Source organism: Haemaphysalis longicornis, unplaced genomic scaffold (genome assembly GCF_048455015.1).
Source record: "Haemaphysalis longicornis isolate Haplotype H1 unplaced genomic scaffold, Haemaphysalis longicornis Haplotype H1 scaffold_43, whole genome shotgun sequence".
In the NCBI taxonomy this organism is placed as follows: Eukaryota; Metazoa; Arthropoda; class Arachnida; order Ixodida; family Ixodidae; genus Haemaphysalis; species Haemaphysalis longicornis.
The window spans coordinates 1,418,216-1,562,394 of NW_027526371.1; the positions used below are offsets into that span (position 1 = coordinate 1,418,216).

At 47.3% G+C, this 144,179-nt stretch overlaps 1 long non-coding RNA gene across 1 annotated transcript; it reads right to left on the bottom strand.

Moving 5' to 3' along the window:
• Window positions 1-26,798: 26,798 nt before the first annotated feature.
• On the bottom strand, window positions 26,799-100,179 carry LOC144137651 (uncharacterized). The gene is made up of 4 exons (XR_013315700.1): window positions 100,087-100,179; window positions 74,531-74,650; window positions 54,569-54,661; window positions 26,799-26,893 (listed from the first exon to the last, which is right to left on the bottom strand). It is a non-coding gene; the product is annotated as an uncharacterized LOC144137651 (long non-coding RNA).
• Window positions 100,180-144,179: the final 44,000 nt, after the last annotated feature.

A 144,179-nucleotide genomic window follows, 5' to 3' on the forward strand; every position in this document is an offset into this window, starting at 1 on the left:
CGAACGAGGCCACTCTCTGCCTGATGGGAACACGCTCCTTACCACACAGGGACGAGCCAGGCTAGCTCCAAACGTGGCTGCGGAGCGCGTCGCAGTTTATCCGCTACGGTAACACGGAGGACGTTCAGCCGCAAGCACAGCGTAGGTTTCGGCAAGTGAACGTTACAATTCTATGCGATGCTGGCAGGCTTGTTTTACCTGTTCTAGAGCCGGCAACAGGCGAGAAGCGTGATATGCCGATCCCTGAACTATCAGAGAATTCATAACCAACAATAATGTGGCATGCTAATCATTTGTTTCACAGAACGGAAAACGAAACTAATTTGAAGTATAATCTCGGGCATCGTCTACTCGCCTCGTAACTCGAATACGTACAGTGCTGTTAATTATTGCGGCTGCCTCAAATGTCGCATGGTGGTTTTTCTTCCAGGTTTATTAAACTAAATACTGGTTTTCAGACCAGTAGAGAGATAAAAGGGTGTTTATTTGAGCCAGTGCATGTAATGCAAATACAAAACTCCAAAGAAATTGGGAGAATGGTGATTGGGAGAAAGGAAATTGGGCAGAGATGGTCGAGGGCGTCGTCGATTCGTGGCAAGGGGTAAACGTCCTTTTTGGTGATTTTGTTCAGTCTCAGGTAGTCAACGAAGAACGTCAATGCGCCGTCCTTTTCTTCAAGAGCACGACCGGAGCAGCCCAGAGGCTTTTCGATAGCTGTATAATGTCGTCTCTGAGCAAGTTTTCGACTTGTGTACGGATGGCAACCCGCTGGTGTGAAGACACGCGGTACGGTGACTGCCGGGTAGGTCGGGCTCCATCTTCGGTTATAATTCGGTGCTCTGCTACCGTTTTCTGACGTAATCTTGAATTAAACGAAAACCACTCGCTGTAGCGAAGCAGCAAACCCACTAATTTGTCCTGATTTTCTTGCGGCAGCGCCGGGTTTACGTCGAAAGGATGCGGCAGCATGAAAGCATCTGCGGTTACGCGTTCAAAGCTGGCGACCGCGATCACATGACTTGTTTCTTACGTTTCTTCGAGGAACGCATTTGCAACGCCCTTGTTCAGATGCTGGTATCCTCGGTGAAATTAGTGATGAAAACGTTGAATTTGTACTGACTAAAGCGCGCAATTCTCTTGGCGACGGGGACACCGCGGTCGAGAAGCAAACTTTGGTCACTCTCTCCGATAGCGTCGACGTCAGGAGAAGCATCCTCACAGGAGACGGTGAACATCAAGCTTCATGGGGTGGCAGGATGACATGATCATCGGCGATCCTTACAGCAGCACGGTGTGCGGTGTTCGGTTCCGGCGTCATGCAGTGAACGGAGGAAAAAGTTATCGATCTTGTCTGCAGATCATTTATTGCACCCTTGTCCGTCAAAAGTCTATTCAAAGAATTACATCACGGGAGCAGTTTTGCCAAATGACGAACGCTGCAGGGTACGTGATGCCGTCTATGGTGACGCGTTATGTCCACGTTCCACTTGGCGTTACGAGATGGCTTGCTACTGTGCGTATGTGCGGACCACCCCATCTTGTCGTAACTTTATTCAGCTTAGACGCGAATGCCCTGTTCATTACTCAGTAGTCGGCTGCCGTGTCTATGAGGGCGACTACCTCAAACCCGTTGAAGGACAACTGGACGTCGGACGCCATCTTCCTCGAGTTCCAGGTGAGTCGGGATGTTGTTTCTCGGTTTTTGGTGTTGAACTTCGGGCGCTATGCGTCGTCGTTGTCGTCTTCTCGCCGGGGCTCAGTCATGTTGGATTCGCGTCGCTCCGTGTTGCTGTCGTCCTGCTTGAGAGTCGCGTCAGGGTTAGATCGGGTCGTCGGGCTGAGGGCATGGCGTAGATCACGGTGTTAGTTGCGTCCTTGCGTCGTTGGAGGGTTTTCATTTTTCCGCCGTCGTGCAACTTTACCTCCAGATGTTGCTGCTTTCAGTTTCCCGTACGTGAGCTTGGGTAACTCCCACGCGTGAAGTCTGCGTTGCATCGACGGCTTGGCGATCGGTATGGGTAGGTTCACGGCAAACGGTTGAAGCGCGATGGACCTTGGTCGGAGTTGGACAGGTAGTCTTTGATTTCAGTAGGTCGCTGGCCGTGTCGGAAGCGTGGTACGTCGACGGAGAACCCTCTAAAACCGAGCCTCTTGCAGGCAGCGACGGTAGATGTGGTCGGCCTCTCCGAAATGGTAGTACAGTGGGCATTGTCTGGCGTTCGCCGCCCGTCGGTCCTCTTGGAGTGGGGAGTTGCACCGCACGTGGTCAGGCCGGTGACAGGGGACGACGGTGTGGGGCCCCGGGACGAGAGTGAACAGGTGGCTGAGGTCGACGGACAGCAGACGCATAGGCCATCCCTTGCTGCTCGCGGGGTGCTTCTGGTGTCGTTGAAGTTCCGCTTGCTGCCCTTCTTCTCTAATGACGTCGGTAAGAGAAGGGAATTGTGGTGGCGGTGGAGTTGGGAGAAGTTTCCGTAGTTCCTCCCTCACCACTTCACGAATAGTCTCCCGTAGGCTGTCTGCCGGATTCTGCATGCTGTTGACGTAGTTCGCATTGGCCGCGCCAACAAAGTTGCGGTGATACCACTTGCACGCATTTCAAAGCCTTCTCAATTGCGCTGGCTTCGGTCACAAATTCGATGACGGTTTTGGGCGGATTGCGTACAAGTCCAGAAAACAGTTCCTCCATCACACCGCGCATTAAGAAGCGTAACTTATTTTCTTCCACCATGCAAGGGTCAGCACGCATGAAGAGCCTCTTCATCTCTTCGACAAAGACAACAATGCTTCCGATAGGATGTTGTGTCCGCGTCGGCAGGAAGACTTCGGCCCGCTCTTTTCGCACAACTTGGCTGAACGTCGCTAAAAATTGCGTTTTGAAATCGTTCCAAGACTCTAGGGAGCTCTCGCGGTTTTCGAACCAGATCCATCCTGAATCTTCAAGGTAGAAGAACACTTGCCACAGTGTCTCCGTGTCATCCCATCGGCTGAACAGCCTGACCCGTTCGGCTTGCTCAAACCAGTCTTTGGGGTCCTCCGAAGGTGACCCATGGAATGATGGGGGCTTCCTGGGTTGCTGAAGAACAAGGGCAGGATTGGAATTGGTGGTCATGGTGCCTGCGTTGGTCATAGTGGTTCTCACGACGTCTTCTTTCTTCACTTTATCCGGAAGCAGTCCAAACTCTGGCTGAAGACCTTGCTGTCACAGGCTGGGACGAGTCGGGCTTGCTTGTCGGCTTGGCGAGGGCTTAAGGTGCATGTACCCCGCACCTACACCACATGTCACGAAGCCAAAGATGACCCGGTTATCTTGAAGGAGAAACAATTTTATTGGAGTGAACTTGTGCTCCCCTAACAAACCAAAGAATACAGAGGCGACGAAGCAGCAGTCAACAAAGTGACGTACGCAGGCGAGTGTCCGCGAATCGAATGCCGCGGCGTCTGCTCCATAGAGAAAGAAATATTAGTAACAGAGGAGACTCCCGCAGAGCCGTAAGGCCGAACTGACTAGCGTCCCAAAAAGGCGGACAAACAATTAACTGTTAACTTTCGGTTTCGGTTTCGCGGACACCGATTTTAGCGAGTAGTTTGAATGGCTGGGAAGCGCTGCTCATGACGACGAGTATTGGTTGGTACGGTATTCAGACGCTTTCATACATTGGTTAGCGTTTATTTAATATATAATTTCAGGCTTGGTTCCCGCATGCTTTTCAAAGAAAAAAATGTGTTTTTTTAAATGTGGAATTGCAATTTACCGTAGTGTTTACAGATGGTTACGAATTCTGTCGTGTGTTCGCATCTAGCCATGCCACATAAAACAGACAAGTCATAAATGAAGAAATATTTACTGGGTGGCACTAAACGGACAAGTTCAAGTTCTCATCATAATTTGCAATACACGTATAATAATAAAAGGTGGGTAATACACCACAACAGAGACAATATACACAGTAGTGAGAGGAAAAAACGTTTCCAGAAATGAAAAAAATGCGCGAGGAAAGGTAACACAACTACACAAAGGATTTATCTTAATGGCAATTCAAAACGCAGAGAACCCGGAAGAATCAGCCATCCACAGTTTTACTTGTATCTACAACAGCCTCACACTGTATGCTATTCCAGTCATACACAAATATCAATCATAACGAAATCCAGACACTGGGATACTTGCAAGTGTTTACGACTGCAATCTCTGGAGATAATTTTTTTACTGTGGCAATTTCTCCCGTTAGAATGTGAAATAACGGAAACAATTGCGCCCTGCTTACCAAAAAGGCGTTGATGGCCTTGCTTATTTGATGAACTCCAATGAGGTCTATTGCCTTTGGCAACATCAAATCAGTAGCAGTAATTTTTGAGAAATCAGATTTATGTGGACATGCACACACAAAAATGTTAAGAGGAAAAAAATCAACTTCATATTGGTTCCTCGGAAGGGTGCAATTTCCCAAGAAGGCCGGGTTAGTCTCCCAAACCATTGCCTTCCCATTAAGTGCAAAGGGCTAGGCGGGGATATTTTAGGTACGTGTACGTAGTCAAACGAAAGTCTCCAGGCTCGATGAAGGCACACACATTCATGTATTCCGCTGTCAATACGAACGAAGAGTCTAATATAAGGAACCGGGAAGCAGTTTATGCTTCTCGTGTATGAGGCAATAGCGCAACATTACAGAGTTCTATAAGGTAACGCGACAACATTTGTGGGACCATGTGCCCCATTTTTGCCATTTCGAACACGCAGTCGAGCACAATTTTACAAGTGCCGTGCACAAATGCACAACTCAATATGACATTATTATACTTTTCATCTCACAACCAGGCACAAGGCAGTAGCAATGCTACTAAGGTTAAAAATGTCTGTGCCGCCTCAATGCTCGCAGATTACACCGCGCATCTGCATTTAACATGGCATTATATATTTTATCTGCCAGATTACAACAAGAAAAATTACAGTGCAATTTCATTCAGGAGGCACATCATGGGAGCACTGCGTATATTTGCAAGCTGTGCTTCATCTGAAAACAAAGAGTGCGGAAAAGGACCACTACACAGTCTGCGTACACTGCACTTACAACAGGTGCATCTATTTAAAACGATGCGAGTACACAATTCGCAAGAAAAAAAAAACCGAGTAAAGTATTCCCTTCTAAGGCGCAGCAAGAGATCCATCCTTGCTGAGGATGTTATGAGAGCATTCGACAACGTAGGTCGAAATGTTGTTTTCTTCCATCTAGGTCACTCCAATAACACGCTGCACATACGGTGACAAACAACGACATTTAGCGTGACATCTTACCCTGGCAGTCTTCATGTTGTAAAAGGGTTTTGGTGCATGTACTGTTTCAGAATATTAGTGCTAGGAGCAACAATAATTTTCGAGTGGAGTTGGGAGACTGGACGCTGTTGTGAGTCGTTTTGACGAGATGAGGCATGTCAGAGGTAAAAACAGTTTGTTCATTATCTCAACGATAGGCTTTTCAGTTGTCACGCCTTACTGATTGCCGCGACTTCCGTTCGATTTCCGGGTGCTAATGGCAAAGTTGAAAATATGGAATATATTTGCCATACCCACCAGAAGTATCAATAAGGCAGCAAGAAACACTGCAAGGAGTCATTAATACAGCTGAATAACTCTGGAAGAACAGTTGGCATTGCCCTTTTTGTGAGTCGTGTGAGGGAAGGATCCATGACGTCCTGTGCCATGAAGTGCTACAGCATTTCTGGTATGAAGAATGCTGCTGGCTAGTTGGCTTTGTCTTAATGGCACATTGTCCAGTGTAGGCCACCCATACTGTAGACCTTCACAGGTGATAGGGGAAATAGTACATAATCTGTTTGCAATGACAGATGACCTGCGAGCAGTTTGTAAATTTCACTGCAACTAGTACCGAAGCATTGCCTCCAGCGCATGACACCTATTTACAACATAGGAAGTTCTCTTGTTCAAGGGAGCATTCGTTCGGTCGCGCTATTAGCAACAATAAATATATGCGTCTTTGTAATTCCGCAACACTGGTTAGGCACATTCTTAGTGCAATTCAGTTATTGTTTTGTATAACAAAAAATGATAATGCTGCTCCCATAATATGCGCAATATGTGTTCTATGAAAAAGCCAAAATATGACTAAGGGAAACAGAGCAAATGCTTAAAAAACGGCAAGTGTGGAACAGTTCTATGCAATTCCTGCGATACCAGATTGGATATACAATGTAAAACGAAGACCATATTTGAAGGTGTCAATTCACTGCATACTCACCCCGGGCGGCCGCTTTTCTTAGTGAGGCGAAAAGCAAAAACGCCCGTGTGTGCGAGATTTCGGCACACGTTAAAGATCCCCAGGTGGTCAAAATTAATCCGGAGCCCTCCACTACGGCGCGCCTCATCGCCTGCGTTGCGTCGGCGCGTTAAACGCCACAATCAATCAAGTCAATACTCACCCCGCCTCGAGCAAAACTGTTATCTGCCCACTAAACACACATTTTCACCGCACTTGACGCGCCAAAGTGAAGCGACGTGCGCGCGTCTTTAGCGTCGGCGAGCGGGTTCATTTGGTACGCAGACAGATTGGTATGCAGGCACGTGTAAAACTTCGCGATGAGTGTACGGGTGCTGTTTATGCCCAAAGAAGCCACATAATGCCGATTCTGCTACTTCGTCGCGTACGTTCGCACGTACGGATTTGCAGTGCATCACTGCCGTAATGAATAATAGCAGTAACAGTTGGCCAAGCTAGCAATGACTAGCTAGTATAATACAAAGCAGCGTGCGGCTCCCGTAACTTTAGTACAGCCACAACGCACAACGCCTGCTTCGCCTACGAAGCGCCGGGCGCCCGGCCATTTCCGCAACTCACCGCCGTTGTTTGCCGCATGTGAACGCTACGCGCGATGACGGGAGCGTACCGCTGACATCCCTCAGCGCTTAAGCAAACCGTACAACCTGCCTGAAATATTATTACGTTCGGCTAAAAAAATGGTCTCTTGCGCATTTCCGGGGCGTTTCCTAAGCTCTTATCTTAAAGACGCCGAACTGATTTCACTGAGGCTACATAGAGCTCGCAGGGTTTGAAGTACAAGGCACCGTAAATATGATACACCACACAAGCACTTTAAAACAAGTCTCACCATTCGTTCAGGATGCAAAACCGATGTCGCCAAGAAAGCACTAGGCGTTTCTCTCTCCACTAGAGAAATTAGCATGAAGCGGCAGAAACGCACGTGTAAACGCTCCCGAAAGATTCAAATGGCGGCTTGCGGTTGCGGCTTGGCCAGGCTTGCCTTCATAATGTGCATAAAGGAGCCACAAAACTGTACATTCACCACCATTCAACTTGTTACATACACAAAAGTGTGTAGTAAGAAATAAAGAAAAACCAATAAACCAAAAAACCAAGAAAATTTTGAAAGTATATTATTGTGTGTTAACCTAATTTTAGATTGACTTTTTACCACTCGCGCCAACTGCCGGAAGGAAAAAAAGTTAAGCCCTCACGTGACCACATTCGGCCGCGATTTGCTCGAGTGTCCTCGCTTATATATTTTTTTTCTCCATGTCTGCTCTGCGGGTATTTATCTTCAACCGTGGGTGTTTTTCCAACCGTCGAATTACGTCCACAACACTCTAAAGAATATTATTCTAGGCTGTGGACATTAGTTCGAAACGCTCTCTCTATAAAAAAATTGCACCATCTTCCCGCACGGCAACCCCGAGTAGTATGCAAAGCAGCCATGGGGTCGATTCAAGTGTCCGTTAGTTTTCAGTTCGTCGTTTCCGTTAGGTTGAGGTACGTAGCTAGCGTTATATTTACAGTTTGGTTTCCATGATAACTACCACACTTTTCACTTACCGGAACTACGAAATGGGAAATTGACTTCTCCCATGTCGTTGTTGTGCCGTCCACACCCCCACTGCGCATGCTCGTCTTGCTGAACGCCGGTGTCTTCCTGGGCCGGCCCGAGATGAGCTGAGCATGCGCAGTGGGGGTGTGTACGGCGCCACAACAAGGGAGGGACATAGCCCCGACCATGAGATGCTGGATCGCAGTGTTGCCGGTGTCTTCCTGGGCAGGTGGATGGACGGACGACGGGCGACGGGCGACGGACGACGGAGCCGAGAGCAAGAGATGCTTTGCATCTAAAAAGATATCACGTGCAGCAGAAAAAGAAAGACTGGAACACGGGCTTCAGTTGGCACACGGATAACACAGATAGCACCACCCGACGTAGCCGGTCGGGAAGAACGAAACTTATTAACAGATGTATAGCGCAAAAAAAGACGAAGGACAAAGAATGCACGAGGACGAAACGCTAAGCTCATTAGCGATTGCATAGCGCTTCGTCCTCGTGCATTCTTTGTCCTTCGTCTTTTTTTGCGCTATACATCTGTTAATAATGATCGACCAACTAGCCCAACAACCTACTTTACAAGAACGAAACACCAGCAAACCTGATGCATAGTTCGCGGCAATATGCATATGTTTGTTTTGACACAACATTCTGTGGAAATATAGCCTTTTTTATTTTAGCTGCAGAGAGAGAAAGAGAGAGACAGAGAGAAAGAAAATTACTTTCTTGAATAAAAGAAGTCAAGTTGTCGGTTTTCACAGTTCTGGACCCCGTTGGAGCGTCCAGCCGTGTCAGGCCGGTGGATCAGCCACAACTGTTCTTCGACGTTCGAGCTGGCCATTTTTCCCTCCCACTGGTCAACTGAGGGGTTATAAACCGCGGAAATTGCGGGGTTGAGCTGCCACTCCCACACCGGGAAACCTGTTCGTTTGCAGGAGACATCAATCGCGCTCCTCTTTCTTGCTGAGAGAGGGATGCCGCGGGGTGAGCCTAGAACGGGCTAGCCTATAGTATTGACTCCCCTCCTGGAAGGATGTTGATGGGATCTTTCACTCTAGCCAATTGTCTCCCGGCGCTCGGGTGTTTAGACCTCGAGCAGTCTCGTTGGCAAAGACTACCACGTGACATGTGTGAACCGCTGTACAGGCAATCAATACCCTTTTCTTTGCAGGATTCTGGTTCAAGATTTTCATTGCGGTGTGTGAGATGCGACCGTAAAGGTAGCTCCCACATGTTGAATAAGAATCCGTGATTATTACTTCAACAGAGCTGTTTAAGCTCTTCGTTGCGCCGTCAATGAACAGAAAAATGCCAAGAGAATGCCAAGTACACGTGAGCGTGCGTGACGTGAAAGAGCCCGGCGACACGTGCCGACGTGGGGATAGACCAGCACTCGTGCTCAAGGAGGAATAATTCGCCCGATACACAAACCTGTAAGTTCAAAACTTAAGCATTTGAATGAAGAAAGGGCCTATGAGAACCTTCGGCCGCGTTGCCGCGTCGTGTCCCGGTTTGCGCGTGTTGACTGTCGGGTGCTCCGCGTCGGTTGAAAGGGCAAAACACTCTCCCTGTCAAAGAATATAACCAGTGCCGCAGAATAAAGAAACCGAATGGAACGCGCGGTTCGCTTCGAGCCCAGATAACACAGCCAGGCCCGGCCGGACGATAACAACAAAACACAATGCATGATTCATGGCAATACAAATTTCCGAGGCTCCACACATGATGCTTACAATCAACACAAGGTCACCGCGCCGCTATGCCCGAAAAACAGTAATGCTAACAGCCTAGCAATTTTAGATGCAAAGCATCTCTTGCTCGGCGCTATGTCCGTCCGTCGGCGTCCGTCCACACCTTTCCCCCTCTCCCCACCAGCTGTGCGATAGCGCGCGCGCGCTGCTCCTGCTCTCCTCCTCTCCGCGCGGCGCTCCCTCAGTTGCTGCTTGTCCGATGAACTGAATGGACACCAATAATTCTGTCAGCGAACTGGCAAAAGAGAAGCCGCTTCGAAACTCCAGCGTCGAGCAGCGGATCCCACACTGCGAGAAAGCGACACCGCTTCGGCACACCAACGTCTCCAAGTGGATCCGGATGCGGTTCGCCAACGAGAAGCCGCTTCGAAACGCCAGCGTTGCCAGGCGGATCCGGATTCCGCTGGTCAACGCGACCGCGCCGCTAAAACGGCCGCGAGCGCGACGGTGGTGTTGGGAACTCCGAGATGCTTTGCACCGATGAACGTTTGTAGTTAAGGCGTTAATTCCCACTGTGAAACAAAGTCAGTAAGCACCGTACCTTTTAATTTTTGTATTTACAGTTAGCAAACAAAACAGGTCAGCTCATTAGCGATTGCAAAGCGTTTGACGAGAGTGAAGCCACATGACAGCATTAAATATTGCGAGGCAGATTATTTACCACTTCTGTTAAATCAGATGTCCTCCAAAATACTGCCTAACTTACAGCCGAGATGCGTTAGTTCCTTTTCACAGTGTTATTGTAGGCAAAAAACGGGCATGTCTTCCGTCAGATGGCCCATTCCTAGCGGTTTTATATAGCGCCGCAAGGAGTGGGCAATAACATGGTGGACGCCGTAGCGGACGACGCACTTGTCTCCGCACTGAGCGAAGCGGCGTAGAGAATGTCTATTTAGGCAGCCTATCTTCAAAAACGAGAACATCCTTTGCCGTGGATGGAATTGTTCCTCCTCTCAAGTGCTATGCGCATTAAGCTATGCCCAGTAACTTTTGTAAGGTCCACCACGTGGGTGAATCCTTGTCCTTTGGGTGAAAGGAACTATGCGCCTTTCGCAATTCCGAATAGCTTTCTAAAACGTCCACCCCTGTTTTGTACGTTTACTATTATAAAGTTTTATGTAGGTTGTCCATAAACATCCAGGTTTATGCGTACCGTCAAGACTGTCACCTCTTCGCTCGGAATCGGCTGTCAACAGTACCTTCAACTTCCCACTAGAGCCTCTCCAGGATCGGGAGATCATCAGACGCCTCACACTCCTCTAATCTCATTCCTCTAACCCAGCCTCCGAGAGGGCCACCCGGTGGGAAGGAGCAGAAGCAAATTTTCTCATGACATTCATAGAATATGAAAAAGCATTTTATTCAGGTGTCACTGTAAGAATACAGAAGCCGTTGGATACCATCAACAAAAGCGGGGAGGGGTATGTACGGGAGGACAAAGTTGCGAAGTCTTCGGCTATACAAAATAAATGCAAAACAATAGTCAACCCAATGACTGATTCATCATCGCCAGCTGAAACTTTAAGACTTAAAGAATTCAAAATTTGGGACTGCATTTCTACCAAGTCTGGATTACTGGTACTTACACCCCAGAGAAATTAAAAAGGGGAAGTTTTGGTTTCCAAAGATATGACAATTTTCATAAAAATAGGCTTTAGACTTATATCAATCTAAGCGTTTTCCGCTGCCCACACAGACATTTAAAAAGCAGTTCCAGTGTTTTTCCCTGCAAATCCCCATCGGGCGAATTTGTATTTCGGAAGTGATTGTGCGTTTTTATGTATAGCGCAGTATCTGTTCGGCTCTTTGATATATCAAGTTAAATATTGGGGCCGAAAGTTAACCACACAAATGCGGGAAAAACAGATTAGGTGATTTTTTTCTAGGCACCTGCAAAGGGGGAGCGGCTAAGTTGTGGAAATGACGTACATAGCTATCCGGATGAAGAGGCTCAACAGCTAATACCAATTTTCAACCAAACTGGTGGATCTAGAAGTTCAGAATTTAGAGAGTACATTCTCACCCTCCTGGAAAAGTATAGTGTGGGATATTTTTAAACTTTACACCACTGAGATAGTCAAAGGAACTTAATCACTTTTTTGCAGGAGAGACACACAATCTCGCACGGGCGCTGAGATATCGATTACATGTGAGAGTTTTCTGATGTAGCTAACCAATGAAATTGTGTAAAAGCTGTTCTACAGAGTTTTCTTTCCAATCCTATATGAGCTGCATTTAAATAGTGAAAAGTTTTTTTTTTACTTCCTCAATATGTTTCCGCCACTCAATATATATAAATATTTCGCTCACAAAGGGTACTTTACGGATGCCCAAAAAGAATTTCAATTTTTTTTTCAGGAAAAACATCTCAAAGGCCGTATGAGGTATCTTAAAATTTGTGTCCTTAAAGAAGTAATGAAAGGCAAGTGTTGGAAGCAACAGTCACGCGCTTTTTTAGAGGACTTTGATCGTGCGACTCGACGGAAGTCGGCCAACCATGTGTGCGCCGCGGCCGACTTGTTGTCTCGTGTACTTCGGTGACCCAACTTTGCAAGCTGAATTGTTTGAAATTCAAGCCCCGACGGATGCATCAGGAATTTTTTAGAGCATTTTCCGACTGGGCTCCGTAGGAAGGCCGAGCACCTGACCGAGTGCCCCTCGTCTCCATTTTACCGGTGAGTGTCCAGTGGTGGGATTAGAACCAACCAACTCCCGCAGACGAGACCGTGGCCCTAACCACACCCAGAGAAAAGGCTAAAACGAGAATTTTGGTGTTCCACGGGTACATTTCTCTTACGTAAGAGTTCAAATAAACCTAATTTCTGTAACTACATTCCTGAGAGTGAAATAAAGCGACTGAACCCAGGGTACGAATGTAGTCACACGTAGTTGACACAAATGCTACTGATTAAACAGAAGCCAAATGGGGGCAATAGACATAACAGAATGGTTTTTATTTTAGGATAAACCAATCTTCTTCCTTAATTAGATAATACAGATTGTAAATATTGCAACTTTAGCTTAAAAAACACTGTTGGTTATATCGGCATGCGTGGTCATCGCATGGAAGCGCCGCTAACTGTTCAAGTTCATAAGACTAGATAGAAACTTCTTTTCGGAAGGGCATGTTGCAAGGATACACTTTTGGAAATTTATTTTCGCCCAGCCAAAGCGCGTATATCGAATGCTTGACACGGAGGCGTCAGAGGTCCTCCGTCTTTTTTGTAGACAACTTACAAATCTGTCTTATAGCAAGCTACCGGAAAACACCTGTCCTAGAACTTATCCAAGTCAGTACGCTGATTTCCGACAGCGCCTTTTTCATACCCTACCAGATTTTTAGCGCCTACAAGTGACGCTGGATTACATGCGGGAACTTCCGCTCGTGCGCCGATTTTCCCTTTTTCCTGAAACGTTTCCTATATTTTTACTCTGTTAAGTTGTTGTTAGATTAGTCTCCGGTAACATAACCGGTTGTACACCACTGCCTAAGCTCTAAATTGTCAGTTTGACAGAGCACGAATTTTGCGTCTTGAACTCATTCTCTAAGTCCATATGTGTGTCTCAGGGGGTAATTGGCTTTCAGATGGGCGGAATCCATATGGCACATTTTGATATGGATAGACGAGCCATGAGGTTTAAGAGATTAAACTCATCGATGTACCTGTCGTACCACCGCCCCCCTGCTTTGTTCAAGCTGGCCGATCCGTGCTTAAGTGCTGTATTGGTGTCCCAATGGAGTACCCCAGATTGGTGTTTCTTTCCCATTCACAACATACATTGCTTGTTTTCTAGCATAAACTGCGGTTTATTAAAATATTCTTTTTTAATTTTATTCAAACTCAGGTTCAATGGAGCAATAAAATGAGCTTTTTTTCTTTCTTTCTGTTAGTCATTTAAGTTTCATTCTCACATCCTGAAGTGGTCTGATGCCCATCTTATGTATCATTGGCAGAGTAGCCTTCCCTATGCAGGGGTAGTAAAGGGTTCTTTAAACACAACCTTACCTGGATGTAGTGTAGAATCTGTACGCCATGCACTAAGTTTTTTGGGAGAAATTTTCGAACTTTGCATCCCGAGGGGTGCACTGTAAAATACTTGTTCTGTGATGTAACCAAACATGTCTGCTTGCTGACACCGGCTATACCAACTGCATTGTTTCAGCGCTACGTTGGCCAAATTGTAGGCATGTTTAGCCTTCATAAACAGTGGATGCACAAACAACCCCCAGAGATGACCAAGGTTAAAGCACGGATTGTAAACCGGTTTAATGAATAAATGACACAACAAATCAAGATATACAGTGGCTTTCAATCTCAACATTAACGTGGGAATGCCTGGATTGGACTACCGCTAGCGCAATGAAGCGATTGTCATTGAGTGCGAGATGCGGCCCTTGGAATCCTTAAAGAGAAAGGCGATAGCTTATGCGTAGATCCTATTGGCCGCTTATTAACGGGGAAGCTGCTAAGCAAACTGCAATTCTTCCTGTCCGCAGTTAAAAATAGCAAGAAATCGTCGAGCGTGTGCACGTGAGCCCGGGCCCTGCAGCGACCTCCCGGCTGTTAACAAAACCACGAAAATGCCGAGCGCTCGTGTGCGCGTGCCTCGCGACGACCGCCCAGCGTCTCCTGCGCACGTATGTCATGGCAAGCATATCCAAATAGGGAGATTGACTGAGATTGCGATGACCGCACCCCAGTTTTAAAAAAAAAGAAAAATACTGAGCGCTGGTGTGTGCCTGTTTTTGGCAACTGCCGAGTGTCCCCGGCGCATCGTTTGTAAAGCCAAGCATACCCGCTAAGAAAGATTGACCAAGATCGGCTCGGAAAACAAACTCCGGCGTTCGCTTTAATCGTGGCAACACTTGCTGTGAACGAGACAGACATGTCATAGCGTACCAAGGCGATGTCCAATGATTATCACTTTCAAAAAAACGAAGGAAGCTCACACTTGTACCAACAATGATTGAGTAAAGGTCGCTGCGGCTGCGAAAAAGAAGCAAATCGGCTGCAATCGTGGAGTTACACCATCGCGATGGTCTTGAACGTTGCGCAGAGCTTCGCTATTTTCAAGTTTAACGCGTTAATGTGAGCTTCCTTCATTTTTTCACCTGTGCCTCATTGCGCCGGTAACAGCGCGCTCTTTAGAAAGGCGTTGCTGCATTTTTTGCTCGTGGTTGCGGCCTCACGCGCCCTCAGGGTTTATTATTGTGGGAACTTAAAACAGCTCGCTAAGCTGCCGCAGAGCGCGCACCTTTCAGGTTCAGCCAGTAGAATTGGGATATAGCCAAAAAATGATATGAGCAACGTTCGGCGTTTCCAAGTTAACCCAGATATGTTGAAGCTGCACGTAATGCTAACAACAAAATATATTGAGTAGGAAATTACTATTTAGTTGTAGATCCCCCATAAAGAAACCTGCCAAACTTTCCTATGGCGTGCACAGTCTTTCACGAGCTAAACATATAAAAACGCCCTTCCGAGAAAGCAACTCACTCCCCGTAATTTCTGGGAGGGAGGATGGCCGCTGTTACATTGGTGAAAGCCTACATGTACCGAGCTCCGTCGCCTCCGCTATTTAGTGGTAGCGTGGTTAACGAGAGGCGAACACGAGACCTGCATCTCTTCTGGACGACTAAGAGCCGGGAACAAACTTAACGAGTATAATCATACGAGAATAGTGGAGATACAGGAAAACCAGCCCGCAGCATCCTTATATGACTCCAGGGAAGTAACGCCTAGCTCTGATGCCGACACCGTTCTGACACTACCCGGCAAAAGGGCGAGAATTTATATTCAAAAAACTCCCACCTCCCCTCGCGGGAACCCCTGTGTAGATGCGACGCATAGGCGGAGCGGCGAAGGGACCGCGTTTTATAGCGCGCATAACGTTGAGGGGACTGCGTAAGCCGGTCCCAGTCTATGACGACGTTCGCGTACTTGTAAAGCGGCGTGGACTCTAGGTGTTTGAGCCAAGCGTGGATGTTGCTTCGCCGGCGAACGGCACACCGGTTATATGCGCAGCGCGCCCGAAGGAGAGGAAAACGCGGAAGAGAGAGTACTGCACATGCGCCGGCCCCAGCGCGTCTGCCGCGGCTATGACGCAATGTGCCGCGGCTATGACGCAACACAATCCAACACAATCCACTTTAATCCAATCCAATCCAAGCTAAGCCAAGCCAATCCAATCAAATCCAATCCAATGCCCCTTGCGAGAGAGTGTTCGCCATCGGAGAGGAGAGGGGGTGAGCGGCGGAGAGCGCAGCTGGCGCGGCGAGGAGAATGGGGGAGGGGCGGACAACGCCGACGACGACGACGACGACGACGCCGGAGGGACAAGGCGAGTGAATCAGATGCTCTGCATCTAAAAGTGCCTACGGTCAATAGGCCTCCAGCGTGTTACGGGGCACCAAAAAAAGCGAGTACACTAAATACGTCCTCCGTGGATTCAGTGTTAGAGTGTCCCTAGAATCAGCGGTGAGGACCCCAAAAGTCGGCGCATTCTTCGAGGAGTTGGAGAATTGATGAGTCATGCACGCCACGGCAGACGCTGGCGCGCATGACCGACCTAAAGCGTACGCAAGCTGGACAAGCTCCGGCATGTCGTATCTTGTTTGAAAAGAGCCAGCTTTCCCGCTACACACATTGACTTCACTGCAGTACACCAAACTTGTAGGACGAGCACACAGGTTGCCGGCGCGCTGAATCGTAGCGGCTTATCCGCGGAGCGCTGGAGTTCCCGATGGATACGGGTTATTAGTCGTTGGGTGGAGGGATACTCTTGAAGAGAAGTGCTCGGCAAACGTTCGACTCAAGGCACGGGCAGAACGACACGGCGCTGGTCTCCTGGATTACCCGGCTGAAGCCACTGTGGCGTAGTCTATCGGCTCCGTCACCGACCCAGCGTCCTACTCAAAAATGTCTCGCCTGGTCAGGCAAGCGACAAAACATGGAAAACACATACACGTCGTCGGTAAGCGTGAAGACAAATGCACACTCCAGCTTTTTATGGCTTTTAGTTGTCAACAAAAAGACGCGAATAACTAGCTACACTGTTATATTCTAGCCCAGCAGTAGTTTACCCAAGCGCACAAACTGTGAAGTCTTACATGGAAATGTAAAAAAAAAATTCAATTGTACCGGGTAAAAATTTAAATTAGGAAAAACAAAGCAATCTTCAGGAGTCTAGAGGCCACTTCATAGAACCGGCGCACATATGGTGCGCCCTTTCTCAAGAAGCTGCTTCCACCGGATGAAAGAACATCGCCGATTTCCCGCGTCAAGTGTCGAGGGGGCAGAGTAGCGAGACGGATTCTCCAACGCTAGAGCAAGGACGGCGCATTGTAACTCAGAGGCACCGAGTTCCGCGTAGGCCGGGTGCAACGCGAGCGTACTGCAGCGCGCCAACTGGCGTACTCACACAGGAACTCTCGCCGCAAATATGCCCGAAAGTATTTCCTCTCCTACCGTTCACCGCCTTTTTAGCAACACTTTCAGCAAGCGAACAGCGACAGGCGTTGTCATTCTCTCTCCTAGGCCCCTCCTGCTTGGTTTACAACTCCGACTCAGCCACTGGCGACGTCGGAATACCTATAAGCTCAGCCGATGGTGGCCCGTCGTCGCGAACGTCAGCATGGAGTGGGTCTGACTCTACGTGCTCTGAACAAAGTAGTCACTTTCAGTTCCGTGTGTTGTTGTTGGACACGTTTCTTTCACATTTTTATGCCATCTTAAGGCTGCTGTGAAAGAATGTAAAAAAGAAAAACGACAAAAATAAAAATACAAAGGAGGTAAATGTTCTGTCGTTTCATCGCTAGCTTAAAGGGGCACTGACACAAAAATTTTGCATCTTGTTTTTTTTTTTGTTGCGATAAGTAGCTAGTGACCTACTTATAACCTTTAGAAACCTCATTTGCTTCAGCGTGCGACGGTTGTTTAATTAGAGGCATTTTCAATGCGGCCAGTCGCAGTTTCGGTTTCAGCGAGTACCGCGAAATGATGGATTTTGTGGATTTTGTGTGAACAAAGCTGACCACGTGACCGTCGGAGGGATATCACAGAGCAGAGCCGCCGTAGCACTGTCGAATCCGCATCAACGGCAGTTTCTGCGAATGCCCCCACGTACTGATCTCTTGAGGCGCTTAATTAAAAAGCGGCCGTGGATGTGACGCAGGAGCTGCGAGTGCAAATGCTACCGCGGCTAAAGAACGACGCGCGACGCTCGAGACGGTGGCTGGCAAGACGCGCGCTGGGAGCAGCCGGCCGGTCTGCCTACAGGTCCGCCTACAGATGTGTTCGGCTTAGCACTGCGGCGGATATTCGAGTGCCGCTCTCATAAGCGGTACAGATGACAATTTTTAATGCAACCCGCCATCGCATCATTAACTCTCCTTTCTCATGTAAGCCACCATGGTCGGGACTTGGGGACAATTTCGTGCAGCGGTAACAAGCTATCACTCGAGCTACCTGCGCCGGCCTGGGTCACTTCGCGGCCGTGGCCGCCGCCTGCACAGCGACCGTGCGGCTAGCTCAGTGGGCTTTTCGTGCTTCCGGCGCGTTTTCGCATCCAATGGTAATAAACAGTAATAGAAACAGAGTGCCTGGAATCGCTGTAGAACTTTGGTCGCGGCCAGCTGCCCGATTAGCTGACGAAATCATGGTGCCTCCGCCGCCAACGATCGGCCATCGGGTCGTTCGTTCTGGAGAGCAGAAGCTCCGCCCTCCGGCCCTCCGATTGGAGCGGCGAACCGGGCGAGCCGGCGAAAAACGCCGGGAGTGCGGAAGCGGCAAACACAAACTCGTGACGTGTTTAGATGTTGTTGCTCGCGCGTTTAGAGCTTGCGCGTCATCCATTAACTGGTTGAACGACCGTCAAATCTCATTGACGAATGCTCCAGTAGTACCCGGGTGTGGTGTAGCACAGCTCTGAAATGAATTTCGGCCTTATCTCACTCGGGAGTGAGGCCAGGGCCCGAGCTCTGGAAGCCGAGTGCCGCGAGCAGAAGCACAGCAGGTATTTCATGTCAGCCCGGTACCACACGGGCTGCACATTCCAGTGTTGCGCTGGTCCAGGAAACGGCTGCTTTTATAGCTTCGGAAGCGCATCAAAAGGTGGGCGATCAGGAGTTTACAAGTCTGTACCCGCCGAAGCGTAATTTTCTGCCAGCGGATAGCACTCTTGCGGGGGAGTCGAGGTATGTTAAATGGATTGCACGCGCAGCCTAGATAGCTGCGTTGGTGCTGCTTGGCAAAAGATTCGGGTATTGCTGGACGTACCCACTGATTGTGCGTCTCCCCGTAGTCGGCTTATCGGTTGCAAAAACGCTAGAGTGGTTTCGACTGCGCTTACACAACAAACACACATTAGCCTGAATGGGAGTTTTTTGGCTGAAATTTGTGTTTTAAACTCCGCACGGCAGGCTGCCTGCTCCCACGTGTCGTAGTATGGTGGTAGAAAAACTGCCAGTTTACACCGGGGGGCACGAACCGTCGTAAATAGGCGCATTTACCACGATTGTACGACCCCACAAAACTCAGTATCTAGCTATGAATACTACGTTTGTCCTAATGGAAGTATTAAAAACTCCCATGCCTCCTCCTAATCCACCTTCACCCCTTCCTGCTTTACGCCTCCTTACAAAATGGCTGCCAGTTGGTGTCGTGTGTCGTGTGAGCTCGAGCGTCCCCGAAAATTTATTGTCGGTATGAACTTGCGGCCGCCCGAATGGATATGAAGTGCTTCCCGACAACCGAAGCTCGTTGCAAACATTGTGGAACCAGCCCAGACTACCGTGCGACGCACTGCAACGTCGCCACCGAGTCACCGACCTTCGAGCCGACGGAGTACGCCAGCGAGCCGACGCGAGGCCTAAATGCAGTGATCACTAACGGACAGTGGCTCGTTAAAAACAACGCGGTTGTGCCTCCGCGAGGTCATCACCATCATCACCAGCCTGTCTACGCCCACTGCAGGGCAAAGGCCTCTCCCATTATTCTCCAATTACCTCGGTCCTGTGCCAACTGTGACCAATGTATCCCCGCAAACTTCTTGATCTCATCTGCCCATCTAACTTTCTGCCGCCCCCTGCAAAGCTTGCCTTCTCTAGGGATCCACTCTGTTACCCTTAATGACCAGCGGTTATCTTGCCTTCTCATTACATGCCCTGCCCACGTCCATTTCTTCTTCTTAATTTCTACTAATACCTCCGCGAGGTAGTTGAAGGTAAGATTTGCACGATTTTTATTGTAAACAACATTTTGAGAGACTTGTGCCCCTTGTAGTGTCAAATAAAAGTTTGTTAGCCGCGTCACTGCGCGGGCGATTCTCCGCCACGGGAGGTGAGCGTTATGCGTGAGAAGGGCGCCATGCCCGGAACGTTGGGGAGGCCGAACGGTGTGAAAGCAATGCATATTCGCGCGGGTCTGGAGTAGAACACTCACTCGCGAGCAGAATCAAGTGTCCGCACTGTCAACGGCTGTTAGGTGTTTTTGTTAGGCTGTGTCTGTGGCGTATTGGCAGTCGAAGGTGAAGTTGGCCGGTCAAACGTCGTAGGGCCCCTTTTCTTGAGAAGTAGGTGTGGTGCCCGGCGCCCGCCGCGCCTGCTACAAGGAGCGTGACTGCCGCGTGCCGCCGGCGATTAATTGCTTTCACTGGAAAGGGAGAAGGTCGGGACCCCGTGCGTTAGGCGCGTGTAGCTATAACCAGCAAACGCCATTCGAGGGAGCATCCTGTACATTAGACAGACAACTGCTTATTGTATTATTATTTTTTTGAAGGGGGCGCGGGCGTCACACTGACCGAAATTTTTCCTTAAATTTGGGTGAGGGGAGAGAGGGTAAGCGGGGGTGGTAAAACCTGAAGCTCGCTCCCAGAACACTACACGCGAGGAAAAGAGGGAAATGAAGCATTTTGAGAAGTTGGTCGCCACAAGGGTCACACTGCCTTTCGAAGAGCACTTCGTTTTGACCAACGAGTGGCCGCAGGTGTCTCGGAGGTAAATGCAATTTTGCGTAGCTTTAAATAAACATCAGGCATTATAGAAAGTTGGACACAAGAGTGACAGGTGCGGCGTCATTACAATGCCGTTTCTTTCTTTTTTTTAGGTCAGATGCTCAATATGCTTCTGAATTTGTTGCCGTAGATTTAAAGCGTTTGGCTATCACTGTAATGCATGTGCTACTGTGGCTTCCTGGTGAACGTTCCAGTACGCGCAGCAACGTCAGCGTTTGGGAGGCAAGTGCAATCAAACAGCGCACCGACATGCTGACCTCATTGTTTGCAAATGGCTTACATTTTTTTCGTTGAGGAGTGTTGTAGTAGATAAACTTCTTACCAAGATACCTTGTGTTCTCAATGTAGGTGTCTTGTTCATACAGTGTTTTTATTTTGTTAGGAACGTGTTCACGCGTATATCGTATTTATGTAATTGCTATGCAATAAATTGACTGTGTGCAGAAAACAAACTTTTCACGTTTTGCCATTCAACATTTCAAGAGGAAAAAGGCTAGAAATTACGTAATTGCAAACGGAATAATAACATGCGGCATATGCGCCCATAAAGAACTCCAAAATACAGTGATGAATTCCTCTATAGCGCTTATATCAAACACCCAAAAACAGAAAAAAATACCTCGAATACAGGTAAACACTGCTCCCAACGCGCCCCCTGAAAACTCCTAGTTGGAGGAAATGATACACACTAATGGTAACTCTGAAAACTCCCATTATAGTGGCAGTAAAATGAAACTGCCATATCCTTCTGAAAAAAGAAGAAACATCCCCCTCGCGAGGGGCACAATCAAATGCAGAGCATTTCTGCGGGGGGGCGCGCCTGCAAGTCGTATGGATTACGTTTTGGTTGTTGTTGTTGTAATTGTTGTCTTCCAGCGTAGACATTGTCGATGAAGTCGATGGTGGAACGTGCCGTGAACCCCCTGCCGCTGCTATGACGCAACGTGGAGCGGCTATGACGCAACGTGGCGCGGCTATGACGCAACACAACCCAACACAATCAACTTTAATCCAATCCAATCCAAATCCAAGCCAATCCAAGCCAATCCAATCCAATGCCCCTCGCGAGAGAGTGTTATAGCGCCGAAATCGCCACCACGCGAACGCGTGATGCTGACGTCACGATCACGCCACAGATGTTAGCGACCGCAGCGCGCGCGAACGACATATGTGGTTTAAGCGCGAACCGACCGCGGCGAGAGAGCGCGATGCGAGCGCCCCACCTGTTCTTGCGCGCGATCCTAACGCGGCGAGAGAGGGTGTTGCGCACGTCCCCACCTGTTGTGCGCCCGAACCGAACGCGGCGAGAGAGGGCGTTGCGAGCGGAGAGAAGGCGAGGAGGACGCGGGGGAGAGGGCGCACCTCTGGTCGACGGTTGAATGAGTCAAGGATATAAGGCACGTTCGTAACCTTCCGTTCTGTGTAGGCTTTGTGGCTCAGTTGGTAGAGTACCGTGCACCTTGCGTTCCGCCCGCAGAGTCGTAGGATCGAAACCTGGCGCCGGAAAGTATTTATATAGTGTAGGGGGAGCGATGCGGACGCGAACTACGGACGCCAACGCGGGTGACATCGTGAGTTACTGAAATGCTGTGCATTTAAAAACTGCGGAAATAATGGGAGTGAGGCAATACTCTTATTGCAACGAGTTTTGAAAACTTCGAATAGGTACTGAGTTATGCGACAAGCCATTTACTCCCATTCCGGCTTATTTGTGTTCGGTGTGTATAAACCTAAAGCGCGCACTAGCCATTGGGCCTGATTCTTTCCTGGTATTCCCGAGTGCCCTGGGATCCAGTATACAACTTCCTTTGTCTCATTTTGTAAACTGACCCAGTTTGTAACGGAAGACGCAATTAGGAACACTCTCCCGGAGTGGCGGAAACCGAAACCGACTCATTATAGTGCCAAGTGAACTCCTGCTGCCCTCTCTCGGGAGCCGGAGCTTATGCGTCGTCGTTGTTTCTTTTAGTCACCCCGTACCTCTCCGAGGAGGCGACGCTCTTGCAGCGAAGTTAGTGGCTTGTGTTATCGGCAGGGTTTCTAAACCGAAGTCTTTTCCTGCAATAGCTGATAGGGCTGTTAGAAAAAAGGTACGGGTATTCTGAAAGACGTGGCGAATCCTCGGCCTGGGTTATCAGTTGACCAAACACACCTCCGATGCCGAGTCTAGCAATCGGCAGGTGCACGTTCCGTGCTGTTACGGCCTGTTTCACCAAAACGTTCTGCCCCGTCAACAGATCTGACTCGACATACGAAGGATGGACCATTTCTACCGTCGTTGCAAATTCATGCGGCACTCGGCACGGTTTGCCGTTGACTGCGAGCTCGCTACGTAGGGCTCCAAAAGTTCGCTTGTGTCCTCACTCTGGTATACCAGGTTGAAGACAAGCTTGCCATTTTCACAACTCGCAGTAAAATGTCTCGTTTTGCCAGAGTTACACCGAGCGGACTGTTTCACATTACACGAGCTTCATTTTGGTGTTGCTCCTCGGCGTCTGCGCGACTTTAATTTTCTCCGCCAGTTTCACAATCGGAGACCTTATTCAGGCAACAGCGAAGTTTGTCATTGAAAGCTCCGCCCTTTAGCCCCGACTTGTCAGTCCTGTACATGAAATCTTTTTTGGTGTCCTTCGGCCACTGCGTACAGCAACGTGCGACAAACTAGTCGGTCAGCTGAGTTGCGCTGTCTACAGTGTTTACATCCTGCCGATCCTGCACCCACGGACTACATAGTTCAGTAGGGAGCTGTAAAACTGTTCTAGACCAAGGTCTACAACAGCTACCACTTTGTAGGGCGCTCGGAAGCCTCCGCTTCTTTCAGCCACTCTTCAATGTTGACCATAAGCTTATAGGGGAATTCCGTCTATGACTGGCATTTAGCTTTCTTGGCCTCACTTAACTTCGGGAGACTGTCTCCACAGACAACCTGTACTTACGCGGAAGGTTCGACTTCACTATCTGGTACTCTTCTGCGTTATTTTTCGGCAAGCGGGTCGTCACGTCGACGCCTCACCTGCCAAACGCGTAAGCAATCTTTGCGGCCATGTCTCGCGGCCAAACTTGGCCTTCTCGTTCGTAAGTTCGAAATTTACCAAGAAAGAACAATGCTTTCGCTTACCTTTGTAGGGTCGCGTAAGTTCACTAATTCAGAGCTTAAGTCATGAGTCGCCGCTGACACTAGGGTGCTGTCACCCTGACGTATAATTCACAAAAACTCGAACGCAAGCTTCTTCAGATCGACGTCTCGCTCAACTCTATAGCGCTCATCCTGTCGTTTCTCTCTCTCTTGAGGCGTTCTGCCTCTGCAACTTGATGTTAAGCAGTTTTTAGTTCATTGGTCAGCTCACTGCATTCCCACAGCTCGTCAGCGTCAGCTCTAATACCGAGTATAGCCATTACAGTCGAACACAGATATATCGAACACGGGTATATCGAATTATTGTTTATATCGAACTCATAAATTATCCCCTTTGAAAATTCTGTATAAAAGTATAGGAATTGCTACGTTTATATCGAACCGTATTTTTCCCGACATTGGGTATATCGAACGCCGCGCGAGCTGGAAGGTGCTCTTCGGCGGTCGCTGCACCCCCGATTGAGGTTGAGGAGGATGTAGATGAATGCGCGGGCATGGCAAAGACTGGCTCGCGGAACTAATCCCCCCTACCGGAAAGAATTTGCGCTTGCCCAGTCGGGCCCCGCTACCGGCCGCCGTAGCGTTAGCGGATGGAGCGCGGTATGCTAAATCTCTCTAGGCACACAAGCCCCAACGCTGGGAAAATGTGAAAATTTTGACAGTGCGAGTTAGGGATGCCCCGACTGCGCACGTCCTTTTTTTTTTTTTTTTATCGGCTGCGTACGTTCCTCGGCTTGCCGAAAAAGAGTTTTTTTTCTCTCTCTGGATGTCGTCTCTGGAAAGGGAAGAGGGAACGGAGGCGCGCGAGGCCTCTTCCTTCTTTTGCATTTTGCTGCTGTTGCTGCTGTTTAGCGAGTTGTCCCGTACCTTTCGGAGATCACTGTTTCTCTCAGAGATGACCATCGCGAACGCTTTGTTGGAGTCCGTTCAGAGAGCCTTGGAATTGTTACCTTCAAAGTCCTTGTGGTACGCGCGCGCTGTTCTTCTTTTGCGTGCGTGTTGTGCATGGTGTGCGAAGACGCAGCGTACTGCTGGAATTTTTAGTTGTGCAGCCTCAAGAAGATCGAGACCAGCGTCTTTAATTTCATTCCCAGGACGAAGAAGCAGGCCAAGATTAGCGATATTTTTTTCACGGAAATAAAGCGTCCTGTCGCGTCGTGAGTGCGGAATTAGTTGTCATTCTTGAATGCGACGATGGGTAAGTGATCGTCCGACATAAGTGACGTCTCAGAGCCCATATTTTTTATATCGAAGTTTTTATATATCGAACTATTTCGCGATCCCCTTGGAGTTCGATATATCCGTGTTCGACTGTATTAGCTTTGTTTTTCTTAGCGCATCGGACAGATTCAGGCGCAGCATTTTGCAATCTCAAAAAACTGAGTTTTTTTCAACGCTTTCAAATGCAGTGCAGTATAAAGTACTACTTTTCCACTTGTGAAAAAGTAGTAGAGTCTTGTGCGAATAGTGCGAATATAGTCTTGTGCGAATATATAGTCTTGTGCGACAAGTAGTATAGTCTTGTAGAATAGTCTTGTGCGAATAACCAACACGCCAACGACACACGCCATACCAGCAATACTCAGAAGCCTGGTAATTCTAAGTGCAGAAAGGTCCCGAACACACCATTGACTGCCGTGAATTCTGCGAGCCGCCTCGTCGTCCGGGAATCCGATCCGGCACCGCTGACACCAGTCGTTACATCAGCAAAGATGTCGCCGTACCGAGCTCCGTCGCCTTCGTCAATAGTAATAGCGTGGTTGACGAGCGGCGAGGTGGGAGCTGCCTTGATGTTGGCAACAAAAAACTTAGGGCAAACCTAACTGTTTTTCTGCATGACAAGAGTTCAAAAGGCAGGATACAGGAACAGCATGGAGTCCACGGCAGGAGCGGCGCTCTTAGCTCAGCCCCCAAAGTCTACTGATTCGAACGACTTAGACGGTGTAATGTATTCACACAATCGGCAATGTCCCACCCCTGCCCAAGTGGTTTGCCACAGGGCAAGAACAAAAGTACAGACACACAACAACACTCTTTCCCGGGTTCGTGAGAGCCGGCATACGTTTTAACTGAGAGAGGTTGAAAGGAGATCCCGGCGAGCGTAGTGTGTTCGTAATCTGAACACGCCCCCCTTACCACAACTTGTTTGAAGAGAGCCGGCTTTCCAGCACCATGCGACAAACTCGGCGGGGGTTACTGAGGAGGCGGCAATGGGACCCATGAAGGCCCATGCGGTTGGTGCCCCACGCATGCAGTTCTTGTCTCTATGGCGACGTGGTGAGCGTTACAAATGCAGTTTTCGATGCTCTAGAAAAAGAAACTCTTTTGAAGCGCTATCTTAACTCAGTCATTTTTGGGTCTGCCTGCTGCTGTGCTGACAGGGAGGAAGAAAAATAAGTATAGCACCGCAAAAAGGTGGCCAATATTATCATTCCCTTTTTTGTGCAATAATAAATTTAGCACTAACTCTATGGCAGGAAAGAAGTTTTTTATAGGCGAGAAAGCCCATAAAAGTCTTTCACCCAGATGTGGCGTCATCATGTGCCATCATGAAGCTTTTATTTGGTTTCTCTCGTGCAGCATTTACTTCAAGTAACCTAGTTATACATGAATCAGTGCTGCTTTTAAATAACGTAGCTGTTGTAGAACTGTGAGATTCCGTGACCGAACGCAGTTCTAAACGATGATAAAATGCTCGTAAACCCTTCTTTCGACCACTTATCTACGCAGCCACCTCGAACCGACGTGGCTGTGGGTAAGCCGCAGAAGTACTTTTGTCCTTTACGGTATAACAGCGTTTTAGAAAGTTTGTCAGAATGCGGAAAAAAGTCTGTATACTTTTCTGTCGATTTCTTTCCAAGATTGCGTACTACAACTTATTATTGCCGTTTCGTGACATTTTTAAGGGAAAAAATGGGAAGGTGCATTTTCCTCGCCGCATTGTTGATAGTTTTTAAGAAGAAAAGCCGCTCAAAACAAACAATTTGTATGTCATGTCTTTATTAACAGTTATTTTCCTTATCTTGTGGAAAAACATTGAATTGAAAAAACTGGTGCTCTTTTTAACATACGCGTTTTAACGACAAAGAATTTTATTATCGATAAATTGGCACGTTCCTTGGACTTCTTCACCTCTCTGGGTATGATGCTGGAAAAGAGATTTAAATAGTACAATCATTGTTGAAAAAGTAGTACGAATAACGTTATTTTCACATTTCTCCACAAAACTAAATAAAAATACAATCAAAATTCGAGACGTGTTGAAAAAATTTCCCCGAATGCTAAGACTGTCCAATAACTTATTGCAGTTCTCTATTTCATAGTGCCCCGTAGCACTGTCGCAGCTTCAGTATTTAAAAGCAGGATTTCGTTTTTTTTTTTTTTTTGTTAAAGCGGCACTAATCTTCAGGCTATGCTTGATTTGAAAAATGTCTCCCGCTCAGCTTTCAGCTCCCATTTTTGTTGGTACTACAAAATGATAATATTTACGATACGATGTGTGTGAGAGATAAGACGCTAAGACAGAGTAAAATAGTACAGTACGAAACTTTAGGTGTGGAAAATACGAAAAGAATCTTCTAGAAGCTCCTAGAAGCTTCCAGTCATGGTGGACGTGTTTGTACGGAGATGCGCGAATTTTCACATTTTTCCAGGAAATCTGCCATGTAAGTTTTAATCCTTTCGAAAAAGGCGAAGGACTCTAATACAACTTCATCGGCTTTTTTGGCCAGCTGAGCTTCAAAACGGCCATTTGTGTCGCAGCTATACAGTTTAGCGTGGCAGTGGCTTACCTTTCCTACAGCAAGGCGTCAGTTAATCTCATCAGTAAACTAGCGTGTCAGCTTATTCCTTCAGGTCTGCGCTCATAAAAAGCGATGACGTCAAACTTTGGCTCAGTACCACTACAGGCGCGCACGGCAACGTCGTGGGCAGGGAAGTTATCTTGCTCTCTCGCTCGGTTTTGTCTCGCTCTCTATGCCCAACCCATGCAGGTATGGAATGCTGATTGCATCGGAAGTAACCATTATCCCGGATGCCTAAGGGGCTACACAATAAAGGTTCAATCATGCTAGGAAGGCACTTCGGGGCATAAACACCACTCCCTAATCAGAGAAGGATCTGGCCACCTGGTGTAGTAGTGTTTCGCCACCTTCCATGACTAACCAACTCAACTCTCGGCCCCCAGTCCCCAGCAGCTGTAGAGCACGTCTCTGCGGCGGCGGTAAGAACAGCGATATATCCGACAGTGCTAAGAATCTCTTAGTCAAGACAGGCCGCCATTGCAACTTAACCCTGGCAACGTTCAACGCACGCACCCTGTCCAGTGAGGGAAGCTTAGCTGTAGTACTAGAGGAACTTCTTGAAGTGCAGAGGTGCGCTTCCTTGCACGAAAACGTAGAACAGGGGGAATTACACAGGAAGAGACGAGGTGAGGTGCAAACTATCAACTGTTTATTATCATGAGAAGGGGCGGTTATATATAAAGGACAAAAAACACACAAAAAAATACGAAAACGCACCTCTGCACTTCAAGGTGTGAAAACACCAACTAACCCACTCCCAAGCCGTGCTCAACTAGAGGAACTCTCAGACATTCAGTGGGATATCATAGGATTAAGAGAGTTTTAGAAGGACAGTACAAGGCTTCATGGAGCTCAATAGCGGGCATATTCTATGCTACGGAGGACCCCAAGAAAAGAAAGAACACGCGGTGGGATTTTTAATTTAAGTTAACATGGAGGATTTTTTTCAGCATTAGCGAGTGAGTCGCGGCTGTTGGCATCAAGCGAAACATGCGGTACAAGCTAATTATTGTACAGGCCTGGGCGCCAACAACCAGCTATGATGATAAAGCCGTAGAAAGTTTCTACGAGGATGTCGAGTAGCTATGGAGAAGGCAACAACGCCGTTCACAATTGTGATTGGAGACTTTAACGCAAAAGTCGGTAAGAAGCAAATGGGAGAAAGGTCAGTTGGAAATTTAGGCATAGACAATGGCCGCAATTGAGGAGATATACTGCTGGGATTTGTAGAAAGAAAAAACCTGAGGTTGATGGACACTTTCTTTTACAAACAAAATGGAAAATAGACAGGGAAAAGACCTGATGGTACAACCAAAAACCAAATTGTCTTCATTTTAATTGACCACCCGAGTAGCGCGCAAGACGTAGTGACGCTAAGTAAGATTCGAAGCAGCGATAATAGGATGGTTAGATGCAAGCTAAGGCTGAATGTCAGAAGAGAAAGAAGAAAATTTGTGGAAACTACGAAACCCCGCTTACAATCAATCAGAACCACACCGCAGGAGTTTATAATAAATCTTCTCAACAAATTCTTGCTTCTGAACGAGCCCAACGAGGCCAGTGCAGCCAGGGTAAATGACAACCTAACATTGGCAATCAGTGAATCAGTAGCAGCTAGTCGAAAGGCAACATGCACGGAAGAAACTGGAAAAATAACTAAGAAAACGAATGAACTAAATCCTACAACTAAGAACATGAAAGCGTCAAGCGCGTCGGATCGGGTTGAATTACCCGAGCAGTAAAAGGGATTAGCAGGAGTAAAACAAACTACATTTGTGCATATAACATGGCAGTGATCGAGGAAACGCTGCAAATAAGGGAAATATTGAAAGCAACTAAGAGAAAGGTAGCCATCCGCAAAGACAAAATGTACGCACTCAGAGATAAGTACGGAAAGATTAGGCATAACTTGGACGAGATAAGTGGGCACGACAGAGGCGTCGAGAGCATGATTCTCGGAGCCCCTTCTTGCTTGTTATTCAGGTTCTGCTTCGTGTTCGTGCCATCTGCGCATCGGCGTTCCCTTGTTCCGAGATGCAACCAGCAAGATATCATGCTGAGTGGAGCACGTATCCGCCCGTGTACGGAATCGAAATCAATTCTTCAAGCCTGCGCACTGCTACTCCGTCCCTGGCGGAGAATCGAGTATCACCATCAGCACGTCATCGACACCAACGGATATAAGAAGAAGCGCTCGGCGGTCACCGACCAGTGGGCACGACAGAGGCGCCGAGAGCATGATTCTGAGGAAAATCTTCTTGCTTGTTGTTCAGGTGAGAGACTACGGTTCGGAGCTTGCATATCGTAGTTATGATGTATGCCATGTGCTTCTGCCGTGCCCACGGTCGCTGCTGCTTGTTCGTTCTGCAGTGTATAACTGTTTTGTAGACTTGCTACCTTCTTGTGGGGATGTTGAGTTGAACCCCGGCCCCACAGAAGCTATGTTTCAGAAGATGCTAGATGATATTCGCCAACTCAACGAAAGTTCAGGTGCCGCCACAAAACACTTGAGTGAAACTTGTGACTAGCTCTCACCCACAGAGAGAAAGCAAGATGAACTATCCGGCACCGTAACAAGTTACACCACTAAAGTAGACAAACTACAACAGCAAGTGGACTGCCTCGTTTATAAAATCGACAACTTGGGGAAACCACAGTCGAAGGGATAGTTTGATAGTGTACGGTATAAAAGAGATAAAGGATGAAAAGATGGAGTTGCTAGAGCAGGTAGTATCGAACGACATTGTTGGTGCAATACTAAAAGCGGAGAACGTCGGAATAGAACATATTCACAGGGTAGGTAGACAAACGCATAACAAACGTAGACCAGTAATTTTTAGGTAGTGTCTATTATCCCGGCAACCGGTATAATTACCGTCAGAAATTTCTCATGGCAGTAGCTTCTTATTGGCTAAGCACGTTACGCGGAGATTTAATCTGATAAATATCTCCCTAAAATCCCTCGACTGCGGCTGCCCCTGTAGCAATGTGGTATAGCGCTCGCTTTTAATCGAGAAGGCTCAGGTTCGAGTCCGGCGTTGGGATGTTTTTTTTTTGTTAGCTTTCCGAATTTTTTGGTCATCGTAATTTTGTTAGTGCTTTTTTTACTCTGGTTTTTACTATATCAAGAGATCGACGCACAGGACTTCTAGAATTGTTTGAATTATGTTCATTACAGGTTGTGTTCTGTGTCGTTGGGCTGGGTTAGATTAGGTTTGTTGCAGTTTGGCAGCGTTTGGGTAGGTTATGTCTCAAGTTCAATTAGGTTACGTAAGGTTCGGTCAGGTTATGTTACGCTAGGTTACGTTGAGACGTAATAATATTCACAAAATTACCGGCCAGCCAGCTTTTATGGAAACTGCCGTGAGAATTTCCCGGAGGTAATTCTCACGGCTGCCGTGAGAATAGACGCAGCCTCTTTTTTAAGCTGGTGGACGGTAGGTACAAGGTGAACATACTAAAAAACTGTAAAAACTTGAAAGACACAGGTTATGGCATATCAGAAAACTTTTCGTCTCGCGTCTGGGCTGTCTGGAAAAAAGTTTGGGATAGCACAGCTGAACTAAGAGTGAAGGGGATAAAAGTGGCGCAGTCGTTCGACAAGATCAAAGTCGATGGAAAGCATTTTGTGTGGGACGACACGTTTGGATCCAGAGTCCCTTTCGCTCCGCAGTGACGATGGCCATTAGACCATGACCTAGCTGATAGCAAAGAAAAGAGGAACCCTGATGTGCCTTCACACATCAACTCTAAGCCATTTTCTGTTTTAAATATAAATGTCCGAAATATTTTAAACAAGTCTGATGATCTGCAATGCCTGACGTCACGGCCATAACAGAAACGTGGCTAAGTGACGAAATTCCAGACTCGGCAGCGATACCCAACTCCCAAGAAATGCTTCGCTGTGACCGGGCTTCGACAGGTGGGGGTGTGGCACTAATAATAAAAAAAGGTCTCGGCTATTATCCCCTTCCTCAACACGAAAACATTGAAATGGCTTGCATTGTTATTCACCATCCACAACTCAATATCTCAATCAGTGTATTTTACAGGCTACCAAATTCCAATATTTCAGTACTGCAAGCATTTGCAGAATATGTAGGCCAGTAGCCAAGCGCTACACGCATATGGTACTCTGCGGCGATTTTAATCTGCCCCGAATGGACCTCTCCCTGTATGTAAACACCGTGACGTCATGAAGCGCACGTGCGCGACGGGTGGCGACTGCTGTCGGCCGCGAAATGCGGTGGCGGTTGGCAGAACGCGCCTGCGCCGACGTCCCAGCCTGGCCGCGCGGCGCCCGAGAGGAACGGTTCGAACCGTCGCTGGCCGCATACATTACAAGGGGGGGGGTCTAGCTATCCCTGTGGCCGTCGCACCTCCATGTAGCTTTCTGCAACAACAACCTCCGCAACACTTTCGTGTACCGTACGGTCAACTGATGAGTGACGCTTTCGGATAATCAGTGCGCGACAGAACAGCCTAAACGAGTCATTCTGAAGGTTAGTTCTCTTGCGACCTGATCTTGCTCTCTTTGCGTCGCCCGGAGACAGTGGCGTACGCACAATTTCATGTCGAGGGAAAAAAGCATGAAAGGATTAAAAAGTAAAATAAGCAGCAATGAAACAAAAATATAAGCAAAGGCCAAAAATTGTTCCAATAACAATATCGCGATGATGTCGTGCTCCACGTAAGTGACCGATTTTTTTGTTACCTTTTCCTCAGTGAAATCGCGAAACGGTTCATCGTCCTTGTGAGAGTAACATAGCAGCCACATATGGTAAGTGCTTATAGATTGCGACTGTGCATGGCACTGAAATAATTATCGGTAGTCATTATTTCATGATTGTTAATGTTAGTATCCTTGTACGCCCGCTGCTTACGCCAGCATCGGGAGGCCGCAACAAAAGAATACACTCAGTGTGTCCGTTCGCTTAGGGCAAACAGATTTTCCGAGATTTTTCGAGACGCGAGAGCGGCCAATCTCGCGGCGAAGGCGCGATGCTACATGTGAGCACGGCAAGCATCTCGGTTTTACCGCACCCTGATCAAGGTAAAAATGTATTGTGCTTATAAGCAATAAATTTCGTGAGTCTTGAACAGATACCCCATATTACGCGACTTGTCGTGGTCGATCTGGGGCAGGCGCTATCGCGGATCGCTCGTCGAAACATTTATTTCACGTCACCTAAGCAGGTGAGGCATTCATTGTCTTCTTAATAAAGTACTCTACCTCATCAAAACATGGCAATATTTCGCAGCAAAAAAATTTCCCTCTGCCCTCCACCCCCGGCACTATCTCAGTGGACCACTGCAACTTTCTGCTGGTGCTGCATGACAGCAGATGCTTGACAAACACCATCGTTTCATGGCACTGATCAGTGCGGACTGCCAATGTAGACGGTATGACGTCGCTTTGAAGAACAGCAGAAGCTCGAGAATGGGAAATGTTTCTATGAGTAAGAGCCGTCCACGCGGCTTTGGCTGCTCTTCGTCGCATTTCGCGCATCCAAAATACCCGCCGAATTTACCTCTTTGGGGACGCGGAAGTGTCAGATGCCGCTGATTTTGCCCGCACGATTTGCGTAGCCGAGAGCACAGCAGCCCACCGGCATCAGAAAAGTTAACACATAAACAAAAACTCCACTTTTGCGCGCGTCTCATGCACCCTCACTGCATACGCGCCGCGCGCCGGTCCGAATGTTTTGCCAACCACCCGCCCGGCCACACCCAGCACGTGCGCTCGCCGTGACGTCACGGCCGCCGCGTGACGTACCCCGGGAGAGGTCCATTGACTGGGATTCGATGTGTGCCGTTCCTACCTGCGATCGTTCCCAACTACTGCATGATGTAGCTTTTTCTTGTAAATTAGGCCAAATTGTGCATGAACATACTCGTGTTTCAACAAGCTCAAGGTAACTACTTGATCATGCCTTTCTTTCTGAATCCATTCAACGGCTTGGTTTTGATGTCAATGTTATGCCCGGGATCTCAACCCACAAAATAGTACAGTTTAAAAGTTACATGCTGCCTTCCACTTCGCGCGCAATCACTAAGCCATATCGTGATTTCAACAGTGCTGATAATGAAAGTTTTTTTAACTTCCTTGAACTAGATGTAGACACCTTTAAGAGCAAATACAACGATGGGTCTCTCGACGTAAACGGATTGTGGCTGCACTTCAAGACGGCCGTGCATACTTGTAATAATAAATATGTACCACAGAAACAAAGAAAGATTAACCGCCAAAGCCCGTGGATTACACGTGACCTAATTCACTTAAAACGTCGTGTTAAGCGTCTTTCCCGAGCGCCCAAAACGCTTAACGACTTGCCTTCCCTACGGGCGAACCTACGGAAAAAAAATTAAACAATCAAAGTATCACTTTTTTTAATGTTAAAATGCACGGCTTTTTTTTCACCAACCCTAAGAAGTTCTGAACTCGCATCACCCAAAAGAAAGACCGAGTAGGCAAATTTAAAATATACTACAGGGAAGTGTCCGATGCCTGCCCCATAGCAAGGGCTTTTAATGCCTTTTTTTCGACTGTATTTGTACGTGCAATTCAGTGCTGCAGTCATTTCTATATTCCTGGCTTTGATATTCCGGATATAACTCTTACCGAGCCGGGAATGTTTTTGGCTTTACTTAACCTTGACCCTAAAAAGTCCGCAGGTCCCGACGAAATACCGAATGCATTCATTTACCGGTATGCTGAGTGGTGCTCGAAATACCTTTACATTACATTTAAAAAAAGTCTACTATGGGTTGTGGTTCCAGACGTTTGGACAACTTTAAAAGTTACTCCTGTGGATAAATCCGGTGATAAGCTATCTGTGAAAAACTACCGCCCTATATCCCTTTTGTGTAGTGCCGGTGAAGTTTTGGAGCACTTTATATTTAAACACCTAGTAACGTATCTTGAGAGACACATGTTTTTTTACGAGCAATCAGCACGGTTTTCAGCGTGGATTTTCTACGGCAACGCAATTAATACTTATGACTAACGACATCTAAACAGTTTTAGATAAAGGAGGGCAAATTGACGCTATATATTTTTGGATTTCGAAAAAGCTTTCGATAGAGTACCCCACAGCACCTAAATGTGGAAAATTTGAAACTTGGTCAAAAGTAAGAAAACAACTCAGTGGTTGGAATCCTACTGCTCCAGTCGGTCTCAGTACGTTCAAATAGGGCAGTCTACGTCTCAATTGTTATCAGTTGTTTCTGGAGTCCCACAAGGCTCCGTCTTAGGTCCGCTGCTTTTCATTATCTATTTAAACGATTTACAGTTCGACTGGCCGGTGCGTTTCCGTTTTTTTGGCGATGACTGCGTTGTATATTTCTCCATGTAATCGGCAAACGAACAGAAAGCTTTCAATAAATACCTAAACGCTGCTAGTAATTGGTGTGCCGATTGGAGCATGAGATTCAATACAACAAAGTGCCGCCAAATGACAACGCTCCAAAAGTGTTCGTTCCAATTTGCTTATAAAATTGAAAATGTTGAACTGGAGCTTGTTAACGAGTTCAAATATTTGGGTGTAACCATGACATCAAACTTCACCTGGAACAAATACATACAAAACATTACATCATCAGCACTCCGCAGACATTGGCTACTAAGGCACCGACTTCAGCACTGTACAAGCAGAACGAAGACCATTGCGTATACTACGCTGGTCCGTCCCTGGCTCGAATATGCAGACGTTGCGTTGCACCCACACACAAAGACGAATTCAGCGGTGCTCGTACGGCTACAAAAGAAAGCGTTGCGATTTATTCACCACGCGTACAGCAGGCGAGTATCCGTGGCAGAACTGCGCAGGCGTTCTGATCTACCCATACTAGAGTCCCGCCGCGAATTACATCGACTTAAATTATTACACAGCATAGTCAATGGTTATTCTAAGCTTAATTTGAATACCTACCTAGAATTAAACGTGTTACGCCCCACCTGGAACGAGCACAACAAAACAATCCTAATGCCTTTCACGAGAACAAACGCCCACCGTCTTTCTTTTTTCCCGAGAACGATAGCAGAATGAAACACTTTGCCACGCAACGTTACTAACATAACTAATTAATATGTTTTTTTAACGGCTATTCAAAATTGTGTATGATTGAAGTGTTAGCTTTCTTCCTCTTCTTTCTGAGCTGACTGTTCTGTTCAACTAACGTATTTCACGTGTTAGCTTGCAATCATGCTACTAACGCACACTGCTCGTCTTTTTTTTCTGCGCATTGTTTTCCTATCTTTACACGGCAACGTCAGATTTATTTTTTCCGCAGTTCCTGGACAGTGCGCGTAGTATAATTTCCTTGTGTTTTGCATTAGACTAGCATTGCCGGTTTCGCTGTATATTCATGTAGCCATTTGATTTGTAACAAGAATTACAGCTGCTTTGCGAATTGTAGACCGTGTTACTGATTGCGTGTGCTTTGTGTGTCGTAACAATCTGTAAGCTTACTGAATTATTGCTTCCTTGTGTACACCTGGCCGTGTTACTGGTCGGGTGTAAACTCTGAGTTCGTACTCTGCACTGTAGCAGTCTGGCCCTGGCCGCCAAAAGCCGGCTGGCAGTATAAATAAATAAATAAATAAATAAATAAATAAATAAATAAATAAATAAATAAATAAATAAATAAATAAATAAATAAATAAATAAATAAATAAATAAATAAATAAATAAATAAATAAATAAATAAATAAATAAATAAATAAATAAATAAATAAATAAATAAATAAATAAATAAAATAAAAAATAAATAAATAAATAAATACATTTATAGAAGGTGTACACGTCGGTCAGCTTGCGGAAGAAAGGAAGGTTGGGGGGTGGGGGGGGTGAGAATTCAAAGGTTACATTCGGCGGTCGACGCCTGAAGAGCGCGCGAACTCCCACCGAGAAAGCAGTGTCTGCCGTGCAGTGGCGGGTCGCAGCGGGGTTGTCTACTCCACAATCCGCTGGACGCCGGGCGGAAGACACTTCGAACGGAGCGTTTGAAGTACGGGACATTCCCACAACATGTGATGTACAGTGGGCGTGGCTCCTGTGGAGCAGGAGGTGCAGGCTACTACAGGTTGCTGATGCTGGACAGCAAACTAGTGATGTTTTCGCACATAGGCATGCCACTTGGCCAACACATCTTCGGTTAGCGCGGCACCAGCCCATGCCTTGTGCAGAAGCACTTGTGCGCCGCGGGGCAATCTAACGGGCAGGGGGCTGGGTCTGGTGGAACCAAATTCCGGAACGGCTGCTTGGACGTCTGCCTTGCTGCCGCCTTTGCTTCTGAGGGGTCGTGGTCGTATAGTGCGAATGGGACGGGCAACGCCGGCTTGGAGCGGACTTCAAAGTACTCGCTCGCGCACACGTAAGCGGTCTCGCTGCCGATTCCGCCTGTGTTTCCCGGGATCCAGTCTACCCGAACGACTATATTGCGTGTGTCCCGCAGTCTGCGACAAGTGGTCTTGATGAGGTCGCAGGTGGTTCCGGCGTATGGGGTTTGGCCAAGTCGATCGAGAGCTTGGTGGCTGTCCGTAAATATTGTAAACTGGTGGTTGTCACCGGCGCCGTAAGTTGCCTCAATGTGCTCCGTAGCGAGAAAAACTGCTGCAAGGCGTGCCTGACACTGGCTAGGCGGACGAACAAGTTGAATTGTGCTGGATATGCGCATTTGGCCGTCAATACACGAAAGTGAAGCGCGCAATGTTGTCTCATTTAGGACTGCTGTTGTAAAGATGGCGCCGGCTCGGAGGTCTGCGCGTGCAGCAACAGCGGCGCGCTCATGGTGGTTATGGTTATGGCCACGCAGGCGAGATGGAGGCTTTGGCACACGAACCAAGAGATCTTCTCAAGAGGCGCGAACAGCCCGCATTTGAGGGAAAAGCGAGTCGCTCTGACCGGAAGCCAATTTTCGGACAAAGTGCCCGCGCGGGTTGCTGCGCGTCTCCTGTTGTGACCTTCGACCCTCTCCGTTATGATAGCGCGGAGTGGGGGTAGCTGGGAATAGCGGTATAGTTCTTCCGCGCGGGTGTGCCGAGGTAAACGAGTAATTACTATCAGGCTTTCGCGGTAAAATGTCTCCAGTTGGTCATATTGTGTCTTTGTAAGGGCAAAGCATGTAGCACCGTAGCACGCCTTGGAAGTCAGGATGGCCTGTGTAAGTGTGCGCAGGACCTGCGTTGTTGCCCCGCCGAAGCGGCCTCCAATTCTCTTGATGATATGAAGCGGCTGCTTGCAAACACATGTAATCTGCCGGATCCCTTCACTGGCCCCTGTGTCCGTGGAGTGGCACGCTTAGTATCCGGAGCCACCTGTCGACAGCACGCTCGATGGATTGACCAGTCAGCGTTAAGTGTATTTGTGCCTGCAGATGGTCCAGCCTTCGAATGAGGAGGAATTTTGTCTTTTCTGGAGACGGACTCATTCCAGTCGGAGGCAGGCACCTGTCAATGGTATCAAGTCCGACCTGAATTGTGTCGATGACGTGCTGCGTGTTCAGCGTAGTACATCGAGGGTCAACCCAGATGGTGATGTCATCAGTGTACATAGTGTGCTGCAGGTGTGGAAGGTTGCGAAGTTGTTTTGTAATTTTCCGCATCACTAGGTTAAACAGCGTGGGCGAGAGGATGGCTTCTTGCGGTACACGAGTTGTATTGATGAAGACGTGGGGATGGTTTAGCTCCACTCTAATTTCAGACGTGCGGCCGTTCAAAACGCTTTTAACAAAATAAATTTCGAACGTACCTGCACCACAGTCCTGGAGACATTCAATAATGGCGCGGTGTAAATAAATAAATAAATAAATAAATAAATAAATAAATAAATAAATAAATAAATAAATAAATAAATAAATAAATAAATAAATAAATAAATAAATAAATAAATAAATAAATAAATAAATAAATAATAAAGGTAGCAGAATGATTCTACACCAGGCTGTATACCAGCGTTCTTAGACCAAGGGAAGCTACTAAGAGTACAAGCTCAGCTTGCGATGTCCCACTTGTAACTAAGGAAGTTGTAAAGGCTCTGAAAGGCATAAAATCAGGAAAGCTGCAGGTGACGGCGGCGCAACCGTAGATCTTTTGAAGGAGGGAGGAGATACTGTACTGGAGAAGCCTGCTGTGCTATTTTAGGAATGCTTGAAGACTCAAAAAGTGGCCATAGCCTGAAAAACGCCAACATTATTCTCATTATTAACGCAGTTCCCGAGGACCTCCAGAATTACAGACCCATCAGCCTTCTCTCAATTGTTTACAAGCTGTTTACCTAAGTTATAGTTAGCCGCATAGGTGACAACCTGTATTCCCAACAACCTAAAGAGCACGCTGGGTTTCGAAAAGCGTACTCAACCATGGATCACCGTAGTCCGTGTAGTCATCAAAGTGATAGAAAATCCGCAGAGTACAATAAACCCCTTTATATGGAATTAACAGATTTCAAGAAAGCGTTTGACTCAGTACCCAATGGAGACCTTTTAGCACTAAAAGACAGAGAAACATACGAAACCTACATAAGACTTCTAGAATACATTTTTAAGGAATGTACAGGCAGGATGACCCTCCGCAAGAAAAATGATAAATTTCCGATCCGAAAATTAGTAAAACAGGCACAGACTATCTCTCCAAAACTATTTACAGCATGTCTGGAGGGGTATTTAAAAAAATTGAGTTGGAAAACATACTATTAAGGATAAACTGAGAATACTTGAGCTATTTCAGGTTTCCGGACTACATAGTATTATTGAGTGAGACTGCAGAACGCCTGCAAACAATTCTTGAGTAACTACAATGAATAGATCTAAGGAAATGAGGAATAAGCACGTCAAAGAAAAGGTCCGTTCCAGCTTAGGAAATTAAACGTGAGAAGAAGTAAAAGAATACAACTTCTTCGGACAGATGGTTAGTGCTGACCCGAACCGCGAGAAAAAAATCCGGCGCAGAGTAGGTATGCGTTGGGGAGCACTGGGAAAGAACTCTCGAATAATAAAATCTATGCTACTTTTGTCCCTTCAAAGAAAAATCTACAACCAGTGCATACTGCATGTAATGGCACATGGAGCTGAAACTTCGCGCCTTACTAAACTACTAAAATAAAAGCTCAATTATTCAAACTCGGTTAATTGGAACTTACACAGAACTATATATTTAAATGGGGAAAAACTCGCGCTAATTCGAATTGGGTGGTATCCGGAACGGTTAACTCGAACTGGGATCCCCTGCTTTCCATCGCTTCTCGAAGAAGAAATCGGCCCAGAGTGATTGCAATGTGGTTTACATCTAAACCAAACCAAATTTACTAGAGATTCAATACAACGAAACCGAACAACAGCAGCGCTACGCTGCTGAGACAGCTTACTTCGCTTCCGCAGCGCGTGCCGTGCCGCCGCCGCCGCCGGTGCTCGGACTCATGCCGCCGCAGGTTTTCGTTGTGCGGTGGTCGCTGGCCTGGGCCTGCGATAACGTGGCGTGCGCAACGAAGTTGTGCTACCACCTAATTCGCGATAACGAGTACAGAGGTGGCTTCTTTGTGTTCTGCCCACACAGTGTGGCGGGATGTCCATTCATTTTTATTTTAAAATTATTGTGGGGTTTAACGCGCCGACGCTACACATGCGATGAGGCGTGCCGTAGTGGAGGGCTCCGGAATAATTTGGATCGCCTGGAGATCTTTGACGTGCGCCGAAGTCTCGAACACACGGGCGTGTTTGCTTTGCGCCTCCATCAGAAAAGCGGCCACCGCGGTGGGGAATCGAACCCGCGGCCTTGGGCTCAGCAATACAACGCCATAGCCACTCAGCCACTGCGGCGGGTTGTAGATTCACTGTATCGCCCGCCCGCTAATTCGAACTCCGCTTAATTCGAACAATTTTATGCCCCCCTTCGACTTCCAATTAACGAGATTCAGTGAGCAAATTTAGGTCGGCTCAAAGCGCAACGGAACGAATAATGTTACGAGTAGCATTCAGGGACAGCAAATGAGCAACCTGGGTCAGAGAACAAGCTAGAGTAGACGATATCATAGTTCAAGAAATGGCTGCGGCGTAGCTCAGCTAACCTTTGATATGCAAAGCAAAAGCTTTGCTTAGTCTGGTTGAGTTTTGGTTTCGCTTGATTAAACCTTTGATTTAGCTATATTGCCGACCACGTCTGAAAACTGTTCGGTTCCGTGCAACACTCGTAGAAGCAGGCCGGGCGAACGCGACGTCCATCCATGGCGAACGCACCGTTCTCTTTGCGGGAGCTAGACGAGTCGCGTTGCCCGAAACGACCCAGCGCCGCATGCATGGGAGGCTGCCTCGGCCGCTGCGGCGTTGGCGACCGCTGTTCGTGCCCGCAGGCGCCAACAGCGGGCCCGGCGAATCACGCGGTCCGCTTCGAGGGTTGCTGTCGCCGGAGGTGTGTCTCCTGTCGAGAGGTCATTTGCGCATCCTCCACGAAATCGGTGGACGAAAGTAGTAAAGCTTGCTTTAATAAAGAAAAAGAGGGGGCTTGGACTGGCCATGTAGTGAGACCACGATGTAAGCATATATAAAGGTGTTGACACCACGTGCGACGGTGCGACCAGATTTTGTTCGCCGCTCCATGCGCTTCTCTAAAACGCCAACTGGGGGCGCCACGCCACGGGGGCCTGTGGTGGACGACGGACGTGTGTTCCCAGCCCAGCGACGACGGCCCACACAACGAAAGCGATGTCTTTTATTTTTTTCCTTTTTGTGTTAGGGAGGTAATACGGCAAAGCAAATACAAGTGAGGTATTAGTAGCGGTAGTAGCGATTTAAGCACCTTTTGAACAGCGCACCAACAAAGGAAGATGGTGTTGGCAAGCACCGCACGGTGTTTGTCGTTTCTTTTCGAGTGTAGCACGTCCGGGAGAAAGCAGCATAACAGGACTAACTCGGTGGATCGAAGTGTTGAAGGTCTGCTTTGGTGTTCGTGTTACAGTAGGGACAATGTGGGGGTGAGTTTGTTGTGGGGCCCTTTGTCCACTCCTCAATGATAAGTTGGGTAAAAGCTGCATTGGCGCAAAGCTTGTTGATGAATACTTCTTCGGCGTTTGTTAATTAGGGAATGTTAGGGAGATACCTAGGTGGTGTCAATTGTTCGTATCGACATTTCTTGCGCTTCCCGAGTCGCTGGATGAGTAGGGCAGGTGAAGTAGCCCAAGTGTAAACCAGCGGAGGTGTAACGTGAAGACTCTCCTGCTCCGCTGCGTGAGCGGCCTGGTTTCCTGGGCTGTCCTCTTCATGACCCGGTGTCCCGTCGATTCAGATATTCACTTTTTGGCTCTTTAGTAGTTCTTTAAGCAGTAATATGAAGTTAACAAGTGGGTTCAGGGAAAGGGGTTTTCGGCGTTCTCAGATAGCTGCGAATGAATCTGTCAAGATGCGCACGTTGGGTGGTGGTTTAAAATCGATTTCGTAGCAGATGTGGTTAATCGCGCTGTTTATGGCGTTCAGTTCTCCTTCTAATGCGGTTCCATCGCTTCGGTAGAGAGATATTTGCCCGTTAAAAGATGGATTTTCGGGAAATGTCCATGCTGCAGTAATATGTGTGGGAGTCACGCTTGTATCGGTGAAGATATCAATTTCATTTGGCAGCTTAGACGCTATCAGGTAGTGATTACGTTGAGATCTGGTTGCTGGAAGAGCCCGTGAGATTGGCTTGCTGAGGTGGCTTTTGATGTTGTCTGATATCGACCAGGGTGCAAGGGGGATGGGTAGCTCAATTGTTGGTGCGGGTTTTTGTTCGTCCCATGCCGTGAGGAGCAATCCTTGGCGGGTGATAACTTGTTTGCGGTCTCCTTGGTCTTTTGTTTCTTTCATTACAGTAACGATGGTAATAGATGGCCAGTAACGATGGCCTTGAGCAGTAAAGTGCCACTACCTGCTCAAGGGCTGCCTTTTTTGTGTGTATTGGGAGGCCCGTTATGGTACGCAATGTGGCCCTGTGGAATACCTGAATTTGTTTGGTGTTGGTCTTATTTAACTCATTGACAGGGGATCCGTTTGCTAGAGTGCCAATTGCGACCGCACGTGCCATCGTTAAGCAGGTTTTTTGACTCGCCCCTCCGTGTTTGTTGGAGAGACGCTCAATCAATTTTAGCATTGGATTCCATTTTCGTGTCAGCTCTGTGATCCATGTCTTGGGGCTGTTGCAGCTGGCTAACGGGAAGCCGAGTTGCCGTACGTGCCCTCATTTTATTTGTACCTCCGTGTCGCCTATATACAGCAGGTCGTCTCCTGTGGGCTGAGCTTTGTTCGTGCTAGAAACCACGAGTAGCTCAGTCTTTTCAGCTGCGAGTTCAAGACATAGTTGTGGTAGGCACGCCTCTACGGTGTTTACTGGTGCCTGTAGCTCGATGAGCATGTCTGTTGTCGTTGAGTAGTATCTGCCCTCGCACAATATTGTGACGTCATCAGCGTATATAACGAATCTCGCCGACGTTTCTTGTTCAAGTCTTGGCCAGTTTCGCCATGACTACGTTGAAGAGGACCGGTGCAAGGAGAGACGCAAGCAGAGATCCGTGTGCCACTCCTGTGTCGTTGTAATAGGTGTTAGGTGTCCATCCGGGGAGCTTGCTGTTGAGTTGTAAAAGGCGGTAATGAAGGAAGTTTGAACTGAGATTTAATTAGGCTCCAACCAATACAATGCAAAAAGGCAAAAAACCCGACGTTTCGAAGCCGGCTCGGCTTCTTCTTCAGAGGTGACAGTGGCCACGCTGCAGCTCCATCTTATAGTCTCACATTTGCTGGCCTCGCACAAAGCCCCTCGCTGCGGCACGTAATCCGTGTGTGTACACCGAGGGGAGAGTGCCAAGCGAGCGATTAACATTCCCAGGTGTGCGTTGAATATGCCACGATTTGAGGAAAAGCCGCTTCCTCCAGTTCGTTTCCCTTTCGAGGATGGCCGTTCCGGAGAAGTCAATTTTGTGGTCGGCCATTTCACAGTGTTCGGCGACTGCGCTGCGAACTCTATTCTGCTTCCGGACGTCGTTCTTGTGTTGCCTAATCCTCTCCGGCAGGTTTTTGGTTTCACCGATGTACGAGGCGTTGCACCCCGCGCACGGAATGCGGTAGACGACCCCGGGTGCCTTCTCTATTGTCGTCCGGTCTTTGGGGCGGGGGATTAAGCGGCCTATAGTTGTCGAAGGCTTGTGCGCTATGTGTACTCCTACCCCTTTGAAAATGCGGGCCAAGGCCTCGCTTGTTCCGGGGATATACGGCACCGGCACGCGTTTCAGGGGTCCGGCGGTTGAAGTTCTTGAAGAGTTTGTCACCCTCTTCTGCTCTATGCGGCGGGTTACGGAGTGAATGAACTTTTTCGGGTAACCGTTTTTCTTGAGGTCCGCAAATACACGGCTTACTTCTTTCTTACGTTCTGATTCGGACGAGCAAATTGCATCAGCTCTGCTAATTAAAGACGACACAACTGAGGCTTTCTGGTTAGCGGGGTGGGCCGAATTAAAATGAAGGTAGCGGCCGGTGTGCGTCGGCTTCCTGTGAACGGAGAACACCAGGCCCCTGCCTCCTCTTGTCACTTGGGCGTCAAGAAAGGGAATGGAGCCGTCTCGTTCACATTCAACCGTGAACTGGATGGCGGGGTGAACAGAATTTAGGCGTTTTTTCAGGCTGTCAACTGCGGAGGTCTTCACTATGCAGAAGCAGTCGTCTACATACCGAAGAAAAAGTTTAGGGTGCGGCCGGGAGGAGCTCAGAGCCTTCCCTTCCACGTGTTCCATCGTCAAGTTAGCCATCGTTACAGAGATGGCGGCCTCCATTGCGGTTCCAGTTTGTTGTTTGAACATTTGTCCATTATGCGAAAAATATGTGCTGGCCAAGCAGAACTCCAGTAGGCGGCATATCTCATCAGCAGTGAGCGGCGTCCTTTCTTCTAGGGTTGCGTCATTTTCGAGGGCAGTTCGGGCCGCGGATACAGCCAGCGCTACAGGAACACTAGTGAACAATGACACGACGTCGAACGAGACCAGGCTCTCGTCTTCGTCAGATTTTGTGACCAACCTGTCATCCCGCACTCTCACTCAAGAGCAAACTTCGGTTCTGGCCAAAGGACACAGCTACAATGTGGCTACGAGCCCCCCCCCCCCCCCCCTTGCAAAGGTCGTTGCCGCGGTGGAGGAAGCCGTTCAACAAGTACAGCCGCACGCCCGAGATGAAATACGACTTAAATCTATTGGCCTCCTATCGAAATTGCCGCTTAAAATGGGAAAAATTTGACCGCAGAGGAAAACCGAGCACTCCAGGAACTTCGAAAAGAGGAAAGCATTGTCATACTACCTGCCGACAAGGGCAACTCGACGGTGGTGTTAGACCGTCAGGACTACGACCGGAAGGTTTCGGCTCTCTTGGACGGAGACGCGTATACGAAGTTAAAGAGGGATCCTACAAACCAAACGCAGACGCAGCTGAACAAGTTACTCGCGGCGATTTTCAAGAACCACCCGGAACAAAAAATTCTATACCTTCGCTTGATCTGTCGAAACGGCTCCGCACCAAGTTTCTACGGATTACCGAAGATCCACAAACCTGGCATCCCCCTTCGCCCGATCGTAGACTTCACATCATCCCCGTGCCGAGCGCTTTCAAATTTCGTGCACCGCATCCTTGCCCCCGTCGCCGGGATGACGGCGACTCATGTACGCAACTCCAGCCACTTCGTGCAACTTGCGTCACAGGTGTGCATTGACGAAGACGAGAGCCTGGTCTCGTTCGACGTCGTGTCATTGTTCACTAGTGTTCCTGTACCGATGGCTGTATCCGCGGCCCGAACTGCCCTCGAAAATGACGCAACCCTAGAAGAAAGGACGCCGCTCACTGCTGATGAGATATGCCGCCTACTGGAGTTCTGCTTGGCCAGCACATTTTTCGCATAATGGACAAATTTTTAAACAACAAACTGGAACCGCAATGGGGGCCGCCATCTCTGTAACAATGGCTAACTTTAAGATGGAACACGTGGAAGGGAAGGCTCTGAGCTCCTTCCGGCCGCACCTAAACTTTTTCTTCGGTATGTAGACGACTGCTTCTGCATAGTGAAGACCTCCGCAGTTGACAGCCTGAAAAAACGCCTAAATTCCGTTCACCCCGCCATCCAGTTCACGGTTGAATGTGAACGAGACGGCTCCATTCCCTTTCTTGACGCCCAAGTGACAAGAGGAGGCAGGGGCCTGGTGTTCTCCGTTCACAGGAAGCCGACGCACACCGGCCGCTACCTTCATTTTAATTCGGCCCACCCCGCTAACCACAAAGCCTCAGTTGTGTCGTCTTTAATTAGCAGAGCTGATGCAATTTGCTCGTCCGAATCAGAACGTAAGAAAGAAGTAAATTTGCGGACCTCAAGAAAAACGGCTACCCGAAAAAGTTCATTCACTCCGTAACCCGCCGCATAGAGCAGAAGAGGGTGACAAACTCTTCAAGAACTTCAACCGCCGGACCCCTGAAACGCGTACCGGTGCCATATATCCCCGGAACAAGCGAGGCCTTGGCTCGCATTTTCAAAGGGGTAGGAGTACACATAGCGCACAAGCCTTCGACAACTATAGGCCACTTAATCCCCCGCCCCAAAGACCGGACGACAATAGAGAAGGCACCCGGGGTCGTCTACCGCATTCCGTGCGCGGGGTGCAACGCCTCGTACATCGGTGAAACCAAAAACCTGCCGGAGAGGATTAGGCAACACAAGAACGACGTCCGGAAGCAGAATAGAGTTCGCAGCGCAGTCGCCGAACACTGTGAAATGGCCGACCACAAAATTGACTTCTCCGGAACGGCCATCCTCGAAAGGGAAACGAACTGGAGGAAGCGGCTTTTCCTCGAATCGTGGCATATTCAACGCACACCTGGGAATGTTAATCGCTCGCTTGGCACTCTCCCCTCGGTGTACACACACGGATTACGTGCCGCAGCGAGGGGCTTTGTGCGAGGCCAGCAAATGTGAGACTATAAGATGGAGCTGCAGCGTGGCCACTGTCACCCCTGAAGAAGAAGCCGAGCCGGCTTCGAAACGTCGGGTTTTTTGCCTTTTTGCATTGTATTGGTTGGAGCCTAATTAAATCTCAGTTCAGTAACTTCCCAACCAGACAGAAGTCTGTCGAAATGTTCACTTTCATGAAGGAAGTTTGGATCCATATTTGTGCTTTTTTTCTGGGAAAGGTTTGAGATAGTTCATTCAGAATTGAGGCCTGATTTACTATGTCGACTGCCTTTCTAAGGTCTACAGTTAAGACGTAGTCAGGAAGTCCGTGGTCGTAAGGGGATCTATTGATGACGTGATGCAGCAGCCAAAGGCAGTCCTGGGTAGCAAAATGCGGCGGGAATACAGTTTGGAGAGGGTGAAGCCAATGGTTGACATATTCCAAGTGGTATTGTACTCGGTTGTTAATAAGGCGTTCGATTAACTTGCACAAAATAGGTGTAAGTGATATGGGTCTTAGGTTGGAAACTACTGATGAATCTTTTCCAGGCTTCGGGATTAGGTTGACACATTGATCTAAACACCATACACCAAGAAGCACATGCCGCATTAAATAAGCCTTTATTACACGAAATAGGCAAATTTGCAGCCACAAGTCATCTGTCGCGAGTAGTCTGATGAAGGACGATCCCGGCGAAGCATCTGAACAGTCAGTGAATAGAATAAAAAGTGCCTGGAGCTGAAGCAGCCCGTGTAATCCCCTCCTTTATGTTCCATTTTCCCCACCAAGTGGCGTTAGCCCTCCCTTCCACAAGTAAACGCTTTACTTCTACTGCTACTGTGTAGGGCATTGGGATAGCTCCGAAATATGCCGCCAAAGAAGAAGCTTGGCGTGGCGTGCATAAGGTGCGAACGGGAGTACCCACTCGAGGAGACAAGTTTGAATTCACACGAGGAGGTGGAAGGGCAGGACTTCATGTGTAGGATGTGCGTGAAGGAGTTGCGCCTCGAACGGCTAGAAGAGGGAAGCAGCATCTTAGGGTACACGTTGAGGAGTTGGTAGAGGAGCTAAAAACCGAAAGGCAACAGCGAGAGGTGCTGGAAGTAACGCTAGCCCAAATAAAGAGCGCGTTTGTGAGGAGGAATGCCATTCTGGAAAGCAATGGCGTACGCCACGGGGAAAGCGCACTGAGTGTGTCTGGATCCGGGGTGGGAAAACGGGACACCAGGGCCGCCGCACGTGAGGATGATCACGGACATTACAGCGCTGGTCACAGAGAGGGGCCTAACGCTGTCGTGGAAGAAGGGAAGGGGTCACCGCCGGGCAAGAGCTATGCAGACAGTTAGCGTGGAAGCCCCGGCGGCAAAAACACCTCCGCAGCAAAAGGAGCTAAGGGAGCGCCGAGTCACCATTGTGGGCGATTCGAACATGCGCAGGGCAGAGCAGGTGATAACAAAGAGGGTAAAGCGGGACCAGATAGTTAGGGCTAGCACGCTCCCCAGGAAGACGGTTAGCGTAGTGATGACAAAGGTGAAACAGCAGGTGTAGGAGACAGTCAAGCACCTAGTGCTGATAATGGGAGGAGTAAACGACTTGTTTCAGGGAAGAGGACGAGGCATGGCGAAGCAGGTGGCGAAGGGGGTCAGTGAAGTCAGGACTGACCACGTCCAAATCGCGGTCTCCATGGTGCCGGAGGTTGAGGGAAAGGGGACACGTAGCAAGGGCAGTGGTAGAAGCAAACCAGGAAATTTGGACGCTCGCTAAAGCAACGAAGTTTGAGGGGGTTGACCTCAAGCGGGAAGTGCACCGTGTGGGCCGGGGCCACGCGTTTGCTATAGAAGGGGTACACTTCACTGAGCGTCTAGCGGAGCACGTAAGGAGGTGACTAGCTGCGCGGGCTCTAGCCTTTTTAAGGTGGCCATGAGCATCCCAGAAGCTTCACTAAATAACAGCCACCGTGAAAATGCGGTAGGTGTAAGCGATTGCGATTGAAGTAAAACGTATAGCGCAAAAGAAAGTGCCGAAGTTAGCGCACAGAAGTTTAGAAAGGGGCACGGGATAGCAATACAGGCGAGAGAAGAGGCAAGCGACTTTCCCCCGGTGAAAGACGCTTATCCGAAACATCGGAAAAGAATTAACCGAAAGATAAAGCAAGGAGTGGCTAAGGTTAACTACATAAACATGCAAGGAAACAGGTCACGGAAAAAATAATGAAAGGTTCCCAGTCAACTAGAAAAAGAAAAAAAAAGTGAACTATATACCTTTAGAAAAACTTTTCTTCGAGATTTAGAAGAGCCAGCAGTAATGCACGAAAATTCACGGTGATCAAAATTAAGTCGACAGGTTTTCTTTTTTAAATTAAGCGCTTAGCTTTACAGGAACACAACCTCTACAGTGTGGTTATGTGCCCAGGGGGACATATAATTAGGTGGTAATTATTGCTTTTGTCGCTTGATTAGCTAAAAGTGAATAATTAACTTTTTAGTGGCTGTAGTGAGCAGGCATGTTTGTATTGAAAAGTTATACGCAATCATGTTTCTACGCAGTTTTATCTGGCAGTATTCTTCTAGAGCATTCGTGCTCCGAGTTACCGAACGGCGAAATATAATTGCCCTTCACATGATTACGCATGCTAGGCAGTGACGACCGGCGCAACGCTCCTACCTTTTGTTCTGTGTTTCGATAGCGGTTCTGCTACTGCAGACTGCGGTAACTCCATCCAAGACCGAAAGAGCGCCAGTTATCCATTTTGCCTATGCCTACACCCCGTTGTCAAACTGAACATTGTACACAGCAGCCACATCACAAAAGGCAGGAGCTTTGCGGCGGTCTTCAATGTCTAGCATGCGTAATCATGCGAACGGCAATTAAACTTCGCAGTTCGATATCTGGGGGTACGAATGTGCAAGAAGAATTCTGCCAAATAAAACTGCGTAAAAACAAGATTGCGTCTAACTCTTCCATACCAACATGCCTGCTTACTGCAGCCGCTAAAAACTTAATTATTCAATTTTAGTTAATTAAGCCACCGACAACCCCAACCTCATTGCGTCTCCCCCTTAGCGCATAACCTCACTGTAGCGGTGGTAGTCACGCACATCTAAGCCCCTGTATTAAAAAAATCTCTCCACTTAACTTTGATAACCCTGCATATGGCAAGGCTGTAGTACAACCATAAGTGCTAGAATAGGGGGACGGGTCGCCATGCTTATTCAACAAGGAGCCCATATTGGCACGGAGTAAACGAAAACTGCGAAGAACATATCTGGGTTAAGGGCACGATAGCGGGAGGAAGAATGGTGTTGGGATTCTCCTATCTGTGGCCTGGGGATGACAGTGAGGCTACAAAAAAATTAGACTGGTAAGCTGCACTAAGCGGGACCTCGATCAGTTAAGACAATCGAGAGAGGTGATTCTAGTGGGAGACATGAATGCCCACATTGAGGACCTAGACGGATTCACAGACCGCAATGGCAAACTCGAACTGGATATGTTTGAAGAACCTAATCTTATTGTAGTAAAACGAAAAAAGCAATGTGAGGTACAAATTACATGGGAACGAGGGGAAGAGCAGTACAGTGTAGATTACAGCCTCCTATCGGAAAGAGTATTTGAAAGGTTGACTTTAATGGAAATAGATGAAATAGGAGCCAACAGCTTAGGAAGGGACCATAAACGGATAACTTTGACTTTAACTTTGGCAGGTCGAAACTCGAAAACGGTGGTTCACGACTTCAAATTAGGTGATCCGTCAATGGCTAATATTGCCAAAAGCCTGGAGTTGGAAATCGAGAGCCAGCCTATGAAAGATTGGCAGTACAACGAACTTATCGGTTTCATTCAAGGAAAGATAAAGAACGCGGAAGAACGCAATTACTGGAAAGGAAAAAGAAAGCCTAGAAGCTGGTAGAACAACGAAATCAAGAAAGCTACAACACAAAGAAACCAAGCATTTAGAGAGCACAGGGAGGCCAAGCGAGTGGGAATCCAAGCAGAGGAAATAACTTTCAAGTGGTATTGGTACCGCCTAAAGAACTTGAAAGTACGAAAACTTGTGAAGCCAAAACATAAATGAAAAAGTGAGCGACTGGAATCCAATATACGGGCAAAGGATAAAGGCGCGCAGAGAAAGTTTTCGAATCATGCAAAGGAACCAGGGAAAAGACCGAACAAGTACATTGTCCTCTCATAAACGGTGAAGGTCAGGTACTAAAAGGAGAAGAGACGGTATTTTAAATTCGCTCAATTGTACAAGAGAAGTTCAAAAGAACGCGTTGAGGACTACAGTATTTAGAGAGTACGGCATCTGAGGCGTGTACAAATAGAGAGCTAAAGTTGGAGAATCTAAACTGGCAAAAAGTCGAAGAAAATGTTTCAGCTAATACAGCAACAGCGACGGTTGAAATTTCTATACGGCTTGTGAACCTACTGTGCCCAAAAAGCAAACCGCCACTAATTCGTACAGTCGAAAAAAATTAGCTCCAATCCACGCTGTGAACGGGGTTGAAAAGCAAAGCTGTAAACGACGCCCACAACGATTGCCCATGCGACGTCACTTCAATTCACAGACGTGACTCTACAAATAGTGAAACCATATATTCTGCCACCGTTAACTGGGATTCGCGGGGGCGGCGTCCGAAACGCAGCAGCGTCGGCCACGGCCGCGCTAGAGCGGCGGACGCTACCGCTCTAGCCGGGCCCTGCCGTGCGTCGGCAGAAATACACTAGATAGGAGCGTCTTTCGAAGGGTGAGACAGCGGAACCTAGCCATCCTGATGTCCTAGCTCGGGGCTACACCATCGCGTGACACAAGCGCAGGCACCGAAACAGTGCGACATGTAAGCTTAGTGATTCCCATCTATACAGATTTAAACTAAATGGTTTCGCTAGTTTTAGAATTGCGAGAAAGCCGAGGGAGCTTTCATGTCGCTATTGATGAGAACCAGTTGCTCTGTTGGTCTTTTGTAATGCTTCCTAAAACTCGACCGAATTTGTTTTCAGCAATTCAGAAAACGCAGTCCCATTCGTGACAAGCAGTGTGCAAAAGGTGGCGTTTCTCTAGCGGCCAGATGTCTGTAAGTGGTCTCTACATTTTGTTTTCCCCTCCTGCAAACCAATCCTGAACGTATCTTTGCGTACGACCACTGCATTACGTCCGGTCCGGGTTACCCAGGTGGTGCGGTCGAACAAGTTAATCAAGCCGCTCGAAGTAAGCGCGCAATGGACGCGAAGCTGCGCCAAAACAGGCCTAACACCGTCGCTAAATCACATGACAAAGCCGACAGAACGGTCCGTCCGACGCGCCCGGCGGGGTGAGCACGGGAAACACGGGGTAATAACGCTCTATCGCCGCACCATCTACACTGTCCTCCGTGAGTGAAAAGCGCACTCCGCCTCCCCAACCGCATTGAGAGTTTCTTGTCCTGCACGCCACGAAAGAACCGTTGGCTGGTAGAGCTAGAAAACTCTGCATTAAAACATGACCAAAGTCTGGCGCAGTCAAAGCCTTGTGGGGACGCTTCGCGCCCCTCGCCGTCAGCTCAATCCCCAACACCCTTAGCCCGCCGAACTCCCACCCGCCGCGTGAGTAGCTGTACTCGTGGCGAGAAGGGGGCCGCGAGGTAGTTCGGTGCGCTAAGGGGCAGTGTGAGGAAGCGGGCGCGCAAGAACCTACTCTTTCTTGGGACATCTAGAGGGACGTCAGGAGCGTGCGCCCAGTCGGATGACCAAGGCATCGGGCGGTGTTGCTTTGTGAATCATGACATGATGCCAGTAACGAATTTTCTTATGCAACCGTAGTCCGCATCATTTCTTGGCATGCAGTAGAGAGCACGTTCGCAGCCTTCAAAGTCTCCTTTCCCGCCATTTGTAGTCATTCAGCATTTAACAGTCCAAGTACTGCTCTTATGGGCGCATGTGTGAAGTGCGGGATTCTTGCACTGGCGTGCAGGGTGTTTAAAGACATGCAGAAATCTAAACACAATAGAGATTAACCACTAGCCATTCATTACCAGCTATAAACTAACCAATGTTTGGCTTTATAAAGCAACACTATCCTCTGATTGTTTAAATCTGTATTGCGTCCAGTATTGCGTTCAATGTTTCAATTTTGATCCAACTGAGGGGCGTAACTTTCCATCGTGCCACAAGTACAATAGGTTCTCTATTTTGTTTGTTTGTTTGTTTATTTATTTATTTATTTATTTATTTATTTATTTGTTTGTTTGTTTGTTTGTTTGTTTGTTTGTTTGTTTGTTTGTTTGTTTGTTTGTTTGTTTGTTTGTTTGTTTGTGTTTGTTTGTTTGTTTGTTTGTTTGTTTGTTTGTTTGTTTGTTTGTTTGTTTGTTTGTTTGTTTGTTTGTTTGTTTGTTTGTTTGTTTGTTTGTTTGTTTGTTTGTTTCCATAAACGTACACTCGTGACTCCCCGTCACACGAAACAGGCGCAATCAGGCCGGAATGCGCGGATTTATAAATGTGCACAAAACTTCCGGGAGACACTTATGACTGCTTACTCATGGGATTCGGAAAGCATCACACTTAATTTCAAGGTGGACCTTCGTCTAAGTCTGACGGGCCTACTGTGATCACGTCTTCTTCGGTTGCGACAATGTCTTCGTCAATAGAGGAATACATGTGTGGCGTGTAATCTTCGCGTCACAATGGTTGAGGTTGTGCAGGCTGTAAGAAGGGAGGGCGGGTGGTTATCTGCAGCCAGCTGCAGCCAGGGAGGTTGGCTGCAGACCGCTACTGCACGTTCCCTCTCAATGCGGCATTTTTTTTTTTTGTTGCCTTCCATATTTTGCTAAAGCTTGCGTCTGTGAGTGCACACATTTCCAAACTGCCACTGAGGTACATAGCTTCACAGTCCACCACTGTATGGATAGCACAGGCATACCGAAATGTGGCTAATAATAATAATTTCATCACTGGTGGCATTGTTAATCTTCCCAGTGAACCAAAGCACCCACTTCTTGCGGGAAAAGTGTATTATTCTGGCCGAAACCGTTTATGCTCTCCACGTCCAACCCTTGCCCCGAACCAACTTGTTTTTTTTAATATTTCAATAAATAGCTTCCTTTACGGGCAATGAGCTTGAAACAGTATATTTCAAGGTTATATTTCACTGTGTCAGCATACAATACAAAACGATACGGCATATGCATCACGAGGCCAGGGCACATTTTCAACGTCATGCCTAATAATTATGATTGTCTATTAGCAGAACTTCCAGGTCACATATATTAATAAATTTAAAAAAACACATGTAAGAAGTTTAACCCCGAAATGAACAAGTGTAGTACACGATACCACGTTAGATCACTGAGTCTTAAGAAGACCTTGTGGGCTTCTTGACCTAGGAATTCTTGTCGATTTCGCGCTATGCTTTCATATGCACGTTCAATCAGTTTTTAGAGCGTCATAAAGGAGTACTATTCGGCATCACGTGCTTTATACATAATGTATCGTCCTTTAAACATTTGTTTGTACCCTTAGTTATTCCGGAACTCCATTTTGGGTTGGTCGTATTCTGTAACTTGAATGCAACCCCGGATGCGAGGATTGAAGTTGTTGAACGACGCTTCCTCAGAATTGTTTAGGACAGGCATTTAGATCGAAGAGTGTATTACAAGTATGGAAATATCTGGGAAAAATTGCACTTGGTTACACTATTCAAGGGAAGTAAAGATAACTATTTAGTATGTCTATGTAATTGTTTAGATCATGCGACCGACTGCGACAGCTTGACGTCATCAGTACATTGCGGGTACCTTATAAGCCATTTCGGCAATTCAAACAAATTTGTTCTCCGGTGGAACGACTGTCTAACTTATATAATGGTATGATGTCAAATGATGTTGATGTTTTGGCAATAATCTATCAGCACTTAAACTGGCTCTTGCGACGTTATAGTATCTCATGTGTTCACGTTTCCCTTTATTCGAATGAAATTTCCGTCTAATTTTCTTTTCTCTGTTTTGTGCAGCACAGACTAGCGCCATTCGCTGTTGCTGGGCAGGAAAAAATAAAGATGAATGAGTGAATGTCTAATGTAACGCGATAAAAAATAAAGCAACTTACCAAACACGATGTGTTAACAGGATAGTACCCATATTTTTGACCTTTGCCGTCGGGATTGCAAATGAAGGCGCACCCAATTGGAATATCTGTTCCCTGCATATACAAACTTATATGTATACCTTTACAGGAAACATTTATCTCAGACTGGGACCCGTGAACACAAAAAAATCTTTTCTGAAATTGTACTAAGTAAAGGAAAGTGCACATTGTTCAATCACAAGATTGCGGCAATTTACTTTTCTCACGCTTGAAAAAAAAAAGTTTGCTCGCTTAAAACGAAAAGTACTCCGATTAAACATCCGAAAACAAATTACTTTTGTACACCGTTTTAAATGAGGCCAAGCTTCTATTTTTATACTGACGCCACACACTGCGATAAGCGCTTGAACATGAGCAATATTGCAAATTTTTCAATGTTAATTTGTTTACCGCGCGGGTACTACTCCATTCTCAACTCCCCTATTTATTTCCCGCACTAAATGTCAATAATATAAATAAAATATGCAACTGCATTGTCTGTGAAAAAAATATTTAACATCTGGGAAAAGATGTCTACATATGGCACATAAACACCACATTGCTTCCCCGCAGTGCCCATTTTCACAGACACTAGCAACTGTCATTGCGTTGTAGTAAGGAAATACAGTTCCTTTCATATCAACTGAATTTTTTTGAGCGCTCTCTGCATGATATTTTCTTCTTGCCAATTATTTTTCCCAATTTAAGTTTTAGTCACAGCCGCGATATTCAAATTTCTGTAACAAAAAGAAAACCTTTTTTTCTCCAAAAATTGCTTACGAGAACGAATAGTGTAGGGAAGTGATCGCCCGTGATAGTTTGTAGTGTAATCGCAGATGGCACGTTCTGGCACGTTTGGCGTTAATTTACCCTATGTTCAAGTACACTAAAAAGAGACTAACTTGAGAAACATCACCTTTTAATAGGAATTCTTGGCAAACTACATTATCACAATTGTTTTCATTGTGGAATTTATTTAGATCTGATGATTGTGCATTTTTCATTTGTTTTATTATGTATTGCTTTATGTTTTTTCTTTAAAACTCATAAATTTGTGGCATTGTTACCGAAACAACTGAGACTGCTTGCTGGGGTGTATATTTAGCCTTTTCAAAGGAATGTTGTTACAGCACGACCGCATGTTTATTTTAATTGGACAGGTTATAGTGCACGTATTATTGCTTACTACAGTTAGACCGTGGTCATGCTACGGCTGCTGCCCTGCGTAGAATATCAGAGAAGAGGGGTTTCTTTGGCTTTGTTAAATGGGCATTGCACCTGTTCCTTCTGCAGTTCCGGTGCATCATGCATTCGTGGTGGGAAATTAACTTATTAATAAAATCCGTGGACCAACTAGTGTTGAATCTCGAGCTAAAGGCGTATACTTTTAACGCACCATACCATCTTGACGTATGGCGCCGCTTTGTTTTATGTGCAACGTTCTATGAGGTTTCCCAAGGCTGAAATCAGACGCACGTTTCAGGAACGTGAATAACCAGTTGACTGTTGCGGCACCTGTTAATTAACAGGCGGAAGGTAGGCACCCTTGCAAGTTCTGAACATTGACTGTATAATCTTGAACCCACAAAAAAGCACACACCGCGAAGAGTCTCATCTACCATCCCTTCTCTCCTCTAGTATAAGGCCTCCTAGTCTTTTGTCGCAACCGGTGTAAATAAGAAAACAAAGCAGGGTTTTGAGCAGCATTATTGAAGCTGGAGTTACTTAGATTGTTACTTAGCTAGTGATTCAAGTAAATTATTAGTTAGGTATTTATTGGTTTGATCGGAAGAAGCTTGAAGTAAATTTACAGGAGGGAGAACAGAAAACTAAGATTCAACTGCATAAGGTATACCTACGACTGACGATGATGATGATACCAGTGGACACAAACTGAATTTCTCTTGGTGATATAGAACTACACACAAATCAGGCACTTCTTTACTGTGGTCCATACTCGCCCACGCATAGGCAGAATAGCAGCTAATCTCTATCGTTTTCGCGGACAGCCTTCTGTTTTATAAGACCCTCGCAAAAACATTAGATCATTTATTCCTGCCCAACAGATGCCTGACTTTTGATATGTTTGTCTAACGCTCTTTCTTAGTTTTTTTTTAATTGATACTTTGATTTTGTGTTTTTAGTGCTTATTTTACAATCTAAAGAAATCCTGTTTCCTTTCCATCGCGCTCTTCTCAAGGAAATCAAGCTGTAGGTTGGCTCCAGTCAATTTAAATTTACCGCGTTCAGTTACTCCAGGCCGGGGGTCCTCGATGCCAGCGCTGCCGTACGGCGGAGACGCGCGTGGGTGGCGGCACCCTACTTCAACGTTTAGGGAACGACGTTGCCCTTCTCCATGTGCGTTCCAAGCGGAATGCGGAAGCAATCTAGTAGAAACTTTCTTAACTGCTTCCGTTTCATTTTTTAAAATGCCCCCAAAGCTATCATGACGCGGACGACAGCAGCTGACTGGGTGAATTTTGTTTCCTGCAGTGGATGTAGTATTTCATTTGCTATCGCAAAAATCAAGCATACATGAGTTTTTAATGAAGCAACACGGCAAAGATCATTTATGTATTGATTTTCTACCTCATATTTGTGTAATGTTTCATTCTTCTTCAACAATGTTGACAAGAATGAACATTGTCACCGAGCTTGAACGTTTTGATTTGGCTGTGCGTATATAAACCTATTGTGCAACTTCTGTTTCTGTTTGGCAGGGTGGCTCAATCGAGTTACATACAGAAAGAAAGACAGACATTGAACTTTATTAAGTCCGGAAGGTCAAGCTTAGCGGTCTACAGGACCGTTCAGAGTAAACGTGGGCCGCACCTTAAATTTAGGGCCTGCGCAATAACGCAGGCCTTCTTGACAGCCCGGAGTTGAGTGTAGTAGTCTTCGCTGTGGAGCGCCATGGCCCATTCTTCCTCTGTGGTGAGTTCACTGTCATTTGTAACGCAGGGCACTGCCATAACAATATGATCTAAGTTACAGTGAGCTGCGTCGCAGAGGCGACAATGAAGGTCATTAGCCTGTGAAATAAGATAAACCGGCTCCGGGTGGGGAAGGAACCGGTCTGAAGCATTCTAAAGGTGTGTGAGGGCAGGGTTGACAAGTGGTAGTGTTCTTCGTGTAAGTTGGTAGTGTGTGACTACCTTGTTGAAAGTGAGTAACGCGTCTCGGAACTCTCTGGTAATCTCGGGAGCTCGGCCTGCTCGATCGCCGCGGCTGACGATTTCTTGCGCGCGATCGTGAGTGAACTCGTGGGCGTTGGGAAGAGTGCCGTGGACTCCGTGGCCCTTGTGGGCCGGGAACCATGTGATGTTATTGGAACGGCTTTTATTTTCTTCCCTGTAGAATTTTGGCCGTGTCTTTGGCAATAGTTCCTTTGATGAAGGCTCTTATCGCCGAGCGGGAGTCCGTGTAGATTTGCTTGAACCGGGTTTCCGTAATGGCGATGGCTAAAGCGATTTGTTCAGCCGTAGTGGCCTTTGGTGCATAGAAGGATGCCGAGGCGATGAGGTTTCCTTTGACATCCACCGCTGTCATGCCAAACCTGCCGGGGCGGCCGTACTGGGAGATGTCCATGAACAGTGCTTCGGCCGATTCTTTATTTGTGAGTTGTAAGATGGTTCCGGCCCTGGCTCGCGTTCTCCCCTCGTTATGTTGGGGATGTACATCCCTCGGTAGCAAGTCTACCTGGAACGTTTCGCTCCCTGTTCCGGGAACCTGTGCAGTGTGATCCACAAAATCTTCCCGCATGTAGCCGATGTCTCAAAGAATGTTCTTTCATCCTCTGTTCTTGCGCGGTTCTTTGCGCTTCTGTGATTCCTACCAATGAATTATGGATGCCCAATTGCTCCCACCTTTCCATGCTTGAGGATATGGGGATGCCGAGCACATTCTTCATGCTCTTCCTTATGAGCGTATTGACTTTATTCTCTTCCGTGCGGGACCAATCGCGGGCACCCGCCAAGTAGCTAATGTGGCTCATGAGGAAGGAGTAGTGCAGTTACAGGAGGTTGAGCTCGGAGAGGCCGCACCTCCGGTTGGAGACGGGCATCATGAGTAGGATCGTCGGTTCCGTTTTACCAGTTAAGTTGTCGGTGGTCTTGGTGTTCCCCCGACTTTGAGCATACCGAGTATTCTGATGACGTCGAGCTTCGGTATGGCGGAACCGTCGCTCGTGCGCAGCTCGATGGCCGATTGATTCTGGCGCGGTTGCCTTCCTCCGCCCTTACGGTTGGACTGGTATAACAGGAGTTTCGACTTGCCCGGAGAACGTTTTAGTCCCGTGTCCTGCAGGTACTCTTCTGTGATCTCCAGCGCCGTTTGCAGGGCTTCTTCCGTCTGAGCTTCCGAACCACCGCGGCTCCAGACCGTGATGTCATGCGCATACAGGACGTTACTGATTCCGGGGATACGTCCCAGCTCGAGTCAGGCACATAACGAGATTGAACAGCAGCGGTAACAGTACTGCTCCCTGCGGGGTGCCCGTACTCGGAGTGAGTCCGTACTCCTTCGACCGTCCCTGGCCGAGTTTTAAGAAGGCCGTCTGGTCTCTGAGGAAGGATCTTATGCATGAGTGAAAGTTTCTTCCGAGGTTGAGTTTTGTTATCATCTTCAGCACGTACTGTTGAGAAATCTTGTCGAAGGCTTTCGTGTGGTAGAGGGCTAGGAGGCCCCTGACGTCTATCGAATAAACTTGCTGGACTTGGTGCTTGTGGAGCAACATTACGTCTTGCGTGGATAACACGGGTCTAAAGCCGGCCATGTTGTTCGAGAAGATCTCTTCTTTCTCGGTGTGACGTGACATCCTTGCGCTTACCATGTGTTCGATGACTGCCGATACAAGACGTCATTGAGATCCTTCTCATGTTCTCGGGCGCTAGAGGCTTTCCCGATTTGACAATCACAATGACCGTTGCTTCTTTCCAAATTTCGGTAACTTGGCCAGTTATCCTTACCGTGTTCGCTTCTTCCGTGAGGGTATTGACCAATTTGGTGTCCAGGGTACGGAGCATGTGGTTGGTGACACCGTCAGGCAACGGTAAGAACGGCTGTTCAGCTCCTGTAGAGCCGCCCAGACTTCCTGCCCCGTATTTGGACCGTCAAGCACCTCGTTTTCTTCCCCTTAATATTTCGGGTCTTTATCTGAGCTCTGACCCACCGAGAGGTAGATGCTCGCTGATTTGTCGAAAATATCTTCGCCCGTCATGGCTACGTTTGGTGGTTGTGCAAGAGTTTGTCGAGTGCGACTTTGTTGATTGCCTTTTGGCTGTTTGTCGTCGATGAGCTTCTTGATCAGATTCCACTTTCCACCCATACGCATGCGACCGTCTTTGAGGGCGCATAGCTCGTTCCATTTCTGTGTCTTGAGTGTGACTGCGTGTTCTTCTATCTTGCAATGGAGTCCGTAATCTTCTTCCACAGTTGTCTATTGAACCGCTGCTTGCGCCATTTTGCTTCAATTGCATTTCTCGCCTCAAGCAGGTTCGCGAGTTTGGCGTCCATGTGCGTGATATCTGGTGGTGCCTCGTTGGGACACCCGTCTTAAGCCTGTCGAGAAGATCCTGCAGAGTCTCGTATTCGGATTGGTCTTCCTTACGGGTCTTGTGAAAACGCGCCCAGTCAACGGTCTTATGTTGCCTGGGCTTTTGCGCCACCACCAGAAGGGTAGTGGTCAACGTGAAATGGTGTCTTCCCAAGTTCTCCAGAGTATTGCGCCAGGTGCCCTCTTGAATTTTGTTTATGAAGATCAGGTCCGGTGTTGTATTTCCCAATTGTAAGTCTCAATCCGCGTAGGGAATTGGGCCCCGTTATCAAGCTAAACAAGCAGTCCGTGACCGCATGTAGGAGCCTAGCGCCCTTTTTCTGCACCGTTGTTTCCTGATAACCCCGGGCCTCGTGCGCCGCCTTGAAATCAGCTTTCATGACAATGGGGACATCCCTCGCTAGCGTTGCAACCTTGGATATTAGCGTGTTTAAATGTTGTTTATAGTCAGACGGGGAGTCGTAAATGTTGGGAATAAAAAGCGGTGTGCTCCACTTGATGTTTGGGGTAATTTAGATCATGATGTGTCCGAGCTTGGCCGAATTGATCTTGAGCTCGTGGTTTTGGTGTGGAGCTTCCGTACGTACAAGCGTGGCAAGCCCTGTCTTTCTTTGCTTTCTAGCCGCGACGGCTCGATATACTGGAGTTTTGAGGGTTTCGCAGAGTGTTTCTTGTAGGACGATTACCTGGGGTTTCTCGGGTGGCGATTCTCAATTTTCCGGTAATGTGGCTCTCCTTTGCTTGATGCTAGCGCAGTTCTACTACTACATATGAATGTTTTTTGTTTTACTGGGCATTGCGGGGTCCCTTTGGGTTTGGGCATATCGACAAGTGAGGTAATCCTGTTGCGTCGTTTGGTCGAGCAGCGTTTCTTGGAATATCTGCCGCCATAATACTCCCCATCGTGGCCATACGTTGGAACACGAAATTGAGGCCTTAGGATTCACTTCTCAAGGCTTGCATGACGGCCTCGAGTTTGTCTTCCCCCTCGTCCTCCCGAGAGGACGGAGACATTGTACGCTTGGTGCTCGATGGGCTTGTTTCCCTCTGCGACTAGAGCTGATCTCTCTGTATTTTAAGCGAAGCGGTTTCCGCCCCAAGTCTCCTATTTTTTTCGGCCATGTTCGCGGTAGCATGTGTGAACTGGTCGAGCGGCTCCTTAATTTCTTTGTTTTCCCTTAAAATGTTGTTTATCCTCCTATTTATGTGCGCTGGCAGTGCCCTAGGCGTTACCCGAGCGTTCTTAGACGACGTTGGCGGCATTTTCCGCCTGCCCCGGGCTCGATCCACCGAGGAAGAAGACTGCAGGCGCACCGGCTGGCCGCAACGGTCACGTCCGGATCTCGGTCGTCTCCTGGATTGCGACCTGCTCGAACCGCGTTGGCTCCGGGACTGCGACGGGCGGCTAGAGCGGCTCCTCTTGGCACCACAACAAGATAGCCTCCTGGATTGCGACCTGCTCGGATTGGCGTCGAGATTCTAGCTGCTGCCGCTGCTGCTGGCCGAGCACGAGGGCGCTGCGGAGGTCGCCGGCACCCGTCTGGCAGTCGACGTCATCGGTGCCGCCGCAGCGGTCTCACGATTGAACCGCTGTTGTTTGCGCTCCCGGATCCTCTAACACCCCAGGAAACGCACTTGGAAAGGCACAGAGTGACCACAAACATTGTCAAAGTTGTACCAATTCTTCAATAAACTTTGATTTAATTTGATTTGAATTTGTGCTTGCAGCTCTTGTCGCCAATGACGTGGCTACCGATGCACAGGCCGCACCTCGGTTTCCATTGGTGTTCTCCGCCCGGGTTTTCGGCTCCGCAGCCCCTGCAATTACCCCGGTTGGGGTTGATGCAGACGCCTGCTCCGTGACCCGGCTTGCCGTACGGGTTGCACACGTCGACTTAAGGCTGTTAAAGAACTTGACGAGGCACATGCGGCACTGTGCGGCGGAAATTCACATCCCCAGGATTGCATAACTGTAACTGTGCCCACACTTTCACCGTATATAAAGCTCATAAAAAATAAAAAAAAACGTCCTACGGTCTTTATATTTTGATACTGGGCGGCTTATATTTCCCATGGACAGTGTTTTCCCAGCCATGCATTTGTCTTTTGAGGTGAAGCCCAATTTAAGAGGATCGGTGTGAGCTTGTTCTTTGTAAGATGTCTTTTTCGCAATGAGTGTTGCACAGTTTTGCATGTCTGTCTACGGAATGCGTAGGAGACCAGAAAACGGCCCAAATTCTTTTCTTCGTTAAAGCTATCCCAACATCAATTATATAAATTTTAGACGATAAGACGACTGTATCATTACGCCGAGTATCATTTACTTGTCACAGTTAATTTTTTCTCAGCGCAGTTGTAAGAATAAGGGAATTGAGATATGCCCTCAATACAAGGCTGCCTACGGAAGGAGCGTGGCTATAGAAAATTGCTGTAATTCTTACATTATCGCAGCTACTCCAAAACAAGTTATATATGATAATTAGCTCCTAAAAATAATCTTACATAAAGCGGAGCTTCATTCACTTCTCGGAATTGCAGAGTTGTCAGAGCACTTGTAAATATGGTAAACTTCATGCTTACTGTCAACACGTGAGCTTTCAAGGGAGGGAGACGAACAGGCCTATGTTTGCCCGTAAGAATACCATTAGTCTTTCCAAGTTTCTTTCAGGTAATTAACTGGGAGTTATGCTCAATCAGAAACTACAAAAAAGCGTGTTTTGTCTTGTGCACTCCTCGGATTACCCCCGCCCCCTCAAGACATGTTGCCGCTCATGTTGAAGCTTGGTACCGGAACTTCGCTGGTCATTCTTCATTACAGGGAGAAGGGCAATATATCTTTCTGACTTTTTTGATGCTCTGAAGATTTGGTGCGGTTGTAGGGTTTCGGTGTGAGCACAGCAAAGTGTCGCTAATGTCGCGTGCGAATTTTTTCTACATCGCTCTGTTTCCCCAGGTAATCTCCTAGATCCTAGACATAGCCAGCTTCGCTCTTATAAAGGTAAGAAAATAAAATAGGCGTGAACAAATTACACACTCTACATGGCTGAAATAAAAGGCCCGGGAGTGGCGAAACCGTTGCGTCGCCAGTTCAAAGTTTGTACGCGCTCGTATCGCAGGATTCTGTTTGGACACATTGCGCCACCTCGGACTTCGTCTTTTACAGACACCGAAACAAAATACCTTAAAATAGTGGAGCAGTAAACGTACAAAAACTTTGTCTGTCCAGACAAAACTAAGGAAATCTGAAATATAATAACTGCATTCACCAAATATCTATATTTATTGCCTCGATAAGCCATCAGCCCTAATTTCATCATCGCAGGAAGCGCCCAATAACCCTCTCGTGCCTTGGCAGCGTTGCACACAATGTATGAAATGGAGTAAAGACGAGTGCGCTTGTCGGTCGTTCATGGAATGTTCAGGAATGGGTAAAGTCTCCCGCTATCTGCGTAACAGCTTCGCAGTTAACGCCAGCGTTCGCGACGCTTAGTCTGTAAAGCGGGGATAATTTTTTTTCAGCGCGGAAGTGATGCAGAGTGATATAGCGTAGACCCGATATTCACAGTGCTAGTGCTGAGGCGCGTTCAAGTGAGGGAATTTTACGGAGAGTAAAAGAAGTCTTATGAGAATTTGGACTCCGGTAGCTACACAGAAATCACAATAGGGGCAACGTGGAGGGAGCCATGGTGCGGAACATCTGAGAAAAGAGATTCTCGAGATTTCAACGCACCGAAGCTCCGCATCGGCTATGAGGTTAACTAGTAAAAAGCTCCTGATTAATTTCGACAACCTGGGGATCGTTACCATGTGCCAAATTCCCAACTCATGGTCCGCTTTCCTGTTTCGTCGAAATATTTATTTGTTTATTTTTCCACCCCAAGCGCCCGTGACCCATATTGGTATGGGGAGAGAGTGTTAACACAAAGAACATAACAAAATACTACAGTACAATGAGTAGTGATTTACAGACTATATCGTTCATTTATCTCTCTTCCTCATGGCCTTTTTTGCTTTAGTTACCATGAAAACAAAAGGCAGATTTGGTTCTTTTGAAAGATTGCCTCGCTACAATAACACTCACACCACTTTTACCTCAAACTCTAAATAAATAAGCTTTATAATTAGGAAAAAAGAGAATCGCCATGCGACCAGCTACCACAATTCTCGCACTAGAACCTATGACACGTTTTTGGAAGCTGCGCGATTAGCTGATGCCATGAAAAGCAAACGCAAGTTGGCAGGGCTTACAAGCTTGCCAAACAAGCTTTTTACGCTTAAATATAATGCATATTTTTATAGCAGTAAAAATGGTATGGTAAACAGCGGAAGTTATGAATGCACACGTATAGAAGCACCATTTGTGTCCTGCACCCAATATTCCGGGTAAAGCTGGACAGGCGACTGCCGCCTTGAGCTCACACAGGCCAACTGGCCTAAGCGACATTGTGTTCTGTGAGTCTGTCGAGAATGCCTAACATTTCAAGAAACAATTACTTTCAGCCGTAACAAAAATTATTCATATACAAACTCCCTCAAAACAGAGCCATTGCGGATAGCGGTCCTGAGCAGTATCGAGGCGCCATCTTGTATTAAGAACTTTAAACAACGCAGCAAAACACCTTTGGGATTTACGGTCGCCCGAGTCACCTTACTAATGATCGTTTCAATACCTGCCCAACACACGTTGTCGCTGATATCACTAAACACAATTTAAGGTGATTTTACCATTTTTCCTGCAATTGTTTAATTTCACGAGGAATAAAGCATCGTTTCCGGCCCGACAACCGCTGGGCGAACTATAAAAAATCAAATCTTTTGAATAAAGCAACCATGTGTTTTGTCTTCATGGCCCCTTTAAGTTTTTGTATAAACTTAAAGGGAGTAGTGAAGGAAGTGAAAGACGACGATCATGAAAACGTCTTTTGGGTGTTCTGATTAGGGAAATAAAGACAACGATTTATATCACAAACGCTAATATCAGGCGAGTAAGAAAGCAAAATGAATGTTGCAGCTCTGTTCTGCACGGGTTCAAGGGGTTAATGAAGCTGGCCTTGTGTAGATGCCAAATACACACACATATTCTAATGACGACCTTATCAAAGAAATGTACACCTGCTGTTTGGTATGGTCGTTAGTTTCAAAAAGGCGGACTTTCAGAAACCCAAGTTTTTTTGGGCCTTCTTAGGTATGCGTTCATTGTGAGTGATGTAGCTCAGATCGGAAGTAAAAAAAGATACCCAGATATCAACATGTCAAAACTGTTTGAATTCGAAAATTTTTAACAAAATAGTGATTGGAATGAGTATCTAAGAAGGAAGAAAATGTCATGTGTTTGTTTTTGGATAACTTAACCTCCATTGGTCATCTGTTGCACCATTTCAAGTTTGATCAAGTCATGCTGTGTACTAATGACCAGAGAACGGATTTTAGGCAAACGCCTATTGTGCTCTTTGCACTCTTATCGTGCCATTTTGATATATGACCAGAAATTACGGGTTAAGGGGGGCTTTTGTTTTGTGTTTATATTGCCTATAGATGCCTATTTTGACGTTTGTGCCTAAATGCCCCTAAATGCCTATTTTCAATACCGGCGCTTATATAAACACTATTTTGCCTCACGTTTCACTTCTGGGTGCAGTTATAGATGCTTAGTCACGTTACCGGGCAGCATTGTCTGTTCAGAAATCTATATGGTTAAACCTAGTTCTCTATTTCACCCACCTACCTGGAAACAACCGCTACCACCAGTGGAATGGGACGCTGATACTTGTTGCCAAGAGGCGCAATTTTGGATAAAAAGTCTGGAGGGGGGGGTAGTTGCTTTTGCTCCACAATTTTCACCGCGATTCTTCGACCACTTCCCGCGTGCTCTCCAGGCGCATTTCTTCAAATATGAGCAGCCGCATCCTACTTTGAGTAAGCATACTAAACTCCAGCTCAATTTTTAAAGCAACGTTTGAGACCGAACATGCATTTCTTAGCAGATGAGCCAACAGCGAAACATCATTGCGCAGCTGCGTTTCCTTACGTCTTAAAATTCGCAATGCCCGTAGGATCTAAAACGAGCTTTTCCGCCATAAATTTGTTCGGCTGCTGAACACCTTCTGAAAACGCTCCTCATGTTTGTCGACGTGTATTTGGCAGTGTCGGTACGTCTTGATGGTTCAATTCGGATGTCGTTCCCTATGAGCAATTTTAGAGGGTCCTGATGCATGATCGAATTAATTTCTTTATTATTCATAGTCGCGCGTGCGCGTATTATTTCCCTCTGTTTGTAATGCGTCCTACTTATATTGCGTCAGGCAGACATCAACTCTACTCGGGTACAACTTAAGACGATAACGGATTTTGCCACTGCGTCTGATCTCAGCAGCCGGCTGTGCCTCCACGCGGAGCAAAGCACGCCTTATTGCTAATATGCTAAACATGACGCGTGCCGTTTCAGTGATTTTTCAGGCTTAATATAATTACAAATTACCGCAGCAACGACCAAAAAGTCTACATGAGGAAAAGCAGGAGTTTGGATGCATTACCGAAATCTCTTTTCAAAACGTCAGCCTGAGATGACATCCGGGACCGCCGGGACCTGAGATGACATCCGGGACTGATCCCCTTGAATTTACAGCCGCGGACTCACTGGAGGGAGTCCGCGGGTAGCCTGAGGACTGAAGCGAATGCCAGACCGCTTCTCGTGGAGTCCGCAGTGAGTCCGGGACTGTAAATCGAAGAGCCCTACTGCATCATTTATTGCCATCCTTAACGTACCAGTATAGCGCCTTTTTAAGTTAGTATTCCCAGCTCTCTAGTATTCGTTTTTTATGCCTGTTTCCCTATATGCGACGCCCGAGGAAACAGTAGTGGCCATTGAACAAGAATGTGCGCACTGCGCTTGTTAAATTAGACTAATGAATCGCCACTAGTTTAAACGTTTTAGAGGACAATTGAACGGCTATCTTCAACACGGAGCACGTTTGTGCCATCATAAACATTAATAATTTAGGTTTTACTGTCGTAGACAGAGGTCACGCATGTCTTCGTTTCAGATTATTTTACTTTATATTTTTCTGAATTTTGATGAACAAAACGCCTTTTTGCCTACCTGTTTTGGGCGCCTAACACGCGTTGTCTTAATGCCTAAAAGTCTAGCCTGTACTAATGACGTCGTCAATGTTAGTTATCTAATTATAAAGCGCGCAGTCACCAGAAAAAATACCCAAAGGTAAGGCAAGACCGAATGCTATATTATTACTGTAGATTAGAAACAGGCAGGACCAAGTACTGAGCCCTGTGGGACTCCCGACTCAACATGGCAGCTGCGAGGTACGCGCTGAATAATGTTGATAAATTGGGACCCGTTTGTCAAATATTCTTTTATCCACCGTGCATTTTTGTCGTTAGCTGGTAACTGCAGAACTCTAAACATTAGTCCGTTGTCGGGCACGCGATGAACAAGTTTAAAATTTACGAATATTGCATCCGTGCAAAAGCAGATGTGAACAGATTTATGAAGGACCGTTTATTAACTTTAACAGTTTGGTTTGGCATGATCGTCTGACCTGAATCCGTGCTGATTTTCCGATTCTACATTTTTACCGTCTCAATGTGCCATGACACGGCTTGATATTGTGTTTTCCAGCATCTTGCAGCGCACCGAGTTAGGGAATTGGGCCTGCAGTTGTTTTTATTAGTTTTTGCTGCTGGCTAAAACGCATGTGTTACATGTGCGTTTTTCAATTCATCTGGAAGACTACTTCCGTCTAAACACAGCTGAAAAATTAGCGGTATAGAGCGGCTGTCGTGTGAGCGGTCATTTTCAAAAGCTTCGTAATAATTCTATCTGGCCCCGGACGGGAGGATAGGGGAAGGCGGTTAATTGCTTTCATCACTCCATTTCTGGGTATGATTATCGCGTCATAAGTAATATACATAACAACAGACGGAGAAGCATACGAGCATCCAAAGGAAGTTCTTCGGTAAACATGACACTGAAGTGCCTGTAAAAGACCTCTGAAGAATCTGCTAGAGAAACAGCGCTACCACTTTAATCAGGCAGTGCTGGTGCTGCGTGATTCTCATTATAAGTGATTGCTCGTCGTAATATAGGATTACGTTTAAGCGTAATTGTAATGGGAGACTTTAACCCAAAAGTAGCTGGAAAGAGAGTAGAAGAAAAATCAGTGGAAAATTTTGGAATAGGCACTCGCAACTGTCGAGGTAATACACTGGTTGGATTTGCAGAGAGAAATAACCTCAAACTACTGAACACATTCTTCCGGAAACGCAAGGCTGGGAATTGGGCTTGGGAAAGTCTTGACGGAATTACAAAAAAATGAAATTGACTACATTCTGAGCGACAACCCAGGTATTGCGCAAGACGCGGAGGTGCTTAGCAAGTTTCGGTGCAGTGATCATAGGATGGTTAGGTGCAAAGTAAGGGGAAATGTCATAAAAGAAAGAAAGAAGCTCGTAAAAAGCAAGAACCCCAGCCTCAGGTCAGTCAGATACCGGTTGCAGGAGTTTAAAATAACCCTTCAGAACAAGTTCGCGCTTCTAGGCGGTCAGAACGAGAATAGTGTGGACACCCTACATGATAACCTAACCACAGCAATCACGGCGTCAGCAGCGGCTAATGGAGAAGCAGCATGTATTAAGCCAAGTGGAAAACTAACTAGGCAAACAAAGAAACTTATTTCGCAGCGCCAGAAGATCATATTGTCGAATACGGTGAATCAAATTGAGCTATCCGAACTGTCAAAATTGATAAACAAAAGCGAAATAAATGCCGTTAGTGCGTACAATATGGCGGCCATCGAGGAAACGTAAGGAAAATGAGAAAGCTTGAAGGCAACAAGGACGAAGCTGGCTATTGGCAAAGACAGAACGTACGCACTTAGAGATGAACAGGGTAACATTACGCACAATATGGAAGGGGTAATAAAAATCGCAGAACGATTGTCCGCCAGGCTATACGCCAGCGACGCTGGAGCGGGCCCACAAGTGTTGCTTGCGATTTTCCATCAGTAACGAAAGAGGAAGTAGAAAAGGCACTTAAGGGCATGAAAAGAGGGAAAGCTGCAGGCGACGACGGCATAACCATAGACCTTCTAAAAGAGGGTGGAGATAAAATTCTAGAAAATCTTGCTGAACTATTCTCAGTATGTTTAAGGACTTTAAAAGTACCAAAACCCCGGAAAAACGGCAAAATAGTTTAAATTCACAAGAAGGGCGTTGAACGCTAACATGCTTTTATTTCACAAGAAGGGAGATAACAAAATCTTAAGAACTACAGACCCATCAGCCTTCGGTCGGTTGTATACAATCTAGATACCAAGATAGTAGTTAGCTGCATAACCGCCAGCCTTTACTTCCATCAACCCAGTTACTATGCTGGGTTCAGAAAAGGATACTCTACAATGAATCACATCCATGGCATTAAACAAGTAATAGAAAAATTTGCAGAGTATAACAAAACACTTTACATGATATTTATAGAGTACGAAAAAGCGTTCGACTCATTAAGCATTAACGCCGTGATGGACGCCTTAAAGGACCAAGGATTAGAGATGACCTACCTGCGACTTCTAGACGACATATATGATGAATGCACCGTCAGAATTACACTTCACAAGCAAAGTGATAAATTCCTGATCCGAAGGGGAGTGCTACAAGGAGATACCATTTCACCAAAATTGTTCTCAACATGTCTGGAGAGTGTGGTCAGGGGGCTTGAATGGGAGAACTTAGAAAAAAGGCTAATACCTGAGCCACTTAAGGTTTTCAGACGACATTGTCTCCGTCAGTGAATCTCCAGAGCAACTCCAAAACATGATTGAGGAACTAAAATCACAGAGACTCGCTGTGGGGCTAAAGATAAACATGAATACAAATAAAGTGATGAAAAATAAACATGCTGAACACGCCTTTTTTACACTAGGAGACGAGACACTGGAACATGTACAAGAATATAACTACCTTGGCCAGATGGTCAGTGCGGACCCAAACAACGAGAAAGAAATCAGGCGCAGAATAAGACTGGGATGGGGTGCATTCGGCAGGCACTCGCAAATAATGAAAAGTAAGATGCCTCTATCCCTAATAAGAAAGGTATTCAACCAAAGCGTCCTGCCGGTGATGACATACGGAGCGGAAACTTGGCGAATTACTAAAAATTAGAAAGCAAGCTTAGGTCCGCTCAACGTGCCATGGAGAGAATATTGTTAGGAGTAACGCTTAGGGACAGAAAACGAGCTACCTGGATTAGGGAACTAACTCGGATAGATGATATCATAGTTCAGGTTAAGAAAAAGAAGTAGAATTTGGCTGGCCATGTGGTACACGAACGGCAACAGGTGGACCACAAGGACAACAGAATGTACACCGAGAGACGGGACTAGACGCAAAAGGAGGCCATTAACTCGATGGAGAGAGATGAAATAAGAAAATTCGGAGGCAAAGAGTGGACTCGGGCAGCACAGGACAGAAACGGGTGGAGGTCAATGGGGGAGGCCTTCATCCTGCAGTGGACCTAAATAGGCTGTTGACGACACAGATGATGTATTATGGAGAATCTCATTGGAGCAATGGTATTTAGCCGTTTTGGTAGTTGATTCTAAATTTTCTGACAGCGATTTATACTATTCCAAAGCAATGGCTGCATTCGTTCAAGCAGCCTTCCTGTACGCTCATTTAATTTTATTTAATCATGTCTTAACGACCCTGGTAAACAAAGGCGCATTGGTGTTTGATTTGATATTTATTTATGGTATGAAATCACTTTATATTTGTTTTGGCTTATCTTTAAACATTACCGAAATGCGGCTGTACCATCTCATTGTTGTTCCTCAGCCACTACAACATCGGGATTTTACAGCCGCAACACGGTAATTGCCGAACCCCAAAGTGGAAATCATGCTTTCCGTTCTAGCTGCAACATGATGAGCTTTTCTCGCCCCAGCAGCGGATTTGGGTGCCTGCCGCTCTTTCTGTGCGCTCCAATCTCGACATTTAATCGCCTTTATTACGATTTCATCCTCTTTGGGCACCTACTCGGCCCTCCACTTGCCTCTCCCCAAAACCATCTAACGCTTAGTAGAGGGGAAGGGACGCTCGAGACGATGCGCAACCGATCCGGCGGGAAGAGAGGGTGCCAGCCGCCCCCGTTCACTTATTGTTCCCCTAGCAGTTAAATCGGCATCGGAGCCTACACAGCGCCCTCGCTGTCACTTCTAGCACATGCATAGTGCTCGGCTGGGCTTCAGGCCTATCCGCACATATTCTGTCGTTCTGTATGTACAGTTTACTTGCGTCTCAAACTACCATACGATATCAAATAAAGCTAGTCATTTCCGTTGATGCCCTCAAGATTATTCATAATTGCCCTGCCCAACCCTTGATGCTGCTGTGGACACCAGCCCAAGCCAGCCTTGGGGCTAATGAGACGGTACTCCAACGTGCGCAAACTACACACGAACCACATGCGAGCTAATACACCTACACACGGCCTCCCCGAAATGCCCCACTTCACTACTCCCATGCACAGAATCATTACTGCCTGGTGCACAGAAACCTAACCCCCGCGCACCCGTCAATACTCCACTGGAAGCGCACATTGTGCTGCTGTTGCAGAGACACTTCCCTACACCGCACTGTCCTTGTGCGCACCCCGCACCCACATCGATTCATCTCCCCTCACTCCCCGCATGTGGTGCGCTGGACGCATTTCCACTTCCTGCGTTGAACGCACTTCCACTGCTGCTGCTGCTGCTGCTACTACTACTACTACTACTACTACTACTACTACTACTACTACTACTACTACTAATACTACTACTACTACCACCACTACTAATACTACTACTGCTACTACTACTACTACAACTGCTACTACTACTACTACTATCACTAATACTAATACTAGTACTACTGCTAAGACTGCTACTAATGCTGCTACTACTACTACTACTACTACTACTACTGCTACTACTGCTACTAATGCTACTAATCCTACTACTACTACAAGTACTGCTACTACTATTTCTACTACTACTGCCACAGATACTACAGCTACTGCTGCTACTACTACTACTGCTATTACTACTACTACTACTACTAGTACTACTACTACTACTACCCCTTCTACTCCAGCTACTACTACTACTACTACTGCTACTATTACAACTACTGTGTTTTTATGTCGCCCTCAATGCTCCAAAGAAAGGTACAGATATTTGCCAGGATAAATTTTTATTGCTTATGCAAAAATGGCTGTTCGCTTTTGGGCCGTGTACTGTTTTCCGGACATTTCCTGTGTCAGGAATGGTGTAGAACGTGACAAAGTTACGTAAGATGTGATCATTATAGGCGGCAAAAAATAAAAATAGTAGATATCACATTGAGAACGGAGGAAGTGACTTTCTTAGCAATGACAGGGGTAATCACCACGCGAGCTGGAGTTTTTCTTACTAAAGCTACTACTACTACTGCTACGGCTGCTGCTGATGCTACTACTACTGCTAATACCACCACTGCTACTACTACTACTACTACTACTACTACTACTACGGATGCTCCTGCTGCTACTACTACTGCTACTACCACCACTACTACTGCTACTACCACCACTGCTACTGCTACTTCTACTACTACTACTACTACTACTACGGCGGCTGCTGCTGCTGAACATACTACTACTGCTACTACCACCACTCCTGCTACTATTACTACTACTACTACTACTACTACTACGGCTGCTGCTGCTGCTACTGCTACTACCACTACTACTACTACTACTACTACTGCTCCTACTGGTGCTACTGCGGCTACTGCTACTACTACTACTACTACTACTACTACTACTATTACCACAACTACTACGGCTACTATTTCTACTATTACTGTATGACCACTACTGCTACTATTACTACTACTACTACTACTACGGCTGCTGCTGCTGCTACTGCTACTACCACTACTACTACTACTACTACTACTGCTCCTACTGGTGCTACTGCGGCTACTGCTACTACTACTACTACTACTACTACTACTACTACTATTACCACAACTACTACGGCTACTATTTCTACTATTACTGTATGACCACTACTGCTACTATTACTACTACTACTACAGGTACTACTACTACTGCTACTCTTACTACTGTGCTTTTGTGTCGCCCTGAATGCGGGAAACGAAGGCTCAGATATTCGCCTGGATAAATTTCCTGTCGCTCACGCAAAACACGCAAAAGTGGCTGTTCGCTTTTGGGCCGTGTACTGTTTTCCGGACATTCCCTATGTCAGGCAAGGTGTAGAACGTGAAAAAGGTACGTAGGATGTGATCAGTATCGGCGGCAAAATATGAAAATAGTAAATATCACATTGAGAACAGCAGAAGTGATTTTCTTAGGAATGGCAGGAGTAATTACCACGTGAGCTGGAGTTTTTCATACTACTGGTACTATACTACTACTAATTCTGCTACTACTAGTAGTACTGCGGCTGCTGCTGATGCTACTACTACTGCTACTACCACCACTGCTGGCACTACTACTACTACTACTACTACTACTACTACTACTACTACGGCTGCTGCTGCTACTACTACTACTGCTACTACCAATACTACTATTACTCCTACTGGTGCTGCTGCTGCTCTACTACTGCTACTATTACTACTACTACTACTACTACTGCTCCTACTGGTAGCTGGAGTTTTTCATACTACTGGTACTATACTACTACTACTACTTCTACTACTACTACTACTACTACTACTACTACTGCGGCTGCTGCTGATGCTACTACTACTGCTACTACCACCACCACTACTACTACTACTACTACTACTACTACTACTACTACGGCTGCTGCTCCTACTACTACTACTGCTACTACCACTACTACTACTACAGCCACTACTACTACTACTACTGCTCCTACTGGTGCTGCTGCTGCTACTACTACTGCTACTACCACCACTACTACTACTACTACTACTACTATTACCACAACTACTACTGCTATACTTCTACTACTACTGTATGACCACTGCTGCTACTATTACTACTACTACTACTGCTACTATTACTACTGTGCTTTTCTGTCTCCCTGAATCCGGCAAACGAAGGCTCAGATATTTGCCTGGATAAATTTCCTATCGCTCATGCAAAACATGCAAAAATGGCTGTTCGCTTTTGGGCCGTGTACTGTTTTCCGGACATTTACTATGTCAGCAAAGGTGTAGAACGTGATAAAGGTACGTAAGATGTGATCAGTATAGGCGGCAAAAAATAAAAATAGTAAATATCACACTGAGAACGGCGGAAGGGATTTTCTTGGGAATGACAGGGGTAAATATTACGTGAGTTAGAGTTTTTCATACTAACTTACGTGTGGCTTCCTCCTATGGCTGTCTGAGCAACCGTAAGGAATTTCTGTATAATTGCAGGCCCCTTTCTGGCATGTTCCGGCTTTTTTTGTATACTCTTCATCATAACCAAGAGCTGTTAACTGAAAAATCAATAAAACGTTCAGGCACATTATTCGAGAATTACTGGGTCGAACTGTAAAAGGAAGGTTCGATGTTCAACCCGGCTTTATCAAATTCAGATGGTGGTCGGAAAATAATCCAAAAATATGCAATCATTTGACGCCACAGACACAACTAACGAGCTTTATAAGGAGACAACGGAATCGTCCAACATGAGTGGTTGTTTTGGTTTCATTTATTGCGTCATTTTAAAAAATTCAGCATTTAACATTCCAAAAGCAATGCAGAAAATTGGGGTGGCCAACTTTTGGTCTTAGCTATCAACCGTCATTTTCTTACCGGCTTGAATATACCATATTATGTACAGTTCTTTCCGAATGAATTGCGGTCTGAAAAGGAGTCATACTTCTAAGGATCACAGCAAAAACTTGCCCTCCCCATTCCCATTTCCTCTCCCATAAACGTTTCCTTCTCTTCTTACTCATTTTCTCGTAACCGAACCCCTTCGCCTACTTTGCAAAAGAGATAAGGGAGTCTCCTCGGGCGCTATCTCCTGCCCGTGGTGTTTCTTAGTAGATTTCCGCTTTAATTCACCCGGCACTTGGGTGGTCTAAATTCCCCTTACGTTTCGGCCATTTCATTTATTTTCAAAACTTGCTTAGGCCTGATATGCTTTAGAGGCGCCGTCAGAGGCAATTTATTTTTTCTCTTCCTTAATGTCTCACAATGATGTATGTACTAATATTCAGGTGTGCCCATTGTGAGTTCCCGCCTTGGTCTCATCAACGCTATGAAAAATTACTACACAAGGGGGTATTTCGCCTAAACATAGCTTGTACATGTATCTCAGCTGGGTATACCACGAACACTCGGAACTTCGGGCCCCTTTTCCCCATTTGTTCTAAGTAAAAACGAAAAGTTTAGTTTGCCTGTCTGTGTGTCTGTCTGTCTGTCTCTGTCTGTCTGTCTGTCTGTCTGTCTGTCTTTCTGTCTGTCTCTGCGTGTCTCCGACCGTCCGTTCGTCCGTCCGCCCGCCCGCCCGTATGTCTGTCTGTCTGTCTGTCTGTCTGTCTGTCTGTCTGTCTGTCTGTCTGTCTGTCTGTCTGTCTGTCTGTCTGTCTGTCTCTTGAACTGCTTGCCGATAGGTGAACAGCTGTAAATAATGTTTGAACGTGAACTATATAGAAGCACGAGTATTCCAAACTACTGAAATTGCCACCATGGCTCTATTCATGTACGCATTGTTTAAACCAGAAGGATCCTGACGACTATTTAAGGCAAAATATATGTAGGTAACCGATAGTTCCAGGGGTTCTTTATTAGGCATTCAGTTTTGATCAAGTTAAAATCAGTGCCCAAAGAATTGGAGATTGCGGCAAATAATAAAAGTAACCGTGATGGGGCTTGAGCAATGCGAATGCGGGAAAATTGTGGGATTTGAAAACCATTCATTTCAAAAATTACAGGAAGACTTTGAAGGTAAGGGAAGAGCGTGAGGGTAAAAATGGGGAGAACTGAGGAGTGGCATGAGTGGCAAAAGTCTATTGTCATTCGATGAAATTCGCAACAAGCATAAGGCGATCACGCTTAAATACTTTCAACACTTTGGAATATAACTATACGCCCGATCACTTCAAACTGTGGTCAGAGTTTATCTACTCTAAAAAAAGGCCAAAGGGGCAAAAATATCTGTCCATGCGAATGCGCTTTGTTGAAGAAAACTTTTCGAAGCACATTAAAATACTAGAGTGAAGCTCCCCATCAGTACTAGCAGACCACAACCTTGGCACATGTCCGGGGTAACTTGGCTTAACTATTTTCAAACCAACCCAGTATTCAATATGATAATCAATAGAGCAATACTGTGCGTGAAAGACTACGGCGCGCCTGGCAATGAATTCGGAGCCGATCCAGCACACAAAAACAAAGTACCTTCACAAGAACGGCACCAAACTTTCAGTTCTGCGTAGTCTTCGTTTAGAGTACATACTCTTTCTTTAGAGTACCCTGCCGGGGCAGTTGTCAGCTGCGGGCTTGTCCATACGTGTTTCCGAGCTTGAACAATATTCTCGATGAAATAACGTTGAAGTGAGCCGGATTCCTTGAACTCTGGGTGGAACGTGAGACGAGGTCGTCAGAAAACTGAAAGCGACGATTGGCTGCCCAGTTGCTAACAGCGACACAGACGCAGTTGATCGCGTTGCTACAAATGTTTCACAAAACCAACCATCATCGTTCGTTTCTGCACTCGAGCAAAGAAAAAGATTTTATCGCCAAGGCACAAAATTAAGCTGAGTATAAAGGATCTCCGGTTCTCTGGAACAGAGCTAACCAGACTCGAATGAACACTTGACTCCAAAAAAAACAGTCTTTGCAAAACTCCCTGTCCTAAAAGCAGAGAAAGGATAGCAATTCCTTTGTTCTTTCGGACCCGAAACTGCCATATGAAAGCTAGAGACGGCAGACGGCAACGGGTTCCGCATTGCTAATGACCGCGATCTTGCTGCGCTTCGGTAGACATTGCATGCTCGCTGTTGTCTCTTCTGGATCTGTTTAATGTTTACGTATCTGTCAGCTGATAAACTTCTCCTTTTCTTCAAAGATTTATTCTTGTGGTTATCCATTTCAATGCCCGCAGCCTCAAGAACATCAACAGGTTATATGCACCCTTGTCAAGAATACCGGATAGATTTTCATTCGTCTGCATTTCTGAGACTTGGTTATTTCATTATAGCGAAAATCGGTTCGGTTTTCTATCATATGCTTTCGAGTACTGTAAGAGAGGGGCAGGTAACCATGGGGCTGCCGCAATTTTTGTAACTGCGGCAAATAAACAGAAGCTAAGAATTGGCCTATATCTCGCGGCACTAAATTGCGAATCTGCATGGATCCAAATAGATGAGTCATCTTATTCACTTTACGGCAATAAAACTGCACTAGCCTGCGTCTGTTGGTCACGGTAATCATGAGTCTCGTATTCCTTTATTAGACTAATGAACTACTAGCCACAATAACGCATGAAAACAAAAAGGTCATAATTGGTGATATCAACATTAGCCTGCTAAACAACGACCACCCGGAGAATATCAAACACACCAATTTGTTTCTCTGGTATTGCATTTCATCATTACTATTTTTTCCTACAAGGTTTTCTTCAGGGAACAGAAGCACACTCATTGGCCATATATTATCTAACTGACTTCAGTCCCAACATTGCGGAATCCTCATGAGTGACATGACTGATTATTATATAATTTTACTCCGTCTACAGTAAGGCTAATAGAAACACCAGTTCGTTTTATATGTCCGTAGGAACCATAGGTCAATTTATAGCACATTTCCGCAAAGCTGACATGTCGCGTCTTGCGCTAATGAGCGATGCAGACTCCGCGTATACTGAATTCGCTTCTATATTAGACGAATATCAAGACCTTTCTTCAACACAAAGTAAATCTCATTGCCAAGCTGTATCATTCAGTGAAATACACTTCTTTGAAACAGTATACTACTCTCCCCTCGAAATCCCGGGCCCCTCAATGACCATTTATCAACTGATAATAACGATCCATTTACACTCGATGTTCATTATCGATAACAAACATAATCCCACGGATTTCTCAATATATATCCTGCAAATTTCCCTGCACGCTCAGTTTAGCTAATATATCGTTATGTTGGGCTCCTGTTCGGATTTGGGCGTTAAGACGTGCCACGTATGCCTACTTTACGTAGCCTTCCTGACGCAGACGCCGTTCAGAGAATCAGTGTTTCAGCGTGAACTAAATTTCACTACAGCTTCCGCTCAGTAGCATTTGACTGTAAATTTTACGTTTTGTACGAAGCAGCACGCTTACTTTGCATTGCAAAACTCCCAGGTAAGACTTCCCGCATAAAAAATAACCAGGCATTGTTGGGTAATCGAGGCTCTTTCGTGAGTTGACGGAATCAGTACTACGCAGACGTAGTACCGGATTACATCAACTGAGCATTTAACCCACTCGGGTGTTCTCTTCTGTGTGAAGAGCGATGTGTTCGGCGTAATTTTGAAGATTTTGCAGCAAATCTCTGTGGAGTGTAATCTAGAGCGCGCTACCATGGTTTCATTCAGAGTCTTGCTAGTTAGCCCAGTGCGTTTACGTGTCTTCACTTCGCCAACCCAAGAGAAAATGTGCTGGGCGGCTGAGCTTGCAAGTGAGATCGAGACTGCAAGCATTGCAAGATTTTGGAACTGCGGTGCACCGTTGAAGTCATGCACAATATTTTTCCTCTTTACTTCACGACTCCTTAAATTGCTTGTATCTACCAAAAGTTTCTTTTTTCAGTTTTTGGCCAAAACACAGCCAGAAATTTCCAAATAAAGGGTAAATTCTCTACACCGAAAATCACTGTTAATTTTTTTCAATGCCTTCCGCACTCTTTCTTTTTTGTTTTGTTTTTCCAAAGTGTCGTGGCGAGGTTATTTCTGTAATTAAGGATATTTAGGAGCCCAGGCGGCACAGAAAATGTGTCCCAAGACCGGCCCGTTGAGGCCACTTTCTGGCATGTCCGGCCAGCATCCAGGTTCTGGCAGCCACTGATCATACGATGAACGGCAAACATTCGGCAACCAGCGCTTCGGTATTTCTCCGGCCGCCCGTGTTCAGACGCACAACGGCAGCTGCCCGGCTGCCAGACATTCAGTTGCCTTTCGGCTGCCGATGTTGAGAAAGCAATCGGCCGGAGTACGGCATTAGGGCATCCGTTTTTCCTTCCGGAAGCGGTGTTCAGCCGAAGTACGGCAAGCGACTGGCCACAGGACATCCGTATTCTTGTGGCAGTTGGTGTTCTAAAGGAGACCGGCCGTAGCGCGGCTGCCGTGCATTCGCTCCTCCAACGGTGAACCACGCGTCCGGCGGCAGAATACTCGTTTTCTTCGGGCAGCTGGTGTTATAAAGGAGACCGGCCGACTTACGGCCTCAGAATGTACGTTTATCATTTGGTTAGCGGTCCTCGGCCGAATTACGGCAAGCGAACTGCCGCAGAATTTTCGGCAACCGGTGTTCAAGAGGAGACCAGCCTTCGTAAGGTATCAGGTTTTACGTCATTATGCGAACGACGGCGTGCGTCTGGGCGCCGAGAATTCATACACAGACATGCTTGGAAGAAGACCCGCCGATGTAGGACCAGTTTTTCCCTGGGTGAAGAAAGAACCGTTAGGGAGTCGAATGGCGCACACACGTTTTTCATCCGCTCGGTGTTTCTACGTTTTAAATGAACGAACTACGTTTGTCAAGCAGTAATGAGTGTTCTAGGTGAACGGGCAAGGTGCAAGGACTCACTGGACATAACCAGGGAAACGTTTAAGCCGTATAAATGCCATTTATTGCCACAAGAAGACTGTGCCACACCGACGGGTGAGCTAAGCCTCGCCAGTCATAGCCGCTACAACGCCTCGCCCGTCGGCTTCGCCGACGCATCAGCTCGAGGCTTTTCGCCCCCCCCCAAGAAATGGAGACAATTGGAGACATCGACCCGGCAGCAATGTCCGACCAGAGATGGCGGTGGTTCACCAAAATAAGTGGCCATAAAAGGTGTCGAGCAAGCTGCCACATCGCAGGAGCTCAACCGGCGCCATGTCAAGGACTCCCCACCAAAGAAAGGCAAGGGCGCGCAAAAGCGCAAGTTTCCGGCTATTCTTCTCACAATAATACTGCGAAAAACAATTTGCACTATATTGTTTGTGATAAACGTAGAAGAGGCTAAGCTCGTGCATTGGTAGGCTCAACTTCGTGCCCTGCACTATGTTACTTCATGGGATTTTATGACTGCCTATTTAGAAACAAGTGTTATTTTGAATTTGCCATAACAACAGAGCCTTGTAAATGACGAAGCCTGCATGTTAATTTAGATGCGGTGTTTGAAATTGAGATTAGCTACACTTGGGATATGACTCATTTGGTTAAAGATAATCGCCAGCATCCTAGCAAACACGGATTTCGTCGGGTTTTTCTTGCTCAACGCAGCTTGTCGAGTTCACGCACCATTTGGCTCTAGCAATAGACATGTGCAGCTTTGCCGCTCATGGCAGTCCTTTCAACAGTGATTACTCTGTAATTTTTTAGCGAAATGAAACGTTCTTTTGCACAGCTAATATTTGGGGTGAATACTTGCTTTGTGCACAGTTTCAAGTCGCGCACGTTGCACGACTGGGTTCCTGAGCCATGGGAACTATCCCATAGAAATGCATGGAGAGTTAGATTTGACAGCGAATTACACAAAAAAAATATTCAGAAACCTGAAATATTATTTCAGCGTTTTAACCTTCACGTTGACTTCTGGCTTTATGCCAAATCTCATTTTCCTCAAGGGGTTTTGTCTAGTTTCCCGAGAGGTTGTAATTTTTAGCGAGAAAGCTGGGTATTGTTGCGACATTGATTCCTCGAAAACCTGCCTGGGACCCTCAGTCATCGACTTTCCACAAACCGGCGTATTCACAGTGGCGAACTTTGCGCCTACTTGAACTATGCGCCTTTCAGCGACCTCGTGGCTTCTCAAAGCGCCAACCGGCCAGCGGGGGTGCTAACAAAAGCAATGCTGGGCGCCCTGCACAACAAGCCTCGGCGGCGTGCCCGCAACTCATTGTCATGCCCTCTTGTGGCGTGTTGTCTTCAATAAGCCACTCGAAGAATATTTCCACCGAGGGATGCAAAGCGTCTTCGTGGTAGTGCAACATCGCCAGGACAAAGGAGGGCTCTGACCACGGCGGATTGCCACGGCGGGAGCAACCTGGCGCTCACCTGCCCAGGAGAGGAGGGGTCTCGTGCGTGTGCGCGTGTGTTTTGCGTGGTGGCGCTCCTATCAGTGCCATGACCTCCGTGATTGGTGCCTCCTGACGTCAGCCGGAGAAAAAGGGTGAAGGGGAAGGGACCCAACGTGCCTATTTAATCTCTCGCGTGCAGGAGCGCACTGCCCGCTCTCATACCAAGATGTAAATACTTGTATATAAAGTTTTCTTCTTCTCCGTCAACCTCGCCACGCCATCATGACTACCCCGGCACAACACCCACCTCGGTCCACAGCAACCACGCTACCATGGTTCGCAACAGTGGAGTCAGCGGTGAAATTCCCAACAGTGGAGTCAGCCTCTGGCTTCCCAATAGTATGTAAGCTTAAAGTAGCTGACTATTTTCTTGTGCGGCAAAAAAGCATTTTACGGTGTTTCATATCCCCTTCTTGTTAGTACATTGCGGGCAATAAACTGAATGAATCGGCTATTGCATGGATAGCCGAGTATATCTCTCTAAGACAGCATCTGGTCGCTCTCAATGGTTGTTCGTCCGGATTTGTTCCCGCGACCTCAGGAATTCCCCAAAACTCAGTTGCGGGCCCTCTCTTATTTGTGTGGCCTCAAATCTTTGTTAAAAATGTTCGCGAATGACTGTGTAACTTACACGACTATAGCGAATGCACGTGATTCAAAATACTTGCAGCGTGATTCAAATTAATAACATCATGGTGTGCTGATTCTGAAAAGTCATTTAATCTTAAAAAGTGTGTTAACGTCAACTTTACAAGAAAACCTTCATTCCAATTGAATGCGTATACAGAAAATTACACTGCTTTAAGAACGGCCGGGGAATATAAATAACGAGGAGTTTATTTAACGAGTTGTTAGAGAAATAGGCACGTTCACAACATAAAAGTTACGGCTGCACGTGTTTTTGGCTTTCCGAGATAAAATTTCAGCGAAACTCCACCTAACTTAAAAGAACAACCGTATTTCACTCATGTGCGCTCAATGTAGGAGTACGCATGTCTTTTCTGGGATCCCCACAGCAAAGAGCTCGTTGATACGCTCGAAAACATGCAGAATAGGGCAGTGCGATTCGTAAGGTATTGGCACTGTCAACTTAGGACGAGGGAAAGTAAAAGTAAACTTAAATGGTAAGAGGGGAAAGATCATAGACGAAACCTGAGGTTGAAATTTTTTCGTAATATCTATCATTAGAAAACTGGAATAGAAGGGGACAAGTATATCCAAGCGCCATTCTACATATTCCAAAGTGGGATCGCTAGCTTGAAGCAAATTATTAACTTTCCTTTAAGGTGACGCCTCGCGCGATTCATTTTATTTTAAATAAAGATGAGAGTGTAATTATCTTCCACGTATGATTTTATCCACTGTTTATAATGACAATTTTCACCACGCTTTGTAGAATTATTTTGTTATTTGGTCTGATATTTCATGCTTAGTGTTATGTATCTCCCTGCTGTAATGCAAGCAAGGGCAAGCAGGTATCAAATAAATAAATAAATATTCGAATAAATAATTAAATAAATAAATAAATAAATAAATAAATAAATAAATAAATAAACTTGCGGAGCCGCAAGTTCACCTCCGACGGGTTGAGAACCCTACGCATTCAAACTTGACCAATGAAATATTTATTGCTTTATTCGTTGCAGTACGCAAGGTTTGCTGTATGAATGCTACAATTGCTAAGTTATTTGTTTGAAAGAAAATATGAAACTCTTGTCTTACTCCTTTCCTTGCGTGAACAGAGAGGGATACAACTGCAGACATCTGAAGAAGGGCGTCATTCGCAACACGTCTAGAATTTTCTTAACGCAGAATTTTCTTAACACAGAAATTTCTCTAGAATTTTCTTTAGAGGAAAATTTGGTTCTTTTGGACTATTAAGGAGTGTGCACGTAACTGATGAAAACAACATAATAAATATATTGAAACTGAATGTACTTCTTCGATCTCTTCTAGGATCAGCCCTGTGAAAGATCATCAGAAAAGTTGATCGAGTAGAAAATTTCTTTGCAAGAAAAATGGGCAAATACTGGACATACTTTTTGTGTGATGTAAATTATATTGAATGCTGCTGAGTGTTTTGCGGAGTACCGAACCGCTTTGTAAAGGCATTCGCACTGGTTTTATATACAAAAAAACTGGTCAAGCAGCTGTTGTAAAAATAGTTGATTTAGTCAGAGCATGAAAGTGTTGTCTTAAAAGAAATTGCCTAAAAGCAGCACTTTCATCTTTCTGAAATTCAACCCACCAAAGTATGCGCCTTCCGCCTCCCCCCCCCCCCCCTCATCCTTCCTTGTTTATTACAGGTAAGCCGCCCCACAGAAGATATCAGGACCTGGGCAATACATCTATTCTAGCTCTGCAAAGAAATTAATATTTGCTGTATTCGACAGTAAAAGAGGCACAGCAAGTAAAGGAACGACCATTTGTGAGCACTGTTGAATAAATTAATTTTGGTGTAAAGTGACGCTGATAATTAAGCCAGGCTGCGCTGAAGGCTGCACGGCTGGTGGTTGCGCGCGGGCTCACTTTGATGTGGGTGCAGTGGACCCAAAATGGAAGGTTTGTGCTGCTGCACAGAGCGATTGAGTATCTGCTTGCGCTGCAGTGGTCGTCCACCGGCCTCAGTACAGTTAACGTAGTGTGGCTGAACTACAATGCCCGTAGCACGGCCAAATTTCCGGCAGCTTTAGTCCGGCTGGACTCCGACGACCGCATCTCGGCTGTCCTCCGGTGGCCGTGCTTCGGCCGCACACGGGTGGCTTTGGAGCCCTACGGCTGGAATATGGCCGTATGAACGTAAGCCGGTCGACTGGCCGACGGGCACTGGCCGTTGGACAGTGATGGGAGTACGGCCGTATACGGCCAAAAGGCCCACATTTGGACACGGGCCGAACATGGTTGCTGGAGAAAGGCCGGGCAGAAAATCACCGGCCAACGTACACCGGCTTGAGTAAGGCCGAACAGTCCTGTGCTGCCTGGGAGACAAGTGCTGTCTTCGACAACAATTCTGCAAGTCGTGTGAAGTGGTTTTATGGTATAATACATTATCCTATTTGTTCTATCATGAATAGGCAGCACAGGACCATTCGGCCTAACTCAAGCTGATGTACTTTGGCCAGTGATTTTCCATCCGGCCGTTTTACGGCAGTCGTGTATGGCCCGTGTCCAAATGTGGGCCTTTTGGCCGCACACGGCCGTTCTCCCAAGGCTATCCAATGGCCAGTCTCCGTCGGCCGGTCGACCAGCTTACGTTCATACGGCCACATTCCCGCCGTAGGGCTCTGGCCATTCGAAAGCCACGCGTTTGCGGCCGAAGTACGGCCACCGGAGGTCAGCCGAGATGCGGTCGTCGGACTCCAGCCGGACTAAAGCTGTCGGAAGTTCGGCCATTCTACGGGCATTGGAGTTCAGCCACAGTACGTTAACTGTACTGAGGCCGGTGGGTGACCACTGCATGCAGCGCAAGCAGATGATTCAGTCGCACTGTTAACCGCACAAACCCGCCATTTTGGAAGAGCTTGTTGTTGAGCGAGTTGGCTCATCATGAATAAACAAGGACTTAGCCTGAAAAAACAACACGAAAGGACGGGACAAGCCCAAACTCTCAACTAACTTTTATTGGACAGAGCACAGACATATAACTACACTTGTCTTCTGGTCGCTCATGCGCACTTTCTACAACCATAGCAATCTGTATCCCAAGTGTAGCTGAGCTCAGCTGAGCACACAACGCAAATTATTTAAAATCCGCGCTTCGCCATTGACAAAAATGGGCTGTTATCGCGAATATAATATAACACTTGTTGTTAAATACGCAGTCATAAATCTAGATCACAAAACAGTGCAGGGCACGAAGATGAGCCTAAACTCTTAAAAAAACGATCGGGGCATTCGCTAATGGAATACTAAAAAGTTACATGTCCCAGTATACACTAGGTTCTTAGTAACTGGAAGTAGTAAATGTAGCACTAGTCAGGGTTACTAACTGAAGAAGGCAGCAAGTAAAATACCTCCCCTAGTAAAGTCCTAGCGATAACACTCTTCTGAGCTACGTGCGTTTACTAACAGGTCATGCATGAACTAGTCACAAGCATGACCTTAATCTAGTGCATACTACTTCCTACACTCAGTTAATTTACTAACAGTAAAGGTTTTAGGTTCGTTCTTTCGTTGTTGTTGAAGATGATGATATGCGTTGGTGCCTGATGGTTGCGGCACTGATGACACGACAACGATGGTTGATGGAGGGTTTTTCAAAAACTGTATATTTACACGGAAGACATATACAGGATATTTACAGACTGAAGTAGACAGAGTAAGAAATAAAATGGGATTCTAGGTAAGCTAAGACTGTGCACGCGGCGCCCCCGTCAGCGGCGGACCCTGACCTAAAACTACCCAACTGGTGAAATCTTCCCTAGCCTGCCCTGGCTAGCCCGGCAATACGCCGGCCGAGCATAGCACATTAAAACCCTGAGGATTCCACCTCGAGACCTCGTGTCTTGTGGTTTTAATGGGTCACCTAGTCTCCACCCCTGATACACAGGCCAACCAGCATCCCTTGGCAATCTGATTGGGCGGGTTACCACATCCGGGTTTAAACCACGGTGGGCAACGCCCCCCGTAACCCTGAGACATCGGTCACCCTCTCTCACAACAGGAAGAAGGAAAATATCAAAAGCAAACCAACAAACACAACAAACACTCAAAAACCCGCTGAGACACGTGCAAGCTGCCGGGAACAAGCCTCTACGAATGCGGCCTGCGCCGCCCGTTCCCACGATTCTCGTCCAAGACCGGACAGCCACTCAAGCCAGCTGAAACCCATAAGCATCCGTCTTAACGACCCGGCGCGTCACCAAGATTCTCCCCCGTTGACAGGCGATGCCCCGTTAATTGGACCGTGGGCCAGAAACAGCGCGTAGGGACAAAAGGACACGGCGGCCGGCTCAGGCGTCGCCTCTGCCGCGCCCATCCCCAGCCGCAACGCGCACACCCTCGCACGCCTCCACTCCGCGCGTGCACGGGCCAACAAAGAGAGCACTTTCCCCCCAAATCGACCGCTGTCCCGCTCCAGCCGACAGCTCCAAGCCTCCCCGTCATCAGAAGCGCGTCGGGCCAATTGGTTTTACAACCGTCCCACTGGCTAAACGCGCGCGCAGGCGGCCGTCTAAGAAACCGCTGCCACGTGCATCGAACATCCGACCCACGCTTTCCCACGCTCGTACTGTGCTTTCGAACACGCCGTTCAAAACAACGCCACCGCCCAGCTGAGGCTCAAGAAAATTCGTCTGCACGCAGGCGGCATGATCCAAAGGCCGTTCGCTCTTAGCAAGCTGGCTGCTATAAAGCCCTTCATGCGCCTTTCAGGAAACCGCCGCTTCCCACGCGTTTTACTCTGCAGCATCGCTGGCGCCTGGAACCCTTACACGCCCGTCACAAGATTCACGTAGTGGCCCACTGGTCACTACGGGAATAACACAAACAAAATCCAGGCGTGCAAAGCGACAGTGAAAACAATTCACATACTTGTATGCAGAAAACACGCTAACACGAGCTCGCATGCACACACAAACCCTTCGAACAAGGACGCCCCCAAAATAATAACAGTTCCAAACGAAGAAAAAAAAATGTCCGGTGTAGCATCACGTTCGCTACACAGCGTACAGTTCGCTGTGCTCCGCTAGCGAAACACACACAGAGCCGGTGCCAGTCAGCAACGTCTCGTATCGCTGTCTTCTTCAGCAGCACGACCAGTCATTGTTGCGACACGACTCTCTGGATTGCACAGTATGGTTCCCCCGCCATGCACCCGCACGCGAACACGACCGCTCCCTTAGGAACACCGCAGAAAAACGGAAGCCCTTCCGTATTCACATGGAGCTGCCCCTCTACCTCGAGCTCAATCTGGCCACCGAAAAGCCACACCTGACCGAAATAGCCCCAGGCCACACAAAATGAGCGCCTGACAGCCGCTGGGTATTCAACCTGCGCGGAGAAAACTTCCCGCGCTTGTGCGTGAAACTACCCCTGCCTCGACAATGCGAAACCTCGCGTGGAAGGCCCTTGCAAGCGAACAAACGCTTGCCTGCACTTAAGGTGTTGGTCTCTCCTTCACTGCAAGAACACTTCAGCTCGCTTGCCTCTGTTCACGCATTCTTACCGGTGCGACACGATGCTCAATTTCGAGCGGCTTGTGCCCTTGCTCCGTCGAGCCCTGTACGCGCCTCTCATCTGCTTGCTGCAGAACAATGCCCGAGAGGCATGTTAGCCATACTAGCGCGTCCTGCTCGACCCTGTCTCTCTGCTTCTCTCCGGAATTGCGACAGCTGGCTCCTCTCGACACTCCGTGTCGTCGAGAACAGCTCGCGGGTAGAGCGCTACCGAAGCACCCTGCCTGCCTACCGCGTCGCTCTGCCAGTGGTGATGGCGGTCACTACCCTTCGCGGCCTCAGATACGGCGACCGCGCCGTTAGTCTGCCCCTTCTGCTCGATTACCTGGATTACAGCCTCACGGTGGTGTAGGTCTACACCCTCGCTTGCATTCTCCTGAGATTGCCCGCGGTCTGGATTTACTGACCGGTCCGAGCCAGCATCGGGCGGCGACTCCTGAAGCCCCGGTGGGATCGCCGCTGCGAATGAAACTGTCGCTGCTCCGTTGGTACACGGCAAAACATTCGGCGCGTCCTCACCCATCTTTTCTACGGCCTCGTCGGCCAGCTCCGGCTCCTGATCATCTGCCAACTGCCCTGAAGGCTCATCTCTCGGGATCGCAATCCCGCACCGGCGTGAGACCAGACACTCACGTGCGGTCTCTCCAGTCTTTTCCCGATCTGAATGAACTGACCACAACGAGACGGCATCGGGCGGCGGCTCCTGAACCCCTGCGGCGGCCGCAACGGGTTCGACGCACGCGCGTCCCCCCGCCTCTGACATGGCCGCTTCATCGGTGTTCGGCGCTGACAATGCGGCGTCGCCTCGCACAGCTTCTGTTCCGCCGCCCCCCGCCGCGGCAACTGCCGGGCTCTTTCGCGCTGTTCCATTAGCTCGAGCTCACGCTCTAAGTCCCTAATGTTCTCCCGAACAGCCCTGAGCTCCGCTTCCATCGCTTCGACTGAGCGATTCTTACTCGCCATGATTAGCTATGCGAACTAAATCGTAGTTTACGCTAATTCATGCCCTGATTTAACGGCAGTGATCGCGCATGGGTGAAGGCAAAGGGACCTCACCACACGACGCGCTGTGACAGACGCCGTCTTCCCGGTGGCCTCTCTTCGCTCCTGCTCCTCACCGCACGGTCACGGCGTTCCGTCAGTGTCCGCAGTCACACACCTCATGCGCTGCTTCCCCAGTAGTCGCTGCGACGCCGACGCTGTGTCGACGCCTTCGTTGCTCCTGGTGGTCCCCGGCAAGCCTACCGCTCGCCGTCCCGCTGTCTGCACGGGCTTCCGGTAGACGATGTCTTCCCCCAGTTGCAGATGCGCCCCTTACTTGTTGTTCTTCAGTCGTCGCCCTCCTTGTCGTCGCGCCTCGCAAATCCTGTTGGCTGCGCCAGTAAAGGTTTGGTTCGATGTTGTTACTTGTTGAAGATGATAATGAGCTGCATTGGTGCGTGATGGTTGTGGCACTGATGACACGACGACGATGGTTGATGGAGGGTTTGTCAAAAACTGTATATTTACACGGAAGACATATACAGGGTATTTACAGACTGAAGTAGACAGATTAAGAAATAAAATGGAGTTCTAGGTCAGCTAAGACTTTGTGCACACTGCACCCCCGTCAGCGACGGACCCTGACCTAAAACTACCCAAGTGGTGAGATCCTCCCTAGCCTGACTTGGCTAGCCCGGCAATACGCCGGCCGAGCATAGCACATTAAAACCCTGAGGATTCCACCTCGAGACCTCGTGTCTCGTGGTTTTATGGGTCACCTAGTCTCCACCCCCGATACACAGGGCAATCAGCATCCCTTGGCGATCTGATTGGGCGGGTTACCACATCAGGGTTTAAACCGCGGTGGGCAACGCCCCCCGTAACCCTGAGACATCGGTCACCCTCTCTCACAACAGGAAGAAGGAAAATATCAAAAGCAAACCAACAAACACAACAAACACTCAAAAATCCGCTGAGACACGTGCAAGCGGCCGGGAACAAGCCTCTACGAATGCGGCCTGCGCCGCCCGTTCCCACGATTCTCGTCCAAGACCGGACAGCCACTCAAGCCAGCTGAAACCCATACACATCCGTCTTAACGACCCGGTGCGTCCCCAAGATTCTCCCCCGTTGACAGGCGATGCCCCGTTAATTGGACCGTGGGCCAGAAACAGCGCGTAGGGACAAAAGGACACGGCGGCCGGCTCAGGCGTCGCCTCTGCCGCACCCATCCCCAGCCGCAACGCGCACACCCTCGCACGCCTCCACTCCGCGCGCGCACGGGCCAACAAAGAGAGCACTTTCCCCCCAAATCGACCGCTGTCCCGCTCCAGCCGACAGCTCCAAGCCTCCCCGTCATCAGAAGCGCGTCGGGCCAATTGGTTTTACAACCGTCCCACTGGCTAAACGCGCGCGCAGGCGGCCGTCTAAGAAACCGCTGCCACGTGCATCGAACATCCGACCCACACTTTCCCACGCTCGTACTGTGCTTTCGAATACGCCGTTCAAAACAACGCCACCGCCCAGCTGAGGCTCAAGACAATTCGTCTGCACGCAGGCAGCATGATCCAAAGGCCGTTCGCTCTTAGCAAGCTGGCTGCTATAAAGCCCTTCATGCGCCTTTCAGGAAACCGCCGCTTCCCGCGCGTTCTACTCTGCAGCGTCGCTGGCGCCTGGAACCCTTACACTAACCATGCAGTTGTTAGTGGCAGAGCCTACGTACAAAACCGCGGGGTAGTAAGGTTCGTAAAGAGTTAGTAAATACGGCCGTTACTACCTTTTCTCGACCTTTTTTATTAAGAGTGCACAAATGCACAAGCTTACCCTCTGATATATTTATTACGAAAAACGTAATGCAACATTGTTCTTTGCCGCATTATTAGCAGAATAATTGGGGGTAACTTGCGCTTTTGCGCCTTTGGTGGGGAGTCCCTGATATGGCGCTGGTTGAGCTCCTGCGTGGTGGCCGCTTGCTCGACGCCCTTGTAGGCTAGTTAATTTCGGCGAACCACCGCCATCTCGAGTCGGACAACTATGCCGCGTCGATGTCTCCAATGCTCTCCATTTCTCGAGGGGGTGAATACCGTCGAGATGATGCGTCGATGAGGCCGGCGGGCGAGGCGTGGTAGCGCTGCGACTGGCAAGGCTTAGCTGACCCGTCGGTGCGGCACAGTCTTCTTTGGGCAATAAATGATATTCCGATGGCCTAAAAGGGTAACTGGTAATCCCCAGTGAGTCCATACAACTTGCCGGTTCACCTAGTACCACTCATTTCTGCTTGACGAACGAAGTTCGTTCATTTAAAGCGTAGAAACACCGACCGGATCAAAAACGCGTCTGCATCGCTCGGCTCCCTAACGGCTTTTTCAAAAGGCCAGTTTCCAGAGCTGCATGTATTCTCAGCACCCAGACGAGTGACGTTGTTCGGCTATACGCCGCCTACCAAACTAACGACTGATAACCTGAGACTTTAAGTCGGCTGATCTCCAGCTGAGCACTGGTTGCCAATTATTCTGCGGCCGTTCGCTTGCCGTGGTCCGGCCGAAGCGTGCAAACCGAATGAAAAACGTACGTTCTGGGGCCTTACGTATGCCGGTATCCTTTATTACACCACTTGCCCGAAGAAAACGAATATTCTGCCGCCAGACGCTCGGTTAATTCACCGTAGAGAGAGCGAATGCACGGCTGCCGCACTCAGGCTGGTTTTCTTCCGAACACAAACTGCCACACGAATACAAATATTCTGTTGCAGGTCGCTTGCCGCGCTTCGGCTGAACACCGTTTCCCGAAGGAAAAACGGATGCCCTACGGCCGTCCTTCGGCCGTTCTTCTTCTGAACGTCGGCCACCGAAAGTAAACTGGATATCTGGTAGCCAAGTACCTGCCGCTGTTTGTCTGAACCCGGGCGGCCGGAGAAATGCCGAATTGCTGGTAGCCAAATGTTGGCTGTTTAACGGTTGAACAGTGGCTGCCAGAAACTGGATGCTATCCGGACATGCCAGGAAGCGGCCATAGACGGGCCGGTCGTGGGACAGACTTTCTGTGCTGCCTGGGAGGATATCTGGTGAATTTCCATCACAACTTAAACAACACAATATCGTGCCGATTTCAAAAAGCGACACCGATAATCAATTGATAAATATAGACCTATTTCTATTTTGTCATTGTTCAGTAAAGCATAAGAAAAATATTTTACGACCCCCTGAACTAAATACCTGACCAAATTCGCGGTTTTATCGCCCATTCAGTTCGGTTTCCATGCAGAATACTCCACCAATCTTATCCTCGTCTCTTTTGCAAGCAAAATTAAAAACATGATTAACCCCCCTCCGTTTCTGTAGATTTGGCCCAAGGGTGCGGTTCCATTATTATAGCAGCCTACAAACTAAATTACAATCAATAGGTGGCGCAAGTCCAGCACTGGAACTTATAAAAACGTACTTCCTTAACCGATCGGAAGCCGTATTTTTATCTAACACTCCGTCTAGTTTTATTTTAAGATAGCGAGCAATTGCATTCTGCAAGGTTCTATTCTTGGCCCAGTTTTATTTTTAATATACCAAAATACTTGCCTAGTAGCCTTAATTATTGTGGAGCTTTTGCTGATGCCGTTGACGCAATGCTACATGCTAACCACTCATCCATTCATAATTTAACCGAGAAAATTCCATGCGATCACAAAAACCTGGAAGATTGGTGCGAACATAACTAACTTCCAATTACGCGTCTAAAACAGCTTTCATAGTTTTAACTTGTGGTCATTAACGTCTTCCTTTCGACCCGGTTTTGCACATAGTGGTTCATCTATTCATTGAGTTACCGAAATCAATCATTTAAAAGTGGCATATGATTCAAATATAAAATGTACTAAACATGTATCAAACTAATACTGTCCTATGGTATGTGCATCCTAATTAAACCCCGCGCATGTTTCAGTTTATCAGCCATCTTTCATATACCCCTTCATTCGCAGTCACATAACTTACTGTAGTTCATCTAAGGGTAATACCTATCATATTCGTACCCCTCCAATGAAGCACAGACAACACCAAGATATAGGCATAATTACATACAGCTCCTTCTTACATACATATATTGACATACAAGTGTAATAGCAACATGGTTCAACTACTTAAGACTGATAGATTGCTAACTATACGCCGTTGGCTCAAATTCTGCCTACGTATCCTTACCTATCAATCAGTCAAAGAAACGGATACATTCGATCATATTTACCCCCGAAGCATGTATTAATAATAAGTTGACTTGTCTTGCCTCGAACAATAACTTCATATCACCAAAATTAAAAAATATTTATTTTTATTTTTATGAATTTCTTCTCAATACGATTGTTTGCAGACGAATGTGTATTATATAGAATTAGTGATCACCTGGATGACTGCACCTCGCTTCGACATGATCTGAATAGGCTATTTGATTGGTGTTAAATTTGGGCAATGCAGATAAACCTGCAAAAATATGTGTACATATGCTTCATGAGAAAGAAAACGCTTCATGGTTATTCCTATAACATTAATGGTACATGTCTTAACCAAACGTTGGAACATAAATATCTTGGTGCATATCTCACCTCGGACCTGTCTTGGCACCATCATGTAAATCATGTGTGTACGAAAGCTTGTCTTGATTTGGGCTTCCTACGTAGCAAAGCGAAACGTTTTCCAGTGAAGACTAAAGAGTTGCTGTACAAGACCGATGTTCGTCCCATAAACGAGTTTGTTTGCACGGGATGGGATCCACGTATAAAATCTGATATCGAGAAACTAGAAGGAGTGCAAACTTTGCTACTCGCTTTGTTCGTAAAGATTACTGAAGGAACTTCAGAAGGAACGCCGCTGACGACGTAGTTTGAATGCGTTAAAGATATAAGGCGCGTCTAAGACTGATATCACCGCCGCGTCCGTGGCTTGGTCGGTAGAGCGTCGCGCTGCGGCCGCAAAGTCCTCGGATCGAAACCTGGCGCCGGATGCTGTTTCTTTTTCAAATATAGAGGAGCACTGCGGACGCCGCCGCCGCCGGCGGTGGATGGTTTGGGGTCGCTTATAAAGTGCATTCGCACTTAAAACCGCGCATTATCGTCGCGCCGCGTTTCCTCCTCCTTTCAACTTTCTCTCTGCGCTGTTGACGGCGCGCGAGCCTTCCCTCCCGTGATGCTGCGCTCCTTGGCGGTGACGTACTTCCGCTATCGCGCTGCTCATATTGCCGTCTGCTACGGGCAAGCTTTGTTGACACCTTGAATCCCTCACTCCGCTCAAGGCTGGAAAGGCGAACGAAAAATCTGCCCGCATTTGTGCGGCGCACTGGCCTTGCCCTTTCGCGGTGTGTGTTGCTGCAGGGCAGCACGTGACTTTTAATCGGCGGCGAACTCGCAGCCGCTCGGGGATGATCGTGCGCTCGATCCATCATGCACCGCGCACTGTTTATCCAAAAAGCGCCGTATCAGATGTGGCCCCGCTGGTGCCGGGTCTTATTTTGCGGTGGTGGTAATTCCTGCCGGCGGCATGGGAAAAAGACATTTTAAACCGATACAGAACCCGTGAACAAAACGCTTCAATCATGTGACCAGTTCAGCTTGGGGCGACGCGTGGTGGAGAGCGGCAACGTTGGCAAAACATGCTCCGGCGCGGCTCTGAGCTTTCTAGCGCTGGAGAGAGCGCCAATTCTTTGACAATCTCAAACATCGGTTGCCTTCGCAACAAGGCACAAACCGCCCCATAAGTCAGTTACGGTTGCGTGATCCCGGTTCAGCTCGGAGCCCCACCTCGCGACATGTGGGCACTGCAGGCGTACCACTCACTCCCATTGGGAAGTGTGAGATGCGTTTGGCATTACAGGAGGCCATGGTGTGTGTGTTGTGGACGCCTTTGTTTAGCGATGAAATGCGACGTTGTGCTTCTGCGGGTGGATAGTGCTTCCCATGGTCTGGATTATCTTTCTCGAGCGACGTACGACTCAACCTCGCATGGGGTATGTGCAGTGTGAGTGGCTAAAAGCCATCTCGGCTTGCGCGCCAGAGTTAAGTGACTTGCTGTTCGTCCCCGCAACCGCAGCAACCGCTCGCGAGGTGAGTGCCGAATTTACGACGGGCAAGAGGAGGCAACCCATCGTCTGTCAATCGCGGTTCAGACTTGCAACGCATGTTGTGACGTTGTGTTTGTTCGAAACGCATCTCTGGATTGTTTTGAAGTGGAATAAAATGTATCCGTCAAACCCGGGCATTTCGGCTCAGGGCGTTCTCTGCGATTGCACGAAAGAAGTGTCACGGGGCTTCAACGCTTTCTTTATGAAACGTACTCAAGTAAGAGAATATCCATGTCGTGTTATGGCCGTGTTGCATTCAATACGAATGGTTAAGCGTTTTTTTACACTTGTTTCGTTTGTCGTAAAATGTCCAAGCACTCCGACACTCCGCTGGCAGATCAGCTGGCGAGCCGACGCTGAGCAGACGACTCATCTCTTGGCCGGAAGTGCGTGAAAAAGCCGCCCAATAGCTGGATGTCTAGCTCATGACGAACATCTGGGAATCGATGATGCAGACATGTGAAGATGGCGGCGTCCAAAAACACAAAGGAAAGGGTGAGAAAAAAGCGACAAACAAGCGACAAAAGTGTGAGCTTTCCGCTGCGCGTAAAAGAGTAATACTTGGCCCAGATGACCTTGACGACCCAATCTAACGATTGCGCTACTTCATTTAGTGTGCTCAAAACGCCTTTCAGGGCCCCTTTAATCTCTGCGGCGCAGAAGAGACAGACATCATCTTTGCTTGTAGGGCTTAAAATGTCGGTATGAAGGGGTAGGGCTGCGAGGTAGTTGTTGAGTTTGAGCACGATAGCGATAGTGTCAGTTTGAGAGTGTTGATTCTGGAGCGTTGTGGCCCGACTGGACATTTTTAGATTTTTTTCTCAGACATAGGTATAAAGAAGACACATTTATTGAGTAAGATACCATGGGCGTTCGTGGAGCTCGTGTTTCCCGAGTTCCGCTCAATCTCGGGCCTTCCGGAATAGCACCCTTTACAACCTACCCACAGCACTAACCAAATCATAAGCAGCTTTAGGTGGACTACAAATATAAAACAAACTAGAAAACAAACTGCTAATAAGAAAAAAACTAATAGCTAAACGTATGTACTTGGTGGTTTCGGGTGATGCGGATCAAACGTAACTAGCAGAGCACTCGAAATTGTTAAAAAAATTTATACCTACGACATTCGTGCGTACAACATGGCAGTGGTCGAGGAAACGATGGAAACCGTAGGAGATCTAAAACCAACTAAAAGAAAGCTAGCTGTCGGCAAAGACACCATGTATGCACTCCGAGAGGATCCGGGTAACATAACGCACAATATGGACGAAATGATAAAGTTGCACAACAATTCTACTCCACGATATGGGCCAGCGACGTTAGATTAAGCCAAGTTTGCAATGTCCCACAATAAACTAAAAAGAAAGTATATAGAAACGTCTCTCAAGGGCATGAAAATAGGAAAATCTGCATTTGATGAGGCTGCAGGTGACGACTGCATGAGCGCAGGCCTTCTGAAGGTCGAAGGAGATATTTTCCTCAAAAACTTGCTTCGCTACTCTTGAAATGCTTGAGGACTTTAAAAGTGCCCATAGACTGGAAGAACGCCAACATAATTCTGATTCATAAAAAATGTAGATACCAAAGGCTTTAAAAATTATAAGCATCGTGGCCTACCCTTGGTTTAATTCAAGCTGCTTACAAAATAGTTAACCGAATAACTGAGATCCGAGATTTCGAAAATTCCCAATGATCAGGCTGGGCTTATAGAATGGGTTCTAAACAATAGATCACATTCACATTGTCAGTCAAGTCAAAACAAATTACGCCCATCTTCCCGCGAGGGAACCCTGATGTGATGCGACGCATCGGGGGGTTCAATTGGCGTTTCCGTTGGGTTGATTCTCTAAATCGCGTGAAACGTTCCGCGTCACGTGCCCGTCGCTTCGCAGCCTTGTCTTCAGTTGAAGTAACGTTGCCATCAGCGTTTGGATTGACGCTGGTACTCGATTGTGTCAAACCACTCGCTGACGGGACTGTTGCTTCCATCGCACTACATCGGAAGAAGCAACGGAGTCGTCGTCGTCAAGCGAAGCACAAGCAAAGTCAAGCGCAGTCAAGCGACCGCACTTGACTGAACCGGCGCAGCGCGCTCACCGCTTTAAATTCAGCTCTTGAAGGAGAGGAGACGAACGGAGGAGAGTTGCGCATGCGCAGCGAGAGCAAATGCGAGAGAGAAGCGTCAGCGAAGCGCGCGCCGCTGTTATGATAATGAGCCAGAAAGAGCGCGTTGCACACAGCTGTTGGCGAGAAGAACGGAGGAGAGTTTGCGCATGCGCAGGTGGTGTGCGGACGCCGCGATGACAACAACAACGCCGATGGAGGGACATGCCCGACAGCAAGAGATGCGCTGCGTCTAAAAATCGGCAGAGTACACTAAACCCCTTTAAATGGCATTTATAAACTACGAAAAAGCGTTTGATTCCGTACACACTATAGCAGTGCTGGAAACACTCAAAGACCACGGAATAGAGGAGACCTACGTGAAACTTTTGGGCGTCATAAATAAAAGACGTACGGGCACAAAAGTTCTTCACAATCAAAGCGACAAATTCCCGATCCGAAATTGAGTAATCAGTTCCCAAAACTATTCACAGCATGTATGGAGGGAATATTTACGAAGTTGACGAGGAAAACATGGGATTAAGGATAAACAGGAAATCATCGAGCCTTTTGATATTTTCAGATGACATTAGTCTTGCTAAGTCAGTCTCGGGACACTTACCTAAATGCTTGAGGAACTACGATCAGTAAGTAAGGCCGTGGGACTGAAGAATAATATGAAGAAATCTAAAGTTGTGATAAATAAATATATTGAAACCGCCCTTCTCACTTTATGTAACGAAGAGCTAGAACAAGAAGATTATTTCTATCTCATGCAGGTTCAGAGTTCACCCCAATAGCGAGAGAAAAATTCGGCACACAATATGATGGGCTGAAGTGCGTTCGGCAAACACCCCAAATATTGATGAGTAAGCTACGATTATAGCTCAAAGAATAATATACAAGCAGTTACCCCTGCCGGTGATGTCATATAAAGCGGAAGCTTGGCGATTACTAAACAACTAAAAATTAAACTTTGGTCAGCACAACGCGCAATGCAACTAGTAATGACAGCAGTAACACCTAAAGACAGGAAGCCAGATTCCTGGGTGCAAAAAGAAAGCAAACTCTAGCACGTAATATAGTTCAAATAAAGAAAAAAAACGGACTGGGACAGGCCCTGCAGTCAAATGAAATGACAACTATGTAACACCAGGGCAACAGAGGGGATGCCGGGATACTGGTCTAAAAGGAAGAGATGGCGAATTACTGCATTGAAGGAAGAAATAGGAAACTTCGGTGTGAAGAATGGACTCGATCAGAGAAGGACAGGAGCGGTTGGAGGTGAGTTGGAGAGGCCTTCATCCTGCATTGTACCTAAGTAGACTCACGATGATGACGATGAAAAACTGCCCGGTAAAGCCATCTGTAGTCTATTTTACCGGCTAATTTTGAAGCTGTTCCTACGCAATCTCCGCACATACTCTTCCTAATAAAGGGGCCAAATAACTAAAACAAGCTATTTTTCTGTAAAGTGGTTCATGCCCTTTACAATTTCCGCAAAAAGACTTTCGGGGATGAGTGGGGAAGTAGTGCCTAAAGGGCTGAACTTCAAATTACGCATTGTATGCGCCTGAATACGAAGTTGCAAAATATCTATGACGTACTTAAAGCAGTCTAAAATGGCAACTAAGGATAGCGGCTTAAAAGCCATCGTTAAGAAGCCTGAGTTTGGATATTAGTACTAAATGCTTGTTAGTTGAATAGGCGCGTTTCTGCGCCGGACAATTTAAATGACTGGACTTATTCATGAACTTAGGACTTCTACTCATGCTGGCTAAACCTTAGCAAGTTGGGGTCACCATGCCCTCAGTCAATGGTGCATAAACGTTGGGTTTTCTTTTTGGGTCACTATTTTAACAGAAGCTAATACGCTGGTGAAACTGCCAGCCCATAAATCTTGCAGTATTACCTCACCTGATAATATCGCCCTGGCTTTTGCTTTCCATTCCTGATTCATGTCAATTCTTTTACCCTATTCCACGGCAGGTGTTCATGTATATTTTTATAATACTGCAGTATTATTTATTTGAAACTATTTAAGGCCCATTTGCAATCCAACTAAAACCGCACAATAATTTTGCGCACCGAGTCATCATAATCGTCTTCATCAGCCTACTCAGGTCCACAGCACGACGGAGGCCTCTACCATTTCCATCCAACCACTCCTGCCCTGCGGGGCTTGAGTCCACAATTGTTTTGTCCACCAACGATTGTTTTTTTTATTTAATCTCTCTATCGAAGAAATCTACTCCCCTTCTTCTACACCCATGCCTTGGTATCTACTCTGTTGCCCTAATTGACCACCGGTTGTCGGTTCTCTCACTACATGGCTGAAGTACATTTCAAGTAGGTCTACAGTACATTTTTTTTTTCTTTATTGTAACTATGATATTTTCTACTCTAGTTTGTCCTCTGATCCAAGTAGCTTGTTGCTGCCCCTGAATTTTGCTCCTAACATTATTCGCTTCATGGCCCATCGAGCCGACCTAATTTTGCTTTTTGGTTGTTTCGTAAGGCTCCATGTTTCATTTCCGTATGTCAGCACCGGCAGTATGCACTGATTGTAGATTTTGTTTCTTTTAAGCGATAGAGGTAGCTTACTTTTCATTACTTGGGAGTACAGACAGAGTGCACAGGGTCAGTATCAGTAAACTCCGCAGCGTAGATGTATTGCGTAAGAAAGGGCAGAAATGTAGCTGGCCTGTGGGAACTATTGCTTTTTATTTTCTCTATATAGATGCTGTTTGATTTAAGGTCAATTTAGGACTGGCATGATTGTTGTGGCGATAAGCAACATTTCGACTGGAGTTTTATTGTGCGTTGGTATCATACTCATGTCAACAACCATACTTTATTTGAACACAGGAAAAGCACTGATTATACAAGTTGGGTTGAAATTTTGGGAATATTTGGAACAATACTTGCTTGTAGAGTGCCCTTCGATATTAAGTAGTTTTGGGTAATAAACACCAAATGAATAAATTAAATGAATAAACTTCCGAAGCGTTTACAACATGCACAGCTGCACTAAAGATGAGCCATAATATTTTACGATCCACACGCCAAGAATCCAAGAAAGGTGACCGATTTCAATGCAGGCTAGTCAAGTCTCCGTTATACATTTTAGTACGTAAGCTATGATAGTGCAGTGCAAACTGGGCCAATTCTTATGAAAACTTGAGCAGTATTGCTGAACTATTACACGTCTACAGCGAGTATTATGCGGCCACACTGCTTATGGTTACAAAAAACAATAAATAGCAAAGCAATAACATCGTTTGTTTCTTACCATACATTGTTGACCGTTTGGGGCACGCCACTCAGTGCCATTTGTCATGTTGCATTTGCATTTGAGAACGGCGTTGGTAATTGTTATGTTCTGAAATAAACAAATGACGCTTTTAAGAATACGTAATGCTAAATGATAACACTCATATGTTATGTATAACAACTAAAACTAGGAAACATGCATTTGCCTAAAGTTTCGGGTTTCTAGAAAGCATTCTCTTTGTCACTACCTGCGTGAATTATAGGGAGTAATTTCTTTACGAGTACCATTTTTTCACATGATAACCCCACCCTACCATGAATACAAGAGATGTCAGGTTTCCAATCCTTCAAAAAGCATATCTTTCAGACTCGATGTCTATGGAGAGGTACATAATAATAATATTTTTCGTCCCTTCTGCTTTTAAAACTTTTTAAACTTTAAAGGAGGGATGGCTCGAGGGTATGCAAGAATATAATTTTTTATTAAATGCAGAGCATTTCTTTAACTCACGATGTCACCCGGCGCTGTCGGCGTTGGCGTGCCTCGGCGTCCGCAACAGCCGTTCCAGGTGCGCCCTCTCCCCCACTCCTCCTCTCCCGCATCACGCTACCCTCCTCGCTCTCAACAACAGGTCCGCACCCCTCCCCCTACACTATATAAAAAAATAATACCTACCGGCGCCTGGTTTCGATCCCACGACCCTGCGGGCGGAACGCAAGGTACATGGTGCTCTACCCACTGCGCCACAAAGCCGACACAGAATGGAAGGCTACGAACGCACCTTATATCCTTGACTCATTCAAACTACGTCAAGAAGCTGCTGATACAACGCATTCACTACCTGTGGGCGGAACGCGAGGTACATGGTGCTCTTCCCACTGCGCCACAAAACCGACATAGAATGAAAGGCTACGAACGCGCCTTATATCCTTGACTCATTCAAACTACGTCAAGAAGCTGCTGATACAACGCATTCACTACCACCAACTCCCCAAACACTAAATGTTAACGCAATACACCCACCCCCTATGCGACGCATTTACTCGAGTCCCCCTCGCGGGGAGATGGGCCCTTTTGGGCATTTTTTAACTCACGATGTCACCCGGCGTTGTCGGCGTTGGCGTGCCTCGGCGTCCGCAACAGCCGTTCCAGGTGCGCCCTCTCCCCCACTCCTCCTCTCCCGCATCACGCTACCCTCCTCGCTCTCAACAACAGGTCCGCACCCCTCCCCCTACACTATATAAAAAAATAATACTTACTGGCGCCTGGTTTTGATCCCATGACCCTGCGGGCGGAACGCAAGGTACATGGTGCTCTACCCACTGCGCCACAAAGCCGACACAGAATGGAAGGCTACGAACGCGCCTTATATCCTTGACTCATTCAAACTACGTCAAGAAGCTGCTGATACAACGCATTCACTACCACCAACTCCCCAAACACTAAACATTAACGCAATACACCCACCCCCTATGCGACGCATTTACTCGAGTCCCCCTCGCGGGGAGATGGGCCCTTTTTTTCTAAAACCGCCATATCGTTGCCGCCCGTATTGTGGGCTTGCTGAGTATTTTAGTTTACCTGTTAACCTTAGGCCTTTAATAAACTAAAAACTACTTTGTCTTAATTGTGTTACTGAAGTGGGTTACCGCTCACTGCCAGCTTTGGATTAACTAATCTTTTATTGCCTAAAAGCAGCTGTCATTGCAAGGCAAAGGGCGATTTCTTCTTATTTGGTTGAAACCCAAAGCTCGAACCGAGATTCTCAAAGCTCGAACGTTACAAAATACTATAAACACGTAGGAGGGGCACAGTTAAGAAACTAGTAGCAAACTTGATAGAGACAACCGATGCAAATCAATAAATGTTGAAGAAAATAAAAGTCCTAAATTTTCACTGAAGGGACACTGATTTAGCGCTGTCTCGGAGCGGAAAACGGTAATTCTACATGAAATGTCCCCTCAGTAGCGCTCGTCTTCCGTCCTTCAAACGGCAATTCACGACGCAGAGCTCCGGGAGTCCACATCAAAATGTCTTTAAGTCTCGGGCCATCGACGAAAACACACGGTCTCGTAGCCGCGTGACCATCATAGAATCACAATGTTGGACGGGGTGAGCAGCCTGCGCAGCACACCTTCTTTTTTTCACTTTGACAAAGGATCCATAGTTTAAATAAGAATAACAAAACAAATTGCCTGCGGAGATACGCCTCTGTGCACCTCGGCTTGATTAATTCGCAACATACACGCTTTCAATTATGTCTTAGGTACGACGCCTTTCCGCAAGCCTTATGATTGCATTAACAACGCTATGCAATGCCCGAATTGTTGTATTTAGTTTATTCTTGTTCATAACTTAGAAAATTATGTCCCGTAATGCGACGGATTGAATTCCACGGCTGTTTTGTTTTGTTTTGTTTTATTTAGTACTCATTTGTTGTGAAATGTCGTGGGTCTATCTACGGTAAATAGAGGACGATACTGCAATTTAAAGTCCGTTACGAGTAAATCTGGGAAAATATCTTTTTGGCACTATTTCATGGAATGTTTCCGCGCGAATAAATTAATGATATCTAGATTATGCAATTAGGAACCATAAAAAGGGTGTGAAAAATAATGTATTACACCAGATTGAATCAAACACGTGAAATTACAAGTATTTCAGGTTTTTCCAGGTGCCCCCAATACTGGAAAAATATTTTTCATTTAAAGTAAGCCTAAAAAATAATACCCCTGGGGCAAGGACGTTTTTAAAAAGCGTATTTTTCTGGCATACTCAAACTTCAACTTCACCATTAAAAAAACAATATCAAGTGCGGAATGCATTGCTAAAGAGTGCATGTGAGCAAAAATTAAAAGTGGTATATAAAAGTCTCAAAAAAATCCAATAAAATGATAGGGTATTCACGCGATTGCGTACAAAAATACGCAGACAACGTACAAGGAATGACCTTTGCAGTTTAAAGTTAGAGAACTATAGATTTTAGAAAAGTAGACGTAGGCTGTGGGTTACGGTCGAGTTCGAATGGGTGCGTAGGAAACGAAAGCATTGAAAGGGCTATGGTGGTTTAAACAGATACGTCTGCTAAGATTCGTCCAAGCCACCGATAAGCGGAAGGCGATAAGCGAAAGGCAATAAGGAAGGCGATAAGCGAAAACGTACAGAAGTTGAGATTTCGGCACATGTTTAAGGTCACCAGGTGGCCAAAATTAACCCAGAGCCCTCACTATGGCGCGTCTAGTGTAGTTTCAGAGCGTTAAACCCCACTACCAATTAATCAGTTTAGGTTATTCTACAGGCCATTAGGTTATAGAAACACGTCCAAGAGCATGTCCAGTATTTAAAAAGCATGAATGCGCTCATTTAGATTAGACAAAGCGCGCACTTGTACACCCAAACCGGAGAAGTGAGACGTTCCTACTGCACGAACAACGCCGTTGTAGTGACTGACGCGCAGACCGAGTAGTATACATTACGCATGTATCAATAGACATGTAGGCTGCAAAAGAAAGCAAGCATATGTTCGTTCGAAACTCAAACGATTGCAATACGCCGATGTTGTTCATTGGGTGGTCGGACAAAACGGGCACTGTCAATTTTCACACTAGGGACGAGGAGGCCCCAAAAGAGTTAGCATATTTGTCCTTTTAGTTGCAACAGTTGTAAGCTTCTGAACTTCTTTTGCTTTCTCACAACACAGACTGTTCCAAGGTATAAAATAACTTCGTGCTCCAGTGACAACAAGACTCCTACTTAGAAAAATTCAAAACAAGCACGCTTACTTACAATCGCGCTACCCGAACTTGTGATACCCACGTCTCTGCCACGAACATTTGGGTCTTGAGACTGTAGCCCTACTCTTCACATCTCTCGTAATGTTTTATATGACCTTCGTCACGAGCACAGTTTCCCAAAATGTCAAATCATAACACTTACCTGCACTGCGTTGTCCTGAAAAGAAAAAAAACGTGATCAATGCGCTGTCTAAGAAACAAATTAACCTTTGCTGCAACGGAAGTTCCTTTGTTTTGTAAGAATATACATGTGGGTCTCCATCTTTGCAAGGTGCTGAAGTAACTGACTGCGGTATAGAGAACAATGCTGCTTCGAAACGAAGCGTACTGCGTGATTCGTTCGGAGCATGAGATCCGTACTGAAACACAGGTAAATGTAATGTTCTAAATCGACGCTGTGTAGAACATATTCGGATGCTCTGATTATGTCTACCTGCTTTATATCCTGAAGCTCAGCTACGTATCATTCCGTACGAGTTAAACAAGAGTTACAATTCCATTCTAAAACTTCTAGAAGCTCAGAAATAACTCAGAGCGAAAAACTGTGATGAAATACCTAGCAACCCTACTGTTATTGTTAACCCAGATGCAAAAAATAAAAATTTGTAATGTTTTAGCAATACAAAATAAGAAATGTGGGAAATAGGTAAATAAACGGAAATAATATTTTATGCACGAACGCAAAAACACTAAACGGTAAGCTTTCGTCTCTTTTGATACTTTGGATGTTGGACGCCGACGTCGATGATCAAGTGCAATACGTTTCAAACGTCTTTGAGTCAGTGCTTGTTCGTCTCGCTTGGAACTAGCACAATATTTTTCTTGTGTTTTTTGCAGTGATGTGCACTTATTGCCACTAAAGCAATTAGGCGCCTCTACTTCGCCAATTCTATATTTTTCCCCAGATGCAAGGCTTAATGCAGGGTTGATCCATTTCCTGTTTTTTATTTGTATTTCTCCCGTCCTTTCCCGCAGTTCTCTAAGAAAAATTTTGGCGAGTGAGAACTTTGGCAAAACTTGGACAAAACTATAGCAAAGCTCTGATACAACTTCGGTAAGAAAACTTTTATTTAGAAACTTCGTGGGGAATCCAGCCAACAAAAACGCGTTGATTTGTGAATCGACTTTGACTGTAGGGTTTAACGCGCCGACGCAACGCAGGCGATGAGGCGCGCCGTAGTGGAGGGCTCCGGATTAATTTTGACCACCTGGGGATCTTTAACGTGCGCCGAAATCTCGTACACACGGGCGTTTTTGCTTTTCGCATCGATCAGAAAAGCGGCCGCCGCGGCCGGGAATCGAACCCGCGACCTCGTGCTCAGCAGCGCAACGCCTTAGCCACTGAGCCACCGCGGCGGGTTGATTTGTGAATCGAACGAAAGCAACCATGGAGAAGGAAAGTTTGGTTTTTATATCTGATTTTGACCTTCGAATCATGCCATGTGGGTTGGAATATCCACCTCTCTCGGGAAAAAAAAACTGCTTCTGTTCACGTCCATCCACTTTAAAATCGTAAAACGAAACTTTGTCGCCACTGCGTTGACGTACGGCCTAAAAAGATCCTGCGGGTACGAAACCCATCCACCCGCCGCGGTGGCTCAGTGGCTAAGGCGTTGTGCTGCTGAGCACGAGGACGCGCGTTCGATACCCGGCCGCGGCGGTCGCTTTTCTGGTGGAGGCGAAAAGCAAAAACGCCCATGTGTACGAGATTTCGGTGCAGGTTAAAGATCCCCAGGTGGTTAAAATTAATACGGAACCCTCCACTACGGTGCGCCTCATCGCCTGCGTAGCGTCAGCGCGTTAAACCCTACACTCAATAAATCAATGGAACCCATCCAGTTTTGAGTCAAATTGAGACGCTGGATGTGTCGACTGAATTGCCGAAGGTGTACTCAAAGATCACATAGGCCATTTTAATGGGGTTCGAAACGAAAGACAGCTGAAAAGCCTATGATTCGCTATGTCCACATGATTTCCCACATCGTGGCCAAAATTCAAGGCGAGCTGGCACCCGCGTGTGGTTATCTGCGACCAAAAGGATTGGTGCTCTCAGTTGGTGCGCAAATTCTCTAGAGCCTAGAGTCACCAATATTGTAATAAACCGCACAAAATTTCCATAAATTCGTAGGAGTGTCTGCTAGTGCATAGAATTTTATTACCGGGTCATTCCACGCCATACGTCTCCGACAGTTCGCTTGACCATCTCCGATTACCCTATAAAAAGTCATGGTTGATCACTTCCTGGAACTATTAATTCTCCGAGCCGATTTAGGCAGCAAAATTTTGTTCTGTCTTTTACAACCATTTGAAAACCGCGGCGGTAACGTAAACCTACGTTGGAAAAAAATTGTCAAAAATAAAACGTTATATGGTGCGCAGTGAAATATTTTTATATTATAGGAAACCAAGCGCGCTTTCTTACTACAATGCATTTACAATTTTCAGTGTGTTTCAAAATGGGCTCTGCGGGGAAGCAGTGACGTTTTTGAGCAATTTGTACACATTTTTCACAGCTATTGACACTGAAAATTGAAAGAGCACAAAAAGACGGGACAAGGAAACGACGACACAAGGCGCTGATGTCCTTGTCCCGTCTTTTAGCGCTGTTTCGATTTTCAGTATGCACCACCAACTAGCCCAAACCACCGTTCTAACGCAGCTATTGACACTTTTGTAGAGACAATGCAGCTGCATACTTTGTTTGTATTGTTGACGATAAGTGCGGAAGAAAAATATGGGATCCGGGAAGCGGGTTGTTTCAGCGCGATAAAAAAGTCAACTGAAACATTTGAGCAATTGTCCACGTTTATACGTTTATCGCGCTGTGTGGCACTCCATGTACAAATACAGGCTTGGGCTGATTTGAAAGGGTCTATTCGGAGTCATAAAGTCTATTCGGAGTACTTTTTGTTTTAAGCGAGAAAATAATTTTTATATTGAGTCTCAAGCACGGCCCCAGAGGGCGGGCCGTAAGTCCACTTCACTGCAACGACGCTTCCTGCGCTGAAGCGGAGACGTGGGGCGTCAGCGCACGTCAATCCACCCCATGTTTCGTTGGTTCTTGCGATGCTTGCGGTTGGTAAATGTGATTCCACATGCATTCTCATGCCTTGCGCGGTGCCGGAAACGAATAGTGTTGTTAATCTTTTGTAGTTCTTTCACATAGTTCTTTGAATTACGAGCGTAAGGATAACTTCCTTGGTGAATACTTTTTTGCAAACGATCTACGACTTTTGTGCACGCTTCAGAGCAACAGGCGGGCGAAGCTATGCGGATTAGAAGGACGGGGTTCCTGGCGCACCTAACATACAAGCAAGAAAAAGCAAAATTTCTAATAAGAAGAATTCATGAGGACAATCCCGTTTCGTGCTGTGTGCCCGGGAGAAAAGACGCAATACGAGGTCACCAACAGCGACTTTTCTTATTTAACATAAGAGAACTGTAAGAGAAGTGAAAAAAAAACTTGCTTTCTAAAGTGCGGATTCTCTTCATTCACAGCTCCGCGCCCGCCACACAGCGTTGTCCGGCCGAACTGGCACACATACGGTTTGCGTGTCCATACAGCACCAAAACTTCAAACCTATGCTTCATGCCACAGGCTTCATGCAAATTACGGAAGAAGTGTTGCCAAAAATTGTATGCAACATCGTCGATGAAAACTGTATGCGCAGCCACTATCCGGCGTGTCCCGGCAAAGATGCCCTGCTGACCATTTTGGAGAGCGATCTCGATATGGCCAAAGTTGAGGATTTCCATGTTCAAAACTGGATCGCAGGTGCTCCCTGCATACGCGAGAAAATATTTTTAAGTGCTTCCATTTTCGGAACAGTTTTTAGGCACCGTAAAAGATCGCAAGTTGCACCATTTAATAAGCAAACAGCAGGCAGAGTCCCTGCGAGAGATAAAAACCAGACGAAAAATGAGGGCGGAAGATTGTTGTTTTAGGCCTCGCCAATAATTATAGCTTCCTCGAGCAAGACGCTCCGCAATCGTACTGCTGGGTATATACGCAAGCCACGATACACCCGTTGATGGTATACCATCGTTCAGAATTCGCCGGACCAATGTGCAAAATCGCTTGCCGTCACTTAGGACTGTCTTGACCACACGACAGCGGCCGTGGCTACATTTCAAGCTAAGGCATAAACAGTTCGTAAACAAGAATTTCCTATTGCCATACAAATTCACTATTTTTTCAATGAGGCATCATCACAGCACAAAAACAAGAAAAGTTGTCTAATTTGTGCTGCGATGAAAATGAGTCACCTTATTGCCTGAGTGGAACTTTGAGATACGGACCCTCTCATGCTCGGGGCTGTGCCCTTCCATCCCTTGTCGTTGTTGTCCGCCACCCGAACACCAATTGCGCATGCCTGGCCATGCACCGCTGATGAAGATTCTGGCATAATCCCCCTAGGGATTGGCCAACCAAAGAATCCAGCACGAGATAGCTTCGCGTTCAACCACCCTCGTCATGTTCCTGTAGGGGAACCCTGAGTACCACACCCCCACCGCGCATGCCTGGCCAGGCACCGCTGATGATGAGTGGGGCAGGATGCCCTAGGGATTTGATTAGATGCTAAGCATCTCATTCTCGGGGCTGTGTCCGTCCCTCTCGTCGTTGTCGTTGTCCGCCATCCGCACACCCACTGCGCATGCCTGGCCAGGCACCGCTGATAAAGATTCTCGCATAATGCCCCTAGGGATTGGCCAACCAAAGAATCCAGCACGAGATAGCTTCGCGTTCAACCACCCTCGTCATGTTCCCGTAGGGGAACCCTGAGTACCACACCCCCACTACGCATGCCTGGCCAGGCACCGCTGATGATGAGTGGGGCAGGATGCCCTAGGGATTGGATTAGATGCTAAGCATCTCATTCTCGGGGCTGTGTCCGTCCCTCTCTTGTCGTTGTCGTTGTCCGCCATCCGCACACCCACTGCGCATGCCTGGCCAGGCACCGCTGATGAAGATTCTGGCATAATGCCCCTAGGGATTGGCCAACCAAAGAATCCAGCACGAGATAGCTTCGCGTTCAACCACCCTCGTCATGTTCCCGTAGGGGAACCCTGAGTACCACACCCCCACTGCGCATGCCTGGCCAGGCACCGCTGATGATGAGTGGGGCAGGATGTCCTAGGGATTGGATTAGATGCTAAGCATCTCATTCTCGGGTCTGTGTCCGGCCCTCTCTTGTCGTTGTCGTTGTCCGCCATCCGCACACCCACTGCGCATGCCTGGCCAGGCACCGCTGATGAAGATTCTGGCATAATGCCCCTAGGGATTGGCCAACCAAAGAATCCAGCACGAGATAGCTTCGCGTTCAACCACCCTCGTCATGTTCCCGTAGGGGAACCCTGAGTACCACACCCCCACTGCGCATGCCTGGCCAGGCACCGCTGATGATGAGTGGGGCAGGATGCCCTAGGGATTGGATTAGATGCTAAGCATCTCATTCTCGGGGCTGTGTCCGTCCCTCTCTTGTCGTTGTCGTTGTCCGCCATCCGCACACCCACTGCGCATGCCTGGCCAGGCACCGCTGATGAAGATTCTGGCATAATGCCCCTAGGGATTGGCCAACCAAAGAATCCAGCACGAGATAGCTTCGCGTTCAACCACCCTCGTCATGTTCCCGTAGGGGAACCCTGAGTACCACACCCCCACTGCGCATGCCTGGCCAGGCACCGCTGATGATGAGTGGGGCAGGATGTCCTAGGGATTGGATTAGATGCTAAGCATCTCATTCTCGGGGCTGTGTCCGTCCCTCTCTTGTCGTTGTCGTTGTCCGCCATCCGCACACCCACTGCGCATGCCTGGCCAGGCACCGCTGATGAAGATTCTGGCATAATGCCCCTAGGGATTGGCCAACCAAAGAATCCAGCACGAGATAGCTTCGCGTTCAACCACCCTCGTCATGTTCCCGTAGGGGAACCCTGAGTACCACACCCCCACTGCGCATGCCTTGCCAGGCACCGCTGATGATGAGTGGGGCAGGATGCCCAATAGATTGGATTAGATGCTAAGCATCTCATTCTCGGGGCTGTGTCCGCCCCTCTCTTGTCGTTGTCGTTGTCCGCCATCCGCACACCCACTGCGCATGCCTGGCCAGGCACCGCTGATGAAGATTCTGGCATAATGCCCCTAGAGATTAGCCAACCAAAGAATCCAGCACGAGATAGCTTCGCGTTTAACCACCCTCGTCATGTTCCCGTAGGGGAACCCTGAGTACCACACCCCCACTGCGCATGCCTGGCCAGGCACCGCTGATGATGAGTGGGGCAAGATGCCCTAGGGATTGGATTAGATGCTAAGCATCTCATTCTCGGGTCTGTGTCCGTCCCTCTCTTGTCGTTGTCGTTGTCCGCCATCCGCACACCCACTGCGCATGCCTGGCCAGGCACCGCTGATAAAGATTCTGGCATAATGCCCCTAGGGATTGGCCAACCAAAGAATCCAGCACGAGATAGCTTCGCGTTCAACCACCCTCGTCATGTTCCCGCAGGAGAACCCTGAGTACCACACACCCACTGCGCCTGCCTGGCCAGGCACCGCTGATGATGAGTGGGGCACGATGCCCTAGGGATTGGATTAGATGCTAAGCATCTCATTCTCGGGTCTGTGTCCGTCCCTCTTTTGTCGTTGTCGTTGTCCGCCATCCGCACACCCACTGCGCATGCCTGGCCAGGCACCGCTGATGAAGATTCTGGCATAATGCCCCTAGGGATTGGCCAACCAAAGAATCCAGCACGAGATAGCTTCGCGTTCAACCACCCTCGTCATGTTCCCGTAGGGGAACCCTGAGTACCACACCCCCACTGCGCATGCCTGGCCAGGCACCGCTGATGATGAGTGGGGCAGGATGCCCTAGAGATTGGATTAGATGCTAGGCATCTCATTCTCGGGGCTGTGTCCGTCCCTCTCTTGTCGTTGTCGTTGTCCGCCATCCGCACACCCACTACGCATGCCTGGCCAGGCACCGCTGATGAAGATTCTGGCATAATGCCCCTAGGGATTGGCCAACCAAAGAATCCAGCACGAGATAGCTTCGCGTTCAACCACCCTCGTCATGTTCCCGTAGGGGAACCCTGAGTACCACACCCCCACTGCGCATGCCTGGCCAGGCAACGCTGATGATGAGTGGGGCAGGATGCCCAATAGATTGGATTAGATGCTAAGCATCTCATTCTCGGGGCTGTGTCCGCCCCTCTCTTGTCGTTTTCGTTGTCCGCATACACCCACTGCGCATGCCTGGCCAGGCACCGCTGATGAAGATTCTGGCATAATGCCCCTAGAGATTAGCCAACCAAAGAATCCAGCACGAGATAGCTTCGCGTTTAACCACCCTCGTCATGTTCCCGTGGGGGAACCCTGAGTACCACACCCCCACTGCGCATGCCTGGCCAGGCACCGCTGATGATGAGTGGGGCAGGATGCCCTAGGGATTGGATTAGATGCTAAGCATCTCATTCTCGGGTCTGTGTCCGTCCCTCTCTTGTCGTTGTCGTTGTCCGCCATCCGCACACCCACTGCGCATGCCTGGCCAGGCACCGCTGATGAAGATTCTGGCATAATGCCCCTAGGGATTGGCCAACCAAAGAATTCATCACGAGATAGCTTCGCGTAAAACCACCCTCATAATGTTCCCGTAAAGGAACCCTGAGTACCATACCCCCACTGCGCATGCCTGGCCAGGCACCGCTGATGATGAGTGGGGCAGGATTGCCCTAGGGATTGGATTAGATGCTAAGCATCTCATGCTCGGGGCTGTGTCCATCCCTCTCTTGTCGTTGTCGTTGTCCGCCATCCGCACACCCACTGCGCATGCCTGGCCAGGCACCGCTGATGAAGATTCTGGCATAATGCCCCTAGGGATTGGCCAACCAAAGAATCCAGCACGAGATAGCTTCGCGTTCAACCACCCTCGTCATGTTCCCGTAGGGGAACGCTGAGTACCACACCCCCACTGCGCATGCCTGGCCAGGCACCGCTGATGATGAGTGGGGCAGGATGCCCTAGGGATTGGATTAGATGCTAAGCATCTCATTCTCGGGTCTGTGTCCGTCCCTCTCTTGTCGTTGTCCGCCATCCGTACACCCACTGCGCATGCCTGGTCATGCACCGCTAATGAAGATTCTGGCATAATGCCCCTAGGGATTGGCCAACCAAAGAATCCATCACGAGATAGCTTCGCGTTAAACCACCCTCATAATGTTCCCGTAGGGAAACCCTGAGTACCATACCCCCACTGCGCATGCCTGGCCAGGCACCGCTAATAATGAGTGGGGCAGGATTGCCCTAGGGATTGGATTAGATGCTAAGCAGCTCATGCTCGGGGCTGTGTCCGTCCCTCTCTTGTCGTTGTCGTTGTCCGCCATCCACACACCCACTGCGCATGCCTGGCCAGGCACCGCTGATAAAGATGGTGGCAGGATTCCCCTAGGGAATGGCTAACCAAAGAATCCATCACGAGATATCTTCGCGTTCAACCACCCTCGTCATCTTCCCGTAGGGGAACCCTGAGTTCCACACCCTCACTGCGCATGCCTGGCCAGGCACCGCTGATGATGATTGTGGTAGGATGCCCCTAGGGATTGGCCAACCAAATAATCCATCACGAGATTCCTTCGCGTTCAACCAGTAGTATGCGAGGCATTCGTCCTCTCCTCTCTGACGCTCCTCTCCTCTCCGGCATTCCTCCTCTCCTCTCTGGGGTTGCGCAACGAATGGCAACACCTGCGGCTCCGCGCGCGATAATGCGAAGCAGCTTAGGGTTAGAGACACGACGGTAGCCGCTGCATACTCCCCTGGGCGCGCCACTGTAGCTCCGCGGTATAAATGACGCGCTCGCACGCTCGGCTCCTCTCATTCTCCACCCGCAACGCCGCGATCGAACTGAAAACTAATGGGAACTTGAGTCGACCCCATAGCTGCTTCGCATACTACTCAGGTTCCCCTATATAGTATGCAAAGGGACGTTTCTGAGTACTTTTTATACATTTTTACAGCTATTGAAACTTTCGTAGAGACAATGCAACTGCGTACTTTGTATTCCCTGACGCCCTACCTCTCCGCTGCCGCGCACAAAGCGTCGTTGCAGTGAAGCGAGCTTAAAGGGGTCCTGAAATACCTTTTACTGATGCATGAATGTACAGGTAACCAAATAAAGCAATGTATTAGCAATCTCCACCCCCAAGAATTTTGTTAAAGCGATCAGTATTAGCTGAGAAATCGTAAATCAAAAACCGCGCATTATCGTCGCGCCGCGTTCCCTCCTCCTTTCAACTTATTCTTCGCTGTTGACGGCGCGTCAGCCTTCCCTCCCATGATGCTGCGCTCCTCAGCGGTGACGTACTTCCGCTATTTCGCTCCTCAGACTGCCGTCTGCAACGGGCAAGCTTTGTTGACACCATAAATCCCGCGCTCCGCTCAAGGCTCGAAAAGCGAACGACACATCTCGCCGCATGTGTGCTGCGGCCTGGCCTTGCCCTTTCGCGGTGTACGTTGCTGCAGTTGCTATCGGCGGCACGTGACTTTTTATCAGCGGCGAACTCGCAGCCGCATGGGGAGGATCGTGCGCTCGTTCTTTTTGATGCATCGCGCACTGTTTATCCAAAAAGCGCCGTATAAGATGTGGCCCCGCTGGTGCCGGGTCTTATTTTGCGACGGTGGTAATTCCTGCCGGCAGCATGTGAAAAAGACATTTTAAACCGATACAGAACCCGTGCACAAAACGCTTCAATCATGTGACCAGTTCAGCTTGGGGTGACGCGTGGTGGAGAGCGGCAACGTTGGCAAAACATTCTCGGCCGCCACTCTGAGCTTTTTAGCGTTGGAGCGAGGACCATTTCTTTGACAATCTCAAACATCGGTTGCCTTGGCAACAAGGCACAAACCGCTCTAGAAGTCAGTTACGGTTGCATGATCCCGGTTCAGCTCGGGGCCCCACCTCGCGACATGTGGGCACTGCAGGCGTACCACTCACTCCCATTGGGAAGTGCGAGATGCGTTTGGCATTACAGGAGGCCATGGTGTGTGTGTGTTGCGGACGCCTTTGTTTCGCGGTGAAATGCCACGTTGTGCTCCTGCGGGTGGATAGTGCTTCCCATGGTCTGGATTATCTTTCTCGAGCGACGTACGACTCAACCTCGCATGGGGTATGTGCAGTGTGCGGGGCTAAAAGCCATCTCGGCTTGTGCGCCAGAGTTAAGTGAATTGCTGTTCGTCCCCGCAAACCGCGCGCGAGGTGAGTGCGAATTTACGACGGGCAGGAGGAGGCAACCCATCGTCCGTCAATCGCGGTTCAGACTTGCAACGCATGTTGTGACGTTGTGTTCCTTCGGAACGCATCTCTGGAATGTTTTGAAGTTTAATAAAATGTATGCGTCAAACCCGGGCATTCGGCTCAGGGCGTTCTCGGCGATTGCACGAAAGAAGTGCCACGGGGCTTCAACGCCTTCTTTATAGAACGTGCTCAGGTAAGAGAATATCCATGTTGTGTTATGGCCGTGTTGCATTCAATACAAACGGTAAGCGTTTGTTTACACTTGTTTCGGTTGTCGTAAAATGTCCAAGCACTCCGGCACTCCGCTGGCAGATCAGCCGGCGAGCCGACGCTGAGCAGACGACTCATCTCTTTGCCGGAAGTGCGTGAAAAAGCCGCCCAATAGCAGGATGTCTAGCTCATGACGAACATCTGGGAATCGATGACGTAGACATGTGAAGATGGCGGCGTGCAAAAACACGAAAGGAAGGGTGAGAAAAAAGCGACAAACTTTGCAACAAAAGTGTGAGCTTTGTGCTGCGCGTAAAAGAGTAATACTTGGCACAGATGATGTTGACGGCCCAATCTAACGATTGCGCTAGTTCATTTAGTGTGCTCAAGACGTCTTTCAGGGTCCCTTTAAGGCCCGCCGTCCGGGGCCGTGGTGCGGGCTCAATATAAAAATTATTTTTTCCCTTAAAACAATAATTACTCTGTTTAAACTTTCTGAAAAAAATCCGCTTTCTGCACCCTTTCAAATGAACCTAAGCCTGTATTTTTACATGGAACGACACACATCGCGATAAACGTCTGAACATTGACATTTGCGCAACTTTTTCAAAGCTTACTTCTTTATCGCGCTGAAACTACCCGCTTCCCGTCTCGTATAGTTTTCTTCCACACTTATCGTCAATAATATCAACAATGTCGGCAGCTCATTGTCTCTAAAAAAGTTTAAATATCTGCAAAAATGTGGAAAAATGTCTCATAAACCTCCCTTTGCTTTCCCGTGAAGCGCATTTTGAAACACACTAGAAACTGTGAATTCATTGTAGCAAGGAAGCGCGCTTCCATTTCTATCGTCTGGAGTTATTTCACTGCGCTCCGTACATTATTTTATTTTTGGTTATTTTTTTAACAACGTAGGTTTTCGTCACCGCCGCGGTTTTTAATTGGCTGTAAAAGACAGAAAAAACTTTTTCTGCCAAAATCGGCTACGAGAATGAATTGTGGGAGGAAGTCATCAACCATGAATTTTTATAGTGTAATCGGGGATGGTCGAGCGAACTCTCTGGGACGTTTGGCGTGGAATGACCCTACCTTGTGTACATATATTGTAATGTTCTTACACAGATTTATCCAGCTCCCGTCCTTGTCGGGCATTTTCGTGGCGGTAACCACGGTGGTTAAGATGTCAACGGTCCCCCTCCGCCACTTTTCCAAACGAACGAAAGGAAATCCTCCTTTGAAAACTAACATCGCTTTCAACTATTTTGGGGTGACCGACGCATTTTTATAAGTCCTGTCCGTGCCGCTCGTCGGATAAACACAATAGCGCGGTGAACAAAAAGGAAGATTCGGCGGCTTCGCCCCACCCCCATCGCACCCAAGTCAGCTCGGCCGGCGTGAAAACAAGGACAATACAGGTAAACAAGCTAACTCCAGCGCACAATACCCAGTTGCCGGGTCATATTCATTAATTAAGTCAGGTGCCTGAACTTAACACCGCCGATAAACAAAAAACTGCGCACGTTTGTGTCTATTTATCTTACAACGAACAGCTGTAAATCGACGAAGCACACAGAAGAAAAAAGCACTGGGAAGGCCTTGACATTCCACGTAATTTACTGTGGGGAAAAACGAATACTTTATATCTAGAATAATCATACCGCGCATGTAATAACCGCACATAGTTCATAGCCACACCAGTGCACGCAGGAAAAAATATCAAGACACGGTACTTCGCTCGTTAACAGGGCGTCCATTACTTGGATAAAGCAAGGGCTGTGTGATCGCCTGATGGCAACCGCATTGGTGATCTCTGGGTGCGCTGGTTCTTGTGCCTGTACATCACTTGTTATCATTCTATATACCGCGTATCATCATATAAACACTAGGGCGTCACGTGTAGGGAGCCCCAAAGATGAAAATATCTATAGAACGTATTACTGCGACTTTCTGAAACAAGACAAAACACTATGTTGCAGTTTCGCTTGTTACAAAAGAAAAGCATCAGCACATATTTCGACCTTAATTTGTACGACAATTTGCCCCCATGCAAGCAACGGTTATAAGTTGCAGTTTAACAAACGTACCTTCCATACTCTTGTATTTAGTTCAGTCTCAGGCGGGCACACTTCAGTTGAGCCAGTTGCCGCACTTTGTACCTCTGGCACACCGAAACCTTTAAAATAAAATTAAAAGTACTGCAACTATTTTTTTGCTTCCGATGGTAATACTTGAGTTGCGCCGGTAAATAGAAACATAAAAATGGTCACACAAACGGGACACTCAAATATTTTCAAAGATAATCGGTGTAGAACCTACTGCACAAAAATCAAGGATGGTTTTGTAAGCTATTCAAGGATTAAGATCGCGCCTATTAAAATAGCACCCAAGAGTTCATTGGCACGTTCACAACAGGTTGGCAGAATAATTTACCTCAAATCGAACAGTTGTGAATGCGCCATATTGGTAAACGCTGAAAACAAAACGAATTCGGCAATAACTGTCTCAGAATGACATGACATGGTTATGCTCCATCTAGAAGACACGTGGAGCGCGTCGTCACTTGTGTGCTCATTTTATTGTCACGTCACGTATCCAGGCGGTTTCTAAAGTTCTCTTCTCTGGTTGGAGGAAAACAAACCTCGAGACGAGCTCCTAATAATCGCAGATTCACATGCCAATGGCCAAACGAACTCTACCACACACGCTGTCTTCTTCCTCCATGTTCCCCGCACTTCAAACGCCTAGAAACCACCCAAATAACCCAAGTGTAAACAGCAGTGATACTTTTAATGCGAATATTATTTGGGTTATCGTGCTACTTATTTGTACACTATCGGTTCCGGTCCCCTCCGTATCAACGTCCGTGTCGTGGAACAGGTGAAAACCTTTAGTCTTGTGTTACGTTTTGTTCTTATGGTTTTCTTGTTCTTATTGTTACATGAGAGAAGGTAAACAGGTACGTTTTACAGCACACGTAACACCCATACAAAAGAAAGTAGCAATGTCCAAGTTCGTTGAGGCACTTGCGATGACATAAAAAATCGTACTTTGACTTCTAGAGTTATTTCTATTATCCCTTGAGCATCATTGTTCCTACTTTGTGGGCAGCATGTCACACAAAAGTGTGTGGGCATCCTAGATGACAGTACACGCCAGCTTACTCAACACTCTCTGCCGTTAGCTGCTCCGCTTTGCGGTTCAACCCCTGGACATTGCGGCTGCGAGATAGCAGATTTTGCAGAATGCTTATGTGTAGTATTCGTAGCATATAATAATGACATTGACTGAATCTTCGCTGCTGCAGTTCTTGAAGCTTTGCACGACCATGGAGTCGACGATCAATATGTACCTCGGCTCTGAAATATACTCAGGCGCAAAAGCAGGATACTCTTTCATAGCACGACTGGGATGTTCTTAACAAAAAACATGGGCAGAGAAGAATGCAATCTCTCCGCAAACTCCCAAACTGGCTGGGAGAAGTGGCTGGGTGCGCTATCGTATGGCCGCCATGTACATTCTGTAAATAGTTCTATCGTGTCTCTGTAAATAGACCACTTCCCATCTACCATGGATCGCCTCATCACTTCTGTTTTCATGTAAAAATGCTTCCAGCGGGTCGATGAGGCGGGTTCATAAAGCCCAATGAGTAAAAATTGTGTTCATAAATATAAAGGGAACATAGAGTTTCTCACAATATAACTAGAGGGGAAACTGGCGCTGCAATCGTACGCCTCAATGGGCGTGATGGGTAGTTGTGGATTCGGATTGGCGTTCGATGGCTCGTGGAACTTGCTGTGGATTGCAGGCAGTTTCGTTTTCGTTTTGGATTTACATGAACGCATTTGCCTACGCGGGGTGTCGGGAGGAGTGATCAAAAATACGTTTCTCCTTGAACTGCATGCCTCGCGTGCACTGACGCCGCCCTGAGTGGAATGTTTTATAACCAGAGTTGCGAATTGGGTGGGTTATCAATGCATTGCCGCACAGCGAGCATGCAAACACAAATGACGGCGCTCTGTGCGGCGAAGTTGTCTGCTAATTAGGAGTTGCGGCGCTGCTCATTCGGCAGAGCAATGTATTGTCAAAGCTGACGATGGTTGCGAATCGCTTGGAACAGCCACACCTTTCGTGCGAATGCCGGCTCCTACGGCGTAGAACATGGTAGAACAGCAGCACCGGCGGCTGATAGGAACGCAGCTTGATGGATGTCACTAATTCCGGCAAGAATAAGTTCTCCAAAGGTAATCGGTTTTTTTTTTATGAGCACAAAACTTCTCTTACTATTACAAACCACCAGCGCCGAAACTTTTACAAGTAGTTATTAAAGAAGGCCGCATCCTGCTGTAGTTGGCGGAAAATGGCAAACCTACTCCACAAACCTCCTCGACTCCGCGTCTGCTTTTTATTTAAACACGCCGTTTTTTTTCGTACAAAACCGGTTTTTCGTCACTAACTTTCTTGTTCGCCATGTAATTTGTAAATGGAGAACCGGGCAATAAGAGCTTTTTTGTCAAAAAACACATTTTGCGCAGGCACAAGCCCGTTTCGATCCTACGCAATCCGGTTCCAAAACTACCCATCATTCCCATTGAAGCGTAAGCGCCGCTGCCATGTTCGCGTTGACACTAGCACCAGTTTCCCCTCTAGTTATTTGTATGAAACTCTATGAAAGGGAATACGTGCGCCGACTGGGAATTTTGTATGACATCGCACTTTTCAGTCATATCATCCGGAACCAATAAAACTTTTCTGTTGCAATTTTGACATTAAATGTCAAAATACGATGTAATCATAGATAAACACGCAAAACGTGTTTCGAAGTACGTTGTGAAACACTTGAAGTGGTAACTGATTATGATTTTTAAACTATGACTTATGACTGAAATCATAGAAAATGTAATGAGGAATAACGGTAGGCTAGGAATAATTGCGTAAGTCTTATTAAATTATGAGTAGAAAGCTAACTATTATGTATTCGAACTGCGCACACTCCCGGTGATAACATATATGTTATGAAAACAGGATGTCTTACTAAATACTTTGATAGCTTTGACACGTCGGCCCCGCAATTCATGGGAGCAGTAATGCTAGGGATCAGACTGGTGCCTAAATATCGTGTCATGAATTAAAAGACCAGTTAGTGTCGGACACGTTTTAAATGAAATTATTCGAAGAAATTGGCGCTCTAGAGGTAATGATACTGGAATCGGGAGCGAATGGTGGACCACCCATATAACATTATCAATACCAACTGATGGAAAACAAAATGATTGGAATATAAAAGATCCCATGGAGGCTTAAAATGCCAATATTCGGAAGCAACGAATGAACCTAAAACGCTGGAGAAGGAGAGGTTTGAAATCTGTGTGGTAGGTTTTTGTCCTTTAGTTTGCGCATATAAGGTGTTCAAGATGGTTACAATACAGTGCTAGTAAAATGTGGTGGAACATTGGGATGTGCCCCGGCACCACCGTGCGTACGGGTCGATGTTTGCTGTGAGCAGCATTTATGCCATTGTGGGACGAAAATTTTGGCAGCTGCAAAATCCTCACGACTGCAGGAGGCTGTTCGTGTTAAGCTTCTAGGCATTAGCTTGCGGGCATGCCATGCAGGATGGTAAAAATACCGAGGAAAGCTGTTTCGCCACGAAGTCCACAAAGCTCTTTATAACGCTGCAATGCTTTGCATAAATTTGTTGTGATAATTTTACTCTCCCCCATTTTTTTCTGGCTTTATTCGCAATTGCTGCGTTCTCGCGTAGGTAATGATGGTGGTGGTGGTGGTGGTGGTGGTGGTGGTGGTCCTGTGTATTTATTTTCCTAGCCTTGTCTTTCCGCGCCTGTTTTCAAGATGAATCAACACCAACTCGCCCAACTTTCCATCTTGTTAAATTTATTCCAGTAAAAGAGGTTCGCGCTTGAAAGCGGGAGAAGCCCTCAGTCCAGGGCCCCAGCGGCACCTGCGGTCCTGCGTGCCCGGTCCGCCAACTGTCGCTGGTCCTCAGGGTCCGAACTGCACAGCGCGGCCTCCCACTGCTCAAGGGTGGGATTGCGAATAATGGGGGCTGCTGGTGGGTCTTGGCAACCCTACGTGGTGTGGTACAGTGTTGGATGTTCGCTGCAGTGTGGACATGTTCGTGGATATATTGTGGGCGTATTATGTGGAGGAAGTTAAGGTGGGGGTATGTGTTGGTCTTAGTTGCCGTCAGGCTACAGCCTCCTCTCGGGTGATCTTCTGGTGCGGGGTTGGGTAGGCACATCTAGCAAGGCGGTGGTGCTGCAGAAGTGCGCGGAGCTGCTGCTGTTTAGGCTCTGACTGGTGCGGTGCCCGGACGATGCATTCTCTGGCTGTAGCATGCGCTCGCTCGATTCCGTCGAGCCCTGCGTAACCTGGCGTCCATATTTGTACAGTTGGGTTTAGGGTGTCCTTGTGCATTTTAGTAGTCGGAGGGCTCATATAAAGATGCGACCGTTTCCGTAGTTTCTGCATGCCTGTTCGCAGTCTGTCGTTATGTTAAGTGGTTTATTCGAAGTTGGAGATGCCATCGCCAGTGCGATGGCCGTGTCTTCGGCTTCGACAATGTTTTGGTTTTTGCGCTAGCAGTGCAACCGACATCGCCTGAGCTGTCAATGACGCTTACTGCTGTGGCTGGACGGGATGCGTAGTGGGCCACATTCGTGAATCGCACATGCGGGTGGTCAGAGTACCTCCCTTGCAGGAATTGCACCCGGGCTTGTCGGCGCTGTGCGTGACGTTCAGGGTGGATGTTTAGCGGGAGTGGAGCAACCCTCATGAGTGTGCACATGTCCTGGGCCACAGTTTCCAGACGAGGGTGGCTGGCGTCCACTATCCGGTAGCCTAGCTGCCTAAGAGCCGTGCGACCGGTCGAAGTTTGTTTGAGCCGCACTAGTAGGCTGACTAGTTGGGCAATAATCATCTCCCGCACCTGTTTTGTGCACCCCGAGCCGTTCCAGCTTGCTAGTGGCGGTGTGAGGAGGGAGGCGTAGCGACTGCTTGTACGCCTTCCGCGGGAGTATGTCAAGTTGGTACATTTCCCTCGTTTTCAGCGGGAGGTAAGGCGTAGACTATACCACGCGGCTGACAACCAGTGATTGCACCAACTTCATGACATCATCCTCTTTCATACCCTGGTGCCGGTTTGCGGCTCGGCTTATCATACGCATGATTTGCGAGATAGTGTGGTTGAGGCGCTGGATGGTTAGCGTTCCTCTTCTATCTTGCTGGATGTAAAGTCCCAGTATGCGGATGGTTGGGACTACGGGGGTGTGGCTACCCTGGAGCTTTGTTTGTATTGTGGCGGGTTCCAGTGGCTTGCGCGTCAAAATAATGAGCTCGGTCTTCTCCGAGAGCATTGAAGACTGCGCACACTGGCGTACAGTTAGACTGCATTAGCGGCTCGCTGGAGCGCATCCTGCATGTCGCCTTCTCACCCACCAGTAGTCCAAATGGTGATATCATCTGCGTAGAGCACATGTTCAATCCAAGGGATGGTGCTAAGTTGTTGTGGAGCTTCATCATAGCTAAGTTAAATATTGTTAGAGAAAGCACCGCTCCTTGTGGCGTTCCTTTGTTCGGCATGGTTTGAAGGGCCGTTCGTAGTGGTGCGATGCCCACAGTCGCCGTGCGATCCGTGAGGAATGTCTGGGTGTAATGCAACATCCGTTTTCCATAGTTATAGTCTGCTAGGGTTTCGAGGATGGCGTCGTGGTTCACATTATCAAACGCTCCTTTCGAATCGAGAGCGAAGATAGCCCTGCTGCAGTGAGCATAAATGTTCCCCAAGACGTCTTCCTTTAGTTGAAGGCGGATGTCATGAGTTGACATGTAGGCCCTGAAGCCGAAAATTGTGTGCGGATAAATGTCTTGGGCTTCTATAAATGGTTGTAGGTGGGCGAGGATCACACGCTCAAAAAGCTTTCCTACGATCGACGATAGCGATATGGGGTGCAATGTGTCCAGCTTCGTAGGTTTGCCTGGCTTCGGAATGAGTACCACTTCAGCCTGTTTTCATTCAGCCGGTATTGTGCCTCGTTCCCAGTGCTCATTGAAGTACCCCGTTAAGGCTTGGATGCTAGTGTCGTCGAGGTTCCTGAGTACCTTGTTAGTGACCTTGTCTTTACCCGGACTGGTGTTGCGGGTCAGGGCTTGAAGTGCCTGCCAAACCTCCTGTGTCGTTATTGGTTTGTCCAGCTCCGGGTTGGGACGGCCAGCGTAGGTGCGAGAAGACATGGGCTGTAAAGTTGTGCCAACGTACTTCTCTGTAAGCTTATCCAACACCTCGTCGTCCCTCCAGGATGAGAGTGTAGCAAGCGCTGGATTGCTTTTTGACTCTCCAGCTTACTCTCTGTTAAGTCCAGCAAGTGGCGGACGAGATTCCATGTCTTTGCCGTTCCCAGCGTACCCTGTAAGCGCTCGCAGAGCTGACGCCAGTTTTGGCACGTGAGCTCGGCCGCGTACTCCGCTGCTTGCCGCGAGATCTCTGCTGTGCTGCATTTTAGCGTAATGTTATGTTTTTGCCGTTTCCGTCTTCGGTGGAGGCCTTTGCGTGCTTCCCAGAGGTGAAGGAGGCGGGAGTCCACTGCAGGCGCTTTAGTGGTGAGAGCGATCTCTTTCGAGTACTTGTTTAAATCGTGGTTCAGGTTCCCGATCCATTGCTCAAGTGAGTTTATAACGGTTTTGTCGCTTTGGATTCTGTGCTTGCGAAAGGTGGTCCCGTCACTCATTTTCGTGGACTTGAGTGTTCGACGTAAAGTAGCGTTCTGGATGATAGTCTGGCCAATATAGCGACCACTGCCCCTCTTCCAGATTTTGGCACTCTGATTGTGTAGCATTTTTTGATCAGTGTTGGGTCAGGACTGGTATCTGATTCTCTTGTGATGCTGTTCCCGATACGAGTTGGATACGTTGGGTAGGTTAGGACTGTTAGACGGTTTTGCTGAATGGTAGTGTGGAGCTTGTTGCCCTTTGGTGTGGCGTACTTGTAGCCCCACACCGGATGCGCCGCTTTGAAGCGTCCTACTATTACCAGGCCGTTTCTGGCCGCCGCGCTCTCTGCTTTTATTATTAAGTATTCGAAGGTATCGCGGCGATGGTTTGGCGGTCTGTAGACGCTTAACACAAATACACTCGGTTGGCCCCTGGTACCTGGTATGACTTCTACGAGTACATGCTCAACGCTGCAGCCATCGATTGGCATGAGGGTAGCCACCCTCATGTTCGGGACATGAGGGTGGCTACCCTAGGCGGAAAGTTCCCGGACAGGTGTCTGTCATAGCCTGCATGGTGTGGTGTACATTCTGTCTCGTGTAGTGCTATCATATCGGGTTTATGGTAGCCTTGCTTATGCATTGCATGAGCGCGCCTTGTTTCTTCGAGTAGCTCCGGCCATTCCACTGCCAAAGCGTGGGGGGTTCCGTCTGTCGGTTTGAGGCCCTAGCCATCCTGCTGCGATAGAGAGGGGGCGGGGTTTAGGTTGGGTCGTGCGTATGCCTTTTCACGCTTCTCATTGCGCACTAAGGTAGAGGAAGGAGCCGTAATATGCATGTTCGGCTTCCTTTACACCGTCGTGCTTAACTTAGTAAGGGTTTCCTAGATGCCCAACATGTTCTGCGGTATGACGGCTTGATTTTCGAGTACTAAATTTATCTGCACTTGCGTATCAATGTTGGATGATGGGGTTTCGATTGGCTGCTTCGGTATGAGCCCGCTGTGTTGTTTTTTAGCATGGAGGGTTTTTCTCAGTTCCTGGTTTGTATTCGTGAGCTCCGCGTTTTCAGCTCGAAGTGCTTTGACCTCCGCTAGTACCTGAGTGAGTAGAACTGCAGTGTCGGGAGAAGTGTGTGTTGTGTCATGAATTGAGTGGGCGTGATTTTGAGCAGTGGGAGGCAGCACTACAGGCGCCGCCTAGTTCGCCTTGGTGACACCGGCCCCTCTTGCCTTCGGGTGGTCGGGATTAGTGGTCGACGTTGACTGTCTGGAACTGGATTCGAAACTGTTGCCGGAGCTGGGTCCAGGGCCAGATCTGGATGCAGACCTGGAGCCTGATCGGGAACGGCTCCGAGACCGGGAACGGTGCCGGAACCGGGAGAAGCGTCCCGATTAGGAGAGGGCCTTGCTCTTGGATCGAGTATGACGCTTCGACGTGGAGTGAGTCCGACTCTGCGAAGGGGAACGGCGCTTCGATTCGGAATGGGCTCGGGAGGCAGACCTGGATGAGCAGCGTTGCTGCTCTTCCCCTACAGAATAATGCTTTGACGATCGGCCGTGTCGCAAAATTCTAACAGGAAGTTCCTCGTTCCCGTCGTGGGTACCGCCTTGACAGCGTGTGTGCTTTCGTAGTCGCGCCGGGCATGTCTTGTCCGCCGTAGGGGGGTCGCCTTGGCAACGTGCACAGGTGGGCCTACAGTCATGATCTTCTCTTGGGTTTCCTTGTCCACACTGTGGACAGCGGTTGGTTTCGGGATTTAGGTAGACATCTGCTCGGTGCCCTACGCACCGGCATATTGTACAGGAATAGCAAAAATAGCGCAAAGGACGGGACAAGGAAGAACAACAGGACGAAGCGCTGACTAACTTGGTTGGCTGTTAGTCAGCGCTTCGCCCTGTTGTTCTTCCCTGTCCCGTCCTTTGCACTGTTTTTTTTTCGATGGTTGAATATGTACCAACCAGCTCAAATTTTTACCACGTTCAAATATTGTACAGACCTGCCGCGTCGACCGGTACGGTAGGCAGCGTGTTTACGCACCGTAGTAGTAGACGTAATGCGATACACGTGTCCCCTCGAAGGTGGTAACAGCTGTCTGTGTTTGACCGAGCATCCATGCATGCAGGATGCTATGGTTCGGGGCTAGGAGGTGGGCTTGGAGTTCCGAAGGCTGGGTTCCAAGCTCGATACCATGAATCACGCCCTTCACCGAGTTGTCGGGTGCTGGTACGTAAGCGAACATGGCGTGCTCCTTGCCGGGGAGCTTGGTGTGCGTGAGTTTTGGATGTATATCAGCCGTATCGGCGTGCGGTGTGCTGATAACCGCTACATTATGGGTGAGCTTGGTGCGCACGAGGAGGCGATGTTCGGCACAGCACGGGTGGTTCTTGCAGGCGAGTGCAATCCCATCTGCTACGTGATGGCGTTTCCACTGACTGATGTTCAGTCCCTCGCGTAGTCACAGAACCACTTTATAATCCTGCCGCGGAAGTGGGGGTGGTCTTCTTCGCTCTGAATGCAGTTTAGGGTTGAGAGAAGTGTGGCTTGCAACGCCATCGTTGCCTTCGGGTACTAGTACACGCTTCGATTTGCGGTAGTGCACCACACACCAGCCACCATCTTGCTGTGGGGTGTCTTGCGGATTGTCCATTTCTTCACAGTCCATTCCGGAGATAAAAACTGCAAACTAAAGCCGCGCATAGCTCGAGAACGTGTTTGCGCTTTTCAGCACGAGCGCAATCAGTGCACGGGCAAGTGGCTGGTGTATTCACTCGTTGCGTGGAAGGTCTTGCTTCAAAATTTCAAATGGTCATAAAATACCGCGAGGTCCACTCACCGACCTGTGTGTGGGCTTGTTCTATGCCCCTCGTCGAGAGGAATCTGTTGGTGCAAACTAATCTACTGGATGGCGCGTTTGAAAAAAGATTGAGAGAGTTAAACCGGGACCCGATGTACCAAACGGCAGCACTACTCGTCGTCGTCGACTTGCTTCCTCACGTAGGTAATACCTGAGAGTGGTCAGTGCTTGCTTTTTTTCTAGCAAAGCACCAGCCTCTGTCCTAAATTACCTGCTCTCCCTCGACAAAAGCAAATGCGTTAAACCTATTACCGCAAGAGGTAGATACCCTTTGCGGGAACTATTTTCGTATTCTGCTCAGGCCCGCATCCTTTATGAAAGTCGCAGCTGGAGGTGGAAAAATAAATGCGCCATGCGCGCATTCTAGAGTTCCGGGCAACTGCTTTCGCTCTGCTTTGTAACACCGCTCCCCAAGAGGGCAAAGGACTTCATTACAGAGGCAACAGCTTTAATTACAACTACGCAAATTGTTACTGGCAGCCGCCATTGTTCTAGTTGTAGCTTTGGCTGCATATTTCAGAAAAAAATAGATTGTAGACCATTCTTAGCAATGCACCGATTGCTACAGCCATATCAGGCGCTAGTGGTGCGATACCAGCCAAACCAAAATTAAACAGGACGGCTAACCATAGCTGGCATTGAATTTTTCTGGTGAGTTGTTCCTTAATATGGCTTACACGTAAAGGTGACGCGGTGACTCGAGAGGTCTAGCGTCGATACATTTAGAACTTGCTGGCATGCGGAAAAAATTACGATATTATAAAGAATATTTTGTCAAACATCTGGGAAAGGAACTTTGTTCTCTAAGGAAAAAAAATTCTCTACAAAGGCCGCTCTTTGTATTCAACTCTAGCAAACAGCACTACAGAGGGAAAGAGAAATAAGAGGTTTTTCATATGTTATGGCTGTGTTTAGCGACCCTGAAGTGGCATCGAAACCCTTTTTGGTTTGTTCACCACAATGAAATCTAGAATGCATAGTTCCTACATGGAATCTCTGACTGAATACAATTCTCAACTACTGCAGTGTACCTTTGACCATTAATTACCCTGCACAACATATCAATACCTGTGAAAAGATATGACTGACCGAACAACCGACCAACGCCGAGCCAGAACTGCTGCACTTACAGGCTTGCAACTTCGAAAGTACATTCCTATCACGGCATAGGGGCTCACTAGGGCGAGATTTTTGGCGAGAGTATTGTTAACTGCAGCATAAGGCTATGTTAAGACTACTGACGCAAAAGCCGTATCGTGATCTATGAACGTAAAGAGTGGCGTGCACGGCTGATGCTGGCTGAGGTGAAATGACGTCATTCTTTAAAGTTATTAAGACAGTTGCGGCGGCACTCTCATCCCGGCCTAGATCTCAAAAAAAAGAATGGGCTTTAGTTTCAGTAGTTTGGCTTTAAACACCGTGTTTTATTTTACATGTATGTTCTTAGCGCTCTTCTCTGCGTTTTTATGGCACTGTATTTAAATTTACGGCCAGTTGAACGTTTCAATTCAAGCCAATGACAAAGCTAAGGCAAGCGTGCAGCATAACGGAGGCCTGCAATGGCAAAGGGTGCATTCCAATTTATCCTATAAACGGCTTCCTTGCCGTCTTCGCGGGAAGTCTGCCATGTTAAGCCCCGCTCCGACTCGAAAGAAGCCGTCTACGAAGCCTTCGCGGAGACAACATCGAAGTAAGCAGCGATGCGGGCTACCTTCCAATCCAAACTAATAAGTCACCCCAGCGTGCACGTTTTTCGTAATAAGGTTGTTACAAACCAACTGATCCTTTTATTGACATATTTTGTATGATTTCTAGTAGTAAAAATGCGTTTATGTAATTTGTAAATCTTGTAATGTTTATACCACAACGGTAAAACATTTTGCCGAACCAGCGGCTTGCATTCATCAAGATGTCTGCTACGTGGTTGTCGCTTGCGTTGATGACCGCTTTGCCGTTCCGATTCTTCTTTCAGATATCTAATTAGACTGCTTCATTAGCTGCCTATGAAGCTGTCCGCGAATCGGAACGCAGCCATTGACGGCTGTCCTGTGAGCCGCATAGGTGCTAGCGGACGTTCCTTTCTAGTGTATTTAATAGAAACTCTAGTGCTTATTATTATAGATTGTTTTATAGATCATTCAAAAGCGTTCGACTGCATTAATTATGAAACTTTATGCTGAAAGCAGGAGCATTACGGAATTCGGGGATGCTTCCTGATATTTCTAAAGTCATATTTATAGCGGCGGCAACAACAGATTGTAGTTATTGGCTACCATTCCGAAACAAAGCCCATTCGTTCAGGTGTGCCACAGGGTAGTATACTTGGCGCATTGCTGTTCAACCTTTATTTTAACGATGTTGTCCGCATTGATGAAAACACCAAATTTGTTGTATATGCTGACGATTTAACCCTACTTTTTTGTGGCCTAAATATCCCAAATACAACAAAAAAAAAGCCAACAGAACTCTTGCGCGATTATATTCCTGGAGCAAAAACTTTCCCTTAAAACTAATAATAATAAAACACAGGCTGTATTCTTGCGACCCAAAAATAAAGCCTTGTGCTTATCACCCCCCCCCCCCTTACGCTTGATGCAGAGTGCACTGAAGTTGTTCTATAGGTAAAGAGCCTAGGCATAATATTGCATGAAAACATGCTATAGGATCTGCATGTTGATAAAGTAATAGGCACACTCTCTAGGATAACAGCCATGCTATCTAGGATTCGGTTTTTCCTATTATCATCAGTTAAGATGATCATTTACAACTCTTTATTTCTATCCAACATTTCGTACGGTCACCTGGTGTGGGGTACCACTACCGACTCAAACACATCTAAACTGATGCTATTACAAAAAAGGTACTCCGTATAGTGGCAGATGCCCCTTACGACGCGCACACAGCCCCAATTTTCAGGTCCTCATCAACAACGCCTGTAAATGACCTCTATAGGCTGCAACTACTCCGCCGGTACAGAACATGTCTGAAAAATAAAAACACGTACCTGAATACAATAGCTGATTTAAGTTTATAAAAGAAAAACTACCCTTCGCGTAATACTGATATTTGGACTGTCCCCCACAGCCGCACCAATTACGGCTTCCAGATGTTGCGTTACCAGCTTCCTCAATTACTGAACACGTCAGGTGTTCAGTAACAAAGTTTAATAAACTTTTTAAACAATTCCAGGTTCATCATCGTTTTCCTTTTTTCGTCTTTTGTTTCTTTATTTGCGCAAACCTACGGGTAGATTGAGTGTTGCTGGCTGTTTATTTCTTGTATAAATTAAAGTGAATGTGCCAGTGTACTTCTGTGTATCCACATAGCACGCTTATTTGAACTGTTGTGTGAAATTTACTTAGTTGTGTGTTTTGCCATGTATACGGAGCGCTCTCCCAGTCAAGCCGAACCACGGCTTTTTGATTGTGCCCCGCGCATCGAGAACTGTTGTAGTTGTTGATTTTGAAAATAAAGATGATTTGATCTGATTTTACACGTACCCGACGCCGAAACCCGAAGCTGGGCGTGCACCATGCATTTGGAGGGGATTAAGATTGATGGCACGCATCAAGCAATGACGCAGCAACGGCGCGAGCCTAGCGACAAACCGGTCTACGTGCGTTTCACGCCCGGAACCTCCGGCAGCGCTTCATGCGGCGCAAACAACCTACCTTGAAGATGTGGCCAAATTGACAGAGATAAGGCGGTCACGTCAGGATGGCCGCACAAGCTCAGATGCAAGCTTTCTCGAACTAGGCGTCAGCAACTGACGCCGCCCGTGCAGCCGGAAGTCCGCCGTTCAAATGGAAGTGTGTTCCGTCTGAACGGCGCAGGTGAAGCTTTTGCGAAATGGGTATCCTTAAAAGGAAGACAAACTGAAACTACCGCCCTGGATTACTAAAGATAGATCGACCAGACAGACTATGAAGTTTTTATTAGCTTCTAAAGAATTTCACAGAGTGTATGGAACACGAAAAGGCCAAAAGGAGGGAAATGTTGCGAACATATATTAGACTCTTGCGTGAAGATTTGTAATAAAGTGGGCAAGAACGTGCACATTTTGAAACTCAACGCATACGCACATAGTTCTGACTCGCTGGTAAAATGAAATGCTCCTTGCTAGAAAGCCATGCAAAAATCCCTGATTTTTTCACTCACAGCAAAAAAAAAAGCCAGGAAGCAGAAGTTCTAAATTATAACAAACCAGGAAGCAGAAGTTCTAAATTATAACAAATTCGCGATTAACCAACCACATCGAGCACTGTGTGGATATATGTTTACGTGGCTAAGGGACTACCTTCAAGACAGGACTGTATATATGACCACTAGTATTACCCTCTGGTGTGAATGTATCATTGTATGCTGACGATATGTGTGTCTGGTGCTCAGGGAGAAACCGCCGAAGCATACGAGCGAAGCTGCAACTGGTGATCCGAAGATTGGCACGATACCTGAAAAATTGTGGACTGGTTCTTTCTCCTGAAAAATGCCCTGCGATGGTATTTACAAGACGCGACATGTCTCGTTATGCCCTGACTGCAGCAGGCTGCATCATACCATATGTGCGATGTCATCGATTCTTAGGCATTGTATTTGACAGGTCAATGTCATAGACTTATATTCGATGCCTCAAAGACAAACTACAGTCTTTCGTGCACATCCTACGGATGCTTGCAGGCACTGCATGCGGTTGCTCGATTACTTCGCTACTACGACTCTACAGGGCACTCTTTATTGGTCGGCTTCGCTACAGCCTGCCTAGCCTCGGTTCACTGTCCAAGGGCAACGTCAATCAGCTAGAGGCACTACAGGCGCAAGCTCTGCGTATTTGCCTGGGACTCCCTGAGTGCACTTCAACGTCCGGGACACTTTGTGTAGAAAGATGCCTCTCAGCCAGGGTACTATTAAGACAAGAAAATATCCGTGTCTGCCTCCGCCATGTTAGCGGTTCATTTGCCCATCCTTTGGCAGATAGCTCCAGAAGCCATGTGCAGGGATTCCTGCCGGTTTACTATCAACGTCCTATTAGACCCGAGTTACCACCTTGGCAATTTTCTACGTGGTCAATAACAACAACAGTGCCTGGAATCAGGAAAAAGTCAACGATGCCTCCACCAGCCTTGACCTACTACACACTTCAGCATATATCTCGCTGCTATGGTGGGTATACCCACGTATATGCTGATGGGTCCGTGACTTCTGAATCTTCCACCATAGGTGTATGGGTCCCATCTTCGGGGGTCTCTGTGAGCCAAAAGCTCAGCCACAAGACGTCGGCTACAAAAACCGAGCTGGCGGCAGTAGGAGGTGCACTGCAGATTGTCAGGGACTGCCCTCCAAAACCTTAGGTAATTTTCCTGGACTCCCGCTCTGCGCTACAAACGCTTCTCAAACGTGGAAGTAATCAAGGCCAATTAATACAAGAAATCAACGTCATACACACTGAGGTACTCCGCAACGGGCACACTATTTCTTTGCAGTGGCTGCCAGGACACTGCGGCATCACGGGCAATGTGATATCGGATCGGCTCGCACGCGAGGGCCATTCCACGAGCTCACCAGTACAACCCCCTTTATCCAAAGAGGACATCAACGGAATAGCCACAACTCTTGGATGGCGCATGCAATTGCAGCTCTGGCGGAACCCGGACCTGCAGTACGCCCCCCTTTACGCTATCGACCCGCAGTGTACGTTTCGTATACCTCACGGTTTATCGAGGCAAACAGAGTGTGCTATACATCGCCTGCGCCTCAAAGTAGCCTATACAAAAAGCTTTCTTAACAAAATCGGTTTCATGGCATCACCTCTGTGTACACTTTGCGGTGTACGAGAAGACACGGAACACCTGTTCTGCGTTTGTCCACGTTTTAACTCGGCGCGAACGACAGCGCGAAGTTTATTACGGGCGAGAACTGTCAGCATGGCGGACTTTTTTGGCCCCTGGAACAGCGAAGACAGGGCGGTGCGGGGTTTTAAAGCTCTTGCGCGTTTCCTCAGAGACTCTGGACTCGACTCCAGCCTGTGACTGTCTGTGACTTTTTTTTGTTTTTTATGTGTGTTCATGTGTCTGTCTGGTGGAGTTTCTTTCGTTTTTTTTCTTATTTGTATTAGTCATGTAAGCATATACCCTCATCACATGTTCACCAACCATCTGAAGTAGCAAGCCCAGCATTATGCAGGGCTGACCTCTTCGGTCTCATTAAAGAATTTTCTCTCTCTCTCTCTCTCTCTCTCTCTCTCTCTCTCTCTCTCTCTCGCGGTATGACAACCTGAAAGTGACAATAACAGAGCCAGCAGAAGCCATGGGATAAGCTGCATGTCAGAAGCAGACTGGTAAGCTAACTCATAAAGCAAAAGAACGTATAGCATTGCGTGAAAACATAATGCTGTCGAGTACCATGGAATAAATTCTATTGCCGGAGCTGTCGACATTTATTAGGTGAAGTAAAACGAAAGATATTCGTCAGTATAAGATGGCTGTAATCAGTAGACCTCTGGAGAAAGGAGGAAGCTTAAACGCAGAGTACAAGCCAGGTATTGGCAAAGATGGAATGTCACCCCTCAGAGTTTGATAGTCTGCCATTACACACATGATGGTAGCAGAACGATTCTACACCAGGATATACTACAGCGTCGGAGTATCAGGGAAAACTACTAATTCTACAAGCTGAACTTTGCCGTGTGCCGCACATGTATAAATACTGGCCAAAAAGAAACTAAAAAAGCTGCAGATGACGAAGGCATAACCGTGTATCTCGGGAAGGAGGGAAATAATACACCGTAAAATTTTCCTAAGGTATTTTCAACAGGCCCAGGACCTAATGGTGTCCGTAGCCTGAAAAAACTCTGAAATAATGCCTATTCACAGGAAGGAAGATATCTAATGTCTTTGAATGACAGACGTATCAGGTACTTTCGGTTGTATACAAGCTGCTTACCGTGCTAATAGCTGACCGCTTGAGTGACCGCCAATATTTCGAACGACCAAGAATACAGTCTAGGTTCAGAAAAAGATGCTCTACATCACATTCATATCATTAGTCATTAATAGCAAAATCTGCAGAGTATAAAAACCCATTACGTCATTCATACACTACGAAAGAAGCGTTAGATTCAAATGACACCGCAGCAGCACTAGAAGTATTAAGGAGCAGGCAGTAGGGGTCACCTTCGCAGGGCTCGCAGACTACATAAGAGATGTACGGGCAGGATAATCCTTCACCAACGAAGCAAAACATTTACGACCGGAACGGGAGTATAACATAAACAAACCGTCTCCACATCATTGTTCAACTGTATGTCTAGAGGGTGCATTCAGGAAACTTGACTGGGAGAACGCAGGACTATGGATAGTACTTGCGCCATTTGAGTTTTGAAAATGACATATTTTTCTTGAGGGAGTGTGCAGACAGAACACCTACAAAGTGGGCCTGAATAACTACAATCCGAAAGGTTCGCGTGGGGCTAAAATTATTACACATAAAGCTAAAGTATAGATATATAAACTCGGTGAAACCGTCTATTGGTCTTAAAATAGTAGAACGCGTGAACAAGTAGAAGCAAATAACTATGTTCTACAGGTTGCCTAGGCTGATTTTATTCACAAGAAAAAAATCCGGGGCCGAGTAGAGATGGGGTGCACTCGGCAAGCACTCCCACATAATAAAAAGTGAGCTTCCTCTTTCGCTAAGAAGAATAGTATATAGCAAATGCGTTATTATTAGGAGCGGAAATTTGTCACCTAAAACAACTGGAAAGCAAACTTAGGTTGGCCGAACAGTTTATAGAACGAAGAATGATAGCAGTAAACCTAACGCAGATGAAATGACCTTCTTGGATTAAGAAACAAACTCGAGTAAACGGTACCTTAGTTTCGTTTGAGAAAAAAAATGAATTTTGGCTGGCCATACATGGAGACGAGTTGGGAACCCTTAGAACACGAGGGTAACATAATCAATACACACAAATGGGTCAAGAAATGTTGAATGTCATTTTCTCGACGGAGAGCAAAAATGAGAAAATTTTGATGCAAAGAGCCTACTCGGGCAGCGCAGTACGTGAGCGGGTTGAGGTCAATGGGAGAGGCATTCGTCCCGCATTGTACCTAAATAGGCTGGTGATCATAGTCGTGATAATAAGCAGCATTGGTTAAAAGTGCAAGCTTTGCTTTATATGGTATTTTTGCTACTATATTCTGTAAATTCCGCTACAAGACACATTTCAATAATTGAAAGCTTTTGAATCAGATCAACGGGCTAATAAAAGGCATTGCGTTGTGAAATATCTTACAAAAGTAAGAACTAGATGAAGAGTATACGCATTTACAAGCGCGTTATATATTGAGATTGAGAGCGTATTTGTAACTTTCCCCAAAAGTCTGCGTTGAGCATTCGTAATAAGGGCGAGTGATTTTATTAGGTGAAATGGTTACTCGTAGGTGCCTCTAAAAAAACTCATAATGCACTGGAGGAACCTCCTTCACGCGCGAAGTGTTCGCGACCCTGACCCCGCCCGGCGAAGTGACGCCGACACGAAAGAAACAGAAATCACCGGTTTATTCCGGGATAGCAAAACAAAAATGACATGAGTAGAAACAGCAGCTCGTAACACATACGGTCATGTAAACAACGCGCCACTGAAAAAAACCCACTTCACCAATTCTGAAGAAAAATAATAAAGCGCTTCGCTCTACACTCACGACAACGTTCGAGTCCTTGTACCACGCCTCTCTGTATGCGCCAACATGTGCTGGCTTGTCCGAGCTGGCCAGGGGTCATCGGTCCGGTTGTCTGCCCCTTGCTGCTCCAATCCTGGTTCTGCTGCCGGCACGGGCTGTTCCGCCCAACTCCCCCCTTCCGCACTCGTGAGAGCAGTCTTTGTACCAGAAGGCGCCGTTGTGCGCGTGTTTTCCGGGCTTGGCACGCACCACACGTGTTCCATGTCCCCTCACTGTCATCGCACACGCACGCACGGGCACATGTCGCACTGACTTGACTATCGGTGTTTGACGCGCGCTCGCTACCCTGTAATCACCATACGCGGGTGCACGTAGGGGCTGCCTCCCTACAGCACCTAAAAGAATCTGTAGGTTAACTTACAATCTTTATAACTAGCGTCGAAACCCGTACGAGCGAAATGAAACTTCTGAAGCTTAAGTGAGAAATTTTCGGTGACATAGGAAAATCCTGCGAATATCCAATATTACAACAAAGACTATTACGGAAACGCTGAACAATGGGTATGAAGAAAAAGGCTGACAATACGTGCGTTTATCCACTGGTTTTTGTTGGAAAAGGAGCTCATACTCAATAAATGTAAGTAGCGGGCTTGCATGTATAAACAATGTTGAAAGAAAGTTTTGTAACTCATTTACAGTGCTTATTAGTGTGGCTAGATAGATTTGTATGCAAAATTAAAACAATGAATGTTTAAGAAGCACAGTATAATCAGTAACAAAAGCAGAAGGTCAATGACAAGCAACACGTTTTGAAATCTCCCCTCCCCCCCCCCCCCCCCATAAAAAAAAACTGTATTATAAAAATACGGTCAACACGTGCATGGGCAACAGCGTGAAAATATCTAGTGAGAAAATACCTGAGGCTGGTTTTGAAATGTTTCCGCCCGGGAACGGTAAAGGAAGGAGATTTTTTGAACAGAGAGAAACAAGCCATTTTAGTAGTTATTCCCAACCGAAGGTATCAATTTTTGAAAGTTAAAAGACCATTCACCAAGGAACTGGAAACAACAAAGAACACGCAGATCTTTCGAAAGGTGATAAATATACTCTGTCATGAATCATTTAAAATTATTTTCTTGGAAATCGGACCAAAAAAAATGATGAGTTTGCCCGAAAAATCTGAACCCTAATTGAAACGTTACAAAAAGCAGATTATAAAATTAATGATACTCTGCCACTATGTAATACACACGTTTACTTTAAAAATAATGCAACAAACTGAGTTAATAAAGTGCAGTTTCCCAAGAAAGAGAAGTCTTTAGCGTCTCTACCTCAATACGTTGCGGTTTCGTGAATGGAAACAAAATACTTGGTGGAGTATGTTCTCAAAAAACTAGATTGATACTTTAAAATGTTGATTAGAGGAAGAATCGGGAAATGAGCCATGGTCCGCAAGTCTAAACTCCTGAAATACGTATTGTTGTTGAATTATTCAGATGATGTTTGAGCATGGTTTCACAGCTTCCGTAGAACTTTAAAAGTGCTGTTGCGGACCTTCTGGCGGCAGCACTTCGCTCATATTAAATCGCCGCATAAAACGAATCATTTATGTATACAAAGATGTAAGCAATGTCTGGTATCAACCAACCTATCTTTCAATTATTTTCTCTACGTCAGCAATGATATCCGCCAATGATGCCCATATCAATTCTTCTATCAGTTTTTACGCAGTAAAGTTGCAAGCCGTATAAATTGCATAATATACATGCTAAAATGTAAAAAGGGATATACTCGCAAGCTTCAGATCCACCCTATAGTTTTTTCAAAACTTCCCCAGAATTTACATAATTAATGATAAACGAAGAGACCTTAAAACACATAATATGGTAGTCATTGAGCACATTTTTTTTAAATTAAAACAAGATGAAAATTAAGCCTGGCTCATTGTGTAGGGATTGCAAAGCATTAGCTTCTAAGTGCAAAATAAATATGCCGGTATTGTGTTCTCCCCTATTTTTTCCCGATGCTGGCTGGATTAGAAGTAGCTGCAGCACCACCAGTTATTGCGGCGGTCCGTCCCCCTGAGCACCTTCTCTGTTTAAAGCTATACCAGCTTTACTAGCAAATGCTACGCCAGTGGTTGGGGCCTCGGCGCCGGCGTGACACTGCGTGTCGCGTGTGCTGAAATGACGTTTTCGGTCATCATACCCATTTCTCTTTCTCGTTTGCTTTCCGTCCTTCACCCTATTAGCATGCTTATGACATAAGCCTTGGCCTGAAGACCTTGTTAGGCTTTTATTTAGGTCACACCAAACGTTGTCGTAAAGTTGAGACTCAAGACGCACAAAGCAGCATGAAAAATTAGTAAATCTAGCTGCGGGTATCATTGACTAAGTTACACCTGAAAGCATAATGTCAGGCTTATACAAAGTACCATATTTTCACTTTGGCTCCAGTAGTTCGACGCACACCCTATGGAGTCAGAATATGCGTCGTAGTAGGTGCGAATTGAGAAGCCCGCTACAAACGGACGGGGCACAATGGCTATTGTTTTCGCATAAAATAAGCAGTTTATTCTTCCACTCTAGAACTAGATTGCTGGTTTTGCATTCATAAAGAGATAAGAATTTCATAGATAGTTTTGGCGGAAATAATTACGAAACTGGGTCAGACCTCTCCTACGTAACAGTCATTCACTGATGTGATCACGGCGACAACTCTTCAGCACGATGAGCACAAGGGTGTAACTAGCTTGCTGTATGGGAGCCCACCAGGAGCAAAACTCTTATAAGCGGTGCTGTAGTAAAACAACGACGAAGCGAGACCGGGTCCATGGCTGCCCGAAACGGGCATGATGACTTTAATTTCACGGTTTACACGCACATAATGATTGACTGGCGGATATTCATTAGGAGATTCAGAATCCTCTATCGTCCGCAACGTTCGTATTTTACCTTAAACATAAGCGCTGTACCGTACACCGAATTAGCTGGTTGTTTAACAGCTATCCGAGCTGGCGCTGCGTCTTAAACACGTTCTGGCGATGCAGGTTCTCGTACCGCTACTTTATTAGGTTCGCCTCAGGACGATCCTCACGCAGTGAGTCCCGCAGTCCATCGAAACTGTTAAGCGGTAGGTGGGCTTCCGGTAGTAGTATGCGCGGCGGTGCCGGTTTGATGCGTCTGGGACACCTTTACGCTTCGGCACAGCATTAGCGTGCGGATCCTGTACACGCCGTCTTTTAGTAGCCAGAACGTCTGTTCTTTGGTGCCTCACAACACTGCAATTTTTGCACTGTGGAGCGACACCTCTGCTGCCTCGTATGGAGACAGGAGCCAAACGGTGGAAAACTATGGGACAGGCTGCTCGACCTTCAGTGTATATCGCAGCTTGTCCTGATCCTCGGTGTATATAATGATGCGTTCTTATGGGGTGGCTGAGTAGCTGGGAACAAAGAAAGCTTACCGGGTCAGTGCACATGAAAGCGTGGCTATTACTTTCTGTTGCCCCACAGGATGCTGAATACTATCAGGTAGAACCGGCTAGTTTTATTCCCCACTTCCGGCGGCACTAAAATCCTATCCTTGGAGGGCTTAATAATTATTCCACAATCATATATAGTATATTGTTTTTCTTTCCATAAAGTGCTTCCCAAAACAGCGCTCGGGAAATTCTGTCCTCTGTTGTTTCTAGCGGTGAACCCGCCATGGTGTAGCTTTTTCGACTGTCTGGCGTCACCATCAGAGGTTTTTATTGTGCAAAAAAAACCCGGACACCAGAAGAAAACGAACAAGACAAACCAAGCGCCACTTCCAACTAAACTTTACTCAGCAAAAACACAGCCAAGGTCATTCAAACATGACATCACTCATTGTGTTCTGGTCCACTTTTGAGGAATTCAATCACCGGGGCAAACCAGTCGCTCGACGACACTTCGTCATTAGGGAAAGGTGAAGCCTGAGTTAAAACGGTGACTTCTTCCTTGACGGACACTTGATATACATTAGCGGCAAAAGGGCTCTAAATCGTATTGTCGTCTTCTCGTAGGGCAGAAACCCGCGAGGACCCCAAAGAATTTGTTTTAATCCTCACGTTTATTCCTCACGTTTAACGTTTCACAATTTTAACCCAACTCGCGAGGTCGGCGTGTGGGAGCCGACGTGATAGGAGTAGTTTGGACGGGGCGAAGTACCGCTGCTACACAAGTTCATACCGGGTGCCAGCAGGTCCCTAAAGGTCGGTCGCAGGTGACTGAGAGCCCCGCATATCATTTTCTGGCATTACATGAAGTCGTAATAACCATGTTCAAACTCATCACCTTTGAGGAGTTCATTTTTCTCTCGTTCAGCTCGGTGTCCTTCTGTGCCAGCTCGTTGTTTGCCCCGGTGCGTCGGACGGAGACAGTGAGAGGGCTTGAAACAGCTCATTTGCTGCCTTTAGCAGCCTTGTAATGGCAGTGCGAAGAAACGTTCCGCGACGAGCGCAGAGTGCCCAGATCGTCACCACCTTGGTACTCGGGAGGTGTACAGTGGATCCCAAGCTACGGCTATGCGACGTTGCGTGTCTGCGTCCCGTTGAAGCTACTGGTCGCTCGTAGGTCAGTGGTCAGGGCCAGTCATTGCGACCTCCGGCTGGGAGGGGGGCTAGCCATCAACGGCAGTAAACAGCGGTAAAAACCACGTAGTTCTATGAACCGCCCGCCGTAAAAGACGTTCGTGGTGTAATTCGTACCACGCGGTCATTCTCCCGGGTTTCTGCACCAACATGCAGGGGAAGAATAATGGAAGCAAGACTGGAGCCATTATAGCCCGAAACGGGATGATAATTTTAATTTTAGGGTCGAGATGGTGAAGGTGAGTGACAAGCGCATACCCATCGGGAGATTTAACGGTAGTTTCATCATCATCATCATCATCATATCATACCCTATCTACGCCCACTGCAGTGCAAAGGCCTCTCCCATTAATCTCCAATTATCCCGGTCTTGTGCTAACTGCGACCAATTTATCTTAGCAAACTTCTTGATGTCATCTGCCCGTCTAACTTTCTGCCGCCCCCTGCAACGCTTGCCTTCTCTGGGGTTCCACTATGTTTCCCTTAATGACCATCGGGTACCTTGCCATCGCATTTCTTCTTAATTTCTACTAATATGCCCTTAACACGCGTTTGTTCCCTGACCCACTCTGCTCTATTCTTGTCCCTTAATATTATACCTATCATCTTCTGCTCCATCGCTCGCTGAGTCGTCCTCAATTTAAGTTGAACCATCTTAGTGAGCCTCCAAGTTTCTGCCCCGTCGGTGAGTACCGGTAGGTGAGTAACAGTAGTGTACAGGTAACCAATGAGTAAACCGCCATATTTCCAGACTACGGAACGAAAAAGGTAATAAAAGCCACCGCAAACTCCGCAATCTGTGCATGAATAATATACAAAAATAGATTGCTAATACCCTATACCTTTGATTGCTGATACCGCAGATTGCTAATGCCGCATACCATCTGCAAGGGACGACAAGTGTTTGCTTCCTAACCAACGAAGCGAGGATAACAAGCTGGGACATCGTCGAGCAGGAGTTCCGCGATTTGTTCAGGGAGTGCCTTGGGTATTATCTTGCAGGAAATAAAGATCTCGCTTCGCGAGCTCAGTCCTGTACCGAGTCCTATGTCAGCTATATTCCGGACAGTTGGGACTTTGCGCAAAAGTGGATCCCAAGATGTCGGAGTCCGACAAGATTCGGCACTTCCTTAAGGGTATCATACATTATGCATTCTACATGCTTATGTGTAAAGAGTGTAACACGGTTGACAATGTACTGAAGGATTGTAGCCGACTTGAGCTAGCAAAATGCCGCTGCATCGCACAGCAGTCCACCCGGCTGCCTCACGCCGCAGCAACCGCATCGTGCGCGGATCTGGCAGCACCACCCAGTCCACCGCCGGCACCAGACCCGATGCCACATTCTGACACTCTGACCAAAATAATGCTCCGGCAAATTGAGGCAATGGCCCCGGCTCCTGTACACCACCATGGGCACGACCACACCCTGCCGAATATGTCGCTTATACAGACCGTGGTACGTGAGGAAGTCGCCAACCTTGGCATTTACTTGGTGTGCGCTACGGCTTGTCCGGACGTCTGCCAAACGTTCAACCTTCATTCGTGAGGAATGGGTTTCCGTGCCGTTACGAAGTAACACCTCGTTACCGCCACCGGAACCCTGCGGAATGGAGAACCCTTGAGGGCCGGCCTATCTGCTTCTAGTGCTCTCGCGTTGGTCACGTCGCTCCTTATTGCTGGCAATCATAGACATCACCACCATACTCAAGGTTTTTGGGCACCAGCTACTCTGAAGATGGCCCTCATCAATTCCCGCGTGGCACCCAACATTAGTACGCTAGCGACAGCTCCCGAAGCAACCGCTCCGGTCGCTCCGCGTTCCCACAACGTCGCTAATCTTGTTGGCCGCAGCCTCGCCACCCTTCGCAGCCGACTTCTCACGCACGCCCCTCCCCGGGAAACTAGCCGATGTAGCTCCCAGAGGTGATGCTGCGTGTTCCACCAGGCCTGGAAATCCTGTTTGCTACGACGACGAGACGCAATTTGCTTGACAAACGTGTTGATGGTGTTCATGTGAGCGCTCATATAGATAATGATGTCAATATCTCGGTGATGAGCTCAAACCTTCGCCGCCGCCTCCGTAAGGTTCTGACGCCTGCCTTTTGTCACCTAGTCAAAGTCGCTGACGGCCGCACGCCTACCGTTGAAGGACTGCACCACTCGGGTTGGTGTTGGTGAGCGCCAAATTCCTGTCGTGTTCACTGTATTGGTTGCCTGCCCCCATGACATTATTCTCGGCCTTGACTTTCTGTCTGACAACACTGCGCTCATTGGCTGTGCCACCAGTATTCTCCATCTTGACTTGCCAACAGGTCCTGTGCCCGACACCAAGCTCCCTAACCGGCCGTGCTCCCCATAACATTTTCGCTTGCTTCCTAAAACAGTGACCTACGTCTATGTGTCACCATGGCCGCCAGTTCCGGACGGCGAATACATGGTTTCACCAACTATTGACGTCATCTTCCGACACTACGTGGCTCTCCATACACTGTTTTCATGCTCACCAACAACCAAAAAATCCTGCACTGCCTAATTTTGGTTCTTCCTAAGTTTTCCCCGACCGGATGTCGCTGGCCACGCTTTTTTCCCTGGACGGAGGCCAGCTTTCTGCCCTGTCCACTGACGCCTGCCCAGATGCACCGTACAATTCCACGGATCGTTTGACCACCCTTGGTGACATCACAAAAATGATAGCGTCGGACCTTTCTTCGTCACTAGCTCGCGAGTTACATCGCCTGCGTTGATCGTACAGAGACATTTTTATTTGGACGTTCGGCCTTTGGGCCGGACATCGACGTGAACACGCCGCATAAACACCGCGAATGCGAGCCCCAGCCACAGGCGACCATACCGTGTCTCTCACGGCAAACGCAAAACCATTCAGGATGTCGATAAATGGTGAAAAAAAAATGTCGTTGAACCTTCTTCCATTCCATGGGGGTCACCGGTCGTTTTGGTGACAAAAAATGGTTCGTGGCGCTTCTGCATTGGTTATTGGCATTTGAACAAAGTCAGCAAAAGAAAGTATATGCGCTTCCTTGGATTGATGACTTCGGATTGATTGCCTTCATGGTACAGTACTTTTTATCTATTGACCTTCGGTCCGGGTAGTGACAAATTACTGTTGATGCCAAGGACCACGAAAAGACCGCGTTTATGACGCCCATCGGGCTGTGCCAATTTGAGGTCATGCCCTTTGGTCTCTGCAGCGCGCCGGTTACCTTCGAGAGAATGATCAACTTCTTCTTACGGGGCTTCAAGTGGTTGACGTGCATCTGCTACATGGACGTTTCTCCCCCAACATTTGAGACTCACCTTCATCGTTTTGTAGACATCCTGGAGGTTTTCCGTCGCCCCTGTGTGCAACTTAATTACTCAAAATGTCATTTCGGTGGCGGGCAACTCAAGATCCTCGACGATGTAGTCTATGCTGCTGGTGTCCGACCTGATCCCGATAAGGTACGGGCCACAATTTTCCAGTTCCGCGGTCGGCAAAGGACGTTCACAGCTGTGTGGGACTATGCTCTTACTTTTCCCGTTTTATTGAGAATTTTGCTGAGATGGTCCGGCCATTCACAGATCTCCCTAAGCCGGATAGCTTGTTCTCCTGGGGCTCACTCAAAGAGGAGCGCTTGCCGCTCTCGTTGACCGCCAGACTCGTAACGCAGTTTTGGCCCATTTCGATCTGTTGCCTTCCAAAGAAGTTCGAACGGACGCGAGTAGCTACGGGAAGGGGCAGTATTGGTTCATAAATAGCCTGGTCACAACAGGGTGATAACCTACGCCAGCCCGCTTTTGTCCCCTGCTGAGCGTTACTATTCTATCACGGAACGTAAATGCCTCGCACTCGTAGGGGCTGTGAGCAAGTTATCTCCATATTTGTGCGGGAAATCATTTGCGGTCATTGCCGACCATCATGCCCTGTATTCGATTTCTTCGCTAACAGATCCATCCGGCCGACTCAGGCGCTCGGCAGAGCGACTCCAGGAGTATGACTATTCGGGGGTCTACAGGTCCTGTCACATGCACTGGGACCCCGACTGCTTGTCTCGTAATCCTGTTGACTCGCCTAATCCAATATAAAATGACGAAGACCCCTGTGTATTCGCTCTGTCTGCTTGCACGACATAGGCGCCCAACGGTGTCTCGACCCATCACTTCAATAATTTACAGACCGCCTTAGCTCGGAGCCGTCCGTCCCACCTCTGAACGTCTGTATACTGCGTAATTGCGCCTTTCTCCGCAACGTCCGGACGAGTCAACCTGACGCCCTTCTCGCCGTAACTGGGCATCTTCCTTCGGACATCTTCCACTAGCTTTATGATGCGCCGACTGCTGGACATCTTGGAGTCACGGGCACCTACGACCGTGTGCGGCGACGCTTTTACTGGTCCGGCCTTTACCTGTCTGTGCGACGGTACGTCACGGCTTGTGACCTTTGCCAACACCGAAGACACCTCGTTCACTTTCAGCAGGCCCTCTTCAAGTGATTGACGGTCGTTCCGAACCATTCTTCGGTGTTTGACTGGACCTTCTCGGTCTTTTCCCCTTATCTCGGTCTTTCCCTTATCTCGGTCTTCCCCTCATCTCGGTCTTTCCACTTATCTCTGTCTTTTCCCCGGGTCTTTTCCCCTTATGGTACGACGTGCATTGCGGTTGCCACCGCTTACGCCATGCCACCGATTACGTCATTACACGTGCCCTTCCCCCTAGCTGCGCCACAGATGGCGCCGATATTCTACTACACGCCGTCATTCTGCATCACGATGTTCCTTCTTAGCTGATCACAGAGCGAGTTCGGTGCTTCTTATCTCAGGTATCGACGACCTTCTTCGCTCCTGCCGCAATAACCACAGCCTCATCCCGGCCTATCAACCCCAGACCAATGGGCTCACTGAAAGATTAACGAAACACTCGCGGATAAGTTCGCTATGTACATGTACATCGACC